The 112,557-nt window shown below is 45.2% G+C and overlaps 3 protein-coding genes across 6 annotated transcripts; 1 reads left to right on the top strand and 2 right to left on the bottom strand.

The window, feature by feature from the left end:
• Nucleotides 1–6,930: 6,930 nt before the first annotated feature.
• Nucleotides 6,931–24,332, bottom strand: LOC137534922 (zinc finger protein 605-like). Its single transcript, XM_068256636.1, has 8 exons — nucleotides 24,280–24,332; nucleotides 20,971–21,075; nucleotides 20,361–20,495; nucleotides 14,277–14,357; nucleotides 14,043–14,184; nucleotides 13,826–13,923; nucleotides 13,150–13,420; nucleotides 6,931–9,415 (listed from the first exon to the last, which is right to left on the bottom strand). Exons 2-8 carry the CDS (start codon nucleotides 21,049–21,051, stop codon nucleotides 7,761–7,763), a joined length of 2,463 nt encoding a protein of 820 aa, XP_068112737.1. The 5' UTR covers nucleotides 21,052–21,075; nucleotides 24,280–24,332; the 3' UTR covers nucleotides 6,931–7,760.
• A 10,101-nt stretch (nucleotides 24,333–34,433) lies between these two features.
• Nucleotides 34,434–65,866, bottom strand: LOC137536957 (uncharacterized). Its single transcript, XM_068259123.1, has 9 exons — nucleotides 64,843–65,866; nucleotides 50,707–50,834; nucleotides 48,857–48,961; nucleotides 48,271–48,405; nucleotides 44,561–44,647; nucleotides 43,508–43,739; nucleotides 43,291–43,382; nucleotides 41,453–41,750; nucleotides 34,434–37,419 (listed from the first exon to the last, which is right to left on the bottom strand). Exons 1-9 carry the CDS (start codon nucleotides 65,864–65,866, stop codon nucleotides 35,597–35,599), a joined length of 3,924 nt encoding a protein of 1,307 aa, XP_068115224.1. The 3' UTR covers nucleotides 34,434–35,596.
• A 5,937-nt stretch (nucleotides 65,867–71,803) lies between these two features.
• On the top strand, nucleotides 71,804–100,542 carry LOC137534927 (oocyte zinc finger protein XlCOF6-like). Of its 4 annotated transcripts, none has more exons than XM_068256643.1 (5): nucleotides 71,804–72,021; nucleotides 93,831–93,895; nucleotides 94,014–94,111; nucleotides 94,210–94,414; nucleotides 98,452–100,542. In XM_068256643.1, the coding sequence occupies exons 2-5, from the start codon at nucleotides 93,862–93,864 to the stop codon at nucleotides 99,711–99,713; spliced, it is 1,599 nt and encodes a 532-aa protein (XP_068112744.1). In that variant the 5' UTR covers nucleotides 71,804–72,021; nucleotides 93,831–93,861; the 3' UTR covers nucleotides 99,714–100,542. The 4 variants fall into 4 exon arrangements, with proteins under 4 accessions (XP_068112744.1, XP_068112745.1, XP_068112746.1 ...); XM_068256644.1 differs by having other exon boundaries at nucleotides 93,828–93,895; XM_068256645.1 differs by lacking the exon at nucleotides 71,804–72,021 and adding an exon at nucleotides 74,676–74,778.
• The last annotated feature ends 12,015 nt before the right edge of the window (nucleotides 100,543–112,557 follow it).

Below are 112,557 nucleotides of genomic sequence, written 5' to 3'. Positions count from 1 at the left end.
GGGCGACCGGAGGATTGTTCGGTACCGGTGCAGGCACATGGGGCTGCAGGGGCCAGGCAGAAGCCCCAGGTAAGTGAAACTTTTTAAATAGTTATTTCAGGTTCCCTTTAAAGGATACATGGGCTGAAAAAAAGTCATATAAATCTTTACTTACCTGGAGCTTCTTTCAGCCCCTAGAAGTGTCCCTGGTCCCTTCTCTGCGGCTCTGCCTTCCTTCAGGATACCGCTGGCAGCACCGTTGTGATCGCTGACCTTACGGGTCAGTGGCTTCTGCACATGCGCCCTTGCGCAGGTGTGCCTCTCACGATCGTTCTCCACGGACTGTGAGAGGTGTGCCTGCACAGAAGCGGCCCGACACCCCGGGGTTGACAGCGGGACCCTGGAGGAAGATGGAACTGCAGTTACACAGACACACCGCGCTGATCTGCAGGTCTGCAATATAACTGAAGAATGGCTTCGGGGGAAGCAGAAAGAGGACAAGCAGGGACAGATTTGTAAATGTTATTGCCCAAGTCCCACTGTCACCACCCACCCCGCCCATTCTAAATGTCCGGTGTACTCCCCCAGTTCTGTGCGGTGCTCACCCATCCTGTCCTTCCCCCTCTGTGCTCCCCCCCCATCCTGAGCTCTGTTTCACTCGGCCTGTGTGCCATTGCTCACCCGTTAAGCAGGGTGACCATGGATCAGGTCTGCGGTTTATGTTTGGCAGTGCCTGTTTGCTGCCTGCCCCTTGCTTCCTGGTGCCCTAGACTTGTTGAGAATAAGTAACAGGCAATCAGGCACTGCAGTTTCCTTGGATTTATTCCATATCAAGTCGTGCAAAGGGTTCAAACAAATTTGCATCATTCAATGGTAGATGTGTCATTCACAGTCAAACAACTTGTGCATACAGTATATAAATTGTCAGATCCTACTAACATGGAGGCAGAAGGCAGTGGGTGCAGGGCAAAAAACAATCCATGTATTACAACTAATTTCTTCATGAGCATGCAGCTTCTATTCCAACAGAGGCAGTAATTTGTGACACAGGACCTCTCACCTCTCTACCCTGTTGCTTTCTCACAATAGAGACTGTAATTCTTGAAGTGCTGGTGCACTCCAAGGACTTGCTTCATTATTGCAGATGGGGCCCATGTGGCAGTTGCTGTTCGAGCCCCAGACCCAGTGCAGACCCCATATGGTGGTACTGACTGTATTTCCCTGATGGTGGCCCTGCTTATTTTAGTCCATATAAGGAATAAGGGTGTCTAAGTGACATCTAAAGCTGTGTATATATGCCATATGAAAGTGAAACTCAGCCAAGGCAGCCGATAACAATCATCTCTGAGGAGAATCTAGCATTTGTACTGTGGCCCTCGATGCCCCCCAACACCTCAGCCAGCGATCAGGCTGGTGGGTCAGTTCGGTCAAGCGGTGGCCAAGCGTATTGGTCTCTCCATTCATGACAGCACTCACGTTGTTCCATTATCCCTACATCCTCATTCATAGCAACAGAACGCATCGCTAGCCTACAGGCTAACAACGTGTCTGTACAGCCTCGGATGTGCAATTTCGGCCAAGGGATAGAGTCCGGACACCTACCATGCAACATATTTTTACTGCAAATTGCGAAACTATAAGACAATGCTATTTATTTGCGATTTTGCTGCAACAGCACTGCTATTTCCACTAGCTAGTAGGTACAAAAGCATAAAGGCAGAAGAAATGAAGGATGCAGAACGTTTGAGATCAGGAAAAATTGGATGGCAGTAGTATGAAAGGGTTCCTGTAATTTTCTTTACTTTGAAGATGTCTTTGCATTTTGCGATTTTCGTAAACAGATCGCAAAATGCAGCAATTCGAATCTAATATAAAAAAGCCCTGTCTTCATCAACTGCATAGTGTGACAAAAGTTACAATGTTTTAACCTAGAGCAGGCCACTTGGTGGCACATGGGAGGGGGGGGGGAGTCTTCTGCTGATCTTCTCGGCAAAAGTACCTGCTTTATCAAGGGGCTATCAAACAGCCACTCCCACCGAAGTAACAGGGGTAATTATTCAACAAAAATGGTTACAAGCAAAAGACAATAAATAAAAATAGTCACACAATAAAATAATCTTTTAACAAAAGAAAACACATACTTGCTTTATTTCCGTAATCAACGTGTTGTTTCACACTTTCACACACATCTTCTGTTCTTCATCTGTATTGCCCTGACTTGGTTGTATAAGTAAGAGTGCAGGGGATATGAACAGAGAGGTCCAACAATCTGCACCCCTTTCACCAATTTACCTGGTGGTGCATTTCACAAGCCAAGACTTGTGGACAATTGCGGCTCACTGAACATAAAGAGTTGCATGGCTTCCTGGACAAACTATGTTTGTAGTTAAAGGCATCCAAGCAGCTTTCTTTTTCTGCAGTTTGCCCTGGCTTCTAATAGCTGTATGAGCTGCCATCTCCCCTCCCTTTCCTCTGCCCTTACTTATCCAATGAGAAGGTGTGAAGATAATCAAGCGTGACTCTCTAAACCTTTTGAAGTACATTGTCCTTTTCTTTGCTTATTGCTACTGCTAATTACTGCAATCCTAACCTGCCTGCTTTTTCCTCTTTCTGCGGATGGCAGTCCTGCAGAAGACAGGCAATAATTAACATTTAAATGTAAAAAGAAGAGGTAGAATAAAATGCATGATGTTTCTCCTCCTGTCTTCTAGAGTTAGATTTGTGCAAATGCATTATTTATCTTTTTTTGTGTAATTAGGACGATGACTTGGAATAATTTGGTTCACCGTTTATTTTTGTTCTGTTCTGCTTGTTTCAGAATGCGACATATCCAGCTGCTGACTTTCGCATTAGCTGCAGGTAACCACGGTGATTCAAAACCATGTTTGCCTGCAACCAGGGCTGTGGAGTCGGAGTCGTGGAGTAGGGGCAATTTTGGGTGCCTGGAGTCGGAGTTGGGAAAAAATGCACCGACTCCGACTCCTAATGAATTTAAACTGTAATTAAAATAGAAAATATGATAAAATGTTCTATTTCTCAGATAATAGTCATCATAAATAATTTATACATACAGTAATAGCTGTACTTATTCCACAAAAATGAAATAAACCAATCAAAATGAGTTACTTGTGCTGCTTCAATAAAGCAGTCCCCATATTTTTAAAGTCAGATATACACATCTGATTGTGACTGTATATATGATGTGTACACAGGAATCTCTTATATATACTAAATAACGTCTATGCTGTAAGTATAAAGCCTGATGTGTAGCCGTGTCACTAATACAGATGGTCAATGAGATGGAAATAATTCTGCGTTGATTCTGATTTATGCAAATGTTGTTAAAATTTTGTTTGGTGACTACAAATTAAATGGTACCTGAGAAAGATGAAAAGAAAAGTTTTATACATACCTGGGGCTTCTCCCAGCCCCCTTCAGGCTTATCAGTCCCTCGCTGTCCACCACCACCACCTGGATCTTCTGCTATGAGTCCTGGTAATTCAGCCAGTCTGCGCAGTCCGGCCGCATGTCGCTTCCACAGCCAAGAGCGTTCTGCACCTGCGCAATTGTGCTGCGCAGGTGTAGTACGCTCCCGGCGGCAGTGTGTGTGTATGCGCACTACGCCAGACTGGCTCAAGTACCTGGACTCACAGCAGAAGATCCAGGTGGCGGAGGAGGACAGTGAGGGGCTGATTAGCCTGAAGGGGGCAAGAGGAAGCCCCAGGTATGTATAAAACTTTAATTTCATCTGTCTCAGGTTTGCTTTGTTACACAGTAGTACTATACTCTACATATGCACTCCCCACAGAGCTTCAGGGAATCCACTGAGAATGTTGTGCACATTGAACACAGAGGAGTTGTCTATCACCCATAGACCTGGTTCAGATTGTACATGAAGAATGTGTAATAGAGGAAGAATCTCCTCATTCCCCTGCAGAGTACCTGCACATCACTCTTACATGTACCCACAGTTAAATTGCCTAGGGCCTGATAGATGTTCTTCGTTCCGGTCTGTACCTTTTACAAGTACTCTTACCAAGGACTAGATTTAGTCTATGACTAAAGGGAATAAATATGGCAGTCTCCATATGCTTCTCACTTCAGTTGTCTTTTAAAATTCCTAAGCGTTGGCAGTTAAGAGACGAATTTCATGTTACATACTTTCAATCAACAAGATTGTAATATGCAAATTAGAGGAGTCTGAGTAATCCTAAACTGAGGAGTCGGAGGATTTTTGTACCGACTCCACAGACCTGCCTGCAACTCCATCCCACTGATACCCCTGGCGAAAGCGATTGGCTGGAGGAATGATTAAATGTGATTAGCCAGAAGGCCGCCACGACGATTGGGGGAACTCAGTGGTGACCAAACCGAGAAGTGGCGGTCCATAACCACTGGGGGAGCTGGCGGCTCGAGGCGGCAATCTCTCCAGAGCATATACTGGAGAGTGGGACGGGTCTCAGGAGCAGTGAGTCGTATCCATGTATATTTATACATGAGTGTGGGACATGTTTAATGACTTTGTTTGTGGCCTCTAAAGAAGCGAGTCTTACTTGCGAAACGGCTGTCAGGCCATCTATGCCTATGCTGTATGTCTGTCCCTGCTGGGGATGAAATAAAATGGTGAATTGCTTTAGAAGCTACTCTGGTGATTGGATTCTCTGTTCTATAATTGGATGGACAATTGGTTTGGATATCCGGAGGCACAGCCACTCACCGGACCCCCCCCCCCCCCCCCAGCCTCTGTCCAGTCTTGCATCTAGTGCCGGTCGTACTGCTTTTCTTTTTAGAGGAATTAGCAATAGGTGTAGCAGGTTAGTTAGTTATGGATAGGAGGAATAGTGTGATAGGTTTGCGGTATTTTTTTTTTAACATACATAACTTCTTTTATAGATGTAATTATTTTTACACTCAAGTACAGTGGCAGCTATGAATTGCAGTGCAACGCCTCCACCATTTTTTATTGTATTTCTAAATATTTTTAACTCTTTGGGGTATGCCCTAAAATAAAATAGAACTATTATCATTTGTATATAGTTCCCATCGCAGCCTTCTGCACAATTTTGGCCTGGATTCACTTATTTTCTATCTTCTTGGAGCTGGAGAAATGACAGGTAGGTATGATCAATGATATGCAAATACTTCTGAGTGTATGCAAATGTATGTACATTTTTATGCAAATAAATGCAGCTTGAAAATGGACCAATCAAGTCCCACCCAGGTTTAAATTGATCAGTCCAATTTCAAGCTGAATATATTTGCATAAAAATGTACATACATTTGCATACACTCAGAAGTATTAGCGTATCATTGATCAGCCCTAATGACAGGATATTTTATACAAATGTAGGTTCTTAACCACCACTGCTCCCATTAATTCGCCAATAACTTTATTACTACTTATTACACCTAAATGATCTATACTGTATAATGTTTTTTTTTTTCAGGGAAATTCAGGCTTTTAGTGTGTGATGCTTTTGTTTAGTAAATACCTTATTATTTTAAAGGGAAAATAAAAGAAAACATAAAAAAACACACTATTTATCCATTAACATCCATTATAGCTTTTCAATAAGCAGCGCTAACTATAAGTTAAACCCACAAATTTTATTTGCTTATCCATCCTGGTTATTACAACATTTAGATTATGTTCCTGGTACAATGTATGGTGAAAATATTGTATTTGGAAATAAAGGTGTCATTTTTCAGGTTCTTTTGCTTTCTCATTGTATACTATCAATGGCTACAAGACCTAATTTGCAAAAATAATAGTAATATATCCTCATGGCATACATATTTAAAGAGACCCAGAGAAGAATGCAAGTACAGCTTTGATACTTACCCGGGGGCTTCCTCCTACCCCATAAACATGTCTAAATCTCACACCGTCCTCCCACGGTCTGCCGTTCAGCTGCGGTGAGCTCCGTTACCAGCCTCGGTCTATGCCTGTCAGGGTCTACGGCGCATGCACAGACCTCCCGCGCATGCACAGTAGACCCGGACTGACGTCACTGAGGCTGGTAGCAGAGCTCACCGCAGCTGAACGGCAGACCGCGTGAGGATGGCATGGGACTTAGACATGTTTATGGGGCAGGAGGAAGCCCCAGGTAAGTATAAAAGCTGTACTTCTGTCCGTCTCTGAGTCTCTTTAAAAAGCCAAGTTTCTAAGGTAACAATATAAGTTTTTTCATTTATATTCAGTACAGAATAGGCAAAAATATAATTGCTTTTGATTCAGTTTGTGACTAAAAAGAATACACAAGACATGGGCCTCAACCCTAAAACTCTCTAAATTCTATTCTACTACTTATCACAGTTAAAATGTTACCACACATGTCTCTTGTAGTTTTGCTAAATCTTTCCCAAGTTTGATCATAATTTTGAAAATTATTTTTTTTCTGTTGGACTGAGTTTGTACCTACCTTTTTGTTTATGTGACGTGGATCCGAACTTTAAAACACACCAAAATGTAGTCTAAAACTTGTCACAGTTAAAGGACAACTGAAGTGAGAGGGATATGGAGGCTGCCATATTTATTTCCTTTTAAACAATACCAGTTGCCTGGCCTGCCCTGCTAATCCATTTGGCTGACAGTAGTGTCTGAATCACACACCTGAAACAACCATGCAGGTAATCTCATCAGATCTGACAACAATGTCAGAAACACCTGATCTGCTGCATGCTTGTTCAGGGTCTATGGCTAAAAGTATTAGGCCTGAAACACACCAGAGGAGTTTTTCTGAGCGTTTTGAGTTTTTAAATCTGCTGCTAAGGTTATCCTATGTGTCTGTGCACACTGGAGCAATGAGGTTTTCTAAAAAAAACCATAGCATTACATTGGGAAGAGCTTTTGAAACCTCTAAAAGCTCTTCCCAATGTAATGCTATGGGGTTTTTTACAAAACCTCATTGCTCCAGTGTGCACAGACACATAGGATAACATTAGCAGCAGATTTAAAAACTCAAAACGCTCAGAAAAACTCCTCTGGTGTGTTTCAGGCCTTAGAGGCAGATGATCAGCAGGACAGCCAGGCAACTGGTATTGCTTAAAAGGAAATAAATATGGCAGCCTCCATATCCCTTTTGCTTCATTTGTCCTTTAAAACGATACCACATGTGCCTCATTTAGCAACAAACTGGTGGTGCAATCTCCACAACCATGCTGGAGGAATATACACGTCCAGTTTTCATTAAGTGGTTAAGAGTGGTATCGCCCTGCAGGCAAAACAGTGTAGTAGGGTGTGAGAATCACAAGACTGGAAGAACAGAAAGACAGACAAGTTTCTGAGCCGCCAAAACAGTTCTCATAAATTGTATTAAATCCGCGAGTTTAGCCCTTTGCGGGAAATCGCCTGTAAGACATTCTCATCTTATATGCACACTAGTGGCCTAAGCCCGTTTAAAAACAGGCTAGGTCCGTTCCTAATGCACGCGTGCGCGCACCCGCCGCGCACCTGTTGCGCCCGCCCCTCCTGGCCCAGTCCTCCTCCGGATCTCGGCGGTGTCTCTGCGTCTTGTCCCTGCACATGCACAGTGCTAAAAAGCACTGACGGATGGATGGACGCAGCAACACAGGGATTTTATAGTATAGGACGCACTAAATTACAAATTAGACAAAAACAAAGCCGGGGGGGTGTGGCAGAAAGATATCAAAGTCAGAGTGCTCAAGAGCTACTAAAAGCCATTTTTAAGTGGACGGATACTTTAAAATTTCCTCATCTACTGTATATTCTACCAATGTTCACAGTTCAGTCCCCGTTATAAGAAGACAGCATGATTTTGTCAACGGCGACCGGGGATGTGCTTCTTCTCATGTAAATTTACACTTCCTCTAGTTGCAAAGCATCTCCCACACTTAGAACATGCAAAAGGACGTTCACCAGTGTGGGTTCTCTGGTGCCTAATAAGATCTTGTTTCTGAATGAATCCTTTCCCACACTCTGAACAGGAAAAAGGTCGCACACCTGTGTGGCTCATCTGATGTAAATGAAGATGCCCTTTCTCGATGAAGCGTTTCCCACACTCTGAACAGGGAAAAGGGCGCTCGCCAGTGTGGATTCTCTGGTGGGCAAGAAGGGGTCCTCTAGAAATAAACCCTTTGCCACACTCTGAACATGCAAAAGGACGCTCGCCTGTGTGGGTTCGTTGGTGTACCAGAAGATACCGCTTCTCAAAAAAAACTTTCCCGCACTCCGAGCACGTAAATGGAGGCTCCCCCGTGTGGGTCTGCTGGTGCAAAACAAATTCTCTGTGTTCAGTAAACTCTTTCCCACAATATGAACACGAGTAAGGGCTCTCCCCACAGTTAGTTTGCTGGTGTAAAAGAAAGTCTGCTTTTTTAGTAAAACTTTTCTCACACTTTGAACATTTATAAGGCCGATCTCCGTTGTGAGTCATCTGGTGTCTGAGAAGGTCTCCTTTATAAAAGAAACCTTTCGAGCAGTCTGAACATGAAAATGGACGCTCGGCACTGTGGATGCGCTGGTGTTTACGAAGGCGTCCGTTCTCCATGAAACATTTTCCGCACACTGAACAAGAATAAGGGCGCTCGCCACTGTGACCTTTCTGGTGTCTGTGAAGGTCCCCTTTCTGGATAAAAGTTTTCCCACATGTTGCACATGAGAAAGGTCTCTCACCAGTGTGGATTCGCTGGTGCTTACTGAGGGAGTCTTTACGACGGAAACTCTTCCCGCACTCTGAGCATGAGTGAGGACGTTTAGATTCATGAACCCGAAGGTGTGTGAGTAGAGTTTTATTGTGCTTGAAGCATAAACCACACCGAGTACAAAGGAACGGCTTCTCCTCATTATGAACCTTTAGATGGTAATTAAGGCTGGCCTTATGAGAGAAGCATCTGCTGCATTTGGAGCATGAGAAGGGCTTTTCCCCCGTGTGAAGTCTCTGGTGTAGGAGAAGACTTGACCTTCTTGTGAAGGACCTGTTACAATCTAAACATGAAAATGGCTTCTCTCCACTGTGGGTTCTCAGGTGTCTGAATAGATTTCGCTTTCCTCTAAAACATTTTCCACACTCTGGGCATGGATAAAAAAGCTCTTGTAAGGGCACCTTTTGGTCTCCAGGAAAAGATGTTCCAGGAACAAAGTCATGAACTAATTCCAGACACTGAAATGGCTTATCGTCTCCAGTGGTGGCACCATCTGAGCTAGAAGATGACTCCTTCAGAACAGACAACTCTACTGATCCAGCCATACTTCTGTACTCTGGGTCCACATTAGGTATATTATTGTGGGATCTATTAGACAATTCCTTCAGATGAGAAGAATCGATACAGTGCATTGTATCATAACATTTTTGATGGGCGTTTTCAGTAGTGGGGTTTCCTCCTGGAGAACCTTTAGTAACACCATTGTCTTCTCTAGCAGTATGTGGACATGTAAAAAAGTGTCTCTCCAAGGTGTTCTCAACATAACGTCCATCTGTCAGAAACCAAGGGAATAAATAAATAAATAAATAAATTGCTAATCAAGAATAGGAAGAAGAACAAAAGTCAAGCCAGTGGATTGTGGTGAAGCTACAAGGAGTGGAGTTGTAACTGCTTACATCTATTTTCTTTGCTTGAACCCTGTACATCTGATTTGTGCCCCTATCATTTCACTGAATCAGTTGTCCCCAATGTCACCAACAATCTACTGACTGCATGAGCCATTAGCCATGTCTCCATGCTTTCTTCAGCATATGAAACCACTGATCAATTTGAGCTTCATATAATTACCATACTCATATATTGGCCAAATTCTTCACCACAAAAATGTGCTGAAAAGTTACCCCTTCAGCTTATACGTCAGGCAGTGGAGTGTATGGATCGTGCAGCACCGACCCTTACCAGCTGCCTTCCTGGTGTGTCTGTGCCAATCAGACATCCTGCCATAGGTTGAGAGCTCTAGTACCTAGTGCTGCCTCTTGTGGAGTGAACAACGTGTCAACAGTGCTGGTGCAATGGTCGGGGATGCTTCCTGTGTGCTGAAGCAGTGTTCTGGTATTCTTCACTGTCTCATATCTATGACGCCATTTAGTGGCGTCTTAAGAGACAGCAATTGCTACATAGGAAGTATACCGGAACACTGCTTCAGCTATGACACGCGCGCCTCTCCACAAGCCAGTGGGCACAGCCACAGCGGCCACCATGTGCAGGGGTATGAGGCGACGTTTCAGACAGGAAGCATTCCCGACCATTTCACTAGTGCTACTGACACGTTGCTCACTCCACCAGGTACTACAGTGCTCAGCTTGTGGCAGGGGTCTGAGGGGCACAGAAACACCGGGAAAGCAGCTGGTAAGTGTTGGATCCGTGCTACATGATCCATACCCTCCACTGCCCCTACGCGCCATGATTGCTTTTATCGCCAGGAGGGGGGAGGCTGCTTGATGGGGGCACATCTGGCTATGAGAAGGGAGGCTGCCTTAAACTGGGGGAGAACATCTGACTATAGGGAGGGAGGCTGCCTTAAACTTGGGGGGGCATCTTGCTATAGGGAGGAAGGCTGCCTTAAACTTAGGGGGGGGGGCATCTTGCTACAGGGAGGAGGGCTGCCTTGAACTGGGGGGGGGGGGCATCTGGCTATAGGGAGGTGGGCTGCCTTGAAATGCGGGCACATCTGGCTATGAAGAGGGGGCTGCTTAGAAGTTAGGGTACATTTGGCCATAAGAAGGGGGTTCCTTAAACTGGGGGGGGCACATCTGGCTATGGGGAGAGGGGCTGCCTTGAGCTGGGGGACACATCTGGCTATGGGGAGGGGGACTTCCTTGAACTGAAGCACATCTGGCTATTTATACTGGAAAGGCGGATGCCTATTACTGAGGGCACATCTGTCTGTTTATACTGTGGAGGGGGCCATACTGGGGAGGGGACTTATACACAAGTCTGTTACTTTTTTCTGTTTGTTTTTTTTTGAAGGGGAAGTGGATAGCTTGGCTTATACATGAGTATATACAGGTATGACATCTTAAAGCGGACCCAAGCCAAACATTTTTTTAATTCAAAATATTTAGTTGCACCACTCTGATACATACAAAGATAAATAAACACGCATTCAAGCCTATGAGCATTTTAGCGCATGCTTTTCACCCTTCTCTTTTCATAACTAGGCTTATACAGGTGGCAGCTATTACTTCTGAGCTTAGTAGGAGGTTTTAGATTATGGGTGTGTTTATCATCAGCTACCCTCCCTCACAGGGGCATTGTCTATGTGAAATCTCACACAAGCTGAGATCACCTCCCCTGTGACATCATCAGTAGCAGCCTGTGTTTTGTTTTTTTATCTCCTCCACCAGTCTGCCGGATTCTGTCTCGGCAATATGAAAGGAAGGGAGGGGTTCCTCCAATATTCGTAAAATATTTTATATTTGTCATCACGCAGCTGAAAAAGGGCTGCTATTTATTATTATAAGTTAGAAAATAGACTTTATTTCTGAAATCTTGTATTTTTAATTTGGGTCCACTTTAAGGACTTAACATATTCTTGGATTCACACTAATCTGTCTGATCATACATACATAGCTTCCTACTCACACACACTAACTTTTCCAAACCTGCAGTCTGTTTGTGTGCCACAAGATTCTGTTGTTAGACCCCTTCACATCTCTATTTTGACAACTAGTTCATGCATTTGGATTTCAGTATCACTTCTTTAAGACCCAAATCTACCTCCACTCAATTTTTTCATACTCTTGACAGTGAAAAAGACACTTGCTTACTTTTTACCACCTCTTTCTGCTCCTCTGCCTGTAATTCCCTGAAATGTAAATACTACTTAATAACCTCAACTCACCAAGCCAACTGCTTTGAGTGTCATTGATGCTGCAAATAGACCTCCTGTCCCTAATCATCCCTTCTGTACATATAATACTACTAAAATCCACACCATTCTCCTTTGTGGCTACCAGATTACAGACTGGCACATCTTCAGTCCCTACTGACCTGAGCCACTTGCCTTACTCACCTGTCCTCCTGCCCCTCTCTGCCAAGTACTCCGCCGGCTACCAATTCCTCAGAGTCACAAATTCTGAAACCTGTACTCTGACTTAACCAAAAATTATCACAAGCAGCTCCTCTTTTCTGGAACCCTCTCCAGTCATTCTTTGAGCCTAGAAACCTTGTAAAGCACCATTGAAAGACACTTTCATTGTGCAGATAGTCAAAGAGATCAAAATAATTCCAGCTTGCTTGTATATTCCATGCAAATTGCATGCAGCCTGTGATGCCACAATTATTTGTACCACATTAACCATTGTTATGCATAGGAGCGCATAGAGTTTACATTAAAAGTTACAGAATTTGATGAGCCCTGACTGCAACAACATACATGGAGGAGGTGCCTCAATAGAGATGAAATGCTTAAAGAGACACTGAGGTGCTTTTTTTTTTTACCTTATTTGGTATGCAGCCAGCTTCAGCATTAAATTCCAAGCGATTTGCCTCATTCTAGTGGCCGAACAAGTTATTTATGCCCAAGAAATAGCCCAGGAAAGTACCGCGACTTTCCTGGCTTGCATATTTTTTCTTCCTGGAAGAGGTAGAGCTGTGCGCAGTAGCTCTGCCTCCTCTCCAGTCAATCTCCACCTCTCCCTGCCTCTCTCAGTCTTCTTTCACTGAGAGGGGTGGGGAGAGGCGAAGATTGACTGGAGAATAGGTGGAGCTATTGTGTACAGCTCTGCCTCTCCCGGGCTGCAGAATCTGCAACTTGTTAAGTCGTGGAACTTTGCTGGGCAATTTCTTGGGCATAAATAACTCATTCGGGAATGCAGCGAATCCGTTTGGAATTCACTGCTGAAGCTGGCTGCATACAACAAGGTAAAAAAAAAAAGACACTTCAGTTTCTCTTTCAAAACTGTTTCAAAAGTATAACTTACCTTAACAATGGACAAATGCCAATAGCTGTAAGAATAATACAAAGGGTTTATTTATCACTTGACAACACATTTTGCAGGTGTTTCCCCGCTTCCTCAAGGCAATAAAAAGTGTATTTAGGTAAAAAGAAAATGGCTAGGAGCTCCTAAACGTGGTGAAGCTGTGATTTTACAACGCCGTGCCTCAGGCCAGAACGGTTCCCCTAGATGCCAGGGTCTTTCCTATTCATTGACAAATATCCATCGTATTCACTTTATACACACTGGATGTGAGATATCCCTGTATTTACTGCTCATTCCTTACCCACACTGATGTCCATAGAAAGTACTTCCTCTTTAATGGTCTTCAGTATTGCGCTCTCCTCCATAAACGTCTCCTCTTCTTCTTCTTTAACTGTCCTCATCATGTTCCGCTTTTCCATAGACTGCTGATCACTCCTCACATATGTCTCTTCTTCCTCCTCTTTAATTGTCCTCATCATGTCACCCTCCTCCATAGACTGCTGGTCACCCCTCACGTATGTCTCCTCTTCTTCTTGTTTAATCTTCCTTTTTATGTTAATTAGCTCTTCACCCTAACCCCGGAAAATAACAAAAATACAAAGGACATATTTTCAAAGTCAGTTCCTTTTAGTGCAACCTTCCACTCACATAGAAAGACTCAAAGTGTGTATGTGTATATATATATATATATATATATATATATATATATATATATATATATATATATATATATATATATATATATATATATATATATATATATATATATATATATATACACATATATACACATATATACATATACACATACATCTATATATATATATATATATATATATATATATATATATATATATATACACAGACAGACAGACAGACAGACAGATAGATAGATAGATAGATAGATAGATAGATAGATGGATAGATATGTAATCCAGCAGAAAAATATAATCTGTAGACCCTCAGTTTTCATCTACCTTACAACGGCGGGCGTAGTTATGGTCTTCCAATGTACAAACTCGAGAATAAAGAGGACCTGTGCATTTCTTTGGTGGGTTTCTGTTACTGGATCCATCTGTAGGAAACAAACACTGCCTGATTACATTGTGTCTATGTGATTATGAGATGATGGGGGATCTAGGTGCTCCCTCCATACTACTCTCTCCTTTACAAGAAATGAAAGTCTCCTCTTACCCGGTGATGCCAGAGGCGGCTGTTTCTCAGTTGTGGCGTTTTTGGGTCCTTGTAAATCCGGCCACTTCTCTATCTCAACTTCTTCCTCTTCATCTTTGATTTCTTCTTTAATGGTAATATTGATAGCATTCAGAGTTTGACTCTGCAAGTATAAAGGATAGATATTAATAGTAACAAGTCCATCAGTGGACATATTGTACTATAATCAGCATGGATTATCCATCCAGCTTCTACCTGAGGATGGGGTGGGACCCTCTGATCTTCCACCATAATGTTTTTCTGATTCTTCAGTCCTTCCAGGCACTCCATCTCCTCCTAAGATAAAAGGAATTTGCATCGGTGAGACAAAATGCAGGAGAGAAAGACATTTAGCATAAGGAAGGGGCCAAATGCAATTAAATTTTTTACCCGAGTTTTCTCCTAGGTGATATTTTCACAACTTGTCGTAAAATGTCTTTTAAAGAGACACTGAAGCGAGAATAAATCTCGCGTCAGAGCTCATAGTTAGCAGGGGCACGTGTGCTCCTGCTAAAACGCCGCTATCCCGCGGCTAAACGGGGGTCCCATCACCCCCAAACCCCCTCCCCCCGCAAAATCAACAACCAAATTGGTCGTAGATTTTGCTGCTCCTAGAGGCAGGGCTAACGACTGCAGCCCTGCCTCTAGTCGCGTCTATCAGCAGCGCATCGCCGCCTCTCCCCCACCCCTCTCAGTGAAGGAAGACTGAGAGGGGCGGGGGAGAGGCGGAGATGCGCGCTGACAGACGCGCGTGGGGCAGGGCTGCGGCGGTTAGCCCTGCCTCAACCAGGAAGAGATCCCCGGCTCGGAGGGGATTTGTGAGGTAAGGGACCCCCGTTTAGCGGCCCCTGCTAACTATGATTTCTGAAGCGAGATTTATTCTCGCTTCAGAGTCTCTTTAAGTCACCAGCAAGCAAGAAAATACTCAGAATAAATTTGATAGTAATTTTTTCATCAACTTTTGGGTACTTTTTCAATAGTAAAATGCTGTTTACAGAGAAGATGAAAATTATCTCCCAGGAGATAACTGAGGTGAAAAAATGAATTTCATATGGGCCAAGGTGTGCAATCATTTACTAATGCTGCAAATGTTTGAGACAAGTGATCTGTGATGTCAAAGTAGGGAAAGAAAATTTTCAAGAACTGGTCCTAAAGCATGCAGATGTGACTATAGACAGGCACTATACAGACTATCAAATATAAATACTAATTAATGATAATAAATAATAATAATACAAGATGGGATCCCACCCAAAGGGCCACAACTTCATCTTGGATTTGTAAGAGAGTCCAAACCTTACTAGCTATGGATAATGGATTGCATGGGTGGGTGCTCACATGGATGGATTCATACCTGGTCAGCTGCTGAACCATTTCTTGGAATGCATGGCAGAAGGCCAAAGGACAAGTAGAACGTACCCACTCTGGAGTTCAAAGGTCTCTTCAACAGACCTCCACAACTGTTATACCATATTATATTGATACACTACCCCTCTGGCTGAGACTATCAAAGTATGAACCAAGCCTTAAAGCCTAGTACACACCTTCAATTTTGATTTGCCAATCACCGACCAATTTTAACATCTCAATGGAGTATGAGAGTGAACAGATATTAAATACTATGAGCAGATTGTGTAGGTAAACCCTAATATTACATGGAGGTGGTAAAAGTGGTCAGTGATTGGCTAACAATAATTGAAAGTATGTGCAGGCTCTAGGGTGCGTACGCACATTCAATTCTGATTGGCCAATGAAAGGCCAATTTTACCACCTCCATGGAGTATGAGGGCTAAGAGACTGCGAATACTATGAACAGATTGCGTAGGTAAGCTCTCATACTCTCAGGAAATTGGCAAAAGTGGCTAATCAAAATTGGATGTGTGTACACACCCTTAGGTTATTATTATTATTATTATTTATATAGGGCTGGCAGCCCAGCCAGGTCAACATCTGCAAGGATTTTGTAAGTTCTCCCCGTGTCTGCGTGGGTTTCCTCCGGGCACTCCCGTTTCCTCCCACATCCCCGAAACATACAGATAAGTTAATTGGCTCCCCCCCCCCCCCCCCTAAAAATTGGTCCTAGACTACGATACATACATTACACAAAACATTGTGAGCGCCTCTGAGGGATAGTTAGTGACTAGACCAGGCATGGGCAAACTTGGCCCTCCAGCTGTTGAGGAACTACAAGTCTCACAATGCATTGCAGGAGTCTGACAGCCACAGTCATGACTCATAAAGGCAAATGCATTGTGGGATTTGTAGTTCCTTAACAGCTGGAGGGCCAAGTTTGCCCATGCCTGGACTAGACTATATGTATATACTTTGTACAGCGCTGCGGAAGATGTTGGCGTGATATAAATAGTAAATAATAATAATAATTTTCCACAGCGCTGTGCAGAGTTTACTGTCTAGTCCCTTAACTGTCCCTCACAATCTAATCCCTACCATGGTCATATGTCCATGTATGTATCGTGTAGTGTATGCATCATAGTGTAAGGACAATTTTTAGGGGGAAGCCAATTAACTTATCTATATGTTTTTGGGATAGAAACAGCAGCAAAAAAGAGAATTGGCTCTTGGGTGCATAAGAAACTCCACAAATCTTTATTTAAATACCACAATCACATAACAAATACATTTGTAAATACTAATAACCCTATTAACTATACCCCTTAAAAACAATAGGTAGGTCTCCCCAGGATAGAAGCATAGGGAATTGAGGCTGCAGTCCTCATAAAACCCTTGTAGCGCTATGAGACATACTCCACTGATTGATCAACCGGCAAAAAATCGCCAGGAAAGCGTGATACATTAGTCCCCTAACAACAGAGACAATGAGTGACAATCCAGTCATAAGGTGCAAAAAAAGGGGGGAGACTTTGAGGACGGTATCATATGAAAGAAGCTTGATGTTGAGTATATGTGCAACACACCCGCATCATAAAGGGGTAAGTTGCCAGAATGTGACCGACATAGAGATTATATGCATCCCTCCAGCTGAATCATGCAGATCCCATATGTGTGGATGGTAGCAGGTAATTAGTAGATGGAACAAAGGGTTAGCATGTGCGTCAAATAAAGAAAGTTCATCCAATATTGACTCTTTATGAGCCCCCAATCGCAGGGCTGTGAGACCATACCATGGATCAACAACGCTCAAAGCAAAGGATATGTTGGAAATGCGAGGTTGCAGTTTCTGTAGGTCAGCACATTATCAGCAAGCCATGCAAGCCATGCAATAGATCATAGTTGCCATCCTCACAAGGATGGCAACTATGATCTATTGCATGGCTTGCTGATAATGTGCTGACCTACAGAAACTGCAACCTCGCATTTCCAACATATCCTTTGCTTTGAGCGTTGTTGATCCATGGTATGGTCTCACAGCCCTGCGATTGGGGGCTCATAAAGAGTCAATATTGGATGAACTTTCTTTATTTGATGCACATGCTAACCCTTTGTTCCATCTACTAATTACCTGCTACCATCCACACATATGGGATCTGCATGATTCAGCTGGAGGGATGCATATAATCTCTATGTCGGTCACATTCTGGCAACTTACCCCTTTATGATGCGGGTGTGTTGCACATATACTCAACATCAAGCTTCTTTCATATGATACCGTCCTCAAAGTCTCCCCCCTTTTTTTGCACCTTATGACTGGATTGTCACTCATTGTCTCTGTTGTTAGGGGACTAATGTATCACGCTTTCCTGGCGATTTTTTGCCGGTTGATCAATCAGTGGAGTATGTCTCATAGCGCTACAAGGGTTTTATGAGGACTGCAGCCTCAATTCCCTATGCTTCTATCCTGGGGAGACCTACCTATTGTTTTTAAGGGGTATAGTTAATAGGGTTATTAGTATTTACAAATGTATTTGTTATGTGATTGTGGTATTTAAATAAAGATTTGTGGAGTTTCTTATGCACCCAAGAGCCAATTCTCTTTTTTGCTGCTGTTTCTACATTTCATGTTGGCACGATGCATAAGAAAAAAACTCATTTATGAATGATTCAAGCTACTTTGAGCTAAGTATCAATGACTAATAATAATTTTTTCTGGTCACTTCCCCAATTTTTTGAGGTGTTTAAATTTATGTTTTTGGGATATAGGAGGAAACCCACGCATACAAACTCCTTGCAGATGTTGACCTGGCTGGGATTCAATCCGGAAACCAGGCGCTGCAAGGCAAGAACACTAACCACTACGCCCCCATGCTGCCCAATCAGTCACCGGGGAGACCCCTGATAAACAGGTGCCAAAATGTTTGAATGCGGACAAGAGGCCTGATTGAGTTGTGGCTTCACATTCTGTTCTATAGCTTCTTAAGCCTGGTACACAATTGACTGCCCATTTACCACCTCCATGTAGCATGAGGGCCAACAGATTCTGAATATTATGAACACGTCATACTAATAATACTCTCATACAACATGGAGGTGGTAAAATTGGTCAGTGATTTGTCAAAATTGAAGGTGTGTACCAGGCTTTAGTTGGGACACAACATGTCTGTAGGATCTATTAAAAGTCAGCGCAGATCATAAGTGAATCCACTGTTTCACAATCAACTATATTTCACTATAGTGGTCATCCAGGCTTATAAATCCAAGTGGTAGACCATCACCCAGAGGATTAGAAGGAGCGTACCAGCTGCTGACAACCCACGTTATAAGGTTGTATGTCTCGCATTCAGTGGTAAGGGGGACCAAGAAACGACCAGGATCCAAACCTCCAACAATCCTTATTTTAGTTCAGGCATATCAACCTGAAGGCCAAAATCGACAAAACATGCAAATAAACGGCAGATATATACGGGGCCCAAGCAATGGGAAACCCCATAAAACATTGCGCTTGTATGCAGGTCCACAACCAGTAAGACAGTAAGAAGGTGCCGCCTGTCTCCTTCCCGACCGGTTTCGCAGACTTGTGTCATCAGGGGATGCATAGCGCTGCCCCCCATGTAGTGACATACTCCCTGCTGGGCAGGATATATGGCACTGGGATTCCGTCAGTCTGCACATGCACACCGCGATGCTCCGGTGTTTACACTTACTGCATTGTCCATAGACTTTCATTACTTCAAGCAGCGTTCATTAAGTGCACCGCAACGGACCTCAATAGGTGTGAAACTCTCAAAAGACTTTTATTGAGCTAAAATAGGGTAAGGCAACGCAAGTTTAACCTGCAAGTGTAAAAAGGGCCTTAAGAAATGTAGTAATGGACTAGTCCCATATAGTGGGGGAATCCACCACAGGTTGTGCTGTTTGTTCAAGAAACATGGCTTCCATCACACAGGAAAATCTGATTTACCTGCCCTACCTCCAATAGCACACGGAGTCGGCTAGCAGAGCAGCTCCACATATCGGGTGGTTTTTGGATTGCTTATCCCCGTTTGGTCACGGTGGATGTTGAGTGAGGAAGGTAGCTGGTTGAGGTAAGCTCCATAGCATCCAACTGTCCCAGTCCCTCTTTCTTGCTCATGTGTCCCTCTTTCAGTACTGATGTACAGATCTATGCAAATATATGTATTTTATCTACTGAAAAATGTATTTTATTGGCTCCAAACTTTATCCCCATTTTTAAAATTATATATTTCTTATTCTCAAATATACATGAAGTACATGAACTAGGATAAAAAGGACCAGCGTGTTTTGCATTATAAAACTTTTTTTTTTAATGAAATCTTCATTTTACAGCATGACTAGGGGTGTGGTACGGTCGTAGTTATGAGTGTGGCAAGGGTGTAGCTTAAGTGTCCCTCTTTCTTATTTCAGAATGTTGGGAGGTATGAAGCTCTATTTCATCTTATTCTTGTACTTGCAATACTTTATGCATTATTGTGATTGCGAATAAAAGGGTAACACACCAGAGGAGCGCTCCACTCCTTGTTGTTTCAACTTACTTCTAAACTTCAGAAAACATCTGAAGAAGAAAGAAAACCTTTGGCCTCTTAGGATACCATGAATGCTGATGATGATTACTGATTTGTCATTCAGTCTGCAGACTTGTAACTGGACAGTTTACAGGAGGGGAAGCACAGTGGGGTAAAAAGTGTGTTGAATTCAGATTGGAGGATGTTAAATAAGGTACACATGTCAGACCTATTGCCCTCTTTACAAAGTCAGAAAATGATCATCATCTCCTTATGCTGATGAATGTCAACATCATTTCATGTAATTCCATAGAGGAAGATATACTGTATATTCCAAAATCTTACAGGAACCTGCCACCCAGAGCCAACCACCTTCCTTTCTTACACTGTATAATGTCCCATAATTCCCAGCACTGCTCACCTCTTCCGCCAACAGCTCAATGATCTTGTTGGAGACCTCCAGGACCTTCTGTTTGGTGTTTCTCTTGAGCTTCAGGGAGTGAAGTGAAGGAATCGTAATTGTCATACGACCGCCAGACATCACAGGAGGAACCATCTGTATCGAAATAACTATTATGTTACATTTCTGGAGTTTTCCTCAGTTTTCTGGTCTGGTGTGTATTTTATCAATCGAGACTAGACAGAAGTCAAGTGACCCTCCCTGAATCAATCTCATGTCTCCAGTCAGGTGTGTGTTTTACTAACAGAAATAAGAGTGACTTCATGTGACCTCCCAGAATCCTCCTCTCTTCTTCAGTCAGGTCTGTGCTTTATTTATAGAGATAAGAGTGATGCTATATGACCTCCCTGAATCCTCCTCACCCCTTCATTCAGGTCTGTGCTTTTATAGAGGTAAGAATGTCATGTGACCTACCGTAATCCTTTTTACCTCTCCAGTCAGTTGTATGTTTTATTGATAAAGAGCAACATCATGTCACCCTTTCAGAACCCTCCTCAGCTCTCTGGTCAGGTTTGTTTCTATGAATGGAGATAATTTTTTCATTGTTTGACCCTCCCAGAATCCTCCTCACCTCTTCTGTCAGAAGGTAGATGATCTCCAAGGTGAGGTTTAATATCCTCTCGGTCATGTGACTCCAGCCCTCATTCATCATGTGACCTGTGCAGGATGCTATCCTCTGTGAAGCAATAATAACAATGTTATCTGGACAGTAAGCTCTCAGTTAAAACTGAAAGGACAACTGATTTTCAAAGTAATGCCCATGTTTTCCTATGGCACAGTTCCCACTTAACGGGTTTTAACTGAAATATTTTTTACAATGCACTGCTATGGAGAAGAAAAAAAAAATGCGTACTAACTGATTAAGTGTAAACAGGGCCTAAAGGTGGACACACACACCATCATTTTTTTGTTTTATTTTGATTCGATTCGAGCCTTCCATTCCAATTTTCCTACTGATTGGAAGATTCAATCAGAATATTTCGAGGTACCACACACACTATTTTCGAGATTGCCACAATTTCGAGATAAAAAATCATAAACTCCGAAAAAATTGGTTGGTTAGAAAAATAGAAAGAAAAAAGTAAATATATATAAATATTTGGTATGTACTGAATAGTTACACAAATTTCACAATCCATCACACACTATACAATTCTTGATAAATTTGGTCTGAATTTTCCAACATGTCCAATCTCAAAAAAGAAAAAAAAACAAATAAACAAAATAAAAAAAGAAACGGGAAATTTGATCAGATTTCTCGTTCGAAAACAAATAGAAGCTTTTGATTTTTCGGGACAACCAACTGTATTTATCGAATTGGTATAAAACTGGTGTGTGGCCACCTTAATGCTGGGAATACACTGCTCGATTCTGAGCCATTAAGATGGCTCGATAGATAATTTCCGACATGTCTCGATTCACCATTGAAGTTAATTGAAAAAAAGATAAGAAAAATTAGCGGAAGATAAAAGATTAGAGCGGGCAAAACGATTGGGCGCAGAATCAAGCATCAGAATTGACCCGTGTATTCCCACATTAAAACTCTGCAGAACAATTTTTTAAATCCAATGATAGACCACTGATAAGATAGGATCTCTTCCTGGATACTACAATGACAGGATGCTGGTTTACCCTATAAGGAGATCCTAGCAGAATTTGTCTGTTCATCCACTTTTAGCCCCGGCTGTTCTGGTAAGAGTGAGAAGGCAGTTATTCTGGTGACTCTATTGTAAAGGTAACTTATGGCATCCAGTACACTATCATAGCTGCTCCTGAAGTCTGCTCAGATGACAGAAGTGGTGCATCACTGAAGACCAACAGTGCAAAGGATCATGGGATTATAATTTCTACCCTTATTTTTCTGGATATCAGACGAGCAGTAAAACCCTTTCTTTACATGTAAACCCACCTAGCATTTTACCCTTCCTCTGCCCTTACAGCTACTCTGTATCTTTCTTCTCTGCTTTTAAAGTCACACAGCACATATTCTTTTTTCTACCTACACAGCCACTTAGTACTTATCCCCTTCTCTTCCGGTACAGGCACCCAGCAAATGTCTCCTTCTCAGACTGCATTATTTCTCAGCATTTATCTTTTTTTTCTGCCTGCCCACTAATCTGTCACATCCCTTTTCCACCTGCACAGCCACCAAGCACTTATCCCTGTCTTTTTCTGAACAACCTCTTTAGCTTCACTGCAGGCACAGCCACTCAGCATTGATCACCTTCTCTCCCTGCACAGCTACCCAGCACTTATCCCTTTCACTGCCTGCACAGCTTGCCAGCACTTATCCCCATCACTGCTTGCACAGCCTCTCACCATTTATCACCTTCTCTCCCTGCACAGCTACCCAGCACTTATCCCCATCACTGCTTGCACAGCCTCTCACAATTTATCACCTTCTCTCCCTGCACAGCTACCCAGCACTTATCACCATCACTGCTTGCACAGCCTCTCACAATTTATCACCTTCTCTCCCTGCACAGCTACCCAGCACTTATCCCCATCACTGCTTGCACAGCCACTCAGCATTTATCACCTTCTCTCCCTGCACAGCTACCCAGCACTTATCCCCATCACTGCTTGCACAGCCACTCAGCATTTATCACCTTCTCTCCCTGCACAGCTACCCTGCACTTATCCCTTTCACTGCCTGCACAGCCTCCCAGCATGTATCCCCTCCTCTGTCTGCACAGCTACCCAGCACTTATCCCCATCACTGCTTGCACAGCCACTCAGCATTTATCACCTTCTCTCCCTGCACAGCTACCCAGAACTTATCCCTTTCACTGCCTGCACAGCCTCCCAGCATTTATCCCCCTCCTCTGTCTGCACAGCTTGCCAGCACTTATCCCCATCACTGCTTGCACAGCCACTCAGCATTTATCACCTTCTCTCCCTGCACAGCTACCCAGCACTTATCCCCATCACTGCTTGCACAGCCACTCAGCATTTATCACCTTCTCTCCCTGCACAGCTACCCTGCACTTATCCCTTTCACTGCCTGCACAGCCTCCCAGCATGTATCCCCTCCTCTGTCTGCACAGCTACCCAGCACTTATCCCCATCACTGCTTGCACAGCCACTCAGCATTTATCACCTTCTCTCCCTGCACAGCTACCCAGAACTTATCCCTTTCACTGCCTGCACAGCCTCCCAGCATTTATCCCCCTCCTCTGTCTGCACAGCTTGCCAGCACTTATCCCCATCACTGCTTGCACAGCCTCTCAGTATTTATCACCTTCTCTCCCTGCACAGCTACCCAGCACTTATCCCTTTCACTGCCTGCACAGCCTCCCAGCATTTATCACCTCCTCTGTCTGCACAGCTACCCAGCACTTATCCCTTTCACTGCCTGCACAGCCTCCCAGCATTTATCACCTCCTCTGTCTGCACAGCTACCCAGCAATTATCCCCTTTACTGCCTGCACAGCAAATATCTCCCATTCAGACTGGGCGGTAATAGAATGGGATATTTGTAGCATGAATGTGCAGCTGACAAATCTGCAGAAATTCAGTGACATCATTATGAAACAGAATCTCCCACCTCCCAAAAGAATTTCCCAACATCTTGGGGAACCCATCCAGGCAGGAAAACTGAAGAAGCACATCTAAAAAGTTCAACCAGGAGGGAAGAAAATCACACAAGACAACTGCAGCTGGCCCTGAAAAGCTAATTCATAAAATGCAGATCACCTTGCTTTAAAAGAAAATGAATCACTTTACTGTCTTTCTTATTGCAATCAGATACAATGCTTTCATCAGCATTCTACCATTGCTGATCCCATACTACTATAATATACCTGTATGTGGCAGCAGTAATTAGTGATGGGAGACACAAGGAGTTACTTAAGGTAAATACAGAAAGATTTCTTATTACCTCCTCTGCTGCCAGTCCCAGATATGTCTCCTCAATTTCATCCCACTTTACCTCTAACCCCAAAGTTCCTGTCTGTACGACATCACTTCCTGCGAATGCCACCTTGTGGAGACCACAAGAACTGCAGCCTTTGTTTCCCACACACCCTTTCCCCAGGGCTTTAAATATCTTATACGTGAACAAAAACAATTAAAACCTTTTTTTTTTTTTTAACACCACCCTTGTCAGATCCTTTTTTAATGACACTCACTTCCTGTCCCCAGGACTTGGAAAGATCTAGGAAGTGAGGAACAGTCTCTCCAGTGGGGAAAGACACAACAGTTAAAAATCAAAGGAGATTCTAACCTCTTTCTATAGTACCCATAACTATAAGTGCACCTATACTTAAAGATGCCAATCAGCTGTACAATCTTGCCAAATCTATGGATAGTGATGGCCAAATGGTTTGCATAGCGAACTGTTCATGGCGAACAATAGCCATTTGCCAGCTCGCCTTAGTGGCAAACAGTACGTGCCATTCTCGTTGTCAGCACCATAGTTACCCATGGGGCAATTTTTTGACATTTTAAAGTCAGGAGGGGAGGATGGCCAATCTGAGCTGATCACCACCAGTACCTCCTCCACACCTCCCCCATAAAGGGCTAGGTCCTGTCAGCCATTTTACATTCTGTGTTAGTGTGTAGGGAAAGGAGCTGCTGCTAATACAGAGTGAGTGTTAGAGAGAGGTTGTATTGTATATTAATGTGTGGAGCTGCTTGCTAGTTGCTCGGTGCATCATTTAGGGACACCCAATAGCAGGGGCATTGCTAGCCCCAAAGATCAGTGGCACATGCCCCGGATCTAATCTGGGGTGCCCCGGATGTCCCCCCAGGCAGAGTCAACTGTGGTGCCTCAATGGCGGGCATGCTGGGAGCTGTGGTGCATCATTTGGGGGTATGCTGGGTGCTGTGGTGCCTCTATGTGGGCATACTGGGTGCTGTGATGCCATGCTGGGCACTGTGATGCCTCTATGGGGGCATGCAGGGAGCTGTGGTTCTTCTATGTGAGGCATGCTGGGAGTTGTGGTGCCTGAATGGTAGGAGCATGGGAGGGGGTCCACTAAAGGGTCAGGGAGTGCAATAGGGGAACTGGCAGATAACCTGGCAGCCCACCCAGCAGAAAGCCAGACCAGCCAGCACAGAAGGAAGGTAACTCTGCCTAGTTATGTTTAAAAAGACTGAAGCGAGTCTAAATTCACTTTTTTAACATGCAGTATAACCCCTGCTATACCGCCGCTATCTCGCAGCAAAACGAGGGTTTTATACCGCCCCAAATCCCCCCTGCAAAATCCACGACTTTCTTGGTCTTGGATTTTGCTGCTTATGGAAGCAGAGCTATGAGCTGCAGCTCTGCCTCCATGCGTGTCAATCGCTGCGTGGATCTCCGCCTCTCCCCTGCCCCTCTCTGTGAAGGAAGAGTGAGAGGGGCGGGGAGAGGCGGCGATCAGCGGGGATTGACGCACTGAGAGGCAGAGCTATAGCCATAAGCTCTGCCCCATTGGAAAGCGCTCCCTGGAGTTAGGAAAGGGGAATCAGGGGGGTATAAACCGCTCGTTTTGCCGCGGGATAGCGGCGGTTTAGCAGGGGTTATTGTTCTTAACATGACTGCATGTTAAGAAAGTGAATTTAGACTCGCTTCAGAGTCTCTTTAAAGGGATACTGTAGGGGGGTCGGGGGAAAATGAGCTGAACTTACCCGGGGCTTCTAATGGTCCCCCACAGATATCCTGTGCCCGCACAGCCACTCACTGATGCTCCGGCCCTGCCTCCGGTTCACTTCTGGAATTTCTGACTTTAAAGTCAGAAAACCACTGCGCCTGCGTTGCCGTGTCCTCGATCCCGCTGATGTCATCAAGAGCGCACAGCGCAGGCCCAGTATGGTCTGTGTCTGCGCAGTACACTCCTGGTGACATCAGCGGGAGCGAGGACACGGCAACGCAGGCGCAGTGGTTTTCTGACTTTAAAGTCAGAAATTCCAGAAGTGAACCGGAGGCGGGGCTGGAGCATTGGGGAGTGGCTGCGCCAACACAGGATGTCTGCGGGGGACCATTAGAAGCCCCGGGTAAGTTCAGCTCATTTTCCCCCGACCCCCCTACAGTATCCCTTTAAGTGACCCGTCCTATTTATGTGATATGCTGCTTTTCTTTGTATTAATGGAGAGGGGGGCTTCATCCAACATTTTTCTGGGCAAGCCTAAATAGACTGCTGTTAAGTTCATGTAAATTTGGCTCCACCCATGACTACACCCACATTCTGGAGCATGGCCACACCCATTTTCCAGATGATGTTCCCAAAAGTGCCCTGGATCTCTTAGGATCCTAGCGATGCCTCTGCCCAATAGTCCTTTTAAGGACTCATTCGTCAATACAGTGTGCTGTGAAGTTGCAATATATTTGTAGTGCACTAGCTAGGGAGGAATACTAATGCTGTGGCCTAAGCAGAGCCAGGACAAGGTCCTCCAGCACCCAAGGCTGAGACACCAAAGTGCGCCTCCCATCCCTCCCGCTCCAGCAGTCACACATTGATTGCTATTAGACTAAGAGGTGCCCCAGCGCCCCCAACACCTTAATCTCTAGTTATCTGGCTTGCAGTCACTGCCATGTATCCCCTTTTCTTATTTCTCTCTGCTTCAAACACAAAAAGGGGAATGATAGCTGAGTGAGTTGTGCGCCCCTCCTACACTGCGCCCTGAGGCTAGAGCCTCTCTCGCCTCTGCCTTGGCCCGGCCCTGGGCCTAAGCCTGCATGCTGTATTGTGCTGTAAAAAGTTGCTTAAAGCTAATGGCAGTCTGTTTAAAAAAAAAGAAACCACATACTTAACTAAGGAGAGGGTCCTAATGAGCCTTCCTTCTCCTCTCCCAGTGCCCTTGTTGTGGTGGCAGCTCCTCCGTTTAAATCCCCTGCCGCGGGGGACTTCGGAAGCCGAGTCCTTCTGAAGACAGCCCTCTCTCGCGCACTTGCGCAGTTTGGAGCGGCCCATCTTTGGGAGCACTCGGGCTCCCTGAAGCCTCCCTTCGGCGGCGGAGAGAGCAGTATTTGACTAATTTAGTCAAATACTGCTACGGGGGATCCGGTGCAGGAACGGGCCCCAGGAGAAGAGAGGGAAGGCTCATTAGGACCCAGAGCCTTCCGTCTCCTTAAGTATAAGGCTTTTTTTTTTAACTACGGTTCCCATTGACTTTAACAAGGTGCTGTGTGCCTCTAGAGATGGCCCGAACGGTTCGCCGGCGAACGGTTCCAGGAGAACTTCCGGTGGTTCACGTTCGCCATGTAACGCAAACTTTTCCGGAAGTTCAGTTCGCCCCCATAGTGCTCCATTAGGGTCAACTTTGATCCTCTACATCACAGTCAGCAGGCACATTGTAGCCAATTAGGCTACACTCCCTCCTGGAGCCCCCCCCCCCTTATAAAAGGCAGACAGCAACAGGCAGTGGACTCACTCGTGTGCCTGCAGTAATTAGCAAAGGGATAGCTGCTGGCAGACTCTCATAGGGAAAGATTAGTTAGGCTCTTGTAGGCTTGTTAGCTGGCTCCTGGCTGATTGTTATTGCTAAAATAGCACCCCTCAACAGCTCTTTTGAGAGCTAATGTTCTCCTGATGTGTTTTTTTTTTGTGTTGCCCACTGATATTGCATTATACAGCCCTATCTGTTGCAGCTGGACCTTGGTAATTGCTATTACTGTGCCAGCCAGGCCCTGCCTAACTATCTATACTGGGACACCTACTTATGCCTACCTAACTACTGGGGCACCTACTTACCTATATGGGGACACCTACCTACCTACACTAGAGCACCTACCTACCTATACTGGGTCTCCTACCTATGCCTAGCTAACTACTGGGGCACCTACCTATGCCTATCTACCTATACCGGGGCACCTACCTATGCCTACCTACCTATACTGGGGCACCTACCTATGCCTACCTACATACAAGAATATAATAAGGTCGTTGCTTCATTGTGGTCAGACCAAATTCGATCAGCTGGACAGTCACTGTTGTTCTGTCATTGAGCTACCTCAGCCCGGCAGCCATATGGGCTTGAAAACCACCACGGCCTGCACTCTCGCCATGATGCGCACCAGTCCAGCACAGCCGTCACTACACAAACAGCTGTTTGTGGCGCATTACACAGTGCGTTTGGTGTGTCAGTGTGAAGCAGTACTCTAATTACACTCCATGATTGATGTATACACATGCAAGATGTTTTAAAGCACTTTAGGCCTGCAATTTAGCATTCAATGTGATTTCTGCCCATAAAACTCTGCTTTGCGTCCAATCAAGATTTTTCCCCTAGACTTTTGGCCATGTGTCCCACTCCGCTATGCCCCCCTCCAGGTGTTAGACCCCTTGAAACATCTTTTCCATCACTTTTCTGGCCAGCATAAATGTTTCTATTTTTCAAAGTTCGCCTCCCCATTGAAGTCTATTGCGGTTCGCGGAAGTTCGCGAACCGAAAATCGGAGGATCGGGCCATCTCTATGTGCCTCCTGATACTTGTAGTGTACTGGCTAGGCACACTGCAAAAAAAAAAAAAAATAAAAAAAAAAAATATATATATATATATATATATATATATATATATATATATATATATATATATATATATATATATATATATATATACACTGTATACATACAGGGAGTGCAGAATTATTAGGCAAGTTGTATTTTTGAGGAATAATCTTATTATTGAACAACAACCATGTTCTCAATGAACCCAAAAAACTCATTAACCTCCTTGGCGGTTAATTTTTTTTTTAAATTGGCAAAAAAAACATTTTTTTTAATTTTTTTTTTGGTTTCATGTAAAGCTACCAGAGTGGTAGCTACATGAAACACCACTAGAGGGCGCATGTGGCCCTCTAGTGCGATCGTCGCCGGCATCAATGGCAAACAGGGGAGCGCGTATACAACGCGTTCCCGTTTGGCTTCTCCTGTCGCCATGGCGACGATCGGCATGACGTCATGGACGTCAGCCGACGTCCTGACGTCAGGCGCACTCGATCCAGCCCATAGCGCTGCCCGGAACTCATTGGTCCGGGCAGCGCAGGGCTCTGGCGGGGGGGGGCTCTTCTGCCGCTGCGTGCGGGCGATCGCCGCAGAGCGGCGGCGATCGAGCTGTGCGCGCGGCTAGCAAAGTGCTAGCTGCGCGCACAGCACTTTACATGACGAAAATCGCCCCACCAGGGGCTGAGATAGCTCCCTGCGCGGCATAGCCCGAGCTCAGCTCGGGCTTACCGCCAGGGAGGTTAATATCAAAGCTGAATATTTTTGAAAGTAGTTTTTAGTTTGTTTTTAGTTTTAGCTATTTTAGGGGGATATCTGTGTGTGCAGGTGACTATTACTGTGCATAATTATTAGGCAACTTAACAAAAAACAAATATATACCCATTTCAATTATTTATTTTTACCAGTGAAACCAATATAACCTCTCAACATTCACAAGTATACATTTCTGACATTCAAAACAAAAACAAATCAGTGACCAATATAGCCATCTTTCTTTGCAATGACACTCAAAAGCCTGCCATTTATGTATTCTGTCAGTGTTTTGATCTGTTCACCATCAACATTGCGTGCAGCAGCAACCACAGCCTCCCAGACACTGTTCAGAGAGGTGTACTGTTCTCCCTCCTTGTAAATCTCACATTTTATGATGGACCACAGGTTCTCAATGAGGTTCAGATCTGGTGAACAAGGAGGCCATGTCATTAGTTTTTCTTCTTTTATACCCTTTCTTGCCAGCCACGCTGCGGAGTACTTGGACGCGTGTGATGGAGCATTGTCCTGCATGAAAATAATGGCTTTTTGAAGGATGCAGACTTCTTCCTGTACCACTGCTTGAAGAAGGTGTCTTCCAGAAACTGGCAGTAGGACTTGGAGTTGAGCTTGACTCCATCCTCAACCCGAAAAGGCCCCACAAGCTCCTCTTTGATGATACCAGCCCAAACCAGTACTCCACCTCCACCTTGCTGGCGTCTGAGTCGGACTGGAGCTCTCTGCCCTTTACCAATCCAGCCACGGGCCCATCCATCTAGCCCATTAAGACTCACTCTCATTTCATCAGTCCATAAAACCTTAGAAAAATCAGTCTTGAGATATTTCTTGGCCTAGTCTTGACGTTTCAGCTTGTGTGTCTTGTTCAGTGGTGGTCGTCTTTCAGGCTTTCTTACCTTGGCCATGTCTCTGAGTATTGCACACCTTGTGCTTTTGGGCACTCCAGTGATGTTGCAGCTCTGAAATATGGCCAAACTGGTGGCATCTTGGCAGCTGCACGCTTGACTTTTCTCAGTTCATGGGCAGTTATTTTGCGCCTTGGTTTTTCCACACGCTTCTTGCGACCCTGTTGACTATTTTGAATGAAACGCTTGATTGTTCGATGATCACGCTTCAGAAGCTTTGCAATTTTAAGAGTGCTGCATCCCTCTGCAAGATATCTCACTATTTTTGACTTTTCTGAGCCTGTCAAGTCCTTCTTTTGACCCATTTTGCCAAAGGAAAGGAAGTTGCCTAATAATTATGCACACCTGATATAGGGTGTTGATGTCATTAGACCACACCCCTTCTCATTACAGAGATGCACATCACCTAATATGCCTAATTGGTAGTAGGCTTTCGAGCCTATACAGCTTGGAGTAAGACAAATGCATAAAGAGGATGATGTGGTCAAAATACTCATTTGCCTAATAATTCTGCCCTCCCTGTACAGCTGCCTTACACGTGATGTACCATTTCTCCAGACTGCTGGTTGTAGGATCTGAGTTACAGGAGAGGTTTCAGTGCTGTGCCGCACGTTTATTTTCTGTCACAAAGAAAGATGGACGAGAGTGATGCAGAAGTCATCTTGTCATCAGATGAGGGAGGGGAGCAAGCCACTGAAGGCAGACACTCAGACAGAAGTCCCCAGGTCACCACAAGGTGTAACATTCCTGCTATTGCGGCCTACTGTGAGATTGAATGTGAAAGCGATGATTGATGAAGAGGTGATGGGTGTGTCATCATGGGTGCCCACAAGAGTGGAACAGGAGTTCAGAGGGAGAGAGCAAGGGTAAGAAGAAGAGAGAGGTTGCAGGGGACAGGAGGCAAACAGCAGAGTGTTACTACATCACCAGGGTCAGCCAGCCACCGCACACGGTCACTGCTAGCGGTACTAGACCTGCTCAATAAGGGTCTTCAGTGTGGCAATATTTCCAGGCTGCTGATTTTTAATAACGCATATAGGGCTTGATTCACTAAACTGTGATAACTCAAATGTCACACCTTATCAAATATATCACACCTTATGAAAATATATCACACCTTATCAAAGATATCACACTTTATCAAAGTTAACACGCCTTATCAGAGTAGCATAGTGAGCGCTAAGAACCCGCAGGGGCTCAGGGCAGGTCGAGTGCCATTGCCAATTAGCAGGCATAAGTTCGAAGCACTTGCTATGCTAATCTGATAAGGTGTGTTCATTTTGATAAGGTGCGATATCTTTGATAAGGTGTGATATCTTTTCATAAGGTGCATTATTCCTGTTCATTAATTCCCAGGCTAGTTAGGTTTGCAATGCCGACTTCCTATGTGAATGTCTTGTACTGCTTAGCCTGTTAACAGTCCATACTCCTCCCCCTATGCCATCATCACACCCAGGAGGTAGTAAGGGAGGAGCTGGGAAAGGGCAACAACCAGTCTTACACAGTGAGCAAAACGATGACCCCACCCTCAGGATTCAGGAGGAAACAGAAGGAGGTAGTTTATAGGGTCATATGATGGCTCTGTCCCAATGAAGGAACTCCCACTTCCCTAACTTTTGTATGTTATTTCCCACAATGCAACAAGGTTCACAGACAGGAATCTGACATTAAACTGTTGGAGGGGTTAAACCACATTATCAGTCAAACAGACGTCCCTGATGCACTATGCAAATGCAACATGCATTGCTACCATAACACGCAATACTCCATGTGTCAACTCGGTATAGTGCGTGGCACTAAGGGTTAACGGCCAGTTCTCCCCCTGCACTAATAACAGTAAAATTGCCATGCGCTCCCTGCGCACCACAACTTTACCAGACTTTACTGCATCAAGCCCATAGTCACAAAAGGTCGGTAAACTTAATGTGTGCAGCTAGCACAAGTTACATTTTACAGGTTTTCCCAATTTACACAATGAACTGTTCCAATAGTGTGCGCCAACAGCGTACCTTGCTTCATACATGCAACACTAATGATGCTTGTATGACAGGCAAAGTAAACGTCGCATTTATAAAGTGACTCACGCTATTTGTGTAACTCGCTAAGTAAATTGTGTAAACTTAATTTATACTTTACCTCTCCTATGCAGTGCTGGGCCGAAATTACGCATGAGTGTAATTACGCATCGTAATTCAATGTAAATTTACGCGTAAGCGCTACGCGTAACTTACGGTCCTACGCGTAATTATTTACGCGTAAGCAGTAAAGTGGTATCGTAATTACACTGTCTACCGTAATTGCTAGGTATGCGTAATTTTACGAACACTTACGCGTAATTTTACGCGTAATTACTAACGTAAAAACTCCCCTTTTCTAAGAGTAGCCAATCAGTCAACATCCTAAGCAACCAATAGTATCGTCTCCCGCCCTTCAGTATAAGCGTACGTTTTGACGCATACGAATGATATGTACGCAATAACTGTCACATTGACGGCTATTGCGTACATATCGTCCGTATGCGTAAAAAAAAATACGCATTAATGGGTATTACGGCACTACGCGTAACATGGTAGTGTAAGCGCCTACATTACGGTATCCTTACGCGTAACTGCGTAAGTTTACGCGTAATTACAGTGATGTACCGTAGATAATTTCCTACGCCGTAACCGTAATTGTGTAAAATTACGCGTAATGATCCGTAAGCGTAGATTTTTCCATTACGACCAGCACTGCTCCTATGTCGCCCACTGCGCAGTGCCCATCCGTCTTAGGAAACCCCAGCTCGTCAATTAGCGCTATACACAGCGCCGGTGTATAGCACTTGGCGCATGTGTGATGTTGCGTTCATTGCTCATCCCGATATCGCTCACAGTTAACGCCACGCACCCAATAGACTATGATGGCCCGACATCTTGCTGCGTGTTCGGGCGATTAAGCATGTTCTTGGGGGCACCAATTTTCATCCGATTTGATAATAATTTTTGAATCGGATGGTGGATCGACCATCAAGTCAAGAGATGTCTGGCCACCTTAACATTCGGCACGACTCTCCGCCTCCTTCGCCGTCACCCAGTCTGCCCGTACCATATGGTGCATAAACCGCATGGCGCATGTGATGTCACACACATGCTTAGTGTCATGTGATACAGGCACTTGCAACAACAGCAGACACGAGGTGAAGGCAGAGAAGGCCGCGAGTCGTGCCAAGAGACAGGTGAGGCATTTAACATTTGGGGGGGACAGTGGCCATGGGTCCATCACATACATCGGTCATCGTGCTATTGCATGCCGTTACTGCCGCCCACCCAATCGATCACATGTGACCGAGATTTTCCAGCATGTCGGATCTATGCTTTCAACCAATTTCGGCACAAAATCAATTGAAACATCGATCGGGCGGTCATGTGTTGCAGCTGATTTTCATCCAACTTGTTCTGATAACATTATTCAATCGGATGGTCAATCGGACTGCAAAAACGGTAGATGTATGGTCACCTTTAAATATTGCTTTTAGTAAGATTTTTTTTGGTTTCCTTTAGCCCGTCATACTCTCTTATGGCTGAAGCCCACTAGAAACTGCAAATTGCATCACTTAGGGCTCTTTCACATTAGGGCAGACTTTGTGCGTTAACGCAAACGGCAGCCGTTTGCGTTAACCAAGGTAAGATGAAAGTCCATAGACTGTCATTTTACCTTTCACACTCGACGCTGCGTTTCGATGCGTTGCGGTTCTGATGCACCCGGGCGCAGTTTTTCCTCCAACGCACCCGCGAGCCAGCGTTTTCCGTCGGGTTTAATTACCAGCTACCGCCGCTGATTGCGTCGCACCGCAGATACCAGACGACAAGCCGCAGGCAGACAACGCGTGCAGGAGAACGGCTCCTGCTCGCGTTGTCTGATGTGAAAGAGCCCTAAGCATAAGGAATGCTGCCCACCCGTGCAATTATGGATCCAAAATTGTGCAAGACTGTTCCCGGGAACTATACACAAATAATAATTCTATTTTATTATGCACTTTAGATTGGTACAGATTATGCACTTTCACAATTCTGCCTTCTCAAAGGACTAGAGGACATGATCTGCACATGGAGGAAAAATGTTTTAGCCATTTATTTAGGAAAGGGTTCTTTACAGTAAGAGTGATTAAGATGTGGAATGCATTGCCACAGGAAGTCGTTATGGCAAACTCTATACCTGCATTTAAAGGGGGCTTAGATGCTTTCCTTGTGTTGAAAGACATCCATGGCTACAATTACTAGGTAATGCCTAATGATGTTGATCCAGGGATTTTATCTGATTGCCATCTGGAGTCGGGAAGGAATTTTTTTTCCCTCTTGGGGCTAATTGGACCATGCCTTGTAAGGGTTTTTTTGCCTTCCTCTGGATCAACAGGGATATGTGAGGGAGCAGGCTGGTGTTGTACTTTGTTCTCTGGTTGAACTCGATGGACGTATGTCTTTTTTCAACCACAATAACTATGTAACTATGTAACAATTTGTATGGGCTATGTTATAGTTATAAAATTACTGTATATTTATTGTACATAACTTTCTTTATGCATGTGATCATTTTCCTCCCCTGTACTGTGGCAGCTATGAACTGAGATGCAACCCCTCCGCCAATTTTTATTGCATTTTTAAATTATTCTAATACTTTGGGGTACCTATAATAAAATACAATAGTTCCCAGTGCATCTTTCTGCCCAGTTTTGGTCTCAATCCATTTCTTTTCTATCTTCTTGGAAGTGGAGAAACGTCACAGGACATTGTACAAATGTAGGTTCTGAACAGTGGTCCTGCAGGCTATGCAGTGTAGTAGGTATATGCGAATCACAAAACTGAAAGAACAGAAAGACAGACAAATTTCCGAGTAGCTAAAACAGTTCTCATAAATTGTATTAAAAAATCCACTATGAGACATTCCCATCTTTCATGCACTAAACTACGAAGTAGGTGGGAATAAAAGCAGGGGGTGTGGCCAAAATATTTCAACCTTGAGTACTCAAGAGCTACTAAAAGCCATTTTTAAGTGGACGGATACTTTCAAAGTTCCTCATCTACTGTGTATTCTACCTATGTTCACAGTTCTATTCCCGCTATAAGATGCCACCACGTGTTTGTAATCGGCGATTGTGTTTCTTCTCATGTAAATTTAGATATCCTCTAGTTGCAAAGCATCTCCCACACTTAGAACATGCAAAAGGACGTTCACCAGTGTGGGTTCTCTGGTGCCTAATAAGATCTTGTTTCTGAATGAATCCTTTCCCACACTCTGAACAGGAAAAAGGTCGCACACCTGTGTGGGACATTTGATGTAAATGAAGATGCCCTTTCTCGATGAAGCATTTCCCACACTCTGAACAGGGATAAGGGCGCTCGCCAGTGTGGATTCTCTGATGGGCAGAAAGGAGTGTTTTAGAAGTAAACCCTTTGCCACATTCCAAGCATGAAAAGGGACGCTCGCCTGTGTGGGTTCGTTGGTGGGCCAGAAGATACCCCTTCTGATGAAAAACTTTCCCACACTCTGAGCACGTAAATGGAGGCTCCCCCGTGTGGGTCTTCCGGTGCAAAAGATATTCTCTTCGTTTAGTAAACTCTTTCCCACAATCTAAACACGAGTAAGGGCACTTGCCACAGTTCGTTCGCTGGTGCATAAGAAAGTCTGCTTTTTTAATGAAACTTTTCTCGCATTCTGAGCATTTATAAGGCCGCTCCCCACTGTGAGTCTTCTGGTGTCTGAGAAGGTCTTTATTCAGAACAAAACTTTTCAAGCAGTCTGAACATGAAAAAGGCCTCTCGTCACTGTGTGTGCGTTGGTGTTTAATAAGGTGCCCATTCTGCGTGAAACATTTTCCACACTCTGAACAAGAAAAAGGGCGCTCGCCACTGTGAGTCTTCTGGTGTCTGAGAAGGTCTCTTTTCTGATAGAAACATTTTGAGCAGTCTGAACATGAAAATGGACGCTCATCGCTGTGGATGCGCTCGTGTTTACGAAGGTGTCCATTCTCCATGAAACATTTTCCGCACACTGAACAAGAATAAGGGCGCTCACCACTGTGACCTTTCTGGTGTCTGTGAAGGTCCCCTTTCTGGATAAAAGTTTTGCTACATGTTGCACATGAAAAAGGTCTCTCACCACTGTGGATTCGCTGGTGCTTTCTGAGGGATTCTTTCCGAAGGAAGCACTTTTGACATTCTGAGCATGAGTAAGGACGCTCGGCTACGTGAATCCTAAGGTGTGATAGAAGAATTTTCTTCTGATGGAAACATTTACCACACTCAGAACAGATGAATGGCTTCTCCTCATTGTGGACCTTCAGATGGTAATTGAGGCTGGCCTTATGTGAGAAACATCGGCTGCATTTGGGGCATGAGAAGGGCTTTTCCCCCGTGTGAAGTCTCTGGTGTAGGAGAAGACTTGACCTTCTTGTGAAGGACCTGTTACAATCTAAACATGAAAATGGCTTCTCTCCACTGTGGGTTCTCAGGTGTCTGAATAGATTTCGTTTTCCACTAAAACATTTTCCACATTCTGGGCATGGATACAAAAGCTCTTGTGAGGGCACCTTTTGGTCTCCAGGAAAAGATGTTCCAGGAGCAAAGCCATTAACTAATTCCACACCCTGAAATAGGTTAACGTCTCCAGTGGTAGCACAAACTGAGCTAGAAGATGACTCCTTCAGAACAGACGGCTCTACTGATCCAGCCATACTTCTGTACTGTGGGTCCACATCAGCTATAATATTGTGGGATCTATAAGACAATTCCTTCAGATGAGAAGAATCCATAGAGTGCATCATATCATAAACTATGTGATGAGTGCTTTCAGGAATGGGGATTCCTCCTGGAGAACCTTCTCTAGTAGTATGTGGAAATGTAAAAAGATGTCTCTCCAAGGTGTTATCAACGTAACGTCCATCTGTCAGAAACAAACAAAAAAAAAAAACGACTAATCAAGAATAGGAAGGAGAACCTCAGACAAAGTCAAACACGATGTAAAACCAAACTAGCTACAGACCACTGGATTATGGTGGAGCTACACTTACAGTAAGGAATGGAGATTTACCTACTTACATCTTTTTTCTGTTCTTGATCCCTGGCTGTCTATCATTACTTTAGACATTACATGTTTGTCCATTTGGTTTGCTTCCCTACCATACCACTGCACCCCTTTCTATATCTTAAGAACTTTACACATTCTTGGATTCATTCAAATCTGTCTGGTCATGCTATCACAGTTTTCTACTTACACACTACCAGTCTGTTAGTGTGCCACAAGGTTCTGTTTTTAGACCCCTTCTCTTTTCCATCTACACTCATGGTCTTTGACAACCAGTTCATGTTTTTGGATTTTAGTATCACTTCTATAAGGCAGGGAGCATACTTGTCAGTTTTCTATGCACATTTGTCTGCACTTATTTTCTGCACCCCCTGTAAATTTATATGCAGAAAAATGTGTGTGTGTTTTCACAGCAGCTAATGTAATTGATAGAGAAAATGCACAGAATGTGCAGAATATGCTGCAGGATGTTTTTTCTGCACATGAAAAACACATTTAAGTGTGAATTAGTCCATTGATTAACATACGTTCTCAGCTTAAAGGACAACTGAAGCAAGAGGGATATGGAGGCTGACATATTTATTTCCTTTTAAGCAATACCAGTTACCTGGCTGTCTTGCTGATCCTCTGCCTCTAATACTTTTAGCCATAGACCCTGAACAAGCATGCAGCAGATCAGGTGTTTCTGACATTAGTGTCAGATCTGACAAGATTAGCTGCATGCTTGTTTCTAGTGTTATTCAGACACTACTGCAGCCAAATACACCAGCAGGACAACCAGGCAACTGGTATTGTTCAAAAGAAAATAAATATGGCTGCCTCTATATTTCTCTCACTTCAGGTGTCCTTTAAATACTATGTTACTATCCCCCAACTGTCTATCATTACGTCTTTCATGTTTACCCATTTCCATAGTTGAATCTTAAAGCGGAACTGTAAATTCCTTAAAAAAAAACAGTTTCACTTACCTGGGGCTTCCCCAAGCCCCCAGCAACCATCCTGTCCTATGCCGGTCCTGCACGAGCCTCCATTCTCCCGTGCCAGCTAGTTTTGTTACCGCCGTCAATGGCAACTGTGCCTGCGCGCCCCGGGTTACGCAAAGCTTTTTTTCGCGTTCCCGCTTGCTATAGCGTCCTGCGCTATTAGCGCAGGATGCTATTGCGGGCTGAAACTGTGATAGCATGAACAGACAGGTTTGAATGAATCAATTGCCCATAGAGAGAATGGTCCAATAATGCATTTAGATCAATTTCCAATAGATTTAATTCTGAAATCTATTGGAAATCTGTTCCTAGTGTGTGGCACACATCAGATAGATTCCTGTCAGATTCAACTTGACAGGCATCAGACAGAAATCTATCTGATAGTCGAATCTGCTGCAAATCTATAAGTGTATGGCCACCTTTACCAGTTGTGTGAACAATAGCAAACAACTTTTTTGGTTGTTTCAACTTGTTTCACAACGAAAGTTGTTTGATAATTGTGCTGCATAAAAGACCGCTGTTGTGCGTGTGTATGAGGCTTAACCCTAACCCCCCACGCAAATTCTGCAGAGTTTATACAAATTTTTATGCAAATATATGCAGCTTTAGAAAAGACCAATCAACTTAAACCTGGTCCATTTTAAAACTGCATAAAAATTTGCATACATTTGCATCAACTTCAAAGAATTTGCATCTCAGTCATCATCCCCCCCCCCAACTGATGCCTAACCTTAACTGACCCCTACTGATGCATAACCCTGACTGCCCTCCCACTGCTGGGTAACGCTAAGCGACACCCCCACCAACGCCTAACTTCAACCTACCCCCCACCGATGCCTAACTCCTCCCCTCTCCCTCCCTTCCCCTGATGCCTAATCCTAACTGCCCCCTATTGATGCATAATTTTGACCGCCCCCGCACACACACTGCTGTGTAACCCTAGCCAACACCTCCATTGATGCCTAACCCTAATCCCCCCCCCCACCACCGATGTGTAACCCTAACCGACACCCCCACCAATGCCTAACTTCAACCGACCCCCCCAATAATGCCTAACCCTAACTGACACCCCCCACGCACCACTGTCTAAGCCTAACCGGCAACTCCCACTGCTGTCTAACCCTAACTCACACCCCACCAATGCCTAATCGACTCCCCACCAATGTTTAAACCTAACTGACACCCCCCCTCCAGTGCTGTCTAACAATAACTAACACCCTCCCACCACTGTCTAATTCTAAGTGACCTTCCCTTTGCCACTATATACAATAAATATCGGGAAGGAAGTTTAGATGCCCTGTAGGCGCCCATGTTAATATTGGTTACAAATGGAAACTGGGCCCCTCCCACTATTTGTAGCAGCAATTTGTAGAGTGGGTACCCCCAGCGCCTGCTATTTTACTGGGCACTGAGGGCCTAATTTTTTATTTATAGCCTATGCACCCAAATTTCTTGTTTCCCTTCTTCATTTTCTACTGACTTGCGTCTCACACCTGTTCTGCAGCCCTCCTCTGCCAATTCCTCCGCTGGCTATCAATTCCTCAGAAAATCCCAAACTCTTAAACTTCTACTCTGATCTAACCAAAACTTCTCACAAGCATCAGGCCCCTTTAACACCGGCGCGTTGTGTTGGCCTATTTGGCAGAAGGCCAATGCTACACCAATGTAAGTCTATGGGGCATTTCATCCTGCAACTTGCATAGTGATGTGCGGCGACCTGGAAGTCATGTGTGTCTATGGCGTTGCGTTGCGCATGCGGGGATGCGTAATTTTTCAATACACTTCCACATCATTTGAATTACGGCCACAGGAAGTAAGCGCTAGAAAGCCTCACTTCCTGCTTGGCCTTCAGCTACAATGGAGTTGTTAGGGCGTTGCGGTTTGTTCAGCCGATTGCACCGCACCGCATCTGCAGGTTAGCAGTGTGAAACTGGCCTCACCCCTCCTCTGGGGTCCATAATTTTTTGAGCCTAGAAACCTTGCAGTGCACCCTAAAAAACACTTCCTTTGTACAGATGGTCAAAGAGATGATTTTATATAATTCCAGCTTGCATGCATATTTAATGCAAACTCCATGGAGCCTGCCCTTGACAAATCAGATGCACATCCTCTCTCGGTTCTGAATGGCCCAATTCCAAGCTCCCTGCAGTGCCAGAATAGTTTGCAGCTAACTGACCATCTCTGTTACTTTGACAAGCATATGAACGCATAATGTACGTTAAACCGTAAGGAATTTAATGAGCACCGACACAGCACTTTGAGCGCAGCCTTGTGGTATTTATATCTGCGGGGACACAAAATAAGCAGTTAAATAGTTCATAAACTTTTTATCTGATGTAGTCAATACAGGAAGAAAAAGCACAGCCTCACTCCTGTTGTGTAAACTGCACCCCTGCGCTTCCCATGTGTCAAATGGAACTGGGCTTCAATTGACTGAGGAGGGGGGGGAAGGACATGGCGGCAGGTGATGGGGGGAGGGGTTAGAGGGAAGACAGGTTAAAAGGGGACAGGCGAGAGGTGGAGTAGTGAGGGGGAGGAGAGGAGAAAGGTCAAAAGGGGACAGGTGAGAGGGGAGGTGAGAGGTGGGACAGATGACAGGGGGGACAGGTTAGAGAGGGTCAGGTGAGAAGGAGGCAAGTGAGAAGGGGGAGCAGGTGAGGGGGGACAGGTGAGGGGGATACAGGTCAAAATGGGACAGGTGAAGAGGGGAGTGAGACAGGTAAGGGGAGAGGTGAGAAGTGGGACAAAAAACAGGGGGGGGGGGGGAAGAGGTGAGAGGTGGGCAGGTGAGATCGGGTACAAGCTAGAAGAAGATGTGGTTGTCTGGTTGTGAGCTGAGATTTTAGATACAATTACTTTAGATAAGTTAAAGATGTGGAATATCCCTGCATTTAGTGCTGAATCCTTACCCACACTGATGTCCAGAGACTGCACCTCCCTTTTAACTGTTGCCATCATTTCACTCTTCACCATAGACTGCTGATCATCTATCACATATGTTTCATCTTCCTCCACTTTAATGGTCCTCATCATGTCACCCTCCTCCATACACTGCTGATCACTCGTCACATATGTCTCTTCTTCTTCCTCTTTAATTGCCCTCATCATGTCACCCTCCTTTGTAGACTGCTGATCACCCCTCACGTATGTCTCTTCTTTTTTCTCTTCTTGTTTAACCTTTACTTTTATGTTAATAGGCTTTTCACCCTAAACCCAAAATATAATGAACATATAAAGAACATATTTACAAAGTAATTTTATTCTAATACAACCCTCCACTCATATAAAAAACCTACAAGTAGAATTCTGAGCAAAAACCAGAACCCTTTAGCTGACAGTAGTCTTGTGTATAATGCAAAGTATACATGTGTTACAAATGTGCAATCCAGCAGCAAAAGAGTTATAGATGTTTTTCATTTGTGTTTCCTGTCAATCCTATTTGAGAGTCTAAATGTGAAGATGCAAATGAGGCTACAGTCCTGCTGCTACTACTTTATCACAGCTGTTTTAGCGACTGTAAATGTGAGCTAGCAGCATGAGTCACTTGCTTCAGTGTTTCAGATGAGATAGGCAGGAGACACAAGGCAAAGTTGTATTTAAATATTTTGCTGCTGATATCATAAGTATATAGGAGAATTATCAGCTGAAGGACTTGCCTGGAGATCAGCTTGAACTGTCCATGTTGTAGAAACATGCACATAAATCTACTGTTATAGCCTTAAAATGGAAGTGACAGATTTCTTTTTTTTTTTTTAAAGATTAGTGTCTTTAAAAATGAACTCTGTAACTAAGAGTGCCTAGTTATAGAGTTTATTTTTAAAGACACTAATCATATGACATGAGGAAGCAGACACAGACCTGTGAAATGTGTTGTCTTTTTAAGGTATTCAATGAAAGAATGTGTTTACTGGGTAGCCCGAAACCACAAGTAATTGCAGCAAATTGGAACCTTACAAATCTTCAACCTGATGAAAATGATCATATGCTTCTAAGGTCTGCAATGGGGACTGTCTGTTACTGGGGTCTGAATCGATGGTTTAATATGCTACTGGGGCTTGATCTGTTACCGGGATCTACCAAAGCTGCCTAGTCTGATGCTGCAGTCTATCACGGGGGACTGATTTCTTAAGCCTCATACACACTAGATGACTAGACCAAAAATGTAGCCTGTGCACAGCAGCCCCCAATGCTTTGCCCAGCGATCAGCTTGAGTGCTCTCCCCACTCATCCAGCCCGCTGTGTGATGTCAATCACATGCTGCTGTGTCGTTCCTCCTCCCGCAGTATAGCAACAGAACACGTCACTATCCTGCAGGCTAGCTAATTGTGTGTACAGTGACAGGCCTGTAATGTCAGCCAAGGGTTGGCGACATGCCATGTACGTGTGTTTGAGGTTTTGCTGGTGTCTGATCTGTCACAGGAGACATGCTGTCTAATTGTTGTAAGACGAATATGCTGTTAATTTTGCTGGTTCAGGAATAAAACACCTGGATGTTCTGGTGGACATGCTGCATTATTAAGTTATTTGGCTGACATGCATATACTGACTAGTTTATTTGTCGCTGTATGAATGAGTTGTTGCTACACTTTATTTCTGGCTATGCCTCCCGTATTTATGGAATTGCCCACTTCAGTGCATGCCATAGGAGCGGTTTTCTCTAGATATGCCACTGACTAATTATAATGTGCATGAAGTGATACCCCATACAGAGACAAATATAATCTGTAGACCCTCAGTTTTCATTTACCTTATAACGGCGAGCGTAGTTGTGATCTTCTGATATACGGGAATAAAGAGAACCTGTAAATCTCCCTGGTGGGTTTCTGTTACTGGATCCATCTGTAGAAAAAACACACACAGGCTAATAGTACATTGTGTCTATGTAACTATGTGATTATGAGATGATGGCGGGTGATCCCTCCATACTGCTCTCTCTTTTACAATAAATTAAGGTCACCTCTTACCTGGTGATGCAAGAAGCAGCTGTTTCTCAGTTGAGGTGTTTTTGGGTCCATGTGGGCCTGGCAGCCTGTTATCCAGCACTGTCTCCTGTGCAGTGCAGCGGTATTCCATCGTTTCTCTACTGTTTTGGGGTCCTTGTAAATCTGGCCACTTCGCTATCTCAACTTCTTCCTCTTCATCTTTTATTTCTTCTTTAATGGTAACATTAATAGCATCCAGAGCTTTACTCTGCAACTATAAAGGAAAGATCTGTTCTTGAACAAGTCCATCAGTGGATATACAGTATATCATAACATAACTAGCATGGATTATTCATCCAGGTCAGAAGTGTAACTATGAATCATGGGCCCTCCAGTGTTTACACCCTTTCCCCTGCTAACCCTTGTGACCCTTACAGCCTGAGAGGCCATCTTACAAGGGTGATAGAAGGAGTGTGGATATCATCATCTTCATACCTATAACAAGTGTAGCCACAAAATCACCTGATCTGAAGGATAGACCTCTTAAAGAGAATCTGTACTCTAAAATTCTTACAATAAAAAGCATACCATTCTATTCATGATGTTCTCCTGGGCCCCTCTGTGCTGTTTCTGCCACTCCCTGCTGCAATCCTGGCTTATAATTGCCATTTTTATGCAGTGTTTACAAACAAAAGACATGGCATGTGAGAGGCTGAGAGTAGCTCAGTGTGTCAGTCATACAGAGTGTGCAGGGGGCATGGAGAGGGTGTGTATAGCTTCTATCCAATAGCAAGCAGATTAGCACATTCCAGCCTGACTGCCTGAGCCCGACAGAGCCAACAGTGGAAAGAAGATTAGATCATATAACAGAGATAATGCAGCCACTGTGCAACTAGGAAAGACTGCAATAAGACAGAGCACATTAGAACAGGTATAGGAACTTATAGGATAGAAGAAATAAGGCTCAAAATTTTGTAACAGAGTCTCTTTAATCAGAGGGAGTGAAGTAGAAGTTGGGGCCCCTTACAGCTCTGGTCCCCCTGCAGTTGCAGGAGCTGCTCCCCTTTTGTTACGCCCTTAAACTCCAGCTTATACCTGAGGATGGGCCTGGGGTGGGACCTTCTGATCTTCCATCAAAATGTTCTTCTGATTCTTCAGTCCTTCCAGGCACTCCACCTCCTCCTAAGGTGAAGGGAATTTGTATTGGTGAGACAAAATGCAGGAAATATTTAGCAGGTTATCATTATTTAGCATAAGGTGCTTCAAATTTCTGAAAAAAAATTGGGCAGACGTTTTCTGAACGCTCTGTCATGTCAAAATAAGGAAAGCGACTTTATAACCACTGATCCTAAAGCATGAAGATGTAACTATAGATCGGCACTATACAAGATGGGATCCCACAAAACAAGACTGAATAGGTAAGAACTCCCAGCAGCACATGCCTTATAAAAAGTATGTAGAAGACCGTCAGCAAATTAAATGCACAGTATATGCATTCAAATTGCAGTGCAGTACCAAATGATGCGAGGGCTGAACTGACCCCACTGTCGCCTCAAAATAAAAGGAGACCCTCAACTACACATAATAGGTGAAACTCTAGTAATGATAAGAGCAACTTGCATGAAACTTAGTTGCACTATTTGCTTAAATTTGCATTCATTTGCACTAATGGAGGATATTCACTTCCAAAATGGTTTGCATGCAAAAGCATTCCATACTACACCCTTTCACCACGATTAGGTTCCTCCAGAGTCAGAAGTGGCCCCACCACTAACATGTGACTTGAAAGCCAACTTAAAGGGAACCTTAACCCTGTTAAATAAACACATTTTTATTACCTGGGGCTTCTCGAAGCCCCCTTCAGCCATCCTGTGCCTTCGCTGGCTCACGAGTGCCCTCCGGTCCCCGCCGCGGGTTAGTTTCATTTTCGGTCGACTAAGAGTCGAACCCTGGCAACGCGAATTGTTCTTCGCCTTCCAGCCATCAAGCACATCCTGCGACAGGACACACTTGACAGCTGGAAGGAGAAGAACAATTCACCGTGTGGAGGACACCCGTGTGCCAGCGAAGGCACAGGATGGCTACAGGGGGCTTCTGGAAACCCCAGGTAAGTGAAACTTTGTTTATTTATCAGGGTTAAGGTTCCCTTTAACTGTGGGACTTCAGCTGCCAGATCGTTTCCCATCCAAATTATGCTGCTGCCCATAGAGACATTTTATTTCAGTACATAGTTAACAGGAACTGATGTACTTAAGCAAAGCTGCGGTGCTATGCTCCTTCTGCAAGGTACAGCATTTGCAGTTTCTCAGAATAGATGTTAGAAGACGAACATGTAGACTGAACCATGTTTTAGGACAAGGGTCCCCAAATGTTTTGGGTCGAGGGCCGGGTCAACATACTTCAGACTACTGGGGGGCCGGAGTATACATAAAGTGATGTCGAAGTCTTTTCGGGCCAGACAGTAAACCATACCCAGGTGACAACCTGCAGTCCAATTGGACAATAGTGTCACCTGATGTGGAATTTGATTGGAAACCAGCAAAATACTGCTTTCCGGCTTCCACGTGGATGGGTGGTGCCAGCACTGCTATTCTATATGCGGACTACCAATATTTAGAAATGTAGCTGACAGCATCTATAAATAATACATTTTGTGTGTGGGGGGCCATTAAAAAAATCTCAGGGGCCCACATTCGGCCCGCGAGCCTTAGTTTGAGGACAACTGGTTTAGGATATGAACATGACATATCCACTGAGCATACTATGAGAATATACTACAGCTCTGGCTGGGTCCATTATACTTTGCACCAAGACTTAGTCTTGTTCCATTTTCATTAATATGAAACTTATCTGCCCAAAGAATTTCTAGATTGTTTGGCTTCAGATTCCATGAGTTGGTTAGCTACAATACCAATTTTAATACATCCATCTGACATGAGGACAATTAATGTAGAGTTAACAGCAAGACAGTCCAGATAGTTGACTTAGTTCTTGTTCGGCAAAAAAGTCCTTGCTCAACAATGAAAACTGGGACACTCGATCTGGGAAAATATATTTTAATACTGAAGTGAAAGACCACTCAAGAAGGCCAGTGGAGGTCACTGTGTTTTGCTATGTGGAAGCCGTTCAAAATGTGCCCTTGGCTGATCAGAAAATTCCATCTGAAAAGATATCAGCGATTCTGGAGGTACCTCAGAAGTTGTAAGTTCTATCATCCATCATCTGGAAGACCTCTGGTACACAGATGCTAAAATGTGGACCAGAGGCAGGATTGTGTTGTGGCTTCACAGTTGATTCTGCAGCTTTTTAGGAGGGACACAAAATATCGGTAAGATCAGTTTGTAAAATGAACAAGACATGGTTATCTTTGTATAGTGCAGAGAAAAAAATATTATGAATGTAAAGTTAGTAGTTTTGCTTGTCAAGAATACGTTTTGGGGCCAAAAGTTGATCTCTAAGTTGATGGCATGTGCTTTTTGGGCAAAAGGTGGGATACTACACGTCTTTGACAAAGTAAGGAGAGCACTTAAGGAAAGGTGGGGTGGGGGAAAAGGCTGTGCATCCCTAAACACATGCTGCAATTGAATGGTTAATCGCACAAGCATACACCTCCTCTGCCAGACTGAAAAATGCATGTCCTGCATCCAAGACAAGTACTAACATTTATTAAACTAGGAGGTACTTTAGCTTCCAATATGGTTTGCATGCAAAGTATATTATACTAGACACTTGCGCCACGGTGAGGCAGACCTCCGGGCAAGTGACCTAACCTAAATTTAAAACCTCAGGAGCAGCTAAGCAGAAAAAAATGTGTAACTTACATTTGGTAGAACAGCGAGGAGAACGCCAGCGCATGCCACTAAGGCTGCATCTGAAATGACCACCAGCTCAGTGTGTAGCACCTATATAGACTTTCTACACACTTCACATTTAATTCAGATGCCAATCATATGCAAATCTGCTGCTACTTATCATGCAAACAGGAAACTCAGGAGGTGGGGCTTAACCATTCAATTGCAGCATGTGTTTAGGGATGCGCAGCCTTTCCCCCCCCACCTTTCCTTAACTTTGTAACTATGTAACTGTCAGGTTAGCTGCTCCCAGCCCCACCTCCTGAGTTTCCTGTTTGCATGATAAGTAGTAGCAGATTTGCATATGATTTGCATCTGAATTGAATGCGAAACGTGTAGAAAGTCTATAAAGGTGCTACACACTGAGCTGGTGGTCATTTCAGATGCAGCCTTAGTGGTATGCGCTGGCATTCTCCTCGCTAAGGAGAGCACTTGTCCATATAGTGGGAGACTCCATCACAGGTTGCGCCGTTTCTTCAGGACACATGGACAGCAAAATCTGATTTACTTGCACTTTGAACTGTTGAACATGCACAGCTTGTTCCACTGGTCTGGCCTCTTTGTACCAACATTTCTTGCAAACTCAAGAAAACATCGGAAGAAGACTTCCAAAACAACTTTTGGACTCTTAGCATATTAAGAATGCTGATGATGACTGGTTTGTCATGCAGTCTGTAGACTTGTAACTGGACAGTTTACAGGAGGGAAGGCAGCAGGGTAAAACATGCGAATTCAGCTTGGAGGATGTTGAATAAGGTACACATGTCAGACCTATTGCCCTTTTTGTAAAACCAAAAAAAGACCAGCATCTCCTTATCCAATGTCAACATAATTTTAGGTAATTCCATGGAGGAAGATAATATATTCCAGAACCTTACAGGAACCTGCCACCCAGAGCCAACAACCCTCCTTCCTTACACTGTATAATATCCCATAATTCCCAGCACTGCTCACCCCTTCCACCAGCAGCTCAATGATCTTGTTGGTGACTTCCAGGACCTTCTGTTTGGTGTTTCTCTTGAGCTTCAGGGAGTGAAGTGAAGCAATTGTAATTGTCATACGACCGCCAGACATCACAGGAACAACCATCTGTATCGAAAGAACAACCCTAATGTTATGTAACATTTCCAGATTCCTCCTCACCTCTTTGGTCAGATGTGTATTTTATTATTGAAAACCAGACTGATATCATGTGACCTCCCAGAATCCTCCTCACCTCTTCAGTCAGCTGTGTGCCGTATTAATGGAGATAAGTGATGTCATGTGACCTCCCGGAATCTTTTTCACCTCTTTGATCAGGCATGATTTATAAACTGAATATGAGTGATGTCACACCCCCCCCCCCTCCCTTCTCCCAGGAGTCCTCCTCACGTCTCTTATATGGTGTTTCATTAATAAAGATAATACTAATGTTATGTGACTTCTTTTATCCTACTTGTTGTCATGTGACCTCCCAGAATCCTCCTCAGCTCTCTGGTCAGGTGTGTTGTCAATGAATGGAGATAAGTTTGACATCATGTGACCCTCCCAGAATCCTCACCTCTCCAGTCAGTAGGAAGATGATTTCCAGAGTGAGGTTTAATATCCTCTCGGTCATGTGACTCCAGTCCTCATTCATCATGTGACCTGTGCAGGACGCTCTGCTCTGTAAAGCAATAAAAACGTAGTATTATCTAGACAGTAAGACTCTGCAAAGCAATTGTTTAACCCAGCACTTAACCCCCTCACCCTACACAGCACTTATCCCCTTCTCTCCTAACACAGCTACCCATCACTTATCCCCTCTCTCCATACACAGCACTTATCCCCTTCTCTCCATACACAGCTACCCATCACTTATCCCCTCTCTCCATACACAGCACTTATCCCCTTCTCTCCTAACACAGCTACCCATCACTTATCCCCTCTCTCCATACACAGCACTTATCCCCTTCTCTCCATACACAGCTACCCATCACTTATCCCCTCTCTCCATACACAGCACTTATCCCCTTCTCTCATAACACAGCTACCCATCACTTATCTCCTCTCTCCATACACAGCACTTATCCCCTTCTCTCCTAACACAGCTACCCATCACTTAACCCCTCTCTCCATACACAGCACTTATCCCCTTCTCTCATAACACAGCTACCCATCACTTATCCCCTCTCTCCATACACAGCACTTATCCCCTTCTCTCCTAACACAGCTACCCATCACTTATCCCCTCTCTCCATACACAGCACTTATCCCCTTCTCTCCTAACACAGCTACCCATCACTTATCCCCTCTCTCCATACACAGCACTTATCCCCTTCTCTCCCTCGACAGCCATCCAGCACTTCTTCCCCTCGTTTCCCTGCACAGCCATCCAGCACTTATCCCCATCTCTACATACAAAGCTACCCAGTACTTCTCACCTACTCAGTATTAGTAATAAAGTGTTAAGTAATTTTATATATACTAATCACATAGGAAAAATAAATATGCAGTCTCCAAAAATGGAAAAAAAGACACACAAAACAAAACCAGTTGACTCTGAAAAAGGGACTTGTTAATTTTGGATCAACTTACTTCAAAGAATACCTGAAGTAAGCAAACTCACTTCAGGTAAGATACTTACCTATGTAGAGCACATGTGAGCGCATCCGTACTGCACATGCGCGACTCTCAACTCATGCACACGCAACGCGGATGTGCCCATTTTTGGAAGCACTTGGGGTTGCAAGAACTGAAGGATGCAAGCGGTGTATAGAAGACAAAGCCGGTCCCATAACTTCAACGAGTGCGGTGCAGGGCAGGCTGGATCAAAGACCGGGAAGGCTCTATGGTATCCAGATCCATACCTTCCAACTTTTTGAGATGAGAAAGAGGGACACTTGAGCCACGCCCATGCCATACCCCTGATCACGCCCCGTCACACCCCTAGTCACGCATACCATAAAGATTTCATGAGAAAAATATGGTCCTTGCTATCCTGGTTAATTTTCCTTCATATTAACATTTTAAAATTAGTAATATATCAATTTAAAGGATGCGAATAATGTTTAGAGTCAAACACATTTTTTAGTAGATAAATATATATATTTACATAGAAAGAGGGACAAAGTCCTGAAAGAGGGACAAATGAGGAGGAAAGAGGGACATAGCTCCCAAAGAGGGACTGTCCCTCCGGAAGAGGGACAGTTGGGAGCTATCCAGATCCACACTCTGCATAGGTGTGTATCAAACCTCCTCACTACCATCTCCTTACTTTTTCATTATTGCCTTGCTGCAATCAGATACAATCCCTTCATCAGCTTTCTGCTATTACTAATAAACCCTACTACAATATGTGTGGCAGCAGCATTCAGTGATGAGGAAAAACAAGGAGTTACTTAGGGTAAATACAGAATCATTTCTTATTACCTCCTCTGCTGCCAGTCCCAGATATGTCTGCTCTATTTCACCCCCCTTTACCTCTAACCCCAAAGTTCCTGTCTGTACGACATCACTTCCTGTGACTGCCACCTTGTGGAGACCGCAAGAACTGCAGCCTGTGTTTTTAAAACACAGTGTTCAGGTTTAAAAGATACCAGAGAGAGGCCAAAGCATTGGGAGAAACAAGGGGGGGGGGGGGGAGCAGGCATGAATGAGGAGCTGTCCTGATGGCCCCCGCTCCCCCATTCTCCTTTGCCCCCCTCCTTTCATACCTAAAGCCCTTCGGCAGCCTCCACTGTGTCGCCAAAGTCAGGCATCACTACGCCTGCGTTGGCCTGGCTGCGCACATCCTACAGCACGCGACCGTGGCTGGGAGCAACCCTGCGCATGATGTAATCATGACATCATGCGCAGAGCACTCCAGGCCTTGCGCTGTAGGACGCGCGCAGCTAGGCCAACGCAGGCGCTGCGATACCCAACTCTGGCTACCCGGAAGAGGCTGCCAGAGGGGCTTTAGGTATGAAGGGAGGGGGCAGAGGAGAACGGGGGAACGGTGGGCATCAGGACAGCTCACCATACATGCCTGCTCCCCTGTTTCACCTAATGCTTTGGGCTCTGGTATACTTTAATTATTTACAAATAACATGTATATTGCACTTTTCTTCCAGCAGTCTCAAAGCGCTTGAGCTGCAGCCACAGGTCAGTAGGCAGTAGCAGTTTTAGGGAGTCTTGCCCAAGGACTCCTTACTGAATAGGTGCTGGCTTACTGAACAGGAAGAGCTGAAATTCAAACCTAGATTACCCTGTGTCAGAGGCAGAGCCCTTAACCATCACACTATCCAGTCCGCTACATTTAGGGTTAATCTGTGAGAAGCATACTTTGTTTTTCAAAGCAGTTCCAAAGCAGCACTTAATTATTACTATTATTGATATATATAGTGACCGCATTATCCGTGGTGCTGTACAATCGATTACAAACTATAGCAATTATTTTATTCAGCAGTGATGCATTGTGGGAGACATCATGTGCTCACTCCAATCTGAATAATCGCAAATACCTTCTGTTTTAAGAAGGCAACTTTCTGTTTTGAAAGGTAAAACAATACAATATAAACAATATAACAGTTAACAGTGGTGGATTACAGTTTGTGCAGTGAGCAGCAAATCAAATACAGATTTTTACAAAATGGTGAAAGATATGCAGGCACATTACACAAATTGTGAGATGAAAGGGGAAGAGAGCCTTGGCCAATCGGCCTTAGGGCCCTTTTCCACTAGCAGTCGCTAGCGTTCACGCTGAACGCTAGCGATTGCTGAATCGCAAAAGTACAAAAATTTGCGGCGATTTCCCGACGTTTGCGGTCGCGATTTTGCTATGCTATGCACTGCATAGCAAAATCGCGGCAATAATCGTTCCGCCGCGCGTTCGCGTTCCTGTAAAAAACGAATCGCGGTAGTGGAAATGACCTACCGCGATTCCTATGTTAAGAAGCAAACCGTAGCGATTGTAAAATCGCTAGCGGTTTGCGACTTTCCAATTCAGCCAGCGCAAACGCGCTAGTGGAAAAGGGCCCTTACAGTCTAACGGGTTACAGGATAATACAATAGGTGAAGGGAAGCTGTCTATGGCATAATAAAATGGTTATCAATTGCAGCTAAAATGGGTAGTACTTACGTATTATGCCGTCCAGGCAGTTACACACTCAGGAAAAGTGTATATAATGTTTCAATCCCTTCAACGTCAGCAAGTGTATACAATGTTTCAACCACTTTAGAGTCAAGTGTCTCAGATTACAGCATGGGATCTCTTTCAGTGGAGGTGCTGTGGCTGTGCAGAATGAGCATATTTACTTACATAATACATTACAGTACATAACTTGAGTAACAGGAAAGAAATAGTTTAGTAACCCTTAAACCCTCCCCCCCCCCAACACTAACCCTTAACTTCCCCCTAACCTCCCCTTCCCCTCCTTAACTCCTAACCCTAACCCTTAACCTCCCTCCTCCTTAACCTACCCCTTAACCTCCCCCCTTAACTCCTAACCTTAACTCCTACCCCTTAACCCCTAACCTTAAAGGGGCACTACAGCGAAAAAATTTGTAATTTAAAATATGTGCAAACATATACCAATAAGAAGTACATTTTTTTCCAAAGTAAAATGAGCCATAAATGACGTTTCTCCTATGTTGCTGTCACTTACAGTAGGTTGTCGAAATATGACAAAAGTGACAGGTTTTGGACTAGTCCATCTCTTTATAGGGGATTCTCAGGGATATATTTATTTTCAAAAGCACTTCGTGAATGTCTGTCAGTTGCTCTGTCAAACTGTCAAAAAACTGTGTAGCGAGCAGGGAAGCTGGCCAGCATCATTGTTTAAATCCTTTTTAGGGAATATCTTTATAAAGAATAAAAGCCTTGCTGAGAATCCCCTATGAACAGATGGGCTAGTCCAAAACCTGTCACTTCTGTCAGATTTCTACTGCCTACTGTAAGTGGCAGCATTATAGGAAAAAAGTAATTTATGGCTCATTTTACTCGTACTTTTTATTTGTATGCACATATTTTAAATTTTACAATTTTTCGCCATAGTGCCCCTTTAACTTCCCCCTCCTTGAAGGGGTTCTGTTTTACCTTTTTAAAAACAAAAACTGCCACTTACCTGGGGCTTTTATCGGCCCCTTGCAGACGCCATTCCCCGCCGCCGGCACCAGTGTACTTATTGGTCTAAAAAGACGAATAGAAGTGCGGCTGCGCAGCCCTGGCCGTGTACGTGCTCAATCCCGCACACGTCAGCGGGAGTTTACTGACCAGGCACAGTACGAAGTTTTCCTGTAGTGCGCCTGCGCAGTAAGCTCCCGCTGACGCACGTGGGAGCGGGCACGCGCAGCCGCACTTCTATTCCTCTAGTTAGATGAATAATTACACTGTTGCCGGCGGGGAACAGCGCATTGGAAGAGGACGGCGCGGGACAATCCGGCTGCAGGGGGCCGATAGAAACCCCAGATAAGTGGCAGTTTTTGTTTTTAAAAAGATAAACAGAACCCCTTTAACCCCTAACCTTAACCTTAACTTTTCACCTCCCCCCTCAACTCCTAACCTTAACTCTTAACCTCCCCCCTCCTTAACTCATAACTTTAACCTCCCCCTCCTTAAAGCGGACCCAAACCAAACTTTTTTTAATTCAAAATATTTCGTTGCACCACTCTGACACATACAAATAGAGGTGTACCGAACGGTTCGCCGGCGAACGGTTCCAGGCGAACATTGGGGGTTCGCGTTCGCCTGCGCCAGGCGAACTTTTCCGGAAGTTCGATTCGCCCCATAATGCACTATGAGGGTCAACTTTGACCCTCTGCATCACAGTCAGCAGGCACATTGTAGCCATTCAGGCTACAGTAAGCCCTGGAGCCCCACCCCCCCTTATATAAGGCAGCCTCCGGCGGCCATTACAGTCACTCGTGTGCCTGCTAGAGAGAGGAAAGGGACAGCTGCTGCAGACTTTTTCTCTTAGGGACAGATTAGTTAGGTTCTAGGCTGCTTTGCTTGTTCCTGACTGATTAATATTGCTTTTAAAGCACCCAGCAACAGCTCTTTTCAGAGCTCATCCTGTACATTTTTTTTTTCTGACACTTTTGTTGCATGCACAGCCTTGCTAATTGATAGTGTGTGTGCCACTGCCAGCAGCCCAGCACATTCAGTGACTGACTGACTGCCTGTGTGTGTGACAGGGAGCTGCACATTGTACTACCCAGTACTGCATATACCCCAGTACCTGTTGTGTTTACTTAACCCACCTCATCACTGCATATACCTAGCTTTGTGTTGAGTGAACCCAGCTCACTGCATCTAACTACCCAGTACCTGTTGTGTTTACTTAACCCACCTCATCACTGCATATACCTAGCGTTGTGTTGAGTGAACCCAGCTCACTGCATCTAAGTCTAACTACCTGTTGTGTTGAGTGAGAACCCACCTCACTGCATCTTAAGTACCTTTACTGTATACTGTTCAGTGAACCCACCTCACTGCATCTAACTACCCAGTACCTGTTGTGTTTACTTAACCCACATCATCACTACATATACCTAGCGTTGTGTTGAGTGAACCCAGCTCACTGCATCTAACTACCTGTTGTGTTGAGTGTGAACCCACCTGGCCACCTCACTGCATCTAACTACCTGTTGTGTTGAGTGAGAACCCACCTCACTGCATCTTAAGTACCTTTACTGTTGAGTGAACCCAGCTCACTGCATCTAACTACCTGTTGTGTTGAGTGTGAACCCACCTGGCCACCTCACTGCATCTAACTACCTGTTGTGTTGAGTGAGAACCCACCTCACTGCATCTTAAGTACCTTTACTGTTGAGTGAACCCAGCTCACTGCATCTAACTAGTACCTGTTGTGTTTACTTAACCCACCTCATCACTGCATATACCTAGCCTTGTGTTGAGTGAACCCAGCTCACTGCATCTAATTACCTGTTGTGTTGAGTGTGAACCCACCTGGCCACCTCACTGCATCTAACTACCTGTTGTGTTGAGTGAGAACCCACCTCACTGCATCTTAAGTACCTTTACTGTTGAGTGAACCCAGCTCACTGCATCTAACTACCTGTTGTGTTGAGTGTGAACCCACCTGGCCACCTCACTGCATCTAACTACCTGTTGTGTTGAGTGTGAACCCACCTGGCCACCTCACTGCATCTAACTACCTGTTGTGTTGAGTGAGAACCCACCTCACTGCATCTTAAGTACCTTTACTGTTGAGTGAACCCAGCTCACTGCATCTAACTACCTGTTGTGTTGAGTGTGAACCCACCTGGCCAGCTCACTGCATCTAACTACCTGTTGTGTTGAGTGAGAACCCACCTCACTGCATCTTAAGTACCTTTACTGTTGAGTGAACCCAGCTCACTGCATCTAACTACCCAGTACCTGTTGTGTTTACTTAACCCACCTCATCACTGCATATACCTAGCCTTGTGTTGAGTGAACCCAGCTCACTGCATCTAACTACCTGTTGTGTTGAGTGTGAACCCACCTGGCCACCTCACTGCATCTAACTACCTGTTGTGTTGAGTGAGAACCCACCTCACTGCATCTTAAGTACCTTTACTGTTGAGTGAACCCAGCTCACTGCATCTAACTACCCAGTACCTGTTGTGTTTACTTAACCCACCTCATCACTGCATATACCTAGCCTTGTGTTGAGTGAACCCAGCTCACTGCATCTAACTACCTGTTGTGTTGAGTGTGAACCCACCTGGCCACCTCACTGCATCTAACTACCTGTTGTGTTGAGTGAGAACCCACCTCACTGCATCTTAAGTACCTTTACTGTTGAGTGAACCCAGCTCACTGCATCTAACTACCCAGTACCTGTTGTGTTTACTTAACCCACCTCATCACTGCATATACCTAGCCTTGTGTTGAGTGAACCCAGCTCACTGCATCTAATTACCTGTTGTGTTGAGTGTGAACCCACCTGGCCACCTCACTGCATCTAACTACCTGTTGTGTTGAGTGAGAACCCACCTCACTGCATCTTAAGTACCTTTACTCTTGAGTGAACCCAGCTCACTGCATCTAATTACCTGTTGTGTTGAGTGTGAACCCACCTGGCCACCTCACTGCATCTAACTACCTGTTGTGTTGAGTGAGAACCCACCTCACTGCATCTTAAGTACCTTTACTGTTGAGTGAACCCAGCTCACTGCATCTAATTACCTGTTGTGTTGAGTGTGAACCCACCTGGCCACCTCACTGCATCTAACTACCTGTTGTGTTGAGTGAGAACCCACCTCACTGCATCTTAAGTACATTTACTGTTGAGTGAACCCAGCTCACTGCATCTAACTACCTGTTGTGTTGAGTGTGAACCCACCTGGCCACCTCACTGCATCTAACTACCTGTTGTGTTGAGTGAGAACCCACCTCACTGCATCTTAAGTACCTTTACTGTTGAGTGAACCCAGCTCACTGCATCTAACTACCTGTTGTGTTGAGTGTGAACCCACCTGGCCAGTGGCCACCTCACTGCATCTAACTACCTGTTGTGTTGAGTGAGAACCCACCTCACTGCATCTTAAGTACCTTTACTGTTGAGTGAACCCAGCTCACTGCATCTAATTACCTGTTGTGTTGAGTGTGAACCCACCTGGCCACCTCACTGCATCTAACTACCTGTTGTGTTGAGTGAGAACCCACCTCACTGCATATAGCTAGCATACCCCCGAGATGGACAAAATGGACAAACCAGGTAGAGGAAGAGGTAGAGGCAGACCCAGAGGAAGGCCACCAGGCATCGGCAGGTCTGTGGCTGTGCGAGGTGGTGTTGCTGTGATTTCATGCGGACCTGCCCCAAAATACAGTGCTCAGAAGAAGGCATGTGCCATCACTTCCCAAAATCGTGAGGAGGTGATTGAGTATTTAACACAGAACACCTCATCTCCCGCAGCCACCAGCGCTACAACAAGCACCACATCCGCTGCATTTGACACTTCGCAGGAGTTATTTGGTGGTGGTGGTGAAATCACTGATTCCCAGCCACTACTGCAACAACAACAAGAAGGCGCAGGTACACCACCTCATACGTCTGAGTTAGGTGGCGATAGTATGGACGTAACGTGTGTGGATGGGGATGATGGTGGACCACCTGAAGTTGGTGCACTTGAGGAGGTGTCTGAGGAAAGCGCAGCTGGCCAGGAGGATTATGATGACGATTATACGGATACCACATATGTTCCCGGTAGAGGAGATGACCAGGGGGACAGTTCAGAGGAGGAGTCAGAGAGGAGTAGGAGGAGACGACTCCATGATAGAAGCAGAGGGAGCTCGTCCTCAGAAAAAGCTGGGGGCAGTGTCCGGTGCCATGTATCGCCAGCTATGGCCAGGGAGCACACATGCCCTTCAACGTCAGCTGCTGCTGATGCCACCGTAGCGCCATCAGCCCAGGGGGCCTCAGCGGTTTGGAAATTTTTTCACGTGTGTGTCTCAGATCGGAGCCAAGCCATTTGTTGTCTCTGCCAGCAAAAATTGAGCCGTGGAAAGGCCAACTGTCACGTAGGGACAAGTGCTTTACGAAGGCACCTGGAGAGAAGGCACAAACGCTATGGCAAGAACACCTGAGGAAAAGAAGCACCCCTCAAAAGACAAGCAGCGGAGAACAACCGTGGCAGCCGTCACAGGGGGCTTCTGCTGCTCCACGTTCCCATGGTATTGTTCGTGGCTGGGGGGAGGAAGAATGGATACACTTTTAAACAATTTAAAAATACAACCATCTAAACTTTCAAACAATTTAAAAATACAACCATCTAAACTTTCAAACAATTTAAAAATACAACCATCTATCATTTTCAAAAAATTAAAAAAAAAGGGCAAAAAAACTTGCCCTCCGTAAAACATTCTTGGCAAATGCTTTCGACTTGGTTTGTCTTCCGCTGGCTCAAGGGTCCATCTGACCACAGATGCCTGGTTTTTTTTTTTTATTTTAATTTTTTTTTTTTTATTTTTTTTTTTTTTTACCTCAATGAGTTCTGGGTCACCATGAGCTTGCTGGTTAGTCTGTGCCTCTCGGATTTACAAGCCCTACTCCATAGAGCCAAATTAATCCATGCCATGCACTGATGAGGATCAAACAATCCGAAACAGCCTGTATGCATGTTGGATTATTATGGCTCTGTACACATTAACAAGCTGACACATCATTGCATTCCAGCGGTTCTGGAGGTGTGTTTAGCTTCTAAGGGTACAATGGTTAATTTGCATATATTCAGCAGTGGTGCCTGGGAGACATCTCAAGCTCACTCTAACCTGAATTATCGCAAATTCTTTCTGTTTTAGGAAAGCAAACTTTTGGATGTGTAGTGGTAGCCGTTTCTCAGGCTCCACACCGGATTCCATCCCTCATTCCCCGGCCATTACCCGGGGTCACAAATGACAGACTTGCCCGCCTCCATATGATTCTCGTGAAAGGAATGTGGTGTCATCTTTGCCCGCCATAACTGGTTCTTGTTAAAGGATTTAAAGTACATTCATTTCAAATACACAGCAGGGCCTCGAAAGTCCTCCTCCTGTATTGTTATTTTTGGTCACTACCTCGGGGCGGGCGGGCGTGCATGCCTGCCCGCTGCCCTCCTTGGATGTGTAGTGGTAGCCGTTGCTCAGGCTCCACACCGGATTCAAACCTCTCATTCCCCGGCCATTACCCGGGGTCACAATGGCAGACTTGCCCGCCTCCACAGGATTCTCATTGTAGCGGTACTGAACAAGTACACAGCAAGTAGAAAATGTAAATTAAAAACAAAACGTAAGCTTTTTAACAATGCCATGGAAAGTTGAGAAGGAAGTCACACATTACCTGACATCACTGAGTGAGGAAGAGCAATCACGCCATGTTGTGCAGTAGTCCAGCATGGCCGTCACTACACAAACAGCTGTTTGCGGTGCGTTACACAGTGAGTTTGGTGTGTCAGTGTGAAGCAGTACTCTAATTACACTCCCTGTTTGATGTATACACATGCAAGATGTTTGAAAGCACTTTAGGCCTGCAATTTAGCATTCAATGTGATTTCTGCCCTTAAAACGCTGCTTTGCGTCACATCCAGATTTTTCACCGGGACTTTTGGCATGTATCCCACTCCGCCATGCCCCCCTCCAGGTGTTAGACCCCTTGAAACATCTTTTCCATCACTTTTGTGGCCAGCATAATTTTTTCTATTTTTCAAAGTTCGCCTCCCCATTGAAGTCTATTGCGGTTCGCGAATTTTTCCGCGAACCGAACCTTCTGCGGAAGTTTTCGAACTGAAAATCGGAGGTTCGCGACATCTCTACATACAAAGATAAATAAACACTCCTTCAAGCCTATGAGCATTTCAGTGCATACTTTTCACTCTTCTCTTTTCATAACTAGGGTTATACAGGTGGCAGCCATTAGCAATTCCTCTTTTGCAGGACACCACCTACTCCACCAGTTTGCCGGATTCTGTCCGGCAATATGAAAGGAAGGGAGGGGTTGCTCCAATAAATGTAAAATATTTTATATTTGTCATCATGCAGCTGAAAAAGGCTGATATGTATTATTATAATTTAGTAAATAGATTTTATTTCTGAAATCTTGTATTTTTAATTTGGGTCCACTTTAACCCCTAACCTTAACCCTAAGCTTTCACCTCCCCCTCAGCTCCTAACCTTAACCTCCCCCCTCCTTAACTCCTAACTTTAATCTCCCCCTACTTAACCCCTAACCTTAACCCTAACCCTTAACCTCCCTCTTTATAACCCTAATCTGCCTTAATCCCTAACCTTAATCTCCTCGCCCCCTCCTTAAAGCCTAACCTTAACAGTAACCCTTAAGCCCCCTCCTTCACTCTTAACCATTTACCCCCCCCCCCTTAACTCCTAGACTTATCCTCTCTGCCCCCCTCCTTAATGCTTAACCCTAACCCTTAATCCCACCTCGTTAACACCTAACCTTAAACCTAACCCCCCAAGGTTAGGAGTTATGGGGGGGAGGGATAAGGTTAGAAGTTAAGGAGGGGGAGGTTAGGGGTTAAGGAGGGAGGTTAAGGTTAGGGGTTAAGGAGGGAGAGTTGCTTAAAGAGACACTGAAGCAAAAAAAATATGATATAGTGAATTGGTTGTGTACTATGAATAATTACTAGAAGATAAGCAGCAAAAAAAATATTCTCATATTTTTATTTTCAGGTATATAGTGTTTTTTCTAACATTGCATCATTCTATAATATGTGCAGATTACACAACACTCAGCATTCAAAATGATTCTTTCAGAGCAGTCTGTGAACTAATGACCTCTCCTCTGGCAGAGGAAAAGTAAATAGTTCAGGAACAGTTGAGATAATAAAAGTCAGAAAACAGCCCTCTCCACGACTTTGAAAGTCGTAGAGCCTAAAGGACTTACGAGGCCAAGTACAGTAAAAAAAAAATAAAAAAAGTTAACTACCTGGATCAGCTTGTAAGGCACGGAGGACGCCGTCCGCGCCCTTCGTGCCGTTCCGCCTGGTCCCCGCCGCCAAACAGCCCCCCGAACGCGCCCCCAGTCTGTACCAAGATGGCCGCCGGAGCTGGCTGCGGCTGCGCAGTCCGCATAGCAGCGAGTGCGGCTGCGCAGCTCTAAAGCCAACCCCCCGATCACGCAACAGTGGATCGGGGGGTTGGCCTTAGAGCTGCGCAGCCGCACTCGCGGCTATGCGGACTGCGCAGCTCTGGCGGCCATCTTGGTACAGGCTGGGGAACCCGACCCGGGCCGCGCGGTCGGGGACCGTTCGGGGGGCTGTTCGGCGGCGGGGACCAGGCGGAACGGCACGGCGTCCTCCGTGCCTTACAAGCTGATCCAGGTAGCTAACTTTTTTTATTTATTTTTTTACTGTACTTGGCCTCGTAAGTCCTTTAATGGCTTTTTTACATAGAGATAACAACTGGAGTTTCTTAAGTCTTCCTGTACTGGAAACAATTAGACTGATGTATCTGATCGTAATGTTTTATTTCTTAGCTGTACTACAAATACAAATCATAATATCATAATTTTTTTTTCGCTTCAGTGTCTCTTTAAGAGTTAAGGTTAGGGGTTAAGAAGGGGGAGTTAGGGTTAAGGTTAGGAGTTGAGTGGGAGGTTAAGGTTAGGAGTTAAGGAGGGGGGAGAGGTTAAGGATAGGGGTTAAAGAGGGGGGGGTTAAAGGTTAGGGCTAAGGTTAAGAGTTAAGAAGGGAGTTAAGGGTTAGGAGTTAGGGGTTAAGGGGGAGGTTAAGGAGGAGGAAGGTTAAGGATAGGAGTTAAGGAGGGGAAGGGGGGTTGTTAAGGTTAGGGGTTAATGAGGAGAGGGGATTAAGGGATAAGGAGTAGGATTTAAAGGAGTTATTAGGGAAAAAAAGTCAACATTAGCTTTACTCACCTAGGGCTTTCTCCAGCCCCTTGCAGCCGACTGTCCCATGCCGACCTCTAAGCTCCCCGCCACTGTCCCGGTCTCTGTCCTCGGTATTCAGGCCTCACTGCGGCTGCAAGAAGTGCCGCTCTCAATCACGGCCACGTGGGCCACGACGAACTTCGCAGGCTGCGCAGTTCGCCGCGGCCCACGTGGCCGTAATTGACAGCAGCACCTCGCGCAGCCGCAGTGAGACCGACCCCGCAGTCGGCCTGAATACCGAGGACGGAGAGCGGGACAGCGGCAGGGAGCGGAGAGGTCGGCGTGGGACAGTGGGCTGCAAGGGGCTGGAGAAAGCCCTAGGTGAGTAAAGCTAATTTTGACTTTTTTTCCCTGATAACTCCTTTTAAGGATGGTGGTAAAGGGTTAGGGTTAAGGTTATGGGTTAAGGAGGAAGGTTAAGGGTTTAGTAAACAATTTTTTTTCTTGTTTTTTTAGTTATGCACTGTAATTTATCTTTTTTTTTTTTTTTTTTTTAATAATTTTTATTCCAAGAAAGCTTTGTAACAATCACTGTTTGTACATTTCAGCAATATCAAAAATAACTGTAGGTCAGGACATTATTAATGTTAACAATTACAGTATTGTGATTAAAGGAAGTCCTTCTTCCAGATAGTCCAAGTCTTATTTGCGTGTTTTAGCTTTCTTTGCTTTTTCTTATTTTTATTCTTTCCCTTTGTTCTATGCATAAAATAAACAGAATAGTCATTGCTAGATTGTGAGGGTTCCAGTGTAATCATGGTCTCTGTTCAAGATAATCCCAAGAGCCCATATGGGGCTAGTAAACTGGGCCCAGTGCTATTCTACATCAACCTTCCCTCGGCGGAGGGAATGTGTCTAATCAGATATAACACAGCAATGACCTTAACATTCTCTAAAACTACAACATACAGATCCTGATGATATTATTATTCCCATCACATCTTAACATTATCACATCAGTTTTAATCTTTAGCTCTATTCAACCTGAATCTGTCAATTAGATCCACACAAATATCTATGGCTTTTTCCTGTGAGCAAGGTATGTATTACAGACTTGGCCTAAAATATTCCATTCTATGGGCGTGTCAGCATAGAAAGAGAGAATGAAAGGGGGCTCAAATACCAACATCCAGAAACCCTAGAGTGCCCGCAATGTGCCTAGTGAGGTACCATTTGGTATATTTGAATGGTTCCATAAGAGCTAACAGATCCGTTCCTGCAACATAATGTTTGATGAATGGAGTCCAAATTTTAAAGAATTTAGCTGTATTTTTTGATTTACACTGTTCAGCATCAAATTTATTGATATACATTAGTTTACTCATTGTATCAACTAGGTTTCTGGATGTTGGAGGAGTTGAGTAAACCCATTGCGTTAAAATACATTTTTTGGCTGCTAGAAAAGCCAGATGCTCGAGAGGCTTTAATGGCATATCTTTATCGCTTGTAGCAGGGTCTATAACATGAAAAAGAGCATCCCAAGGATCGTTCCCTCTCTGTATTTTAGTTAGGTTCAGACACATGGCACGAGTCTCAAGCCAAAACTGTTGTATATTGGGACAAGACCACAATAAGTGGAAGAGGTCTGGGTAAGAGTATGCACACTTCAGGCAGGAGGTCAGATAGTCCGTCCTTCCCGTTGCTTGTTTAAAGTTAAATGCATAGTATCCTTTATGTATAATTTTCATCTGCATTTCCCTCCATGTTTCCGCTGTAATAATTGAACAGACTGTTGTCCATCCTTTCTCCAGCAACGGGGCCATCACTTCTGTGGTAGTGCGTAACATTTTAGCCCAGTAGGAGAGGTGCTTAAAGGGGGCAGCGCCAAGTTTAAATAGTCTCAACTCTGTGTACAAGTCAGAAATGGATTTTTTTTCTTGTAGGGGGGCGATAATCTTGTAAAATTGCTCATGAGAAGGGAGAGAGGCTTTTGGGCCCAAGGATGCATCTATGTAATGTTTCACCTGGTGATATACCATGACTGAATTATTGTGAAGCTTATATTTTTTTTGTAATGAGGAAAAGTTTAGCAGACGCGCATCTGGGCCTAATACATCTGCTAAGTTTGTTATCCCTCTTTTCTCCCATATTCTAGAGATATTTGTACCTTGGCCTCCTGGGAAATCTGGAGAGGACCACAGGGGTAATAATGGAGAAATATGACCTGGGAGAGAAATGCATTTACGGAGTTCTCTAAAGGCTAAACATGTGTCTCTCAACAAGATATTTTTCCTTATTTTGTCAGGTAGTTTGGTTATTTTGGAGTGTAAGATTCCAGCTAGAGACCATGGGGAACATAGTTCCTGTTCAAGAATAGTGTTCGTGAAAAAATTTGTGTGGGCTAGCCAATCTCTAGCATGCCTCAGAATAGAAACCAAGTTATATGCCCTAATGTTCGGAAAATTAACCCCAATTCTCTCCCTTGGGTTTTGCAAAAGCCTGAGTGGTATTCTTGCTCTTTTTCCCTTCCACAGAAAAGCTTTGAAGGCTCGTGTCATGGTCTGAATATCTTTGTGTCTCAAAAGTATTGGCAAGGTCTGGAGCGGATAAAGAAGTCTGCCAAAGCTAATCATCTTTATAAGGTTTGACCTACCCAAAAGAGACAGGGGTAAACCCCTCCATTGTTCCAGTTCCGCCACGACCCTTGTAATAATGGGGGTGAAATTAAGAAAATAGAGTTTTGTTGCATCTCTAGGTACTTTTATTCCCAAGTAGTATATATATTCTTTAGCTATCTGAATACCTACATTTTCTGTTAGGTACCGGACTATTGATTGGGGTGTATGGGGGTCTAGAAACAGGATTTCTGATTTTGTTTTATTTATATGGAGGCCCGAAAATGTTCCAAAGTGTTCTAGTAGCTCAAAGACTCCTTGTAGGTCTCTCTTAGGATTCCCTATGTATAACAAAATGTCATCGGCAAACAAAGAACAATGGATAGATTTAGTTCCCAGTGTTAACCCCTGAAAGACCTCCCCTGTTCTGATAAATTCTGCTAGTGGTTCTATAGCTAAATTGAATAGGAGAGGAGAGAGGGGGCAACCCTGGCGCGTGCCTTTGCAGAGATGTATGACTGAGGAAGCAACTCCTTCCACTATTATTTTAGCCGTTGGGGAATCATATATTGAGTGGATATAATTTAAAAATGTTCCACCAAATCCCATTTTTATCATAACCTTATCCAACCAGTCCCATCTGATACTATCGAAGGCCTTCTCTGCATCCAGGGACAAAATAGCCCCCAGACGCAGAGAAGGACCTCCCAAACGCGCATTTTCTAAAACGGCCATGACCCTTCGAATATTTAGAACCGCTGCTCTTCCCTGGACGAACCCTACTTGGGAGTCCTTTACCAGCCCAGGAAGGAGAAGAGCAAGACGTTGTGCTAAGACCTTGGAAAGCAACTTAACATCGCAGTTGAGCAAGGATATAGGGCGATATGACCCGGGATCTAAGAGATCTTTGTTCTTTTTAGGGAGAATTTTAATAAAAGCTTCCCGAGCTGTGTCGGGGAGTTGTTCCTTCCTTAAGATATGATTATACAGGTTACCCAGGTATGGAGCTACATCTTTCTTTAGACCTTTAAAAAATTCAAATGAGAACCCATCTGGCCCTGGCGCTTTACCGCTGGGACTATCCTTCAGTGTTACCATTATCTCTGCCTCAGTGATCGGGGCATTAAGCATATCCATATCATCTTCTGATAGTCGAGGTAGGTGTAATTTATCAAGGAAGTCATTGGCTCCCGAATTAGGTTTAGAGGGGCTTTCATATAATTTTTGGTAGTATTCATGGAATATTTTTGCAATGTCAGCAGGGTCCGTGAAAATCTGACCTTTTTTGTTTCTAATGTGCGTGATATGTTGGAATTTATGTTTGCCTCGTGCTATATTTGCCAAAAGTTTACCCGCCTTATTACCAAATTTGAAAAAGGTCCAATCGTTGTGTGACCTCCAGAACATTGCGTACCTGTTATATAGTAAGTCTAGAGCTTGTTTAGCATCTATCCATTTTTGCCACGAGGGCTCAGACATGGATGTGATATATTCATTGTATGTATGTCTGGCTTTGACAGAGGCTTGTGAATATTCGTCAAAGGCCTTTTTCTTTCTTCTGCTGACATATGCCGAAATCTCCCCTCGCATCACCGACTTGCCGGCTTCCCAAAATAGCACTGGGTCTTTTACGTGTTCTTTGTTATTACGGACATAATCTAGCCACCACATCTGGAGTTGATTCAAAAAATCCTCATCGTTAATTAAATAAGTAGGAAATCTCCACTGTTTGAATGACAATGTACTCTTACCCGCTAAATTTATCTGCAGTGATATTGGGGCATGGTCTGATATTGTAATTTCTGCGATTTATGTTTTTGAGATTGAACGCATTGTGAATGGTGTCACCAAAAACATGTCTATACGTGATAGGGACCTATGCACTGGCGAGTAGAAAGAGAAGTCCCTATGAAGAGGATTTAGAAATCTCCATGCATCTAACAGATTAAGGGAGTCTACAAAAGTGGCCATTCTTTTATCATTTTCATTAGCATTTATGTTGGATAAAGGTTTTGCTGCTTGTTGTCTATCTTCAAAAGGGTTAAGAACAGCGTTCCAGTCCCCTCCCATTAGACATATATTTGATGGGGATATGGCAGATAAAAGAGAAGTAATTTCTGATAGGAAATGTTCATTAGCCACGTTGGGGCCATATAAGTTAAAGATAGACAGCTGCGTTCCTCTTATTTCCATATCTAATTGTATCCATCTCCCCTCTAACTCGTCTATTTTCTGATGAAGAATTTTGCATTGTAATGATTTGTTAAGCAGAATTAAAGTCCCAGGATTTCTACCTTTTGCGGGAGCCCCCACTACAGTACCCACCCATAGTTTTTGCATTAGCCTGTACTCATCTGGCCTCAGGTGGGTTTCCTGTAGCAAAGCCACATCAGCCTTCAATCTATGTAGATGTCTCAGAATCTTTATTCTCTTTTCACCAGTCCTGAGGCCCTTCACATTCCAAGATATTACATTTATCTCAGGGAGGTAACCATATCAAGCGGATTTTACAAAAGATTAATAATAAAGTATTGTGGGGGAGTTGCATCCCAGCAGAGTACAACTCGCTCCCAGAGGACAAATTTTGTGTGGATCTTAATGAGTCTGATGTGAGGGATAGTGGATCACTAATCAAACAGAACAGTAAAACTATGTACAAAAACATCTTATTATTCACTCTCGTAGGACTTCCTTTTTTCCTCATGTAAAGTAAAAGCAATAAAATGGCGAGCCACATTGCGGTGCGAGGCCGTGATCGGGCCCCATGCGTGCAAGACACACCAGGGGCACAACCAGGACCCACATCCCATTTTTTATATAAGTCAGTGTCTCTCGTCATCTCATTACCCACACTTATACTACTCCAGTCCTTGTAGGAACTAGTAGTTAATGAACATTTTCATTTAAAAGCAAAAATAACATTTACCTCCACATCGTGTAACAAATATATATCTACCGAGAGAGGGAGGCCACATTATAAAGCAAAAAGGAATTTAAATGTTTACCAATATGAGCATGTGGACTATCAACCTCTACAACGGTGTATTCAATAGTAATTCCCCCCATTTCCAGCTGCATCCCCTATTCCCCTGTTGTCATATTTGCTCAGCTTCAAGGTGTTGCACATGGAAGCGTGTCATCTCCAGAGCCGTTGGTGTATGTTTGGTCAGCCTTGATGCATGGAGATTTAGATGGCGGGCCCTCCCCCGCAGTAGCAAAGCTGGATGCAATGCTCCTTCTTGCGTTGGGGGAATGTACAAGCGTATGATTTTCTTGTAGGCTTGTAGCATAAGTATGTGCATCAGATGCATCAGTAAATGTCTTAGTAGTAAAGTCAGGATGATAGATTTTAAGTACTGCCGGGTAGACTAATGCAAAGCGTATTTTCTTATGTATTAGCATCTGGCATGTGGGAGAAAATTCCTTACGGGCTTTCGATACTTCCGCCGAAAAGTCCGCAAAAACCAGCACCTTATTCCCCTCGATGTCCAAAGATTTCTGTGATCTGAAGGCTTGTAATATCTTGTTCCTGTCATTGTAATCCAGATATCGGGCTATTACCACCCTTGGTCTTTTGAATTCAGGTTTTAGAGGGCCTAAACGATGCGCGCGTTCAACTTTCAGAGGGCCTGTAATTCCTAGTTTGTCAGGGATTATGTCCATACACAGCTCCATCAGCGTATCAGGTTTAAATGATTCGGGTATACCCACGAACTTAAGATTGTTCCGGCGAGACCTATTTTCTAGATCGTCTATACGGTCTGCAAAAATAATTTGTTTTTTGTCAGAGAGGTCAGTTTGCTTCTGCACTAGTACCATTGTATCTTCAAGCTGACTTATGCGTTTTTCACTTTCTTGCAGTCGTTCACTGTGATCTTTGAGCTGCGTCACAATGGGAGCCATTTGGTCTGCGATTGCTTTTGTTATAATAGCAGAGAGATCATGTTGCAAATATGATGCTACTTCAGCCGCTAGTTTTTTATAGTTAATAGAAGGAGGTTTCCCCTGACGACCTGCTGGAGAGTCATTTTCACTGGCAGATTCCATTTCTAAAGCCGGATTGCTTTTAGATTTAAAGTTAGACCGTATTTTAGGGCGAAGTGGTGACTTTTTGGTACGTTGGGATTTGGCCAAAAATTTGTCCATTCCTATGATTTGGCTGGCGTGTAATGTTAAAGCAGTCACAAAAAGGAAAAAAAAGAATAAGAGCACAAAGTAAAATTGTCTCACCAATTAGCAGATACTTGTGTGAGTGGAGGAGGTTGTTAATAGATTAAGTTCGATCCGTTTCACTGTGTGTTGCTTCAGGCGAAATAGCCCAATTGCTTGCTCTTAGGCCTCCTTCCTCGTGTATGATCTTACCCTCTCAACAGGGTATCTTGTGCCCATATGTCCCCAGGGAGGTTGCAGTGAGGAGAGATGGTTTCCGCTGTACTATGCGGATTTCTGGCAAGGAGCGCGGTTGCTGGGCCCAGCCGGGAACTCAGTCCGGGTGAGGTGTTGAGAGAGGTGCCCGTCCAGCACAGAAGAGTGCAGTCTTGCCCCCGAGATGTCCGTCTGGGGATTGCAGAGGGTGTGGGTGAGTTCTGCTGCGCAGTGCGGACCTCCGACGTGAGTTGTGTGTGTTGGGCCTAGCCGCCGGCAGAAGCCGGGGACTAAATTTGCGTGGAATGCGGGGAGCAGCGCGTGTCTGGCGCGGAAGATCGCGGGTTGGTGTCAACGTGTCCGCCCGGGTCCTGAGTACCTGTGCAGCCTTAGGGATCCTTGGGGATGCAGCCCGGACGTTGGGGAGAGCCTAGGGGTGTGTGGAGGTTGTGTGAGGACCGGAGCTCCCGCACTTGCTTCCACTCACATGAGGCGCCGGAACCGGAAGTTGTAATTTATCTTGTAAGTAAATGTGTTCTTTCTACACCCACAGTAATAGCCACAGCACCTTTATTGAAAGAGATTCCAGGCAGTAATCTGAGACACTGATGCTGAAGGGATTGAAACATTGTATACACTTGCTGATGCTGAAGGGATTGAAACAAAGTAACTTTTCCTGTGTGTGTAACTGCCTGGACAGCATAATACTAAGTACCAAAGGGGTAATTGTGGGTGAGTGGCAGATATGTTGAGGGAGGGTGTTCCAGAGAAGGGGAGAGGATCGAGAAGTCTTGTAGAAGAGGAATCCAGGGAGGAAGACAGGAGAATATTGTTGGAAGAGCAGAAATTGCATGATTGCATGTAGGATGGTATCTGTAAATAAGTTTATTTAGATAAGAAGCATTTACTGTAGGTTATAAAGTGTTTTGTAACTGCAGTGATATTGATTGAAGAATAAACTACGGTATTAAATTAACGTAACCAAAGCTTGCTTACAACGAAAAAAGTCCTTTATTAATCTTAATTAACAAGAAATACTTACCTGTTCCTACGCCAAAATCCTTGGAAACGTCCCACGCCAATATACTCTAATCTTGTGACCTTATTAAGCGGACTCTTGTTCCACAGTTCTTCTTAACATATCCTTCAAATTCGGTGTTTATAGCATGTAAGGGGCTGTGCTGTTAACTGCTAAAGTTGTTGGGTTTTTAATGGGTTTCGAGATCCTGATCACGACTAACTTGTGATCACTATTCAATTTTAGAATGCAATAATGAGTGCATTCGAAACCGCATTCGTGATCGCAAAAATCAGCAAATACCACGTGACCCACGCCGTGGAGCGCAGAAGAAGCTGACCTGGAACACAACCTGGCAAGGTTGGCTGCGCCAGCGGAGAACACCGGGAGCTGTCGGAGCTGCGGCGAGGGCACAGGACGGCTGCCACAGGCTGGAGGAAGCCCCAGGTAAGTGGATCTTTTTTTTTTTTTTAAGCTTGGATCACTCCTTTAAAGAGACACTGAAGCGAAAAAAAAATTATGATATTATGATTTGTATGTGTAGTACAGCTATGAAATAAAACATTAAGATCAGATACATCAGTCTAATTGTTTCCAGTACAGGAAGAGTTGAGAAACTCCAGTTGTTATCTCTATGCAAACAAGCCATTAAGCTCTCCGACTAAGTTAGTCCTGGAGAGGGCTGTTATCTGACTTTTATTATCTCAACTGTTCCTGGACTATTTACTTTTCCTCTGCCAGAGGAGATGTCATTACTTCACAGACTGCTCTGAAAGAATCATTTTGAATGCTGAGTGTTGTGTAATCTGCACATATTATTATTATCTTTGCTGCTAATCTTCTAGTAATTATTCATAGTACACAACCAATTCATTATATCATATTTTTTTTTTCCGCTTCAGTGTCTCTTTAAGAAGAAAAGTGGAAACAAGAGGAAAAAAAATCAAAAAGGCCTTATAGTTTTTGAGAAAATAGATTTTAAAGTTTGGAACAGTTTTCAAAACCGCTACCACCTGTGAAAACGTTTGGCTAATGTATCCCAATGGGATGGTGCACACCAGCGGTTTCAGGTTTTTAGCAAACTGCAAAAATGCTGCAGGACCCACGTTTGCGGTTTGCGTTTCTGCCTCAATGTAAAGTATAGGAAAAGCTCACACCGCTCTGAAAAACGCTAGATCAGAGCGGTTTTCCAGGCGTTTTTGTTACAGAAGCTGTTCAGTAACAGCTTTACTGTAACAATATATGAAATCTGCTACACAAAAACGCTCCCAAAAACGTTAGGTATCTTTAGAAAACCTCTCTAAACATGCCCAAAATGGCTCTGAAAATCTGCTTCAAAAACCTTTAGGCTCGTTACACACCAAAAGCGTGCAGGAGAACGGCTCCTGCACGCGTTGCGGCGTGTCGTCGGGAAACTCCGGTGCGACGCTGAGTAGCGGCGGTGGTAGTTAATTACCCCGAAGGGGAAGCGCCGATTCCCGACGATAAAATGCGCCGGGACGCGTCGTACCGCAACGTATCGAAACGCAGCGTCGGGTGTGAAAGGTAAAAGGAAAGTCTATGGACTTTCCTTTTGCCTTCGTTAACGCAAAGTATAGACTTTGTGTTAAAACGCCAGAAGTGGGCTCTGGTGTGAAAGAGCCCTTAGCGTTTTACAGATCTGCTAGAGGTTTTTGGTGTGCACTGGGCCTAACAGGGAAAAAAAGTTTATAGAGAAAACCACATTAGGAAAGGTAAGGAGCCCTCAATTGAGGAAAAGAGATTTTTTGTATATATATATAGTATGTGTATAGTGAAATATAGCTTAGGGACCTATAGGATGAGGTAAAAAAACAAAAAGAATGGCTATTGCAGCTCTTTCTCATATTAGGAATCACCATAGCAACCATAGCAGGTGCTATGGGGCCCAACGCCACTAGGGGGCCCTGCTGGCAGCAGAGGACTTTTTTTTATATATGTATATTTTAATAAAATAGAACATCTCTATCCTCCCCTAGATTTCCCCACCAACACGCAGCTGCACTCAAATCTCCCCTTCCCCTAGGTCACCAAGTAGCAGCCAGATGAGGGGGGAACTACTTTCTCATCATTCTTCTGACACATGTATCCCTCCCTGGCCATCCTGACAATTAACTTGTAGTTCCGGCCAGGGAGGAGTGGCTGTTGTTGCACTGCACGGAGGGACTTCAGGAAGTGTGTACAGGCTGTTTATTTCAGAGAGAGGAGAAGCATCTGTGTGCTACATAGTTTATAACACACAGCACCGAGATGTTTGCAGACTGCCTCTCTTCCTTCAGATTGTCTTTATCATCAACAGTACCAGAAAGCAGGAATCTGCCTCATATGGCAGACAGTGAATAGCAGGTACAGGCACCTCGGCAGTTACCAGAGACCGCATAGATCTGAGAGGCAGAAGCAGTCAGAACAGCACAGGCTATCCTTGGTGAGTCTGCACACGTGTCACTGTATACCATGCTGCCCAGTCAGTCTTCTAGCAAAATAGAGCGCCATAAACATTTGTTGCCCTCTATACTAGCTGCAGGATCCATATTTGCTGCAAGATCCTGCTAACATTAAAGTATATTTGCTGCAAGATCCTGCTAACATTAAAGTACATTTGCTGCAAGATCCTGCTAACATTAAAGTATATTTGCTGCAAGATCCTGCTACCCATTAAAGTATATTTGCTGCAAGATCCTGCTACCCATTAAAGTATATTTGCTGCAAGATCCTGCTACCCATTAAAGTATATTTGCTGCAAGATCCTGCTATCCATTAATGTATATTTGCTGCAAGATCCTGCTACCCATTAAAGTATATTTGCTGCATGTTTCTGCTACCCATTAAAGTATATTTGCTGCTACCCATTAAATTGAGTATATCCGAGGTTTTAGGTGAAGAGGTGGGAAGACATCACACTTAGCTGGGGCTTTTCCATGCTCTAGCAATCTATCCTGTCACTGTAGTTCCGCTGCCCTCCATGGTGCTGCTGTTATCTCTGAAAGATCCCTGACCACAGCAGTGGTTGTGGGCTACTGTGCATGCGCGGCCCATGCGCCTCTCTTGATTATGCTCCCATAGCCAGAAGCATTCTGCACTTTCACAGTTCACAAAGACAAACTAGGCAAGTGCAGAACGCTCCCATCTACAGGAGCTTGATCAAGAGAGGCGTGCCTGAACATGCACAGTAGCCCATGACTACAGCTGCAGTAGGGGGTCTCCCAGAGGGGACAGCGGCACCCTGGAGAAAGATGAAGATACAGCAGGCACCTGATGGAAGACTGCAAGAGGCAAGTACATTTAATCCTCCTCACCTCGGTTATCCCTTAGGGCCCATTCACACTTGAGCGTTTTGCCGGCGTTTTCGGCAAAACGCTCAGATGCTAGAGCTTTTCAGAGCGCTAGGGTAATAAGTCTATGGGCCCTTTCTCATTTGGGCAATTTGTGCAAATCGCCGCAAATCACCCAAAACGCTAAACGCAAACGCGTCGCCTGCACCATTTTCAGGCGATTTCCCGGCGATCGCGTTTCAGTGCTATAGAAGCGCTAAACGTGATCGCAAAAAAAATTCGCCAGGTGTGAATGGTGATTTTTTTAATGTGTTAAACGCCAAAAAACCCCAGAGCAAAACGCTAGCAAAGTCGGTAGCGTTTTGCAATCAGCAAGTGTGAATGGGCCCTTAAAGTTTGCTCACTCTGGAATATTGTACACACACGAGGACTGTCACCTGGCAAGAATCAGGATTGATCCCTTGGATAACAGCTTGGGGCCCGATGCTGTACAGACATGTCACTAGCCTACAAACTAGTAATATGTCTGTTTCTAAGTGGGGGGGGGGGGTGGAGGGATGACAAGCAGCACATGACGGAGAAGATTCCCACAGGCAGGGGGAGAGGGAGTACAACGCAACTGGGGGCTGCTTGACACCAAAAACACCATAGTAATAAAAAAAGGGGTTGCTAGCCTGTCTCGTACTCTGGGCCACAATACTATCAAAAACACAAAAGAGTAATAGCAGTGACCTGCCTAAATGTTATGCAAGCACAATAAGATATTACATTTAAAACATCACTTAATGATACAGAAGACTGTGGCCATACGAAACTCTAGTAAACCTCTGGCTAAAATAAACTCAATCCTCAGGTTCCGACCATGCGCCTGCAGGAATATACAATGTATGACAAATTTTGGTATAGTAAACATCTCATATAGTAAACTACTTGGCCAGGTCCCTTGGAGTTTACTGTAAAGGGGTTCATTTTTATGCTGTACCATAAAATCCTGTCACCCAGGTCAAATATTATGGACAGTATGAGGGTATGTAAAACAGCAGCTTCCTAATACTGGAGGGTGTCTCTAGCTTCCTCTACTGGGGGGCTACCTGGGGCACAAGTTAATAATAAATATATATCAAAACATTTTTGGGGGGGCCCAATCAAAATTTTGCTATGTGGCCCCATGATTTCTAGCTACGCTCCTGCTCATACATTTATTAATTAAACGGATACTGTAGGGGGTCGGGGGAAAATGAGCTGAACTTACCCGGGGCTTGTAATGGTCCCCCGCAGACATCCTGTGTTGGCGCAGCCACTCACCGATGCTCCGGCCCCGCCTCCAGTTCACTTCTGGAATTTCTGACTTTAAAGTCAGAAAACCACTGCGCCTGCACGCCCGTGTCCTCGCTCCCGCTGATGTCACCAGAAGTGTACTGCGCAGACACCATACTGGGCCTGCGCTGTGCGCTCTTGATGACATCAGCGGGATCGAGGACACGGCAACGCAGGCGCAGTGGTTTTCAGACTTTAAAGTCTGAAATTTCAGAAGTGAACCGGAGGCGGGGCCGGAGCATCGGTGAGTGGCTGCACCAACACAGGATGTCTGCGGGGGACCGTTAGAAGCCCCGGGTAAGTTCAACTCATTTTCCCCTGACCCCCCTACAGTATCCCTTTAAGGGGGGGAAGCTAAGCCCTGAAATGTGATGACATGGAGGCACCAGGGAAAATATAGATCTGCTTTGCTGGCAGAGTAGGAGTCTCTCCCCTGCACAGAGCCCTCCTGACCCCTCCTCCTCCTCCCCCTCCTCTTGTGGGAGGGGGAGGGGCTGTAAGGTTTGGGCAGCTCACACATTTCTAAATTCAGTCCAGCCTAGCTGCACGTGGTATCGCCACAGGAAATCACCACTGCTTACCCAGCCAACAAGGTAATAACAAAATGCATGATGCAGAAAAAGAACTTTATGTATTGTAAATTATGACATATGCTTTATGTTTCTGTAGCTCGTGACTCGACGATCGAGCGACAATATTGAGAACCAGTGCTGTGTAGACATGCTGCTGGCTGTGGCTGAGAAATAATCTGCACTCTTCTCTGATCGTACAGACTTACCAGCAAACTCTCTGATCGGGCAACTTGTAATGCTAGGTACACACGATGCAATTCTCTGACAGATTTACTGTCAGATCGATTATTTCCAACATGTCCGATCTGATTTCCGATCAATTTCTCAAACGATTTTTTATAGAAGTGGACAGAAAATCGTTCAAAAAAATCGATCAGAAAACAGATCAGACATGTTGGAAATAATCGATCTGACAGTAAATCTGTCAGAAAATTGCATCATGTGTACCTAGAATAAGAAGAGGCTTGCAGGCACTGTGACTTCTGTGCCTGAGGCTTATTGCTTTGCTTACAAGTGACTTTAAAAAGTACAGAAATAAGTAAAATGGCAAATAATGAAGTTATGAATTATTTTCTTTAACCACTCAATCATCTTCAATCATATTCTTATTCTTCCATGACATTCTTAAAAGGAACCTAAACCAAACTTGGAAAAAAAAGTTTCACTTACCTAGGGCTACTACCAGCCCCCTGCAGCTACCCTGTGCCCACGCCATCCTGGAACGATCTCTCATTATATATATATATATATATATATATATATATATATATATATATATATATATATATATACTTGCAAAAGTATTCAGCCCCCTTGAAGTTTTCCACATTTTGTCACATTACTGCCACAAACATGCATCAATTTTAATGGAATTCCACGTGAAAGACCAATACAAAGTGGTGTACACGTGAGAAGTGGAACGAAAGTCATACATCATTCCAAACATTTTTTACAAATAAATAACTGCAAAGTGGGGTGTGTGTAATTATTCAGCCCCCTGAGTCAATACTTTGTAGAGCCACCTTTTTCTGCAATTACAGCTGACAGTCTTTTAGGGTATGTCTCTACCAGCTTTTCACATCTAGAGACTGAAATCCTTGCCCATTCCTTGCAAAATAGCTCCAGCTCAGTCAGATTAGATGGACAGCATTTGTGAACAGCAGTTTTCAGATCTTGCCACAGATTCTCGATTGGATTTAGATCTGGACTTTGACTCGGCCATTCTAACACATAGATATGTTTTGTTTTAAACCATTCCATTGTTGCCCTGGCTTTATGTTTAGGGTCATTGTCCTGCTGGAAGGTGAACCTCCGCCCCAGTCTCAAGTCTTTTGCAGACTCCAAGAGGTTTTCTTCCAAGTTTGCCCTGTATTTGGCTCCATCCATCTTCCCATCAACTCTGACCAGCTTCCCTGTCCCTGCTGAAGAGATGCACCCCCCCCCCCCCCCCCGAACATGATGCTGCCACCACCATATTTGACAGTGGGGATGGTGTGTTCAGGTTAGTTTTCTGTCACACATAGCGTTTTAGTGGCTGAATGGAGTAATGGTTAAGGGCTCTGCCTCTGACACAGGAGACCTGGGTTCGAATCTCGGCTCTGCCTGTTCAGTAAGCCAGCACCTATTCAGTAGGAGACCTTAGGCAAGTCTCCCTAACACTGCTACTGCCTATAGAGCGTGTCCTAGTGGCTGCAGCTCTGGCGCTTTGAGTCCGCCAGGAGATAAGCGCGATATAAGTGTTCTGTGTTTGTTGTCTGTGTGTTTGTTTTGCATTTTGGCCAAAAAGTTCCATTTTGGTATCATCTGATCAGAGCACCTTCTTCCACATTTTTGCTGTGTCCCCCACATGGCTTGTGGCAAACTGCAAACGGGACTTCTTATGCTTTCTGTTAACTATGCCTTTCTTCTTGCCACTCTTCCATAAAGGCCAATTTTGTACAGTGCATGACTAATAGTTGTCCTATGGACAGAGTCTCCCACCTGAGCTGTAGATCTCTGCAGCTTGTCCAGAGTCACCATGGGCCTCTTGACTGCATTTCTGATCATCGCTCTCCTTGTTTGGCCTGTGAGTTTAGGTGGATGGCCTTGTCTTGGTAGGTGTACAGTTGTGCCATACTCCTTCCATTTCTGAATGATCGCTTGAACAGTGCTCCTTGGGATGTTCAAGGCTTTGGAAATCTTTTTGTAGCCTAAGCCTGCTTTAAATTTCTCAATAACTTGAACCCTGACCTGTCTTGGACCTGTCTTGTGTTTTCTTTGGACTTCACGGTGTTGTTGCTCCCAATATTCTCTTAGACAACCTCTGAGGCCCTCATAGAGCAGCTGTATTTGTACTGACATTAGATTACACACAGGTGCACTCTATTTAGTCATTAGCACTTATCAGGCAATGTCTATAGGCAACTGACTGCATTCAAATCAAAGGGGGCCGAATAATTATGCACACACCACTTTGCAGTTATTTATTTGTAAAAAAATTTTGGAATCATGTATGATTTTCGTTCCACTTCTCATGGGTACACCACTTTGTGTTGGTCTTTCATGTGGAATTCCAATAAAATTGATTCATGATTGTGGCAGTAATATGACAAAATGTGGAAAACTGCAAGGGAGCCGAATACTTTTGCAACCCACTATGTGTGTGTGTGTGTGTGTGTGTGTGTAAATATATATATATATATATATATATATATATATATATATATATATATATATATATATATATATATATATATATATATATGTGTGTTATGTTTATTCAATACTACCCCACCTCTTGTTTCCCCCATTTCTTTAGATTGTAAGCTCGCAAGGGCAGGGCTCTCTTGCTGTTTTGTGCCTATGAATTTGCTCTACATTTTATTTAGCATATTACCTTTGTCACTGTAATTACCGATTCTTTATTTTATATATTGATTCTGTATTCTGTACTTTGTATATTGGTGTACACCATTGTCTGTATTATTGTGTACATGTTTGTTTCTTACTTTGTACAGAAATACGGCATATGTTGGCGCATTATAAATCAATAACAATAATAACTAGCAAATCAGAAATGTAAGCACGCTATACACTCATCGATTTCTCTCGTAGATATACCATCAATTTGACTGCTCTGATTGAATTGGTGAGAAATAGGTGCAGTACTTGGTGTGTTCATTTCCGACCGAAATCGCTCAATTGGGTCAATCGATCTGGGTGAGAACCGTGGGGAGGGGGGGGGGGGGGGGTTGGAAGGGGCTGGCAGCCACACAGATTGTCAAATATTTCAAGCTTAAATGTATGGAGGCAATTGAACAGATAGATCCTCTCTCTGACCAGATTATGATCGAGGACAGATCTGTCTGCTGGCCATATCTACCAGTGTTTGGCCACCTTTACATATCTATCACCTGACCAAACTGATCACCATGAGTTCCAAATCCAAATAAGCTTTATTGGCAGGACCAAATACATTTAGCATTGCCAAAGGAAAAACAAAGCATTAACATGGGGAGAGGGGATTGTGGGAATAAGGGAAGGATATAGGGGGTTGGGGTATATAGTCAAGTTTAGTCAAGTCTAGTCTAAGAGTTCTCTTAGATATTACCATCACTAAATGGGTACTTACCAAGGCAGAGGCTTCCAACTTCCCCCTCCACCTCACCATCCAGCTGCTGAGTCCACTGACAACAGCTTGCCTACAGAGCTTTGTTGCACGTTGCAACCCCTGCATGCTAGCTCACAGCTGAACGGACTCAGCCTTTTCCACCAAGCTCAAGTGGCGGCCCTCTGCTAATGCGCAGGAGTGAATCATCCTGCGCTATTTCTTGTACTGGAGTGTGGCTACGTCTGCGAGCTTCAAGTCTCCTAGCGCTAGAAAGGCATGATGGAGAGAGATCTCTCTAGCGAGGTAATTATCACATTTCTGGCCCTACTAATCCCATAGGTTTGCTTTAGGCTGGTTTCACAGCTAAAGTCCCACGTTACAGCAGCCAGTAACGCAGCCTAACTCACAGCACTGTAAAATCAATCTGCTGTTCACAGTGCCCATGTTGGGTTACATAGTAACGCAGCACGTTTAAACAAAGTGCTGCATGCTGTATGTTATACTGGGCTAAGCCACGTTAGACTGTTTGCACATGCTCAGTAATGTTGGAGGAGGAGGTCTCCTCCTCCGTCAGCCACATGGCTAATTAATATTCACTGCACTGTGGTGACTCCTGGTGAGACTGTAGTGTTGTCCGGAACATCAGAATCAGATTTATTTCGCCAAATACAGCAAGAGCTATAGTCGGAATTATTTGTGGTACACATGGCATAGACATAGTACAGCATAGACAATTTAGAACTGCAGCAATGGTATATATGACAGATTAGTGTTCCTTTCTGCCGGGCGGTAGCAGTCCCATAATACTAATAATAATGATGATAATAATAATACTAATAGTACTGCTGATGATGATGATAGTGATGGTGGCCCCCGTACGGACCTTAGGCACTGTGAACGAGGGCGGGCAGCGGCGAGAACTGAGAGACCCCGCTAGGGCGTGCCAGTAGGCGGGCCTGACGGGGGGAGGTTGGAGTTCAGCAGCCGGACCGCTTGGGGGAAGAAGGTGTTCTTACGTCTGGTGGTTTTGCATGGTATAGACCTGTAGCGGTGGCCCAATGGGAGGAGCTTGAAGTAGCGACTGCCTGGGTGGGAGAGGTCACGGGAGATCACAGTGGCCCTCTTCATCATCCTAGCGGAGTGGAGGAGATCAAGTGGTGGGAGAGGAGCCCCGATGATTCTCTCAGCGTCAGTTATGACTCTCTGCAGTTTGTTTTTCGCTGGCCGTTGCGCCCGCATATCAGACAGTGACTGAGGAGCAGAGGATGGATTCTATAGTGGCAGTATAGAAGCTGGTCAGCAGTTCCCTGGGCATGCCGAATTTCTTCAGTTGGCACAGGAAGAACAACCTCTGCTGCGATTTCTTCTGAATTTTGGAGGTGTTCAGCCCCCACTTCAGGTTGTTAGTGAGAGTCGAGCCAAGGAACCGCACGGATGTAACCCTAGAGACTTCGGTACCCCCAATGAAGACAGGTGGGAGGGGGGAAGGGTTTCTCCTAAAGTCTACGACTAGTTCAACAGTCTTTGCGGCGTTGAGTACTAGGTTATTGTTTCTGCACCAGCTACAGATTCGCTCGACTTCGCTGTGGTACTCGTACTCTCCGTTGCTGCCGATGATAGTGGTGTCATCTGCAAATTTGATGACTTTCACAGAGTCCGCGGATGATATGCAATTGTTGGTATAGAGGGAGAACAAAAGTGGTGACAGTACACAGCCTTGTGGAGCCCCAGTATTGGTGGTTCTGACGCTGGAGTAGCAGTTGCCGAGCTTCACCTGTTGCGTTCTGTTTGTCAGGAAGTCCTTGATCCACGCTCGAAGGGTGGGGTCTACTCCGAGATGCTCCAGATTGGTGAGCAGGATGTCTGGGCAGATCGTGTTGAACGCTGAGCTAAAATCCAGAAACAGGATCCTAGCGTAGGAGGCAGGATTGTCTAGGCGCTCCGTGATGTATGCCAGGCTGGCATTGATGGCGTCCTCCACGGATCTGTTTGCCCTATAAGCAAATTGGAGCTGGTCGAGGTGAGCATCTGTGTACCTCTTCAGGTGGGCAAGGACCAGCCGCTCAAGGAGCTTCATGATGTTTGAAGTTAGGGCCACTGGTCGGAAGTTGTTGAGCTCAGTGCTGCCGGGTTTTTTGGGGACTGGTACAATTGCGGACCGCTTGAAACAGGAAGGGACTGTGCCGTGTGATAGTGACCGTTCGAATAAGGAGGTGAGCACAGGGGCTAATTGATAAGCACAGGTTCTCAGGCAGATCGACGACACTCCATCTGGCCCAGAAGACTTCCTGGGATTTAGCTTACGGAGCCGCCGGAGTACCTCTAGTTCATGGACAGCAACAGGAGCAAGGGCGCAGAGTTCCCCGGGGGGGGGGGGGGGCATCGTAGCCGTGGCTGTTTGGTACACGTGCGGGTTTGGGTGTTGCTCGAACCTGCAGTAGAACTCATTGAGCTCATCCGCCAGCCGAAGGCTCGGGGTCACAGGCTGAGGTGCGGGTTTGAAGTTCGTGGCTGCTCTCAAGCCCTTCCATACCTCCCGTGTATTGTTTTATTGGAGGCAGAGCCCCAGCTTATCGGAATAAGCCCTCTTTGCTAAACGCCGTTCTCTTTTCAGGGCGTACCTGGCCTCTCTGTATTTCTCCGGGGAGCCAGACCTGTGCGCTTCCTCCTTGCGTTTCCGAAGTCGGCGGTGTCATGATATGACATGAGGATTGTCCATAAACAGTGAGCAGACATGGAATCCAATGACGAACACTTTATTCTGATCCATACATCAGAGAACTTCCATCAATACAGCAGCATACAGCTTTCACCTAGCCCTCCCACACCAGAATGACTCCCTCTACCAGACAGTATATATCAAGCTTAGCAAACAGACATCAAATGTTAGCAGATGATAAGAGCAAGGCCAGTCTGCTAACAGACAATAGGACAATGGCAAATGCCCCGCCTGACTCCATTAATTTACAATCAATGCAGAGACATAGCCTAATCACAGCAAACAAACAATGCAGGAATAAAATACAATTAGAAAAACACATCATAACATATACCATATATCACATTCCTCCCCCATACATTCCTGGACCCCCAAGTGAACCCATTAGTTGGGTAAGACTGAGGTACAGGTATGTGGCAATCCTGTCCACCTGCTCCTTCTCAGTCTAGGTGGGAGTTCATAATTAATTGTCCTTGTCTTCATATGTGCTGGTTGCACTTTTACTCGCTGTCCACATATGATTTGTCCATTCAATTCAAACACAGCCCTCGCTGCATCGTCCGGACTCTCAAACTCAACAAAGCCAAATCCAGGTGGACTCCTGGAGACCCAGATATGGCGCACAGGTCCATAGCGGCCAAACACTTGCCTCAACTCCCACTTGTTGCTTTGGCTTCCCAAGTGTCCAATGTACACCTTGGAATTTGTCCTGCAAACTCCATGGGATTGGGCACAGTCAGATGAGTCACTGGTCAAAATATTATTCGACACCCGAACATAATTAACCCCTCTGGCATCTTCTCTTTCCGCTATTGTTCTTAAGAGTGGGGAAACATCTGTGGAATTGGTTGCCACATTCCTGCCAACAGCAAGCTGAGGACTCCGAGCAGTTCCATTGTCTCTGATGACATGCGGGCAAGCTGCTACCAGGTGCTCAGTCGACCCACAGCCAAAGCATGACTTCCTCACCTGGTTGCTTCTATCAGCTGAAGTGGCAGAACTCCTCTCTGGAGTAGTGGGCCTGGGCTCTACACAGGATGGTGTACTGGATGCTTCACAGACACATGAATCCTCTGGAAGATGACACTCCTGTGACCAGTTTTCCACAAACTGATCGGCCAGCTTTGCAGCCTCCCTCATTGTTGGAGGGTTCCGATCCAGCACCCACATTGTCACCTCTGGAGGACAGCTCAGGAATTGTTCCCTCAAACACAGTTCTTTTAAGTCCTCCAAAGTCCTGACACCACTGCCCTGAATCCACTGATTAAACATGTGTGTCAGCTTCACTCCAAATTCAGCAAAAGAGTCTTTTGAGGTCTTAAACAAGGATCGGAAAGACCGTCTGTATGCCTCTGGAGTTTTGGCATACCGAGCCAGCAATGCCCGTTTCACTTCCACAAAGTTCATTCTTTGCTCCAGAGGCAGCAATTTAAAAGTGTCACTAGCATGCCCAGTCAGCTTTCCTAACAAAATGCGATGCCAGTCACTGGTTGGGATACAGTGTGTCTCACAAATGAGTTCAAACGTTTCCAAGTAGGCATCAATTTCCTCTTTACTTTCATCAAACAGGGGGAATAAGGAATACAGTCCAACAGTGTCCATATGTGGCTGTGACATTCTACCCTGTGATCTGTTCACATTCTGTGCCATCATCTCACTCAGCACTCTGAGCAATGTGTGAAGCATGTCCTCACCTCTGGCAACACCTTCCTGGGTCTGTTCCTGAGACTGTTCCTCCGAGCCTTCATCGGTCTGCACATGTCCACCTTCACTCGGTAACTCTGCATTACTGCTAGCTTGTATCCTCTCCATCAAAAGTTCCACAAGCTGAGGTTTCTTCAGCCCATCAGGAAGTAAGCCCCTCTTACGGCATAACCTCCGAAGGGTAGTGATTTCCAGCTCCTGCAGCATCTCCTCCATGCTTCTGGTCTTCCAAAGTCTGCTCTGTCCCAGCACTGCTCACCAATATGTCATGATATGACATGAGGATTGTCCATAAACAGTGAGCAGACATGGAATCCAATGACGAACACTTTATTCTGATCCATACATCAGAGAACTTCCATCAATACAGCAGCATACAGCTTTCACCTAGCCCTCCCACACCAGAATGACTCCCTCTCCCTCTACCAGACAGTATATATCAAGCTTAGCAAACAGACATCAAATGTTAGCAGATGATAAGAGCAAGGCCAGTCTGCTAACAGACAATAGGACAATGGCAAATGCCCCGCCTGACTCCATTAATTTACAATCAATGCAGAGACATAGCCTAATCACAGCAAACAAACAATGCAGGAATAAAATACAATTAGAAAAACACATCATAACATATACCATATATCACAGGCGGAGCTTGTCATTAAACCAGGGCTTATTGTTGGGGAAAGTCCTGAAGGTCTTGGATGGGATACATGCTTCCTCGCAGAAGCTAATGTAGGAGGTAACGTTCTCGGCCCATTCATCAAGGGAGGGTGCCTCCCGGGTCGTCCAGTCTGTGGTGTCAAAACAGGCTTGGAGTTCCAGTTTTCCTTCTGCTGTCTATTTTTTGATGGTTTTGACAGTGGGCTTGGAGGTCTCTAGGAGCCGCCTGTAAGTGGGGATCAGGTGGATTGAGTTATGATCAGAGTTTCCCAGAGGGGCTCCTTGGGTGGCCTTGCATGCGTTCTTATGGACCGTGTAGCAGTGGTCCAGGATATTACCGTTTCTGGTGGGGCAGGTTATGTGCTGCTTGTAGCGGGGCATCTCAAAGCGTCGGTTCTCCTTGTTAAAGTCGCCCAGGATGATGATCAGAGCCTCAGGGAGGGATGTTTCCCACCGCGAGATATTGTAACTGAGGGCTTGCAGTGCGATCTTGGAGCATGCGTCGGGAGGGATGTAGACCCCAACAAGGACGAGGGAAGAGAACTCCCTGGGGGAGTATTTAGGCCTGCAGTTTATAGCCAGAAACTCCACATCTGGGGTACAGGTCTTGTTGAGGGTGATGATGTTGGAGCATCAGGAGGTGTTGATGTAAAAGCAGATGCCCCCACCTCTCGTTTTCCCAGAGAGGGCTACATCGCGGTCTGCTCTTAGGAGGTTGTAGCCTGGTACATGAAGAGAGCACATCCAGGAGGGGTCGAGGGTCACAGGTAGGTGGTATTGAGCAGGTAGCACCGCACAGTGTGTGGCCCGGATGGGTGATATGGAGCGAGCAGCACATGATATTGCACACAAGATGGTGTGGAACGGGCAGCACGGCACAGTCTGTGGCGCAGTAGGTGGTAAGGGGCAGACAGCACCGCACAGGCCACACTTAGGTGGTATGGAGCGAGCTCAGTAGCTGGTATGGGGCAGGCAGCACAGGTGGTAAGGGGCAGTCAGTCCAGCACAACTCAGGCACAGATGGTATGCACAGGTGGTAAAGAGAGGTCAGTCCAGCACAGCATGTGGCTCAAGTAGCTAATATGGAACAGGTAGCACTGCTCAATATATGGCCAGGGTAGATGGTACGGAGCAGGCAGCATCGCTCAGGGCATGGCACAGGTAGATTATGAGGGGCAGACAGCACCACACAAGGGGAAGGTGAGGCAGACAGCACAGCATAGCATGAGTGGCACATAAGATGGTGGGGCAGCACAGCACAGTATGAGGCACACATAGATGGTATGGAGCAAGCAGCGGGCTGAGCAAGGACAGGATAGTGGGGTCCCAGTTCCAGTAATAGTATTTCAGTAGTAGTGTGGATACAAGCAGTGGGACTCACCATGGGAGCGATCACACAGGCAGGAGGATCTGCAGCCGCTGGAAGTGTGCCTGGAAGGGTAGGCAGGTCGCGGGGGCCCCAGGTCCTGGAGGCTGAATGTCCCATACCAGCGGAGAGCACCCAAGGGGAGGCAGAGCGAGAGGAGCTGTGTGGAGTTTAGTCCCCCTTGGATCGCTGGCGAGGTGCAGCCCCGGAGTTCCCGGCTGAAGAAACCTTAATTTGATCCAGATTTTTTTTTGTGAGTCGAATCATCCGGATCATCACAATGAAAGATTCGGTTCACAGTGGATGTCTGTCTGGAAGAAACAGGAACATACAGAATCAGGGCCGGTTTAAGCAACAATGGGGCCCCAGGGCAAAATAAACCTGGGGGGCCCCCCCAACATATACCCCGGGACAAAAATCGGCATTAGAGAACCTTTATTGCAGCTGGTATAACGGTGTGAAGTCCCAATCGGTTGGAGCTCCACATTCTGGCTATCCCAGCCTGCATGGGGGACAAGGGGTTAAAAAGTTTCAGGAGGGGGGACCCCACATCATTTAAAAAAAAAATTCCCACACTCTAAACATAAAAAAAAAAAATTGGGAAAATAGGAAAAAATGCCAGGGATCTTCATACAGCCATATTGCGGCTGTATAGCGATCCCTGGCCAAAACGCTGTGGCTGCATATAGACCCCCTGGAAACCCCGTCAGGAAATTTATTGCGCTTTCGTTTGATGCATGTAAAATTACACTACCGTTAGGTTTGCTACTAAAAGTGACATTTACCGCATTTAAAAGTATACTTTTTTCCTTCGAAACTTTAAAATCAATTTTCTCAAAAACTATAAGGTCTTTTTGAAAAATTGTTTTTTACTCTTATTCCTAATGAACCCCTTAACATATCCTGCAACTTTAGGGTTTCTAGCATTTAAGGTGGATTTGCTATTAACCATTAAAGTCGGCAGGTTTTTAAATGTGTATTTTTTTTTCCTTTGAAACTTTAAAATCGATTTTCTCAAAAACTATAAGGCCGATTTGCAAAAAAATTTTTTCCTCTTGTAGCCACTGGGGGCCCCTACAAGCTCTGGGGCCCTGGGGCAGCTGCCTCCTTTGCCTTAATGGTAGCGCCGGCCCTGTACAGAATGTACAGTGCAGGGAAAGTCCTGTCCTGCTAGTCATTTCACCCAGTCTGCTTCCCTAGTAAAATGATTCAAATGATTTGGTTCAAAGATCCGGATCTTTTCAATGATCCGGACTTCCTATCACTAACCTGGAGCTTTGAGAGCTGCATAACGCAGCTCAATCTGACATCCAACTTCAACACCACCATGCGTTGCGTTAGGGGCACGTTATGCGACCTTAACGTTCCCTAAAACGCAACGTCTTGGTGGGAAAGTAGCCTTAAAGGGCAACTGAAGTTAGAGGTAAATGGAGGCTGCCATATTTATTTTCTTTTAAACAATACTAGTTGACTGGTATTGCTCCTGTTCTATTTGGCTGTAGTAGTGACTGAATCACACCTGAAACAAGCATGCAGCTAATCTTGTCAGATCTGACAATAATGTCAGAAACACCTGATCTGCTGCATGCTTTTTCAGGGTCTATGGCTAAATGTATCAGCAGGACAGCCAGGCAGATGGTATTGCTTAAAGCGGATCCGAGATGAAAAACGAACTATAACAAGTAACTTGTGTATATATATATATATATATATATATATATATATATATATATATATATATATATATATATATATATATATATATATATATATTCTAAAGTTTAGATGGTTTACACAGCTAATCTAGCTGCAAACAGTTTTAATAGAATATGATTATTTATTCCTGTGATACAATGACAGCCGCCATGTTGTTTGTAATTATTACACTGAGGCAGGCTTATCTGTATCTTAATCCATCAGCCTAATCAACCTCCTCCTGCCCAGACTGAGCTCCCATGAGCCTTTGCCACTGCCAAGGCTCTCTGAAACCCTGTGGGTGTGGCTTTTTTAGTTTATAGGGAATTAGAGTATTAAAACAAAAACAAAAAAGTATTTGGCTTGTGGAATGCCCTATAAACAATAGGAAAGGAACACAATTATGCAATGTGTAAAAGTTCACCTCGGATCCACTTTAAAAGGAAATAAATATGGCAGCCTCCATATCCAGCTCGCTTTGGTTGTCCTTTAAATGTCTCTCAACCAACCCTCCATTATGATAGAGGGTCTGTCCAGAGACATTTACCAGGTGTTGCTTTGTGTGTTGCTATACAGTATATTCATGACCTCTGCATGTTACACAGCTGGCTCGGCACATTATTGATGATTTTATATTTATGCCCTATAGGTGAGCATCATGTGCTGTTCTATGGAGAGGGAAGGGAGGATGACGAGCAAGTGATAAGGCTACAAATAATTGTGCTCGTTCATTACTTGTGTTTTATCGATCCCCACAGATCATTAGGCGATATCTGGGGCAGCTTTACACAGGTCAGATTCTCAGCACAAAACGATTGCCTCTGCGGATGGGTATCTAATGTGTTTATTCATTATTGTAAGCCGGGAAAGTGCTGAAAACATATTTTGTAGATCAGGTGAAAAATAGGAACGAACTAAGATATTTAAGAGCTTTGGGTGAATAAACCTCTCAGCTTTATTGCAAACAGCAATATTCTAAGTACAGACATCCCATGATTAACATCCGATGTGATCTTGCTAGTGATGTGTTCTGTTGCCATGGAGGCAGGTGGAGGGGCAACAATCAGAGCGGACCCTGCGGGGGGGGGGGGGGGGGGGTCGTACTGGGAAATAAGATTTATAAATATGCTTTCCAGTGCATGCTGCTTGTAATTCATCAAAAATAGTAGGCTGTAATGGATTTTTAAATAAGTGAGGTTTAATGCTCACTATCTAATAGAAATACAAAGTCAATGGTCAGGGCTGGATTTACCATAAGGCACTTTAGGCACGTTCCTACAGGCGCTTGATGATGGAAAGGTGTCTCACTCCTCTCCACTAGTTCCCCGCTCCTTTCCTATGCAGAGTGCCAAGTGGAGTGTAAATGAGGTTACTCACCTGGCTCTCGGCATTCCACTGATGAGCTCCCCCCTCGGTCAGAGGCACCACTAGCTACCGAATGCTGAGGATAGCTCAGGCTACCTAATACTAAGGGACACATGTAGGTTCCCATGACAGGCAAGGGAACTAAGAACTAATGGCCCATACTCACGGGCTACGTGTTGCGGCGACAGGTCGCCCGTGAGTATGAGGCGCAACACGGGCGCGCACCCCGAACAGTCGCTCGTCGACGCTGTCGCCAGGCGATTGAACCAGTCAATCGCCTAGCGACAGTTGCCGCCGCAACTTTGCTGCAACTGTCGCTAGTCCGCGTGTGTATGCGGACTAGCGACAGCAACCCCATAGCCGGCGCACTGAGTTTCCGGCGGGGAGGAGGAACGTCGGCGACAGCTTCCGTCGCGCCACTAGTCCCTCTTCCGCAGTGTGTATGCGGAGGGACGTGGCAACGAGCTGTCGCCGAACTGTCGCGCACACGCTCCCGTGTGCTAGCGACATGCAGTTTTGGTTGCCCGTGAGTATGGGCCATAAGAGAGAAGTGACATCTGGCCCAGCCTACACATATTTGATGAAAAGTAAAAAGATTTCATACATACTTGGGGCCCCACACTTCCGTCAGTCAGACCCAGTCTAGCATAAGAGAAGTGCACTGTTTGCGTATATCTCCTGCAGCCGCTGGAGAGATACGTAGAGGGCACACTTCTCCTGCGTAGGCTGGCTCCACTGACGTCAGTGACGGGACCCGGTTCTCATCGTTACGGGCAGCGTGGGAGCGATCCAGGCGGATGGGGCTGGAGGAAGCCCCAGGTATGTATAAAATCTTTTTTCCTTATTCATCTCTGGTTCCCTTTAATACTAAGGGTACTTCTTGCATTGTGGTTCGGTGGGCGAAGTCTGGGCATGGAGGGCAAAGTCTAGGCTGCCAGGCCTATAGGCTCCTGTGATGTAAATCCGGGCCTGTCAATGGTTAAAGTCTTCAAAGTAAAACAAAAAAAGTTACAAAAGATTTTAAACAATAGTCAAAAGATATAATAGTTCTTGGTCTTCTATGTACGCTTGTGTTGGGAGACAGAGACACATACCCCATACTTAAATAAGAAGCAGATGACAAAATCCATTCCTCCTTTACTAAGTACAATACCATTTTAGAATTCCTTATCTTACATGATGTCATTTTTTTTATACACTACTTCTTTTCTAAATAGCATCTGCCGAATCCTATAGAAGCACATTCCTAATATGGCACTATTACCTAAATAACTAAAATAGTTATACCTCTCCAAACGCAACAACTGATTCTAACAACCATCCTTGTTGTTTTCCTTTCTTTGGAGAGGCCACATTCCTTGACTGAGAACAGTTGGTCACTAATGTCTCAAATAACACTGGGGGAAGGGCAGGGTCCCTAAATTTAAAGCGGCTCTGAATAGGATACATTCCTATGACACACACAGGCGCACACACATTCAATTTGATTTATCAACTGCTAAATAGCTGACTTAATTGTTTAATTGATATGTATCCTTATCAATCAAGCAATAAGGCCTGGAGCCCACTTAAGCATTTTTTTTTTTTTGATGCTGGGAACACACTAGGCAGCACGGGAAAGGTAGCGTTTTGCTGCATATGCGTTTGTGCATTTTTAGTGTGTTTTTGTCTTGCAATTTTCCAGCACGTGCATTTTTCATGCATTTTAATGCGTTCGCGGTTTGCATATGTAAATCGCATATGCGTTTTGTATGCATGCATGCGTTTTTTCATGCATTTTTTTAATGTGTTTTATGAAAATCACTAGGAAGTCAACAGGAAGCGGAGATGGATCACTTTATTTAAATAAAAAATGCACTAAAACGCAATACCTAGGAGTCACCATTGACTTGCATTATGTGTATTTTCACTGGGTTTTCTGCAAAGCCAGCGTTTGTCAAGTGTGTTCCTACCCTGAGTGTTTAGGGATTGCTAGTGATTTCCCTAATGCTCTGCCAATGTAAGTGGATGGAACAGATCCCACTGGAGCGATTGTGATTAGGGAAATCGCAGTCGCAGGACATGCAGCATTTTGGAAGCATTTCCATTCTGATGTATTGTATAGGAGCAGGGAAATCACATCCAAAATCGCTTACAAAACGCTACCACCAATCGCTAGCAATTGCGATAGCGCTTTGCGCTTTCTAGTGGATCCCTGGCCTATATATTATATTATTCCTATCAAAACTCTAATCAATTATATAACGGGGGGGGGGGGGAAATAACATTGAGATCAGTCTTGCTCAGTTGTCATTAACGATCCGGCTCAATAGATCGTTAACGACACCTATACAATACAATACAATAACATTTCTATAGCGCTTTTCTCCCATAGGACTCAAAGCGCTTAGGCTCTCTCAGATTCAGTAATTAGTAGGATGAAGTATTCACACAACAAAAGTTACATTTCTGCAAATGCCAGACTGAACAGGTGGGTTTTCAGTCTGGATTTAAACACGTCCAGGGATGGGGCTGTCCTGATCTGTTGAGGTAAAGAGTTCCAAAACGTAGGGGCAGCATGACAGAAGGCTCTGGGACCAAAAGTTTCTAAGTGGACTCTGGGTATGACTAGATTATTAGAACCTGTGGATCTGAGAATGCGGGGATTGCTACGCAGCTGTAACATATCTTTCATGTATCCAGGGCCTAGATTATTCAGGGATTTAAATGTCAGTAGGCCGATCTTGAATAGTACCCTCCATTCTATAGGTAGCCAGTGAAGGGAATGCAGGACTGGCGTTATGTGGCAGTGACGGGGTTGGTTGGTTAGCAGTCTGGCAGCAGTATTCTGTATCAGCTGTAGGCGGTACAAGGCCTTTTTTGGAAGGCCAGTGTAGAGAGCATTGCAGTAGTCCAGTCGGGATGTGATGAAGGCGTGGACTAAGGTTGGCAGATCTTCTGGGGGTATGAGGTGCTTGATTTTTGCAATGTTCTTCAGGTGAAAATAGGATGATTTCACCACAGCAGAGATTTGAGTTCTGAAGTTTAAATCCCCATCAATTAGAACTCCCAGGCTACGCACATGATCAGAGCTGCGTAGATCCGTGCCTCCTATTCCCAGTGGTGAAGACTGCAAGTTAAGTTGTTTTGTTATCATGCTCTGCCCTCCAATCAGAAGGACTTCAGTTTTGTCTGCATTTAGTTTCAGCCAGTTGTCATTCATCCATTGCTGTAGTTCACGTAAGCAGGCGTTTATAGTTAGAGTTGGGTCTGTCACACCAGGCTTGAAGGAAAGATATAGTTGGGTGTCGTCTGCATAGCAGTGGTATGTCAGGCCATGTTTTTGGATTAGTTTTCCCAACGGTAGCATGTAAATCGTGAAAAGCAGGGGAGAGAGGATTGAGCCCTGGGGCACCCCATACTTAAGTGTTACAGGGGTGGACAGGAAGGGCCCCATAGACACTTTGTGGGTTCTGCCACTCAAGAAGGATTGGAACCACTGAAGTACTATGCCATCAATGCCGCAGTATTCCTGTAGCCTGTTTATCAAGATGTCATGGTCAACTGTGTCAAAGGCTGCAGAAACGTCTAGCAGTATGAGGATCGAGCACTCTCCTCTGTCTCTTGCCATGAGCAGGTGGTTGCATATTTGGATGAGGGCAGTTTCAGTGCTGTGGTGTTTCCTGAAGCCAGACTGGAATGGGTCATAACTGTTATTTTGTAGGATTCTGGCTTCTAGCTGGAGGTATACAGCTTTTTCAATTAGCTTTCCCAGAAAGGGGAGGTTAGAGACAGGTCTGTAGCTGGTCATTGCATCTGGGTCCAGGGAGGGTTTTTTGAGGAGAGGCCTGATGATTGCTTCCTTCAGTAAAGCAGGAAATATCCTGCGCAGGATTGATTGGTGGCCGTTGCGCACACAGAACAACTGTAAAAAAAACCATAGCATTACATTGGGAAGAGCTTTTGAAACCTCTAAAAGCTCTTCCCAATGTAATGCTATGGGTTTTTTTTTTTTTTTACAAAACCTCATTGCTCCAGTGTGCACAGACACATAGGATAACATTAGCAGCAGATTTAAAAACTCAAAACACTCAGAAAAACTCCTCTGGTGTGCACCAGGCCTAAGTGCACATTTATGGTTTCAATGTATTTTGCTGCATCTGAAAAATTGCACCCAAAGGTGCATGCAGAAAAATGGGCTGTAAGGGATAGAAGAAAAAAGTAGGGAAGTCTCTGGTAAAGGGTACAGCAGGTGGACAGAGCTGGGAACTCTGGTATACAGAGACCTCACCACCAGAGACCTTGAGAGACACAAGATGGTTGCTGCCCTCTTGTGGTACTTTTTGGTATTGGTCTCAGTACTCATGCTGAGAATACACGGTTCATTTTTGAGGTGATTAGATGGTTCCATAGATAATTCCGACAAGTCCGATCCCCCTTTCGATTCTTTCACCGCTCGATTTCTGATAGAAGTGAATGGAAAAAGATAAGAAAAACGAGCGGAAGATAAGATAAGACTGCAGAATCGAGTGGCGAAAACGATCGAGAGGAGAAACGCTTGGCAGAAATGAACCGTGTATTCCCAGCATTAGGTTCTAATTAGGACTTGATTTGTATATCTGATCTCTATATTGGTGGGTGACTACATAAAAGCCTCTTCCTGGTTTTGCCTGATGCCAATGATAGCATGTAGCTTGAGTCATAGCTGCATTGGTGGGTCTTGTGTTGGATACCTTGGCTCGCATCCTTGTGGACGTGTGCTGTTTCTTGCCATGTGGATGTTACCATAGCGCTGCTGGTAACATTCCCTCTAGTCTCACTGTGTAGACATTATCGGTAGCTGCGGTCGCTATTGGTAATGCTCCCTCTAGTCTCACTGTGTAGATCTTACCGTTAACTGTGGTCGCTATTATTAATGCTCCCTCTAGTCTCACTGAGTAGATGTTACCATTAGCTGCAGTCGCTATTGGTAATGCTCCCTCTAGTCTCGCTGTTACCATTAGCTGCAGTCGCTATTGGTAATGCTCCCTCTAGTCTCGCTGTGTAAATCTTACCGTTAACTGTGGTCGCTATTATTAATGCTCCCTCTAGTCTCGCTGAGTAGATGTTATCGTTAGCTGCAGTCACTATCGGTAATGCTCCCTCTAGTCTCGCTGTTACCATTAGCTGCAGTCACTATCGGTAATGCTCCCTCTAGTCTCACTGTTACTGTTAGCTGCGGTCACTATTTGGTAACGTTACCTCTAGTCTTACTGTCTAGACGTTAACCGTTATCTGCTGTCGCTAAGGGTAATGCTCCTTCTAGTCTTGCCGTTTGGACATTACTATCACTGCGGTCGCGATTTGCAGAAACTTCTTATAGTCTTGCAATGTGGACATTGCCATTAGCTCTGATTGCTATTGGTAGCACTCCTTCCTGATCTGTATAGATTTTGTTTGTATCTGTGGGGATTGTCTAAAGGTGAAGAATATTGTTTCAGATTGGGATATAGAGGCTGAGGGATGCTGAGAGATCTTCTGCCAGGCCTTACATCCACAAAAAGAATTAGTTACAAATTCTTTGGGGTTGAATCACTAAAGGAAATAGTATGAGTAACCGCCTGTTCTCGCACTATTCCCACAGTGTGCTTTAAATGTAATGCGCTGCATAAAACACGCTCTAAGCCACGTAGCGCACGTATACACAGGAGCACACGCTATGCTGTGGGTAATGCAGCATGGCGAACACTATTAACATAAGCCTCCTTCCAGCAAACAAGGAGCGCCTCTCTACTCCTGCCCTGAGGCCTTTCAGGTCCAATCACTATAAAATACGTGATCCCCGCACTCTGATTGGCCCATTAGGCTGCCAGTCACTTGAGTAACAGGAGGTTACTCCCGCTATTTCCTTAAGTGAATTATTGCCATTATTTCCTATTGGACATTATACTAATTTGTTCTTCTTCTTTCTACTCTTTTGTAATGGCCTTGTGTATTTCCCTGTGGCGGATAAGAAGTATTTAGGACCCAAGGATCTGCAAGGACACCATGATGGATTATCAGCCGCCCCTCACATCACAGGGTAAGAGGTGACTATTATTTATTGTAAAGGAGAGAGCAGTACGGAGGGTCTACCTAGATCCCCATCATCTAATAATCGCTTAGAAACAATGTATTCAGTCACTGTGTGTTTCCAACAGATGGATCCAGTAACAGAAACCCACCAGAGAGTCATACAGGTCCTCTTTATTCCCAGCGTTGTCCCCAGCAAGATCCCACCATTCTACATTATTATCAGGTAGAAAGAACTAAAGGACTAGAACTCACATGTTGCTCCAGTCTGTGTAGTTTTATTTTTTAGATGGGATTTCATTATTGTCATCTTTGTGGATTTAGGATGAGAAACAGCTCAGTATAAAAACTGAGTTCAAAGAGGAGGCACACGAGACATATGTGAGGGCTGATCAGCAGTCTACAGAGGAGGGAGATCTGATGAAGTTAACTAAAAAGGAAGAAGAGGAGACATATGGGAGGAGTCAGCAGAGGTTTTCAGAGAGGCGCAAAATGAAAAAGGAGGAATGTTTTCAAGCCATCAGCACAAGTAAGTAACTGCCGCTAAATAATGATGCCCTTCATATTTTAATTTTCTTTCCAAATAATACAAAAGAAGACAGAATACTGATACCTTACCATCATTTGATAAAATCATAGTACCAACAAATCAGGATGAGATACTGTACACCATATGAAAGGCTCATCTCCATTCCTCAGTATAACATCATAGCACCAACAAATGAGGGGGAGATACTGTACACCAGGGTCTCTCAACTTTTTTGTTCCAAGTACCCCCTATTGCAATTCAGTTCCAGCCAAGTACCCCCAGGACGAGCGTAGCGGGCGAAAGTTACAAGGAGAGGAGCGCGCGTATGTTACTAGCGCACGCTACGCTGCACTACTGCAGCATAGTGCGTGCTCATTAAGAGAGAGATCAAAACGAAATTTGACAGGAAATTGCATGGAGTTTAGGCAGAGGAGATGAGAGGTAAACAGATGAGAGAAGAGGGGGAGTATGCAATATATAGGAGAATTTAATAAATAAATGCAAGGCAGATAATCCAGTGATCAAACAGAAAGATATGTTAAATTAATAGGAATACTGCAATTGAGTGACAATAACTGCATACAATAGTCATAAATAGAGTGCAAATGCTATCACCATAAACCAGGATTACAAAAAACTGCACAACCTGCTAATGCAAGCTATAAATACAGAAAGGGACGAAGGATAAAAAGTGTGCAAAAGAGTGGAGATGGGTGAACTACAGGAGAAGAGCTGACAGCTGGTGCAGGCTCAGCCCAGTGCTGGGAGAGGGAGACGGGACAATGTGTGCACAGAGGGGAGGGGGAAAGACAGTGTCTGCAGGACAGGCTGACAAGGAACTGAGAGAAATGTGGGAGAGATATCAGGATACCTGCAGACAATTGCAGTCCGTGGAGGAGGTATATTACCTTCTGGAGCAGAGACATATCTCTCCTGGCTAATTCAAACCACGCGGGCTGACTGGTGCAGCTCTACCCAATGCTGTGCACTGGGGGGAGGGTCCTCTCCCAGTAACGAGACTCTCTCCCTCTCTGGCTGTATTCCCCTCTGGGTGGGCAGTGGGCAGAGCGACGTTCTGTGCAGTGTTATTCTGTTCCCAGCCGGAACTATAAACTAATTATCGGCTGGGTACACAGATCTCAGAGAGGCGGAAGGTGAAATAGTCCCTTTCACCTGTCTGCCTGCCTCTCTATAACAATCCTTTTTTTTACTTATGGAAATTGCAGCCTAGTGGCTGCACTTCAGAAAAAAAAAGTTACACAAAAAAAAGGACACAGGCAGCTAGGACTGACAGGCTTCCTTGTGGCTCCGAGCTCACTATGTCTGCTATCCCTACGCCACTGAAGCCAGCACAGCTGATTGCACTGCGTACCCCTGACTGTAGTCTCGCGTACCCCCTGGGGTACGCGAACCACGTGTTGAGAACCACTGCTGTACACCATATGAAAGGCCCATCTCCATTCCTCAGTATAACATCATAGCACCAACAAATGAGGAGGAGATACTGTACACCATATGAAAGGCTCATCTCCATTCCTCAGTATAACATCATAGCACCAACAAATGAGGAGCAGATACTGTACACCATATGAAAGGCCCATCTCCATTCCCCAGTATAACATCATAGTACCAACACATGAGGAGGAGATACTGTACAACATATGAAAGGTCCATCTCCATTCCTCAGTATAACATCATAGCACCAACAAATGAGGAGGAGATACTGTACACCATATGAAAGGCCCACCTCCATTCCTCAGTATAACAGCATAGTACCAACACATGAGGAGGAGATACTGTACACCATATGAAAGGTCCATCTCCATTCCCCAGTATAACATCATAGTACCAACACATGAGGAGGAGATACTCTACAACATATGAAAGGTCCATCTCCATTCCTCAGTATAACATCATAGTACTAACAAATGAGGGGAGATACTGTACACCAGTGTTTCTCAACTTTTTCGGCCCAAGTACCCCCTACCGCAATTCAGTTCCAGCCAAGTACCCCCCTACGTGTATAATATATATATATATATATATATATATATATATATACACACACACACATATACATACACATACACACACACACATACACACACACGCGCGCGCGCACTTATACCGCATATATACCGCACCGCAGGTATAGGTGCCCCCAGTATAGATAGATAGCCAGGTATAGGTGCCTGCCCCCAGTATAGGTGCCCTCAGTATAGCTAGGTATAGGTGCCCCCAGTATAGCCAGGCATGGGTTGGTGCCCACAGTATATATAGGTATAGGTGTCCTCATAGCTAGGCATGGGTGCCCCCAGTATAGCCAGGCATGGGTGCCCCCAGTACAGCCAGGATTGGGTGTCGCCCAGTATAGCCAGGCATGGGTGCCCCACAGTATAGCAAGGCATGGGTGCCTCCCAGTATAGCCAGGCATGGGTGCCCTTAGTACAGCCTGGCATGGATGCCCCCAGTATAGCCAGGTATAGGTGCCCCCAGTATAGTTAGGTATAAGTACCCCCAGTATAGCCAGTCATGGGTGCCCTTAGTAAAGCCTGGCATGGATGCCCCCAGGATAGCTAGGCATGGGTGCCTACAGTTTAGTTAGGCATGTGTGCCCAAAGTATAGCCAGGAGGGGATGCAGCGCAAAACGGGGGAGCATGCCCACACATAGCGGCGGGGAGGGGGGTCCACTCCCCCCTCCCTCACCTTGGACTCCCCCGTCAGTGCTTCCCCCTCCGACACGTATTAATAGCAGCGGCGGCGGCATGGTAAAAGGAACGCACACTTACTTCTGCGTTCCATGCCGGAGGTCCAATCTTCTCTGAGCCTGACACTACTTCCTGATAAACAGGAAGTAGCGTCATCGCTGAGAGAGAAGGACCTCTGGCGTGGAACGCGGAAGTAAGTCCGCGTTCCTTTTACCATGCCGCCGCCGCCGCTGCTATTAATGCGTGTCGGAGGGGGAAGCGCTGACGGGGGAGTCCAAGGTGAGGGTGGGGGGGAGTGGACCCCCCTCCCCGCCGCTATGTGTGGGCATGCTCCCCCGTTTTGCGCTGCATCCCCTCCTGGCTGCGTACCCCCAGCTATGGTCTCGCGTACCCCCTGGGGTACGCGAACCGCGTGTTGAGAAACACTGCTGTACACCATATGAAAGGTCCATCCCCATTCCTCAGTATAACATCATAGTACCAACAAATGAGGAGATACTGTACATCATATGAAAGGTCCATCTCCATTCCTCAGTATAACATCATAGCACCAACAAATGAGGAGGAGATACTGTACATCATATGAAAGGTCCATCTCCATTCCTCAGTGTAACATCATAGTACCAACGCATGAGGAGGAGATACTGTACACCATATGAAAGGCCCATCTCCATTCCTCAGTATAACATCATAGTATCAACAAATGAGGAGGAGAATACTGTACACCATATGAAAGGCCCATCTCCATTCCTCAGTATAACATCATAGCACCAACAAATGAGGGGGAGATACTGCACACCATATGAAAGGCCCCTTTCCATTCCTCAGTATAACATCATAGTACCAACAAATGAGGAGAGGATACTGTACACCATATGAAAGGCCCATCTCCATTCCTCAGTATAACATCATAATAACAACAAATGAGGAGGAGATACTGTACACCATATGAAAGGCCCATCTCCATTCCTCAGTATAACATCATAGTACCAACAAATGAGGAGGAGATACTGTACACCATATGAGAGGCCCATCTCCATTCCTCAATATAACATCATAGCACCAACAAATGAGGGGATACTGTACACCATATGAAAGGTCCATCTCCATTCCTCAGTATAATATCATAGTACCAACAAATGAGGAGGGGATACTGTACACCATTTGAAAGGTCTATCTCCATTCCTCAGCCATCATAGTACCAACACATGGAGAGGAGATACTGTACACTTCTGTACATTTTTATACAGTGTTCCTTAGCAGGTTTTGCCATTTTTACGATAAACAGTGACATGTACTGTATGTAACAGTAATATTTTTCCTTCCAGCTGGGGAACACTATGTTGCGAACACCTCAGAGAAAGACCTTTTGTCACATCCAGATGATGCTGCTGTAGATAATGGCATCACAGAATGTTCTTCCATTACTGGAAGCACCCATCCCAGACATCACAATGCAGATAAAGGAATAAATCCCTCTAGTGATGACGAGCTTCCTTTTTCATGTTCAGAGTGTGGGAAATCTTTTTGTGATAAAAATCTCCTTCTTAATCATGAGAGAAATCATACAGGCAACCAACCTTCTTTTTCCTGCTCAGAATGTGGAAGATGTTTCACACAGAAACGAGGACTTAAGGCACACCAGAGAAGTCACACTGGTGACCTTGATTTTTGCTGTAAAAAATGTGGGAAATGTTTCACTCATAAAAAACTCCTGTTTAATCATGAGAGAATTCACAAAAGAGACCGGAATTCTTTTTCCTGCTCAGAATGTGGAAGATGTTTCAAACAGAAACGAGGACTTGAGACACACCAGAGAAGTCACACTGGTGACCTTGATCTTTTCTGTTCTGAGTGTGGGAAATGCTTCGCTAACAAAGGAGCACTTGAAGTACACCAGAGAATTCACACAGGTGAGCGTCCATTTTTATGCTCTGAGTGTGGCAAATGTTTTAGTCAGAAATCAGGACTTAACTCACACCAGAAATTTCATACGGGTCTGCGTCCATTTTCCTGCTCTGAGTGCGGGAAATGTTTTGTGTTGAAAGCAACCCTCCATAGACACCAGGTCATTCACACAGGTTTAAGTCGCTTTTCCTGTACAGAGTGTGAGAAATGTTTTGTTGATAACACAACCTTTGTTGCACACCAGAGAACTCACACAGGAGAATATCCATTTTCCTGTACAGAGTGTGAGAAATGTTTTAAACTGCAAGCACATCTTCATAGACATAAAAAAATTCATACTGGTGTGCGTCCTTTTTGCTGTTCAGAGTGTGGCAAAGGTTTTACACGTAAAGGACACCTTCTTAGACATGAGAAAACTCACACAGGTGAACGTCCCTTTGCCTGTTCAGAGTGTGAGAAATCTTTCAGCATGAAATATAATCTTCTTGTACACCAAAAAATTCACATTGGGGAGTATCCATTTTCTTGTTCAGAGTGTGGGAAATGTTTCATTCAGAAAACAGACTTAACTGTGCACCAGAGAATTCACACAGGCGAACGTCCTTATTCCTGTACAGTGTGTGGAAAATGCTTTTCTTATGCAGCAAGTCTAAAGGCACACAAGATAAGTCACAACCCGTGATTCTAATGACAGTGTTTAATTGGTGTGTTAGGTTTATCATAGCTGTGCCAAAATAATATGCCTCATTCTACTGCCCCAAAGTCAAAGAATGACGTAGTATGTGGGGGCTAAACCATTGTTGACAATCAGAGATCAGACATTTCTTGTAGTTGGTCACCATAGAAAAATGCTGTTACAGTTAGGTCCATAAATATTTGGACAGAGACAACTTTTTTCTCATTTTGGTTCTCCACAAAACAATGAATTTTAAATTAAACAACCAGGGGCGTAACTAGACTTAATAGGGCTGCGGCAGGGCTGCATTTGAGGAAGTTGCAGCCAGGCGTGCAGCAGTCAAGCCGACAGAGTGGGGCACTGAGGGGACGGGAATTTGTTTTTGACCATCCGGTGGCCACCACATGGGGGAGAGCCCAATAAAAAGTCTATACCTGTTTGACATCATGGAACATGTGAGTGAGCAATTTTAATATAGTTTTTAATTGAAACGTTTTTACGCTATGGGAGGCCTTGTGGTTTACTTTGGGGTGCAATCTCTGTGAAGATACTGCTGTATAAGTGGAAAGTGGATCGCGATAGGCCGGGGAATGGCCTGAGAGTGTCCCGGAAACGCTTATGACCCATCCTAACAGGGGGGTCATTGGATAAGGGTGAGTGTCCAGTCACACGGGTGTGGTGGCAGTGATTATAACCAAGGCTACTAGCAAGCTATTATTCCACTGAGAAGCTGGATAAAAGGACATATATGTGCTGATATCTACCTCAGGATATCGCATCTTGTATACAAGCAGGACTTATGCTGGGTACACACTGAGATTTTACTGAGATTTACTGTGAGATCGATTATTTCAAACATGTCCGATTTGCTTTCTGATAGATTTCCGAGCATTTTCCAATCGATTTCCGTTAACTTTAATAAGAAATCGATCGGAAAATGCTTGGAAATCGATCGGAAAGCAAATCGGACATGTTGGAAATAATCGATCTGACAGTAAATCGACCATAAAATCTCATAGTGTGTACCCAGCATTACATCAGGGATGTTGTGCAGTCTTATGTGTATATGTTTTTAGGTTTTATTGATGTAGTTTAGATAGTGCACCACCTTTTGTTGATCTATATTGTTACTCAAATGTACAGCACAGTGAATTGAGTAAAATTGCAAGTATGAGAAATTAACATTTTATTTCCAGTTATTTAATTTGTCCATGTACTTTTTAACCCCTAAAATGAAGGGATTGTGTTAAAAAATGTTTTAGTTGCCTCGCATTTTCATGCAATCATTTTGTTCACCCCACTGAATTAAAGCTGAAAGTCTGCACTTCACCTGCATCTGAGTTCTTTCATTTTAAATTCACTTTGGTCATGTACAGAACCAAAAATTAGAAAAAAAAGTTGTCTCAGTACAAATACTTCTGGACCTAACTCTATATAGGATCAACAGCTCCATATGATAATGGAGTGTGGAGGTTAGTGTTAGGAGTGGAAAACGGGGGTGGGGGGGGGAGAGGTAAGTGTTAGGAGTGAAGAAGGGGGAGGAGAGGCTAGTGTTAGGAGTAAAGAAGGGGAAGGAGAGGCTAGTGTTAGGAGTGAAGAAGGGGAAGGAGAGGTTAGTGTTAGGAGTGGAGAAGGAGGAGGAGAGGCTAGTGTTAGGAGTGAAGAAGGGGGAGGAGAGGTTAGTGTAAGGAGTGGAGAAGGGGGAGGAGAGGTTAGTGTAAGGAGTGGAGAAGGGGGGGGGGGAGAGGCTAATGTTAGGAGTGAAGAAGGGGGGGAGAGGTTAGTGCTAGGAGTGAAGAAGGGGAGGAGAGGTTAGTGTAAGGAGTGGAGAAGGGGGAGGAGAGGTTAGTGTTTGGAGTGGAGATGGGGGAGGAGAGGTTATTGTTTGGAGTGGATATGGGGGAGGAGAGGTTAGTGTTAGGAGTGGAGAAGGGGGGGGGGGATTAGCATCAGGAAGAGGTCAGGTGGTAAGTTAGTGTGAGTGCAATCACTAGACCACCAAGCTATTACCCTCACTTCATCTAACCAGTAGTACAACTTGAGGAAGTACAGACCAAATAGTACAACTGGACTGAGTACAACTCCACAAATGGTATGTCAGGTAATGCCTGTGAATGGAACTATCATCAGTTTGCTGTGCCTACTCTAAGTATATACAGTATGCTGAACTGGGCAAGGAGTCTGGCATTATTACTGGGATTTGTGATTACTGATCGATTGGCTGTTTGCTCTATCAATCAAACACTTGTACACATACAGTATATGCAGCAACTTTGGTCTTCATTAATGGATTTCCTTGACTTATTATCTTTACAATTATACAGTTCAATGCTCAGTACAGGCACCACACAAATTCATATGTAATGGCAAGAAAGTCCCACAAACTCCCCAACATGAAGTCCGTTCCTTCCACTGCAAATGTTTCAAACTCCCTCTTCTTGCATATCACAATACAGCTCCACCACGCCCAATCAGAAGCCACTCGCCAGATGTGATGACCACCAGGGTCTCCCCACTTTACCCCTGACCTTCACGATCACATGCAATCCACTTCCTATTCCACCTTCAATATCCTATTCATGGCCAATATGATTGTGGAGTTCTACTTGACCCTGGTGGTCATCACATCTGGCGAGTGGGTTCTGATTGGGTGTGGTGGAGGTATACTGTGAAGAGGGACTTTTAAACATTTGCAGTGGAAGAAAAGGACTTCATGTTGTGGAGTTTGTGGGACTTTATTACTATTACATATGAATTTGAGCAGCATCTGTACTGAATATTGAACAGTACTATTGTTAAAAAGAGCAGGAGTCCCACCAACAGCAAGCTGAGTAAGGTGTAGACAGAGACATAGGGCCTGATTCACAAAGCTGAGATAACCCAGTTATCACGCCTAAAACAGGGGTCCCCAACCTTTTCCCGCCCGGGGACCACTTTCCTCCCAAATTTTTCTCCGGGGCCCGCGGGGGGTTGGGGGTGGTGGGGGAGACTTTTGCGCCTTCTAGTTAACAGTGTCGTGCGCAGCGCATTACCGGGGGGGGGGGGGGCATAGCTAGCATAGTTAGCATAGTTGCCCCAGTATAGGGAATTTAGTTGCCCCAGTATGGCTAGTACAGTTACCCCAGTATAGCTAGTATAGTGCCCAGTATAGCTAATATAGTGCCCACTATAACTAGTATAGTGCCCAGTATAGGGAGGTAGTGCCCAGTATAGCTAGTATAGTGCCCAGTATGGGTAGGTAGTGCCCCAGTATAGCTAGTATGCCCCAGTACAGCCAGTATAGTGCCCCAGTATGGCTAGTATAGTGCCCACTGCCCAGTATAGCTAGCATTGTGCCCCAGTATAGCTAGTATAGTGCCCCAGTCTGGCTAGTATAGTGCCCAGTATGGCTAGCATTTTGCCCCAGTATAGCTAGCATTGTGCCCCAGTATAGCTAGTATAGTGCCCAGTATAGCTAGCATTGTGCCCCAGTATAGCTAGCATTGTGCCCCAGTACAGCCAGTATAATGCCCAGAACAGCCAGTATAGTGCCCCAGTATAGTAGCCCCCCTCCTCCTCCCCCCCCCCCCCCCCTGCCGCCGCTGCAGTTACCTTTGCCGGCGGTCTTGTATATTCTCCTCTCTCTCTCGCTGAAGTGTGATTCACTGCAGCGCGCCCTGCAGCTGCTGTGAAGGAGAGGGAGGAAACGGGAAAGAGAGCGGTTCCCATAGCAACGGTGCGCCGCTACAGGAAGCTGCTCCCTCTCTCCTGCTTCCTCCCTCTCTATCACAGCAGCTGCAGGGCGCGCTGCTGTGAATCACACGCTGGCAAGATAGAGAAGGGGAATATAAGAGACCAAGCGGCCGCCAGAGGTAACAGCAGCGGTGGCCGCGGAGGGGGGCGGGCGGAGGGGGCAGGCAAAGAGGACAGTTCCGCGGCCCAACTGAAAATGTCCTGCGGACCACAAGTTGGGGATCCCCGGCCTAAAAGACTTTAGGCGTGATAACCTTTGCACTAGCTGAGTTATCACTGCTTTGTGCTGCTGATCGTGCGCAAAGTTTTGCGCCCACAATCGCGCACGCAGCGCCCATAGGGTTGAATGGTCGCATCGCGCGCACTACACCGTGCGCCGCGCGTTTAGGCATGATAAAAAGAAACTTGTGCGAAATTCACGCGCGCAAAACATTTCGCACAAGTTTCTTTTTATCACGCCTAAACTGAGTTTAGGCGTGATAAAGAGCTTTTCACAGGTGTGCAAACACTTTGCACCGCTTTGTGAATTAGGCCCATGTAGTGTGCATCAGATACTGTGTATTGTTATCTTTACAATTATGATTAAAGGGACACTATTGATTGACATGTTTTTTCTTTTTTAGTCGAGATAGGAAATGTTTGGGAAGTGCTGCTAAGTGTTGATGTATATGTTACGGCCAGAACCCGAAGTGTGGCCACTTCGCGTTCTGGCCAGCCACTTCGGGTTCTGGCCGGCCAATGTGCGAAGTGGCCACAGCGCAGCGGCCAATGTTAGAAATGTAATGGTTACACTAAGCACAATGTATTTTACGGCCGTCTCGCTGCAGCCAAATGTATTACAACTTGCTTAATTTAATTAAATATAGCCGGCGGCAATGTGATAGATGAAGCCGCCGGCTTTCGCACTGCCTCCTCCTCCCCCCCCTCCCTCTCCTCTCCCTGCCTTCTATACAATACGGAGCAGCCGGGGAAACGCGTGTCCCCGAGAGTCGTTCGTCGCAGCAGAGCGGGGAGGCTGCAGACATTGCTTCTGCCAGCACCCGCTCTGCAGGAACGGCAGGATTCCCTGCCACGACGAACGACTCTCGGGGACACGCATGTCATGTCCCCGCCGGCTGCTCCGTATTGTATAGGAGGCAGGGAGAGGAGAGAGGGGGGGGGGGGCGATCGGGGGAGGAAGAGGCAGTGCAAAAGCCGGCGGCTTCATCTATCACATTGCCGCTGGCTATATTTAATTAAATTAAGCAAGTTGTAATACTTTTGGCCGCAGCGAGACGGCCGTAAAATACATTGTGCTTAGTGTAACCATTACATTTCTAACATTGGCCGCTGTGCTGCGGCCACTTCGCACATTGGCCGGCCAGAACCCGAAGTGGCTGGCCAGAACGCGAAGTGGCCACACTTCGGGTTCTGGCCGTAACATATAGATCTGAATCCTTATCTCTCTGTTTACTGTTATCTAATCCCTTTCACACTTTCTGAGGGCAGTCTGCTGAAATTCTGTTCTGACGGCAGACTCAGCCATGAGGGCAGGGGAGGATTCCCTTCACAGTGCGTCATTAACTCTATGGGCTTGATTCACAAAGCGGTGCTAACCTAGTTAGCACGCCTAAAGACTTTTGGGCGTGATAAGCATTGCACTAAGTAGGTTGGAACCGCTTTGAGGGAAAAACTTGAGTGCAAAGTTTTGCGTGCGCAAAGTCCGGTGCGCGTGAAATGTCGCATAGGGTTTAATGGCGTTGCGTGCGTAATAGTTTATGCATAAAACTTTGCGCGCGACTTTATTTTATCACGCCTAAACTGAGTTTAGACGTGATAAAGGGCTTTTCACCAGCGTACTAACAGTTAGCATGGCTTTGTGAATTAAGCCCTATGTGTGCAGAGAGCTCAGTCAGAGACAGGCAGAGCTTTCTCTCACAGAGAGCAGAGAAAATGTATCTTAAGTACGACATAAACATCTGAAACTGTGTGTGTGAAACCTGATATATGAAAACAAAAGCCTTTCAGGTAATGTGCTTCAATAACACTGTTTCTAGCACTTCAGGTTGCAGAGATTCTTACAGATTCATACCTCTGCAAATGAGACTTTCCAAACGTAGCTAAATTCTACACACAATGAATTAACCACTTGATGACCCACCCTTTACCCCCCCTTAAGGACCAGCGCTGTTTTGAGTGATCTGTGCTGGGTGGGCTCTGCAGCCCCCAGCACAGATCAGGGTGCAGGCAGAGAGATCAGATTGCCCCCCTTTTTTCCCCCCTATGGGGATGATGTGCAGGGGGGATCTGATCTCTCCTGCCTGCCTGGGTGTTGCGGGGGGGGGGGCACCTCAAAGCCCCCCTCTGCGGCGAAATCCTCCCCCTCCCTCTCCTACTTGGCCCCCCCGGCGATCGAGGCTGCACAGGACGCTATCCGTCCTGTGCAGCCAGTGACGGGACGTCCCCTGTCACATGGCGGCGATCCCCGGCCGCTGATTGGCCGGGGATCGCCGATCTGCCTTACGGCGCTGCTTCGCAGCAGCGCCGTACAATGTAAACAAAGCGGATTATTTCCGCTTGTGTTTACATTTAGCCTGCGAGCCGCCATCGGCGGCCCGCAGGCTATTCACGGAGCCCCCCGCCGTGATTTGACAGGAAGCAGCCGCTCGCGCGAGCGGCTGCTTCCTAATTAATCAGCCTGCAGCTGGCGACGCAGTACTGCGTCGCTGGTCCTGCAGCTGCCACTTTGCCGACGCACGGTATAAGCGTGCGGTCGGCAAGTGGTTAAAGCTTTTGCCTCTGATATTTAACATGAAAATTAGGAAAAATGTTTACACAGCTATGTAGACATTATTTGTACATTGTCATTTTAGAACTCATGGTTTGATAGAGTTCCTTTAAGGAAAATTGTTCATCAATGAGATTATAATCATTGGAGGTTTGTGTAAATAAAGGATACACGAGGCAAATTAAATTAAAGCAGTTTTACCCCCAAAAGCGTTGATGTTCCTTGCCGCAGTTCTGCCTTCAGGAACTCTACTGGGGTCCCCTCTGTAGTGTGAATACATTTATTGCTGCACCGGGCGGCCACAGAAGCGCAAGCTGTGTATGTGATCCCATCTGCCGCCAGCAGACACTCCCAGGGCGTTGTGTCGTCACTCAGATGGTGGCAGGCGGGCGCAGGGTGACCTATGATGACAATCAGGATCTCTAGAGAGCAGGAAAACCATTCAGTAGCTTCCGGCCCAAACTTGTGCAGCATAAACCTCTACTGAGCATCAGGGCTGGTAGCGGGGTGGAGGGCTTATGTGATGTACTTTCTTGTTTCACTTTATTCTTTTTATGATAATGCTTAGTTGTATTCTTTTATATTCAGATGTTATCAGTGTAATCAATAAAACAGGTTTCAGGCTGCTTCATTGAGTTTTTCTTCCTTGTACTGTTACTGGTGAATGTCCTTTTCCTGTCACATGAATGGGGATTGGCCGGTAAGTGCTGCATAGGTGTAAATGGTATAAGGTGTATGTTCTACCCTCAACCTGGTTTCTCCAACACACTGAGCAGCACATATAACCCCCCCCCCCTTCCCCACCACCTTCCCTTCCCATATACCCGACACCTACTACAAGGAACACTTGATTTCCCACTGATGTCCTTCAGTCTCTAAGCTACAATAGATAGCCATCTATACTATCATCATATTCATGTTATACCTTTACCTATAAACATTTCCTCCACATGTGCTGGACCTGCCAACACCCAAGAAATGACTGCTGCATGGTAGGTAAAGTTCCTTTAGTCATTTTCCACGTCACACCTCCACCAGATCCACAGCCTTCCTATGAGGCCACCTCCAGTAATTACCAAAATCCTGCATAGGAAGTAGTGTGTACAATTCTGATTGTGGCTGGAGCACTCAGAGCCCAGCTACTATTATACCAACCCAGCCATAAATAATGATGTCTACAAGATGCTAAGATCACTCAATACAGCCACAGTTTGTGCAGATGAGTGGAAGTCCTGCAGGGCCAGTGCTACCATTAAGGCAAAGGGAGAGACTCCCCCAGGGCCCCCCCAGTACTGCCCCCCCTTTCCCTCCAGGCTGCTGGACCCCCCCCAGGTCTCGCCCCTGACTTAACCTTCCCAGGGCACCTGCACGATTTTTATCAGCATAGTAACTCGCCTATACTGGTGGGCTGCTCTCTCCATGTTCCCCATCTTTATCCTCGCTGCCGGCCTCTTCTCCATGACCTGTCACATGTCACTCACTACACGTAACGCCAGGTCACATGAGGCAGGCAACAGGTATTAAGACAGGGAGTTGGGACAGAGCACTGCGCTGGGATTGGCGAGTTTCTATACTGACACAAATCATGCAGGGGCCATGGCAACCACTGAAGATTTGAGAGGTGAGATTGGGACAGAGCATTGCGCTGGGATTGGTGAGTTTCTATACTGACACAAATCATGCAGGGGCCATGGCAACCACTGAAGATTTGAGAGGTGAGATGGGGGGGGGGGGGGAATGGTGCAGCAGCTGACTCAAGGGGCCCTGGGGGCTGAATGTACTGGTGGAAGGGCCCCAGGTGACCTGGGGCCCAATCCTGGGCTTATTTTACTACAAAATTGTGAGGCCTAGCAGGTCTCATGACTAGTGTCATTTCCAAAGTCCCAATCTGCTGCATGGTCTAAACCCTATGTGGCCCACCTGCACTCAGCTGAGGGATGGTTTTATGCATTGTCCCAGCACTTTGCTTCACCCAAACCTTACATATGCAAGGTATAGAGACTGAAGGCAGAAGAACCACCAGGACTCTGCAAAGCAGGGCACCGGCAGAAGATCTAAGTCAGACATTAGTACAGTACCAAGTGTAAAGCAGGAGACAACCCAATATGCAAGACAAGGTCATACACAGGAGAACAGAAATTCAAGGTATCCATGGTCTAGAAAAGGGCAGGTCAGGGTAAACAAGCAGGTGACGGTCCAGGCAGAAATAAATACAAGGTCAAAGGTCAGGCTAAGGTTGTACAGTACACAAGGCAATCCAAAATAATCACACTCAGCAAAGTAGCACACAGGTAAGCTAAACCCCACCACAGGCTTTATAATGCTGCCACAGCTAGAGTGTGTAGGAATGGATGGGTATCTAATGCTTTCCTTATGGGCTGTGGTACTAGGCAGGGGTGTCCCTTTCCCCCCTCCTATATGCCTTAGTGGCAGAGCCACTTACCTGTCACATACACCAGAACCCTGGGATTTATGGCTTCCACGCCGCAGGTAGTTTGGAAGATAAAATAGGGCTCTATGCGGACAACACTATCCTCTCTTTGGCTGATGCCGACATTTCTCTACCCACAGCCCTCAGTGTCATCAGGGCCGGCTCAAGTAACAATTGGGCCCTAGGGCAAAATTAGCCTGGGGGGCCCCCAACAGACACCCCCCCAACCAAAAAGCGTCATTAGAGGCCCTTTGTTGCAGCCAAATTTCCCTCCTGGGCCCCTGAGCTGGCTGCTGATCCTCCCCCAATCACCTCCCAACTTAACAGACTCTGCAGAGTCCCTGGGGAGCAACAGTTAAGATGGGGAGGGACACCTTGGGGGCCCTTACAGGCTCTGGGGCCCTGGGGCAATTGCCCATTTTTTCCTATGGTAGCTCTGGCCCTGAGTGTCATAGAGGAGTTGGGTTATTACTCCGGCCTCTGTCTAAACAGAGACAAGTCAGTGCTTATATTGGTGTCATTGCAGTGACAGCAATGCACAGGGCCAGATTTTCCATAAGGCACTGTAGGAGCATGCCTACAGGCACCTGATAATGGAAAGGCGGCTCACGCCTCTCTCCATCCTTCCCTATGCAGAGTCCCGAGTGGAGCATACATGATAAATTGGTTACTCTGGCTACCAAATACTAAGGGACACCTGTAGCTACCTATGTCAGGCAGGGGAAATAAGAAAGAGGAGACTCTTGGGGCAGCCAGCACATTTGTGGCGCGGTTTGTCAGGAGTAGGGCGGTTGTGGGTTCAAGGAGGGTAAAGTCTAGGGTGCCAGAACATCTCTGCCTAAAGCAATTATGAGATAAGTATGGTTCCCACAATCCTATTTAATATGTTATAGTTGGTACTATATAGAGGGATTTATAACAAAGGTCTTCCCCTTTTTATACTGTTTTGTATAATTAAAAAGAACATGTGTTTTTAGAAATATTTTTTTAATTCCTTCCCAGAGCTTTTGGAATGCGTGTTCCTTTAAATAGGCAAGGTTTTCCTGCAGTGGATAGCTATCTCGCTTCCTTTCCTTATGTTTTGGTGTCATCTAGTGGTGGTTATATGCGCCACACGTATGTAGATTTTTTTGTACACGTGGTGAAGCAACCAGAGTGGAACGCTTTAAGTGGCCATACATCAGGCGACTTAGCAGCCGATCGACCATCCAATTCGATTATTATAATTGAATTGGATGAAAATTGGTGCCGCCAAGTGCTGCCCGACTGACAAAGCGATCAATTTAGGGATGGAAATTGGTCGCATGGTCGATCGCGCATGCCGCAAGATGTCGGGTCGAAGTTGGTTGGTCAGGTGTGCGGCGGTACAGTGGCGATTTCCGGAACGAGCAACGAGATGACGAAACCCACGCCGCAATGTATGTATGTGCCCCCGTGTGTGCATTTATAAGCTACCTGTCCTGTAGCAGTCTCCATGCGGTGTCCGTAATCCTCCGGGTGGCTATCCGCACACGCTACTGGCGCATAGGGTCTGATGTCGGCACATACCGTCGGACGTCAGACGCTATGCGCCAGTGGTGTGTACGGAGAGCTGCCCGGAGGATTACAGACACTGCACAGAGGCTGCTACAGGACAGGTAGCGTATAAATGCACACACCGGGCACCAGGGGCTTTCCTAGGGTCCTTGGAGATCGGGGGCACCTGTGGGCACTAGACGGGGGGTGTATGCGCGCGCTATGGCAAAAAATGGGTGGGACAGACAGTGAGTGGGCGGGGCCAAATGTACATGAACTTAGCAGCGATGTAAGCTACAGAAAGCGGGCCTGCCCATCAAAATATTGGATGGAGCCTCCAGTCTATTTAGGTCCCCATGCAGTAAGTGGACCAACAGACAATGCATTTGATAAACAGAGCTAAAATTGGCTAATCAAAATTGTATGTGTGTACCAGGCTTTACAGCTAATACTGTACATACTGAAAGTAGCAGGGATCAGCATACAATATAGCTGGTTTACAATCAGTAAAGGCACAGAGTAACACCTTACACTGTACACACTGGAGGTAAATCAGCACACAGTGCAGGCACTAGAGAACAGCGTATACTGTACATACTGTAGGCAGCAGAATTCAGCACACTGCAGCTAGCGTGCCAAAAATATGAGGATCACGTTGTGCGGCGTGCTTATCGTGCCGCACCGAAAAATGGGTGGGCCATGGACCAGAATATAGGTGTGGTAACGGCAGGGTGGAAACAAATTTACATGAACCTAGCAATGGTGGGACATTAGATTATGACAGTGGTGGCGAACCTTTTGGAGGCCGAGTGTCCAAACTGCAACCCAAAAGTCCCTTATCTATCGCAAAGTGGCAACCGCAATTTAAACTAAATACTGTACAAACGTTTTAACTCATACATGAACATTATGGAAAATTCAAGTTTTGGGCTGTGCTTGGCTGGTTGAAGTAAATGCTGGCCTTACTGGTAGTGATGCTGTGGCCTTTTTGACAGTGACAGGGACCCCCAGGTTAGGTAGTGAGTGACAGGCACCCGCAGGTTAGGTAGTAAATGACAGGCACCCCCCAGGTTAGGTAGTGACAGGCACCCCCCCTTGCCTTGACAGCCAGCGGCAGACCCGGCCAGGGGCGTATCTAAGAATCCCCGCCCCCCTGGGCCCGCCCAGGGCCGTTTTTTGGGGCTGGAGGGGTCGCAGCATGAAGGGAGAGCTTGGTAGAACGTCGGTGGTAGTGTTGGGCGAACAGTGTTCGCCACTGTTCGGGTTCTGCAGAACATCACCCTGTTCGGGTGATGTTTGAGTTCGGTCGAACACCTGATGGTGTTCGGCCAAACCGTTCGGCCACATGGCCGAACTAAGAGCGCATGGCCGAACGTTCGGCTAGCGCTGTGATTGGCCGAACGGGTCACGTGGTTCGGACCCGAACGCGCTCTGATTGGCCGAACGGTTCACGTGGTTCGGGCCCGAACGTGCTCTGATTGGCCGAACGGTCACGTGGTTCGGGTAAATAAATACCCGAACCACGTCATATCTCCGTCATTTGTCTGTGGGTTTAGCTTTGGGTAGGCAGGCAGGGTAGTTCTCTCTCCAGCCAGGCTAGCCAGGGTCCCCCCAGTCATTGTGTGTCGCTGCTGGGAACAGTAGTACACCGCTCGCTCAGCCACACTATATAGCATTGTGTTTACTGCCACTCTGTGTACACCGCTCAGCCAGACTATATAGCATTGTGTTTACTGCCACTCTGTGTACACGGCTCAGCCAGACTATATAGCATTGTGTTTACTGCCACTCTGTGTACACGGCTCAGCCACACTATATAGCATTGTGTTTACTGCCACTCTGTGTACACGGCTCAGCCAGACTATATAGCATTGTTTACTGCCACTCTGTGTACACGGCTCAGCCACACTATATAGCATTGTGTTTACTGCCACTCTGTGTACACCGCTCAGCCAGACTATATAGCATTGTGTTTACTGCCACTCTGTGTACACGGCTCAGCCAGACTATATAGCATTGTTTACTGCCACTCTGTGTACACGGCTCAGCCACTCTATATAGCATTGTGTTTACTGCCACTCTGTGTACACCGCTCAGCCAGACTATATAGCATTGTTTACTGCCACTCTGTGTACACGGCTCAGCCACACTATATAGCATTGTGTTTACTGCCACTCTGTGTACACCGCTCAGCCAGACTATATAGCATTGTGTTTACTGCCACTCTGTGTACACGGCTCAGCCAGACTATATAGCATTGTTTACTGCCACTCTGTGTACACGGCTCAGCCACACTATATAGCATTGTGTTTACTGCCACTCTGTGTACACCGCTCAGCCAGACTATATAGCATTGTGTTTACTGCCACTCTGTGTACACGGCTCAGCCACACTATATAGCATTG

Source organism: Hyperolius riggenbachi, chromosome 10, assembly GCF_040937935.1.
Source record: "Hyperolius riggenbachi isolate aHypRig1 chromosome 10, aHypRig1.pri, whole genome shotgun sequence".
Taxonomy (NCBI): Eukaryota; Metazoa; Chordata; class Amphibia; order Anura; family Hyperoliidae; genus Hyperolius; species Hyperolius riggenbachi.
Note: the sequence above shows the minus strand (reverse complement) of the source record. Positions and strands in the feature narration are given on the sequence as shown.

Bases quoted from the DNA above. Each gene is read 5' to 3' on its own strand.
- LOC137534922 (XM_068256636.1), bottom strand. From the start codon at position 21,051: ATGATGAATGAGGGCTGGAGTCACATGACCGAGAGGATATTAAACCTC. The intron at 14,358-20,360 runs GTGAGCAGTGCT...CTTTTATCTTAG, and splicing joins TTGAGCTGTTGGCGGAAGAG to GAGGAGATGGAGTGCCTGGA. The intron at 14,185-14,276 runs GTAGAAGCTGGA...TTATACTTGCAG, and splicing joins GGGTCCCACCCCATCCTCAG to AGTCAAACTCTGAATGCTAT.
- LOC137536957 (XM_068259123.1), bottom strand. From the start codon at position 65,866: ATGTGGTGGCTAGATTATGTCCGTAATAACAAAGAACACGTAAAAGAC. The intron at 44,648-48,270 runs GTGAGCAGTGCT...CCTTCACCTTAG, and splicing joins TTGAGCTGCTGGTGGAAGGG to GAGGAGGTGGAGTGCCTGGA. The intron at 41,751-43,290 runs GTAAATGAAAAC...TTTTGGGTTTAG, and splicing joins ACTACGCTCGCCGTTATAAG to GGTGAAAAGCCTATTAACAT.
- LOC137534927 (XM_068256643.1), top strand. From the start codon at position 93,862: ATGATGGATTATCAGCCGCCCCTCACATCACAGG. The intron at 94,112-94,209 runs GTAGAAAGAACT...TTGTGGATTTAG, and splicing joins CCATTCTACATTATTATCAG to GATGAGAAACAGCTCAGTAT. The intron at 94,415-98,451 runs GTAAGTAACTGC...TTTTCCTTCCAG, and splicing joins TTTTCAAGCCATCAGCACAA to CTGGGGAACACTATGTTGCG.